This window comes from Macaca fascicularis, chromosome 17 (assembly GCF_037993035.2).
Source record: "Macaca fascicularis isolate 582-1 chromosome 17, T2T-MFA8v1.1".
Taxonomy (NCBI): domain Eukaryota; kingdom Metazoa; phylum Chordata; class Mammalia; order Primates; family Cercopithecidae; genus Macaca; species Macaca fascicularis.
This window is the reverse complement of record NC_088391.1, coordinates 70,369,429-70,513,607: the sequence shown is the minus strand read 5'-3', so window position 1 is coordinate 70,513,607 and position 144,179 is coordinate 70,369,429. Positions and strand designations below refer to the sequence as shown.

General features: G+C 36.0%; 1 protein-coding gene across 50 annotated transcripts; it reads left to right on the top strand.

Annotated features, from left to right (window-relative positions):
• The first annotated feature begins 45,915 nt into the window (after window positions 1–45,915).
• On the top strand, window positions 45,916–141,046 carry RBM26 (RNA binding motif protein 26). 50 transcript variants are annotated; one of them, XM_074021228.1, is made up of 25 exons: window positions 45,916–46,445; window positions 49,117–49,140; window positions 74,462–74,580; window positions 75,871–76,007; window positions 80,314–80,402; window positions 81,080–81,297; window positions 83,259–83,519; window positions 85,352–85,591; window positions 86,014–86,154; window positions 86,483–86,623; window positions 92,511–92,622; window positions 93,759–93,918; window positions 96,791–96,955; window positions 97,631–97,753; window positions 98,960–99,031; window positions 107,389–107,514; window positions 107,862–107,936; window positions 109,351–109,518; window positions 111,058–111,162; window positions 114,988–115,188; window positions 117,840–117,926; window positions 130,350–130,463; window positions 132,104–133,285; window positions 133,940–133,998; window positions 137,853–138,276. In XM_074021228.1, the coding sequence occupies exons 1-23, from the start codon at window positions 46,375–46,377 to the stop codon at window positions 132,191–132,193; spliced, it is 3,039 nt and encodes a 1,012-aa protein (XP_073877329.1). In that variant the 5' UTR covers window positions 45,916–46,374; the 3' UTR covers window positions 132,194–133,285; window positions 133,940–133,998; window positions 137,853–138,276. The 50 variants fall into 50 exon arrangements, with proteins under 50 accessions (XP_073877329.1, XP_065389433.1, XP_073877327.1 ...); XM_065533361.2 differs by having other exon boundaries at window positions 97,622–97,753; XM_074021226.1 differs by having other exon boundaries at window positions 86,468–86,623.
• Window positions 141,047–144,179: the final 3,133 nt, after the last annotated feature.

Below are 144,179 nucleotides of genomic sequence, written 5' to 3'. Positions count from 1 at the left end.
TCCACCACCACCTCCCACATGCTGAGTTCTGGGGAAAGGCCCCAGTTTTCAGCTTTGCTGAGGTGGTTTGTGACTCATCTTCTTTTCTCTTTAGTGACCTTTTAAAGGTCATTTCTCTTGTAGGACTTTTTTTTTTTTAATTTATTTGAACACAAGCAACAGTGGTCTAAAACCGATAAATTCATTTTTCATACCATTTATATAAAATTGGCTTTCTATTCTGCTTCAGATAAAATATTTAGTTTCCATTAGGGAAAAAACAGTGCAGGATGATCTTATTTCCTATGGGACAGTCAAGATTATATTTCCAAAAAATGCTATCAGTAAGTGTCCAAAACAAGGTAAAGAGCCACAATCCTAGGAGTCTTATTTAGAACCTGTTTATTCCTAGCTTTACATACAATACCTTCCCTAGAATGAATAGGATTGCCAGTGCAAGCAAAGTTGAAGCATCCAATCTTTGCAATATTTTGCAATAGTAAGTAATTTTTAAAAATCTTTTTAAAAATTTTGTATAAATTTAAGGGGTACAAGTGCAGTTTCATTACACGGATATATTACATAGTGGTCAAGTCTGGGCTTTAAGTGTAATGATCACCTGAATAATGTACATTGTGTCCACCAAGTAATTTCTCAACCATAAATTCTCTCCCACCCTCCCACCCTTCCAGGTCTCCAAGATCTGTTACTCCACGCTCTATGTCCATGTGTATAAATTATTTAGTTCCCACTTATGAGTAAGAACAAGCAACATTTGATTTGTTTTATTTAAAAATTTAATCCTAGTGTATATGTTTCTTTGTTTTATTGTTATAGTTTAAAGATGTTATCATAGTTAAATATCCTCCACCTTTTAGAATTGAAAACCTCCTTGCCAATATTTCATAAGTCAGAATTCTTGGCATGCCGATTAACAATTTAACTCCCCATACAGAGGAGAATATATATGGATGAGATATGGAAGATGTGCCTTTGCTATGCACTTAACTCTTATCCCTAGGAACCAACTGGGCTAGGGAAGTATAAGCAGCTCATTTGTGTTGGAATATAAAGTGTGAAGGTGAGAACGGTCGGTGATATAAGAGAGACAGCATTAAGGAGCTTACATTTTTGTCATTTCATTTTGAAATTTATATTCTCAAATTTACGAAATTGGTAAAGTTCAGAGAAAAAACATGTAAGACTTTTATATAATTCAAGAGAGTTAAAAACTACAGAAATATATTTCTCATTATATAATTCAAATGGCACAGTAATCACACTACTACTGAGTAGATGCTAAGTAAATGCTCTATACTAGAGTTTCATTGGTTTAGCATATGTGTGAGTCTGAGAGTGAATGGGGAAATATCAAAAGAAACAATATGATTCAGAGTGTACATTTTGGCAATCTCACATTTAAAACTTCATAGTTTTATTTTGTATACACACATGCACACACACATACACACACATAGACATGTATACATTATGAAAATAAAAACACATAACTAAGGCAACCCTAGGAGTCCTAGGATACCAAATGCCTAAATAATAAACTGAGATTAATTTTTAAATACCATACATAGCAAGTTGTTTCTTTCCTTCCTGCTTGCCTCCCTTGTTTGTGCCTTTCCTCTCTTCTTCCTTTTCTGTTACATTTCACAACAGGAAAGGAAGGAAGGAAGGAAGGAAGGAAGGAAGGAAGGAAGGAAGGAGACGGAGCGAGGGAGGGAGGGAGGAGGGAGGAAGGAAGGAAGGAAGGAAGGAAGGAAGGAAGGAAGGAAGGAAGGAAGGAAGGAGACGGAGCGAGGGAGGGAGGGAGGAGGAAGGAAGGAAGGAAGGAAGGAAGGAAGGAAGGAAGGAAGGAGAGGGAGCGAGGGAGGGAGGGAGGAAGGAAGGAACGAAGGAGGGAAGGAAGGGAGGAAGGAAGGAAGGAAGGAAGGAAGGAAGGAAGGAAGGAAGGAAGGAAGGAAGAAAAGGTAACTTCAAGAGGGGCGAAGATCAAATTTGCATTCCCAACGCTGGCATGTGCATGTGGTTGGTCCCAGCCAGCCACCCCTTGAGCATGTTTGCAGATTGGTCATTGTTGCATAGTGCCAATGAGAAATGATTGTAGTGCCAGTGTACACAGATAACGGCAATCATTTCTGTGGACCATGTAGCAAGATTGTGTCTATGACATTAAAAAACTGTACCCAGAACCAGGATGATGATCCACATAGCATAGTTTACTTAAGACAGGTTTAGATGCCATATAAGTCCTCATACGGTTTGTTGGGAGAGCCCTACTTAACAAGAAATAAAAACCGACAAATTCAATATTTCTGTGATCTCTCCCAAGGCCTTGGGAAAGGCTCATGCAAGTGAGAGATTCTAAAGCTTAAGCTTAGATATTCCTCTGCTCCAATAGGGCACATTCTTTGATGTGGCACAACCTTTCCATGGCCAATTACAAAACTATTGCCACCAACTGCCTTAGTCCATTTGGGCTGCTATAACAAGATACCTTAGACTGAGTGGCTCAAAAACAACAGCAATTTATTTCTCACAGTTTTGGAGGCTGGGAAGACCAAGACTTAGGTGCCAGCTCACTTTCTCGTTCACAGATGGTATCTTCTCCCTGTCTCCTTGCATGAGGGATGGGGCAAGGCAGCTCTCTGAGGTCTGTTTTATAAAGGCATTAATAACTTCCTAAAGGCCTTACCTGCTTATAACTATCACCCTAGTGATTAGTGTCCAACATATTAACTTTAGGGGACACAAACCTTCAGACCATAGCACCACCCAAACACATGTCCTCTGGGGAAATCAAGAAGCTACATTCTCTGCTTATCTGAGCCACACAGCATCAAAAAATGTTTTCGGTGACAATTTTCTCTATTAGCCCAAGATGGTCACCGGCCACTGCACTCCAGCCTGGGTGACAGAGCAAGACTCCGTCTCAAAAAAAAAAAAACAAAAAAAAAAAAACATAACTAATACCACTCCAGATGTATAGGATAGAAGTTAATTATTTGTATATCATGGATGCATTAGTGCAATAAGGCCTAATTCTCTCATGGAACTAGTTGAGAAAGACTCCTTTATTCTCATATCTTGTTATTCTTTGCTGAAAATGTATCACTGGAAGTTACACAATCAAATGTATAAAATACATGTGTTAGAGTACTAACTAGTAGTAATCTTCAAGCCAATTTCTGTGAGACTAATTTATCACTCTAGACTATAGTCCCAGGAATAGGGGTTACTCAGAGTGGTCACATATAGGCAGATATAATCCTCTGGTTAGTACTAGAAGAGCAATGTCAGTCACTAGGGCCAAGAGGCAAAGATAAGGTCATAAACAGGAAGTGAGGAAAAGCAGCAGGAACCATGGTGGTCAGGAAAGAAAGTATCAAGTCTAAACAAGGAAGAAATGTTGCAAACTTGTTCTTAACAGGCCTGAGTCCCATGGCACAAACACCAGCTTGACAGAATGAGTCCCAAATGAGACTCAGTGGTGTGCTGACACAGAGAAAGAATACTCTTTATTACTTATTCTCATGTTTTCCAAAAAAGGAGAACAATCTTTTAATGAACAACCATGAAATTAATATTAGTCAAGAGTAGAAAGTCACAATTAAAGAACAGGTTGCAAAGAGCATATCAATAATCTGAATGAAGTCTGGTAACTTGCATAAATTCCATGTCAGTTGTGAGATGCATATTAGCTATTCCAGTGGGGAGAAAGGCATCTGGGAGGGATTCTCAGAAAAGGCAATGCTTAAGATGAACCTTAGAGATGAATAGAACATTTCAGGATAGATTAAGCAGGGTAAGGATAACAAAGTGATGTGAATAAGAACTTGTATGTGTATCAGTGTACTTGAGGGACTGTGAAAGATGCAGGAATATAATAAAGATTATCTAACATTCAAAAGAGATAAGAAGATCATTCCACACATTTCCCAAGGAGGATTCTAAATTGGATTATTAAAGAATGCTTCAAGGTCTTCTAGTTCCCAGCATGGATTAATTTGAAAAGATCAACGCATCCTAGTCTCTCCAAATCCCACTTCTACCATTCATTACCCACATTAGAGAGTGTGTCTGTGTGCTTGCAGAGGGAGTGGTGGGGAGGAGAGAAGGAGAAGAGAAACATTTACCAAGGGGCTGCAATGAAAGTTAGTGCAACATGACACTGGAGATTGAAGCAGGCAACAGAAAGTCTATAGCAATGTGAGCTCTTTAGGCCAGATGATCAAGAAAAGAAAAAGAAAAATTTTGCCAAGTTTCAAAAATACTAGAAAAAAAGTTGCAGGAATTGAAGGCAGAATGCCCTACCGAAAATATAGATCCCAGGAAACTAATAGCACATGCAAACAGTTTGGGATGAAATAGGAGGAAAGGGTGAAAGTGGGAGAAGATAAACTCTTGCTCTAAAACATTGGTTCTTAGAGTTTGGTTCCTAGACAAGCATACATGAAAATTTGTTAGGAATGCAAATTCTACTGAATTAGAAACAGGGTGGAATCCAGAAGTCTGTGGCTTGATGAGCCCACCAAGCAATTCTAGTGCACACTGAAGTTGGACAACTGCTTCCCTAGAGTATCAGCTAGAGTTTGCAGCTTGTTTTAATGGGATTAGGGAGCTCAGTGTAATTCCAATGGCCAGTTTCTGCCTTGTTATATGTTAAAATTTTAAAAAGCCATCCAAAATCTTTACCCTGCATTTGGAGTCCAGGGATCAATCACAAATCCTTTTGCTAAAAAGATCTGCTACACAAAAGAATGCCAGTTTTTTCCTAGCCACCGAGAGTTACAGGGCTTTTTATAGTTCTGAAAATAAAAGACCTAAAAAGAGAAAACTTAGTGAACTTGCGGCTGATTCATTTGTATGAAAATTTAGTGAACTTGCTGCGTCGAATTTTATTGACCAACCAATACAATTTATGAACCACCATCAATTTTTCACTCCAGCTATTGTTTTATGACTTTTGGCAATTATCTGCAATACTATTTCATAAAATCTTAATGCTAATTCAAGTATCAAGGTTCCTATTGTGTATTTCATAATAGATAAAGTCAGGTTTCCATAGCACATCCTCTTCTTCTTCTTGGGGACAGGAGCTTAGAGAAAAAAATACTATACACTATAAAACAAAATGTAATCTGATTTAGGATCTGTATTTCTATCCTAATAAATCCAATGAGCAAAAGACAATTTACTTGGAAAAAAAGAAAGTACATGATTTTCTTTTCATAGGGTTTATGAGCCAGGGTCCAGGCAGGAGACAGAACCACAGCAGTTATTTAAAAGCAAAAGTTCAATATAAAAAATTGTTAGTTGAAGGGGTTATCTGCGAATATGGGCAAAAGGAATACAGAAGTATTGGGTGTAAAACAGCAGCTACTACCTACCTATTGTCTGTGAAAACACAGACAATAAAGGAACTAAGTAAGTACCAAGAGAAGGCTGCTTCTTGAGCCCAGGCTGAGATTTTGATCTCTTCCGAGATCAAGCCATTGCCATGGAGCGCAACAGCCTGCAGGTGGTGAATGAGGTTGCCAGAGTGGAGATTGGCTCTGGACTGTAGAAGAGGCTTACAGGCCGGGCGCGGTGCCTCAGACCTGTAATCCCAGCACTTTGGGAGGCTGAGGTAGGCAGATCACCTGAGCTCAGGAGTTTGAGACCAGCCATTCCAACATGGTGAAAACCCATCTCTACTAAAACTACAAAACAAAACAAAAATTAGCCAGGCCTGGTGGCCAGCGCCTGTAATCACAGATGCTCGGGAGGGTGAGGTGGGAAAATCTCTTGAACCCGGGAGGCAGAGGTTGCAGTGAACTGAGATCTTACCACTGCACTCCAGCCTGAGCCAAAGAGCAAGGCTCTGTCTTAAAAAAAAAAAAAAGGCTCACAGTTGTCAGGAAAGAAGGAGTGGGCAGAATAGTGTTGCTCAGAAGTGGGTTCTGATAAGGAGATCATGGGCTCAGGGTACGACGAGAGCTCATCTGCACGGCTGGCTACTCATCTCCTGTTCTGAATAATACTCTTTAAGGACTGGAATCGGGAAGGGGAAGGGTCTTCCTGCTGCTATTGCCTGACATGGTTACACCTGTGCCCCCTACTGGCGAAGTCTAACATTCCCCGGCAGGCAAGTGGGAACTGTTGAGTCCAGCTGCAGTATCATAAAACAGGGCAAAGAATAGTGCATTTGGAGCCGAGAGACAATAAATTAATAACTGTACAGCCCACCCTTTGGCCACTTAGCTTCCACTTACAGTTTTCTACACACAGTTAGACTTCTACTCAAAAACAAAACCACTCAAGTTTTCCATCCAACCAGATGTAGCTATCCTTCATACAAGTGAAGTTCTGATCTTCTTCCCAAAATGAGAGGACACACTATTCTAAGGGTTATTGTCACTCAAAGTCCCACCAAATATTCTGTTATCTAAAGGCTAAATTGTAAATGCAACCTTCAGAAACTTGTATGTAAAATAATAAATGAAAGAGAAGAAAATCACTAATACATACAAATAAATGCATACGCATACCAAGCAAATAGAAAATATACTAAGCCTCTACAGTCCTTGTTTCTGGAATAGGTCATGAGGCTGTAATTGCTATCTACATCCTTCTTCAACTATCCTTTCCACATTTCCCTTGCTTTCAGAAAAATATCAACTGACTGAGCCTCTTTACCTGGTGTAATAACCCAAAACCATGGATAAGATATTCATATTTTATAAAGTTGATATAAAATCCTTTTCTAGTGGATGACATGGATCACATATTTGCATACATAATACATAAAGTGGACAATATTTCCCTTCTTTCCTTTTTCCCAGCAAGTTATGATATGAACTTCTGATGATCCTAATGTTTTTTGTTTATACCAAACTTTCCACATAGTTTGTCCTTTTTATTTTTTCACTAGCTATAAGGCCAAAGTTTGTCAAAGTTTCTCATATAAATGAAATGGCTTTAATTATAATTACAACAATGAAAATTAGTCTTGTAAAAAACACTTCTAGAATTTTTCTTACTAATATCACACTCAATGTAATTTTATAATTTAATATTTATTTTATTTAATATTAATATTTAATGTTTGTGCTGAAAATATTTATTATATTTATAAATATATAATATTTATGCTGAAAATATAACTGTCTTGTTTATGAAACACATGATGTATTGCAATTCCAAATACCTGCTCCAAACATTGTTAAGGCCGGGCGCGGTAGATCATGCCTGTAATCCCAGCACTTTGAGAGGCCAAGGTGGGCAGATCACAAGGTCAGGAGATCAGGACCATCCTGGCTAACACGGTGAAACCCTGTCTCTAGTAAAAAATACAAAAAATTAGCCAGGCATGTTGGCAGGCGCCTGTGGTCCCAGCTACTCGGGAGGCTGAGGGAGGAGAATGGCGGGAACCTGGGAGGCGGAGCTTGCAGTGAGCCAAGATCCTGCCGCTGCACTCCAGCCTGGGTGACAGAGCAAGACTCTGTCTCCAAAAAAAAAAAAAAAAAAAAAAAAAAAAAATTGTTAAATATTTCCATTTTAAAAAAGAAAAAACCCAGATTTAATTTTAATCAGAGTTCTATATTCTATTTATATGAAGAATTTAGGAAATGAAAACTCAGTTTATCTCATCAGCCTCATTAATATTTACTTTTGCCCAGATAGAATGTTAATATAGCTTATAAAAACTACTGAATTGTAATTAGTATATACAGTTTTCCAAACAATAGCTAGAAAAGGGTGATTTTGTAATTCATATCTCTTATTTTAAAATAACTTGTACTTATTTTTTATTTATTTTAGCATAGAAACTTGATAAAAGTCAAAACTGTAAGACCAATATAAAGAAATATTATGGGCTGAATGTGCCTCCCCCTAAAATTCATATATTGGAGCCCTAATCCCCAGTATCTTAGAATGTGACTGTAGCAATAGGGCCTTTAAAGAGGTAACCGAAATAAGGTCATATTGGTGAACCCTAATCCGATAAGAATAATGTTCTTATAAAAAAAAAAAAGGAGGGTAGGAGATAGACATGTGCACATACACACAGAGAAGAAAGACCAGGTGAGGGCACAGTGAGAAAGTGACCATCTGTAAGCCAAGGAGAGACCACAGAAGAAACCAGCCAACCCTGTGGATGCCTTGATCTTGGACTTCTAGCCTCCGGAACTGTGAGAAATACATTTCTCTTGTTTAAGCCATAGTCAGTCTGTATTACTTTGTTATGACAGCCATAGCAAAATAGCACAAGGAGTTTTTGACATTTTTCTCAACCTGTGTTGAAAATGCCTACTATATGCTATACACTATGAGAAACACAAATGTTTTAAGAAACGATTGTTTCACTCACGTTTGGGATATTCATGCTTATTGGGGTTGAAGACCACATTTGTAGATCTTATATTCTCTAATAAGCAGATGAGAAATTTGAGGGCTTTTTTCCTTCATGATGGCTAAAATACATCTGTTAGCATTTGTTTGAACTCTAATACATAAAATCTTTCAATAACATGCACATATAGTTTATTCACAGAAAAAGCATTAATGAAAGACAAGAATTTTTTCAATTCAACTGCACTATCACAAGAAATACCAAAGCAAAAGCAGTGAAACTTATACTGCCTTTAACTGAGAATGTCCCAGTAATTTCCAAACAGGTGCTTATTATCAACTGAGTACCCACTGAAAAATAATAATTTGGGGCCAGAACACTGATAACTAGAACTGAGTAGAGAACAGAGTCCAAGCACCAATGGAACTATCTTCCCATCTGTGATACCCAGGATTTTTCTGTTTTTGTTTTTTTTTTTTTACATGGAGTCTCGCTCTGTCGCCAGGCCAGAGTGCAGTGGCACGATCTCAGCTCACTGCAACCTCCACCTTCCGGGTTTAAGCTATTCTCCTACTTCAGCCTCCTGAGTAGCTGGGACTACAGGCACATGCCACCGCGCCCAGCTAATTTTTGTATTTTTAGTAGAGACGGGGTTTCACAGTGTTGGCCAGGATGGTCTCTATCTCTTGACCTCGTGATCTGCCCACCTCGGCCTCCCAAACTGCTGGGATTACGGGCATGAGCCACCGCCCCCGGCCTTTCTGTTCTTATAAAACAGGAGTGGCTCTGGTATTTGTTATGGTTCTGAGGAGTAATTACAGAGAATTTCTCTCCAGTAAGAAGTTTTGAGGCCTACACAACTTCTTTTATCCACTTAAAAAAGAAAAGAAAGAAAAAGAAAAACCTGGGGTATTACTTAAAAGAAGATATGTTAGTAAATGAGAGTTTCGTCTGTTCTCTGTGGATTGGTACAAGCTGTATAATCCATTCCAACCCACTCATCTACATTACTCATCTCTATCACTGAATAATTGAAAGTTAGCCTCACTTTTGGGCACTTACTGCATTGTCTTCTCATACATTCTTAATTCTGCATTGCTAATAATGTATTAGCAATACATTGTTGATAACGTACCCCCTTATATTAGAAATAAATAATTAATCAAAGGTGCTAAACTCTGGGAATATGAGCAGTCAGCTTTGCTTTCCTCCCTAAATATTGAGTTCATGACTTTTATTACTTGAGCCAGTGGTTACAGTTAGCCCACTCCCTGCTGAATATTAAATAAGCATTTGGGGGAAACTCCTTCTGGAAATGAACTAATTAATTTTATCATAAAGGGACAGAGGCAGATTTACAGACATGTTTATTTATAGTACTTGCTAAGAAATGTCCCCAAAACATACTTATTGCTGAATGTGAAGCATTCTTAGGCTGTGTCTCTATGTTTTATGATTAAATTAAACAAGATTAATTCCATTCATTGAGTCAGTCAGTCCACAAACATTTGTTAAATGCCTGTGGTAAGATATTATCTACATTAAGTTCCCTAGAAGCAGAGTGTGAGATGGGGATTCTTGTTTATTTATTTATTTATTTAGAGACAGAGTCTCACTCCGTTGCCCAGACTGGAGTGCAGTGGCTTAATCTCAGCTCACTGTAACCTCTGCCTCCCAGGTTCAAGCAATTCTCCTGCCTCAGCCTCCCAAGTTTGTGGGTTCATAGGAATGTTTCCACCACACCTGGCTATTTTTTGTGTTTTTAGTAGAGACAGGGTTTCACCATGTTGGCCAGGCTGGTCTTGAACTCCTGGGCTCAAGTGATCCACCTGCCTTGGCCTCCCAAAGTGCCGGGTCTGTCCCGCAGACCCTGGCTGACGGATGAAATGAGTACTCAGAAACAGGTGTGCAGTGTAAAAGCAGCTAGGTGACTGCCTGACTCTAGTGGCCAGAGAGCAGCCCCAAGAAGCTGGAGCTGCTTGCTTTTTTTCAGTACAGGCATAATGCCGAAAGCCTGGAGCAAACACAACCTATAGGTAATTAACATTTATTGTTCCCCTTTCAGGGAACGTCTTGTGCGAGGTTGATCAAAGGTCAGTTCCTGGTCAACATAAGTAAACAAGCCTGTTTAAGATAAATTCCCCTACACTCCCTTGTACCTACACCTTGCCCTCTGCCTCTCAGTTATAGAACAGCTGCCTTCAGCTGTTCTCCCCAGGGGCTCTGCAGAACCTTCCGAGCTTTCAGAAGGTTTGCATCCTTTCCCTATAGTTTTCCCACCACTCTGACCAATTTACTCACCAAAGTGCTGGGATTACAGGTGTGAACCACTGTGCCCAGCCCAAAATGGGGATTCTTATTTAAATGATTAGTTGAGGAAATGCTCAGGAAAAGTGGGGGGTGGGAGGCAGGAGAGTGCAGGAGGAAAAAGCTTAGCAAGGATGTAGTCTCATTAGGACACAGTTTTCTGTCCAGTCTGATGGGAAACTCTGGTACCACCTTCAGGGAAGGGAGTCACCTTTTGTGCTTCATGTCAGTCAATTATTGGATGGGGTTATAACCCTTGAAGGTGTGGCTGCTCTAGTCTTCTGTTCCCCTGAGAAGAGACCAATTCTCCTGAAATGGTGACAGTTGTGAGTTGTTAACAGCAAATACTCATAAGAGCTAAGGAATAAACCAAGGCCAGGGGAGTGGGCACCAACAGCGTCCACTAGATCAGGGGCCTCCAACTCCCGGGCCATGAACCAGTACTGGGCTGCACAGCAGGAGGTGAGTGGCAGGCTTCATCTGTATTTACAGCCATTCCCCATTGCTCACATTACTGCCTGAGCTCTGCCTCCTATCAGATCAGCAGCAGCATTAGATTCTTATAGGAGTGCAAACCTTATTGGGAATTGCTTATGCAAGGGATCTAGATTGTACACTCCTTATGAGAATCTAGTGCCTGATAATTCCTCACTGTCCCCCATCACCCCCAGATGGGACCATAAAGGTGCAGGAAAACAAGCTCAGGGCTCCCACTGATTCTACATTATGGTAAATTGTATAATTATTTCATTATATTACAATGTAATAATAATAGAAATAAAGTGCACAATAAATGTAATATACTTGAATCATCCTGCAACCATCCCCACCACCTTGGTCCATGGAAAAATTGTCTTCCATGAAACTGGTTTTTGGTATCAAAAAGGTTGGGGACCGCTGCACTAGATGACTGTGTTAGATATGATAATGACTTATTAAATTTTACAAGTAGAAAGTACCATAGAGATTATATAAGAAATTACCACTCCTTTTCCATATAAGGACAACTGAGTTGAAACACAGTCCCAGAAGCACCCAATTTGGCATAATTTGGATTAAAGCACAAATCTCATTTCCAGCAAATGCAATTTTTATCATAGTGTAATTCTTGTTTACTTCCAGAAACTCTTCTGTTGATTAATATACAGGTAGCAGAAATCTTATCTCTAATATGTTTCAGAGAACTAAAGGACTAGAGAACATATTTTGGGGCTGAGTGTTGTAATAGGAAAGAATTAACTGCTCACGAACAGGTAACTGGATGACTTCTTCCTACAATGAGTTTAAGAATTCAGCATCAAAGTTTATACGAAAATGCAAAAAATAATAATAATAGAGCCCCAAACTGCACATAAGAATATGTGTGCAGGAACAACAGATCGGTTTCTTCCTATCCTAAGTGACAAGGCAGAAAAACCCCAGGGCTGGAATAATGCCTAGAAATGGAAGAGCTGAAAGAGATGTCTCATCACCAATATTTTTTAAAAACACCATTAAGTATTTTGACCATATTTTATGAGGTGGAATCTCGAAAGACTGAGGATTCTATATTCAAAGCTTTAGAATTGACATAGACAAAACCAGGAATTTTCCTTTTCTCTTAAAATGTCCTGATTTTATAGGTATTTTTTTTTTTGCTGTCTTTAAGGATTCTGTAACTGTACCAAATAGCCAAAATGTGAGAGTCATAAATTCTATTTATCTGTTTATATCAGGAGTTCTTAACCTGGAGTCCCTGGATGAACAAAGGGTCTGCATGGATAGAATTCAGAGGGTCCTTGAATTTGAATGAGGAAAAAAAATCACATCTGTATTTTCAGTAACATTTAACTGAAATATAGAAAATCCTTCAAGTATAAATGCTTGCAAGAATCTTAGTCCCTGTGACCTTGCCACCAATAGAAATTACAGATACTTTCCTGTCACAGTGAATGCATGAGTGCATTAGATCTCAGCTTTCCTGTCTACAGACACTCATGCACCAGAGCTGGCCAACCAGAGTGCAATGCTGGGCCTGCAAATGGTGAAGCTGTGTAACCTCATAATAGAAGTTTAACTCAATGGATTTGGATAATTTTCATATTTGCAATGGAGTTAATGTTTGTGCCCCCCGCCCCACAAAAAATTTACATGTTGAAATACTAACCCCCAGTGTGATGGTATTAGGAGGTGGGGCTTTGGAGAGGTAACTAGGTCATGAGGGTGGAGCCTTCACTAATGGGCATAGTGGCCTGATAAAAATACATGAGAGATTTCTCTGTTCTCCACCATGTGAGAATACATGAAGAAATTAGCGGTCTGCAATCCATACAATGGCCCTCACCAGAACCTGACCATGCTGGCACCCTGATCTTGGACTTCCAGCCTCCAGAACTGGGAGAAATATGTTTCTGTTGTTAATGTCACTTAGTCTATGGTAGTTTGCTATAGCAGTCCAAACTGGCTAACATAGTATTTCTTGAGAGTACCTATCCGTTTCTTATTAAGCAAACCATGGAAACTTTAATTATATTTATGGTAATATATTTTTTAACCATCAGGAGGCCAGATGTGGTGGCTCATGTCTGTAATCTCAGTGCTTTGGAAGGCCAAAGCAGGTGGATCACTTGAGGCCAGGAGTTCGAAACCAGCCTTACCAACATGACAAAACCCCATCTCTACCAAAAATACAAAAATTAGCCAAGTGTGGTGGCATACTCCTTAGTCCCAGATACTCAGGAGGCTGAGTAGGAGGATGGCTTGAGCCCAAGAGGTGGAGGTTGCAGTGAGCCATGATTGCGCCACCGTACTCCAGCCTTGGTGACAGAGCAAGACCCCATCTCAAAAAAAAAAAAAAAAAAAAAAAAGAATCTGGATTATCAATACTTGAACTAAAAATACCAAAAGCTAGAAGTCAACTGGGTTTTTACATGACATGCACATTGCCTTATCAAAGTTTATCGTTCTTATCATTTTTAGCAACAACAGCCTCACACTGATGAACATGGTAAAAATAAAATTTAACTTTGACTTGCCAATATTTTAAACCTATTGTTATTTAACATGTTTTAGAAGCTCATATTTTGCTATCTTATAAAAATATTTTCAGGCCGGCGTGGTGGCTCACGCCTGTAATCCCAGCACTTTGGGAGGTCAAGGTGGGTGGATCACCTGAGGTCAGGAGTTCGAGACCAGCCTGGCCAACATGGTGAAACCCCGTCTCTACAAGAAATACAAAAATTAGCTGGGCGTGGTGGCACATGTCTGTAATCCTAGCTACTGGGGAGGCTGAGGTAGGAGAAATGCTTGAACCCGGAGGCAGAGGTTGCAGTGAGCCGAGATCATGCCACTGCACTCCAGCCTGGGCAACAAGAGTGAAACTGCATCTAAATGTGTATATATGTGTGTGTGTGTGTGTGTGTGTGTGTATATATGTGTGTGTCTGTATATATATATATGCAATTGATTTTTCCTTGTAATCTTATATGTTTCTTATATATTTTATATATTCCAAACATTTTCTTAATAGGGGTACATTGACTTTACCAGACTGCCAAGGGCCCCATGATATAAAAAAAAGTTAGGAAACTCTGGTTAGGTATAAATTACTTTCTATCTATGTAAATAATGACATTCACTGGCCTTTGCTTTTATGTTTTCACTTAAATAATTCTATTATTTTCAACTAAATTTTTTCCTATTTTTAACACATTTAACAAAATATATCATATATTATAAAATTCACCTATTTATTGTGTAAAATTCAATAATGGTAATAACTTTATCTAGTGGTGCAACCATCAGCATAAGTCACCTTTAGAACATTATCATGTCTGCAATCAGATCCTGCATGCCCATTTACAGTCTTTAGCTCATTATTAGGCATATTGAAATTGCATTCCACCTAGAATGCAATTGATTATAAATATTTTTATGTTATAAAAGTGAGTCTATAATAAAAATTCTGCAACAGTGCTGACACTTACCATAGCATGACATTTTAGAAACAAAATTAATTTAAAAATACTCATTCCAGGTTAATGGTTACAAACATGCAGTTAGAAGAAACATGTTCTAGTATTTGATAGTACGGTAGTTTGGCTATAGTTAACAATATATTGTATATTTCAAAATATCTAGAAGAGAAGATTTGAAATGTTCCTAACACAAAGAAATGATAAATGTTCAAGGTGATGGATATCCTAAATACCTTGACTTGATCATTGTACATTCTATACATGTATCAAAATATTACACATACACACTATAAATATGTACAAATATGTATAAATAAGAAATTTTTAAAATATTCTAATTGATTCAGGCAGGAGTCATCAATGGATACAAAAACTAGTGTGAAAATGTTTGAGGAGTAACCGGATAGTTATGTAATCTCAAAATATCTTTGCGTAAGGCATTTATTAATTATAATGGGTATAACAATGTTAAAGTGGAGAAACACAACAGGCATCAACTTAGCCAAATGGTCAAGGTTAACATCACCAATAACAGGACAAATCAACAGCAAATGCCTTCTAAGATGGTGCACCGAGAGGAACACAGCATCATTTCTCTGGTATTCCTGCCAAGAGTATATAACTTGAATCTAATCAGGAGAAAACATAAGACAAACCCTAATGTGAAGGACAGCATGCAAAATAATTGTCCCATACCCTTAAAAACATAAGCTTCAGTGGGTACCGTGACTCATGCGTGTAATCACAGCAATTTGGGAGGCCGAGATGGGAGGACCGCTTGAACCCAGGAATTTGAGACCAGCGTGGGCAACACGGCAAGACATTGTCTCTACAAAAAAAATTTTTTTTAAATTAGCCAGGCATGGTGGCACCTGCCTGTGATTCCAGCTACTGGGCAACACAGTGAGATTCTGTCAAAAAAAAAAAAAAAGAGAGGCCAGGCGCGGTGGCTCATGCCTGTAATCCCAGCACTTTGGGAGGCCGAGGGGGGTGGATCACGAAGTCAAGAGATAGAGAACATCCTGGCCAACATGGTGAAACCCCTTCTCTACTAAAACTACAAACATTAGCTGGGTGTAGTTGCGCACACCTTAATCTCAGCTACTCGGGAGGCTGAAGCAGAAGAATCGCTTTAACCCGAGAGGCAGAGGCTGCAATGAGCCGAGATCATACCACTGCACTCCAGCCTGGCGACAGAGCGAGACTACATCTAAAAAAAAAAAAAAAAAAAAAAGGCAGCTTCATGAAATACACGAAAGACTTTCTACAAAGAAAGCCTCAGGAATTCCATAATATAGGCAAGTAAAGAGATAAGGGCTGTATATTAAGTAACAGTATTATATCAGAGTTAATTTCCTAATTTTTATAATTACGCTGTAATGTAAGAAAATGTCCTTGGTTTTAGGAAATACACCCTAAAGTGTGTAGCAGGAAAAAGACATTTTATCTACAACTTATCCTTTTAAAAATGAATTTTATGGTGTATATTTGAGAGTTGCAACATGTTATGGCATACATACAGATAGTAAAATGGTTACTATAGTGAAGCTGATTAACATATTTATTATCTCGCATAGTTTCTATTTTTGTGGTAAGAGCAGCTAAGATCTACTTAATTAAAAATTTCTAATGCAATATAATTTTATTGACTTTAGTCCTCATGTTGTACATTATATCTCTAGACTTGTTCATCCTACATACCTTCTATTTGGTATCTTCTGACCTTCATCTCCCCATTTCTCCCCCACTCCGCCTCCCCTGCCATGGTAACCACTGTTTCATTCTCTAGCTGTGTGTATTTGAAATCTTTTTTTTTTTTTTTAATTCCACATGTAAGTGAGGTCATGCAATATTTTTCTTTCTCTGTCTGGCTTATTAACGTAATGTTCTTCAGGTTGTTCCAAGTTGTGGCAAATGGCAGGCGTTCCTTTTTTGTAGGGCCAAATAATATTCCAGTGTGTGTGTGTGACATACACACACATTTTCTTTATCCATTCATCTGTCGATAGACACTTAGGTTGTTTTCATATCTTGACTATTGTGACTAATGCTGCGATAAACATTGAAGTCAGATATCTTTATGAGGTGGGGATTTTATCTTCTTTGGGTATGTACAGAGAGGAGAAATTGCTGGGTCATATGGTAGTTCTATTTTTAATTTCTTTAGGAACTTTGCACTGGTTTTTGTAATGTCTATGCCAATCTTCATTTCCACCAACTGTGTGCCAGGATTCCTTTTCTTTCACAGCTTTGCCAATACTTAATATCTCTTTATGGGTGCCATCTTTATGCGTGTGAGGTGATAACACACAGTCGTTTTAATTTGCATTTCCCTTGTTATTAGTGAGGTTGAGCATCTTTTTATATATACCTCTTGGCCATTTTTATGTCTTCTTTGGAAAAATGTTTGTCTTCAACTTACTTTTAAATGGTTCAGAAAATGTATTTGCATGGTGTGTGTTGGGGGGGAGGGGGATAGAGAGAGAGAAGAAGGAGGAGGAGGATAAGAAGAAATAAAAATTAACATTTGGGGAATCTGGGTAAAGATTATTCTGAAATTCTTTTTACAGTTCTTGAAACTTCTATGAGTATGAAATTATGTTAAATGAGAAAAAAAGGCACTTAGTCTTAAGTGTACTCACTGTCATACTGAACACTGAGAGTTCTGATACCTCAATTTATACTCTACTATCAGTTATCTTTAGCTACTGGGGTAAATTTTCTCCATAGACTTTTTTTGATGTGCCCCATTTGCTTCTTTATTTGAGTCTTTGTGCTCTCGTGTTTTGTTTATTACTTCCCTAGGGCAGATGATGCTCAGTTTCAAACATATGGCCATCTTTATTTTCTGCCAATCACATGCAAAAGAAAGACCAATCGTTGTGATAAACTAAAATAAGGTATGGAAAATGTGGAAAAGAATGAGTCATGTGTTTTGGGAGTCAGCAGCTTTGGTTGGCCACTGATTCAATTCATGACCTTGGAAAAAACCACGTCATTGCTTTGTGCCCTATTCTCCTCATAATCTTTTCCCAGAGCTTGTATTACCGAGTGTTGACAGGATTAACTTATGATTGTGCATCTCTTTGAATCTCCATGATTTAGGTATTAAAGAAGTTGCCACAAATAAATATCCCTAAAAATAGTGTGCTTATGCAAATCCTCCTCTTGATATTTTGGTGGTTGTTTTAGAACTGTAAATGCTTTTCAGAAAACTCACAGTATTACTGGCATTGGCTTGTGGTATACTTTCTCCCTGTGGATATTGTATTATTGAATATTATTAAAGACACTAGAAAATCATACAAGGAATTTATTGAATATCCAGTATGTTTCCTATTTTGCCTTTTCATTTCTAGACTGGAAGTGCCTAAATTACAATTTTTTTCTTCCAAGTTTTTACCCTCTGCATCAGGCATACTATTTTTGCCTTCCTGGCATCTAGTCACCCTTTTTCTGGCATCAGCATGCTGAGTTTCTTTTCAGAAAATATGCCTCCACCAACTTAGTTTATCTGATTTAATTGGGACTGACCCAGGGAGATGGGGTCCATGAAGCAGGTCTGACCAATCAAAGCAGCACGTGTCCTATCTACAGGAACGAAATGTGATACCAAGGACCATGAGTCCCACGCATAACTCATACTGAAATTATTAAGAAACGGGTGATCTCTTTCCACTGGGATTGCTAAACTGGGAAAATGGAAGCCTGGTCTTTCTCGCAGCTATCTCACTAACTTGAGGAAGGGATATGTCTAAGCCTGTTTCCAATCCAGTTGAAAGAAGAGCTGAGAAATAAAAGGAATAAGTTTCCTTTTATTTAATGATTATTTAAGCACCTAGATTGGATATGCCTATATAGAGATACCTGAGGTTTGCTAATGTGGGTCAATATATTTCCTTGCCTTTCTTCTGCTCTCCTTCCTCCTCCTCTGTCTCCTTCTCTTTCTGCTTTTTCTTCTCCCTCTTCTTCCTCTTTTTGCTTAAGTTTGTTGATAGAGCTCTGACCAAATCATATGGTGCATGTGGTAGAGATAGCTAGTTGTTTATTCAATATCCATTTCCCCCTTTATTCTCAGCAACGTAACTTCAGTTTTATTCAAGATGTCAATGACCCCCCCTTTAAAAATGCACTTCACAGCCTCTTTCCTAGATAGGTATGACCATGTAACTAGATACAGGCCAAAGGGATATAGACAGAAGTTATAGGATGGAATTTATTAGAAGGCTCTTATTAACAGAAGCTCAGATGAGTTCATTTGCTCCTTGCGCCTCTGCTTATTCCTGCCTGAAATGGACATATGATGGTTGTGTCATGGGATCCTTAGGGTGTCACTTCACCAGCCGGAAACCTCTGTGGCTGGCAGTGCCTTCTGCCTGAGTATTACTTGCTCCCACTGGGCTCGTTCCACCCACTCGGCCTGGCAGGCTGCACTCAGCTCGCGCTACCAGCCCGGATCCCACACCTGCCAAGTGTGAGCCAGGCACAGAGTAGCAAGGGGTGTGTGGGCGAGCAAGTGCGGGGTCCAGCCGCTGTGCACACCCAGGCATGCTGGCTGCTGCAGTGGGGCAGGCAGCTCCAGGCGCTGGCATAGGTGCCGGCTCCGTGCAAGGCTGAGGCTGGATGAGATGTACTGCACGTGGCTTCTGCTGCAGGCATCTACATCTGGCCAGGGGGAACACAGTGCTACCTGGAAGCTTGGAGATGCCAGGAACCACAGGACCCCAAAGAGCAGGTGTCACAGCCCTGGCTCAGGGAGCCCCCAGGTCTGGGATCCCCAAAGGGCCACAGCTCTTTTCTTCTTCCCTCTTCTCTCCTCATCGCCCGCAACATGGCGAGTGCAGGGGCATGTTTCAGCTCTGTTTGTGTTACAGCTCTTTTAATCCCGTCATTAGCGGGCCCCGAGGTCTTGTCCCACCTCCAGGAAGAATTAGGTATGCAGACACCTGGAGGGTGAGCAAGGCAAAAAGGTGCTTTATTGAGAGCCAGAAAAGCTCAGAGGAGACCCTCAGTGGGTAGCTCCTCTCCTCAGGCAGGTTGTCCCGTCATCTGCCAAGTCGGGTGGAGTCTGAGGTTTTTACGGGCTTCAGAGGGGAGAAAGTGCATGCTGATTGGTCCATAGGCAGCCGTGGGTGGGCCCAGAAAATGTACCGTAAATTCTCACTCCAGTCCACAGAACTGGCAGCCAAGCCCTCAGGCTTCAGGCCATCCCTGGCTTGAAGGTGGGGCTTCACCAGGAATCGCCCCTTTTCTCCCAGGAGCCTGTCTGCCTCTTGCTGCCATCAATCCGCCATCTCTGAACAGCAGAGGCTGTTCATGCCTAGGGGTGCCTACAGGCCCATGCAGAGCTGCCCTTAACCCTCCTTGGCCTCCCTCCCATGCTGATCGGAGCCCAAAGTCCAAAAGGGGCCCAAGTGGCAGGGGGATGGTTGCCAGCACTGCCCAGGGCATGCACACACCCAGCCAGGTCATGACAGTGCCTGGGATAGGCCATAACCTTGCTCCAAATTGGAGCAGGGGCCAGGAGTCGGGAGAGGCCAGGCAGTGGGAGTAGGCACTTCCGAGCCTGTGGGAGCACAGGAACTTCCCGGCCCCCGAGAGTGCAGAGATGCCCAGGTCCACAGCTGCACCAGGGAGCACAAGGCTCCCCCACCCTGCCAGCTCAGAAGGGGATGGGACTTCTGCCTGTTGCCAGCTCTTGCCGGCTCTGTGGAGCGTGCAGCCCTGGCTGTGCCTCCCCTGCTGCAGGCAGCATCATGACAGCGGCCACTCCAGATGGGCCACCACTGCCATCAGTTGCAATTCCAGTGGCCATCTTATAACCTTGGAGATGAAAGACATGTATTAAGAAAGGCCTAGATTCCTGCTGTCTTTGTGGAACTCCCATTTCTGAACCATTTTTTAATGTAAAATAATATAATCTTAGGCATTTGAGTCATTGTAGTTAGGTCTCTATTTCTAGTAGCTGACAACATTTCTTGCTAATATGATACTTCTCTGCAATCAGACATCAATGAAATACTTTGGTTATTTCGTGTGGATGTGATATAAGGAGAAATTATGTAACAATATCTTTGCTTAAAATGATAGGTATTTCTCTTTATTTTTCTTCATTTATGAATTTTAGGTGAGAAGCAATCAGTGCCGGCCACTACTATCTCAACTTTTTAATCTCATCTTTTCCATATTATTACAAAAAATTTGGATAGGTCAATGTGTGGCAGTTTAGAATCAAAAAGCTTCGCCAATATGAGCTCATAGATCTCCTCAACTTTTAACCTTCTGTTTATGTTTACTATTATTGTCCCATTTTAGGCCATTATCATTTAGTCAGTTACTTGGGGCTTCCTGTATCTAAATCTTTTTCACTAAGTCTAATTATCTGCACTGACATCAGAATAACCATTCAATATACATTCTGATTTTTAAAATTGCTTTAAAAACAACTACCTAAATGAACTGGAGAGTAACTAAAATCAGGTAGAAGCTGGATATAAGTCAACACTTAAAGGAAAAAAGTGGCAACAGATGAGATACAGCACTAGAAAGAAATGAGCTATCAAGTCATCAAAAGACATAGAGAAACCTTAAATGTGTATTACTAAGTGAGAAAAGCCAATCTGAAAAGGCTACATACTGTATGATTCCAAATATATGACATTCTGGGAAAGGCAAAATTAAAGACACCAAAAAAGATCAATGGTTGCCAAAACTTGTGGAGAGGGAGGGATGAATTGACAGAACACAGAGGATTTTTAGGGCAGTGAAACTATTCTGTGTGATACTACAATGGTGAATAAATGTCATTATATATTTGTCAAAATTCATAGAATGTACGACAGCAAGAGTGGGTTCTAGTGTAAACTATGTATTTTGGGTGATAACAATATGTCAGTATAAGTTCAATTTTAACAAATGTTCTAATATGGTGTGAAATGTCCATAGTTGGGGAGATTGTGCATGTATGGGGACAAGAGTGTATGGGAAGTCTCTGAACTTTCTGATCAATTCTGCTGTGAACCTAAAACTGCTCTAATAAATAAAGTTTGTTAATTTAAAAATTTATAATCTTCTAAGAAATATGATAGAATCCAAAGTCTCTACAATATGATTTTTTCAAGAACACATAGAAAATTACTACCTACAGGCCATACTTATAAGAAAAGGTAATCAATGAAGACCAACCTCGTGATGACTCAAATGTTGGGATTAGCAGAGGATTTTAAAGCAGCTGTTATGCTGTGCTCAAGGATATAAGAGAAAATATGCTCATAATGCTTGAACAAATAGGGAATATCAGAGAAAAAAACAAAAATAATATCTGAAATTTTAAAAATACTGTGTGGGCTTAACAGCAGTTTAGAGATGATGAAAGTCACTGAACTTCAGATACAGCAATCAAAATTATCTACTTTGAGAAACAGAGCAACAAAGACGTAAATTAAACTGAAAAAAAAAACCTCACGGTATTGTGAGACAATTGAAAAAAATCTAATATATGTAAATCAGATTTCTAGAAAGAGAAGCAAGTGGGACTGAACCTGAAAAAATATGTGACTTAATAATTTGTTAAAAAATATAAACGTACAAAATCAAGAACCTCAGACAATCTCAACTAGAAAAATACGAAGAAAATAATATCATAATCAAATTGCTGCAAATCAAAAAGAAAAAGAAAATCTTGAATGCAGCCAGAGTAAAAAGACACATCACATATAGGAGAATCATGGTATGAGTGACTGCCAACTTTTCTTCAAAAACAAGGGAGACCAAAAAGACAGTGGCACGACATTTTTAAAGGGCTGGAAGAAGATTACTATAAAACTTATATCCATGGAAAAGATCCTTCACAAATAAGAAATACATGTATTTTCAAATAAATATAAACTAAACCTTACACCAAAGAAATAAAAATGTATATGTATAAATAGATATGTACAAGAATGCTTGTAGGCTTGTAGCAGCTTTATTCTTAATTCTTAAAGCAAAACAGTATCTACAAGAGCATGGATAAAATGTTGGTATATTCATGCAATGGAGACTACTCAAAAATAAAAATGAATGCAATACAGATATATACAACAACATGAATGAATCTCTAAAACAATGCTAAGTGAAAGAAAGTTTATGCAAAGAGTACATACTGTATGATTCTGTTTTAGAACAGTGGTTGTCTATGGGTGGAGGGGTGGGCATTCACTGTAAAGGGAGTATGAGGCAACTTTTGTGGTGATAGTATTTTTCTGTATTTTCTTTCTCAGTCATTTGTTCAAACTCATGGAATAGTGCACTTAAGATATGTAAATTTTATCAAGACATAATATAAACAAATAATGAACTCATGTTAATGACAACAACAAAACTATAACACTTCTACATATCATAGTGGCTTATTCACTCTTTTGTCACACTTATTAAGTGTAATGTGCTCAGGTAAACATTCCATTGCCATGGAAGGATGGTATTTTAATGATGGTAAAGTGAATATTGGATAAATTGCATTTGTGTCACAGAGAGTAAGTTGGTGGATAGATTTCTAATTACAGATTCAATCTTTAGTCAGTTTTAGTTCTATTCAGAATTCTAATTTTTCCTCATTTTTTCTAGGAAATTGTCCTTTTCACCTAAATTTTCGAATATCTTGGCATGAGGTAAGATTCTTTTTATGCTGTTTTAAATCTTTATTGTATTTATAGAAACGTAATTTTTTAAAATAGGAGGTGATCCTGGTTGGATCACATTCTCTCTATTGGAATTTCATTGTGTCCTGATTTTGAAGTGTTGGAAGTATCCAGGCCAGATATATCACTAACCTAGTTTTAGTCCAGTTTTCTGGAATGAGTTTTCATAATATGTATACATACACAGATAATATAAATAAAGACTAAAAACCTACATCAGTAAAGGCTTGAGGTTTTGATTTATGAGATATTCCCTCCTCCCTACCATGGCTGCCAGAAGCCTCAGCTCATGCCCTTATGACTCTGATTTGAATTTTCTTTTTCATTTCTGTTACTAGTGGCATAGTACTTTCTTTGTTGCAAGCTTAACTAGGATTTTAAAACAATTTTCTCAAGAAATTCTGAGAAGAAAAATGTCTAGCATTAATGGTTATAGAAAAAAAATGAAAATAAATGAATCAAGCATTTTACTCAAAGGATTGACAAGGAATTACAAAATAAGCAAAGGAAAACAGAAGGAACTAACACAGATAAAAACAAACATTGGTGAGTTAGAAAGCCTAAAGAAAAAGTAGAGCTCAAGAATACAGTTACAGAGTAATTTGGAAAATCAGTTAACTAGCTAAGATAATCAAGAAAAAATAATACAAAATAAAGGGGAAAATAAGTAAGAAACAGAACTTAGAATCATGAGACAAGTTTGCTTAAAACTATGCCAAAATGTTAGAACACCTGAAAAAGAGTATAATTTTCTAGGAAAATTATTTGTGAAAGCTGAACTCTGAAGACAGAAAACTTTTAAAGAGATCAACTACCACAAGAGAAATAGAGGAAGTAAAGACCTAACTCTTCAAAAGGCCCAGATCCAGACAGCTCTAGGGGAATTTAACTAAACTTTTTAAGATCATATAATTCCAGTGCTGTTTTAAAATGTTCCAGAGCAAGGAGAAAAAAAACTATTGAGTTCATTTTTATAAAGTGAGTAAATACTGATTCACTATCTGAAAAAATGCACAGAAACCTGTATACTGATTTACATGAATACTGGTACAAAAATATTAAACAAATGGTATCAAAGAGAACCCAGGATGGCAATAAAAAAAAACTATCACCATTTGGGATTTATTCCAATAATGCAAGAAAGCTTCAATCTTAGAGTTGTCAACCTAAATAACATAGAGAGAGGCTCTCTTTTAAAAAATGCTATTTATTAGAGAATGGATATTGCAATGGGAATACATGTGCCACAGTAAACTATGTGCGTACTCAAGGAGTTAAAACAAGAAAAAGGTTTTTTTTTAAAGGAAAAATGAGGAGGATTAAATAATTGTTTTGAGATAATTATCCTTGGCTACAAGGATTGGTAACAAGAGTGATACCAGTCTGAGATTGGACAGGCAGTTGCTGGGCAGACGACCTCACGGAAGTATTTTTGTGTGTGTAAGATTGCAACGCCCTTCGTGCAAGGTTGTGTTTTTTGCAGTCTTTTGTGATAGTTCTTGTTGTCAGGCATTCATGCATGACAACTCTTCCTTCATGGCCTTCCCTGACTCCATTTGTCAGGGTTTTAACACAAATAACTCCCATTTTGATTCTGACAACTTTCACAGGTCTTTATTAGTACATATAATATTAATACATATACAATGAAAAACAACATAATCCTGAATCATATAATGACCTCCACAGATGGTGAACAGACATTTGACAAAATCCAACAACTACTTATTATTAAAAAAATTTTAATGAAATAGAAATTCATTGATATTTCCTTAAAATGAAAATTTTACCTATCCCTGACCAAAATTTAGCATCATAATTGTGATCAAACTTTACAAGTATTTCTCATTAAAGCCAGGGACAAGACATGTCTGCCAACTCTCATCGCTATAATTATTATTGTAGTCTAGCTACTGAAAAAATAAATAATACAAGAGAAATCTATGTGAGGTACAAAATTGGAAAGAATTTAAAACTATCACTAGTAGTATTACTATTAGTACACAGAAAATCCAAAATAAGAATAGAAAAATTCAGTAGGGTAGTGAGGTAGAAAATAAAGAGCTTTCTTATATACATATTACAATATAATATGTAATTTTAAAAATCCAATTTATAATAGCAACAAAAAAGATAAAACTAAAAAGAATGCAATATATGTATATAAACAACTGTAAACTGCCTCTGAAAGACATTAAAAAATAGAAAAGTAAGAATTAGTATTATATGTATACATTTTTACAAATTTTATTTAAAATATTAATAAAAAGCAAGTAACAAATATCAACTTTGTTTTCAGTACACAGTTTGATCCTAAAACTCATAGGAAAAATAAACAGTCAAATAGCCAGGAAAGCTCTGAAAAGGAAGAGCAATGAAGAAGGGCCAGAATTACAGAGCAATAAAATAAATTATATAAGCACCAGTGATTACAGTAAAAACTACAGAAATAGAATCAGAAGTGTAAGAAAATTTACTATTTGGCTTAAGTGGTACTGGAACATTTTGGTAACCATTTGGAAAAACAGATATGGATCCTTAACTCACACAGTACTTTATTTGTGAATAAAGTCCAAATCTAAATATTTCAATGAAAATTTAATAAAACATGAAAATATTAGAAGAAAACATGGAAGAATTCTTTATACTATGGGGTTAGGGGTGGCTTTTCTATGACCCCACATCTAAAAGGCATTAAACAAAATTGACAAATTTGGCTACATATATATGAAAACTGCATGCCAAATAAAAACCGTAAGACAAATGACTTAACAAAGTGGCAACACATATCACAAAAGGCTAATCTCCCTACTCAATAAAGGCCTTCTACAAATGAACAAGGAAAGGATCCTAAAAGTGAGCAAAAAATGAGCAGAAAGTTAACAGAAAGGAAATACAAATGGCTTTGACACATTCTAAAGATGTTCAACTCACTCATAATAAGAATAGTACATTATATACTTAGAGGATACATTTTTCATCTATCAGACTGGCAAACATCAAAAGTTAGATAAGACTCAGTTGGCAATATTATGAGGAAATAGACATATTGCTCCTGAGGGAGTATAAGTAGCTATAATTTTCATAGTGAAGTAATTTGGCAGTATCCATCATTATTACAAATGCTTATGTCCTTTTACCTAGCAATCCCACTTTTGGGACTTTATCCTTCACACACATAGTCTTCACATGTAGAAAATGGCAAATATATACAAGTTCATTATTGGAGAATCTTCTGTAATTGAAAATGGAAACAACTGAAAAAATTTATTAAATGGGAATAGATAAATTACTGTATATTCTTACAATTTGTCTGCTATACACTACACACACCTAAAAAAAAAAAGGAGTAAGGTCACTACTATAGACTTATGCCAATATTTCCAATATATATTAGTAAAAAGAGCAGGATACAGAATAGTGTGTATGATATGCTATTTTTGCATAAGAAAAATTCGATTAGAGTAAGATTTTATGTTCATATATGTCTGTATATTAATAAAGAAATTCTGAAAGGATACATAAGAAACTAATAATGGGTCAGATGTGGCGGCTCATGCCTGTAATCCCAGCACTTTAGGAGGTCAAGGCGGGTGGATCCCTTGAGGTCAGGAGTTTGAGACCAGCCTGGCTAACATGGTGAAACCCTATTTCTACTAAAAATACAAAAAATTAGCTGGGCGTGGTGTATTACAGAATCCCAGCTACTCGGGAGGCTGAGGCAGGAGAATCGCTTGAACCAGGACATGGAGGTTGCAGTGAGCCTAGATTGTGCCGTTGCACTCCAGCTTGAGCAACAAGAGCAAAACTCCGTCTCAAAAAAAAAAAAAGAAAAAGAAAAGAAAAAGAAACGAATAATGGCATTTATCTGTGTCTTTGGAGGGGCTGAGAATTGAGTGAATGGGAATGTATTTAAATTATGTGTTTAATTTCATGTGTGATAACTAAATTTGAAGTGTGTCATATTTGTCATTTTTTATCTGTTATGTTTTATGCTTGTAGCTGGAAGGTTTCCATTTTAGTTTACTCCAGAAATCTCTTTTATAAACATTTTTTTTTTTAAGTAAAGGCTATTGGAAAAATAAACTGAATAGCTGAGTGCAGATGAGTGCAGTGACTCACACATGTAACCCCGACAACTCAGGAGGCTGAGGTGGGAGGATTGTTTGAAGCCAGGAGTTTGAGACTAGTCTGGGCAACACAGCAAGACCCTGTCTCTACAAAAAATTTTTAAAATTAGCTAGGCATAGTGGAATGCATCTGTAGTCCTAGCTGCTTGGAAAGCTAAGGCAGGAGGATTGCTTTAGCCCAGGAGTTTGAGGTTGCAGTGAGCTATGATCACATCACTGCACTCCAGCCTGGGTGATAGAGTGACACCCTTGTTTCTAAAAAAATTATAATAAAAGAAAAACAACTTGAAAGTATGAAATTTTAATTGGCATTTTTACATAAAATAAATATCATTAATATCTTTTTATTTAGAATAGATTTATTATTTCAACCTAAAGTATGAAGTGTTTTGTTCACTAATATATTTTCATTATTTAAATAACAACTGCATTATTTTTCAGAATCCAGCAGCTTTTTTTTTGTCTTTTTTCTTGGTACTCATTGGTTATAACATAGTAGCTTTTAAAAGATTTTCTTTAGTAAGTTGAAAATAATAAAAAAGTATGAGCTCCCTCTGCTGGCCCTGAAGTGGCATATCAAGGTACATTTTGTTTATTTGGAAACAAACTGGCACATGGTACATGCCATTAATGCAATTTGCTAATATTAAGAAGAATAGTTTTAAAATGTGTTTTCCATAATTTTATAAAAGTTAAATTATGCTAATGTGCCACTAATATTGGCAAGTAAGATTAGCATTTCAATATAAATTTTAAAGTTGTATTCATTATGTACCTGAGCTATTTGGTATATTCCTATATAGTGCCACATAAGTGTGTTGAACAGGAAAAGTTTCTGCATGCACCACAACAGGTACAGGAGGATTTTAGTTTTAAAATTTATTATGACTTTTGAATTGCAGTAATCATAAAACCATGTTGTGTTAGTATATTAATATTTAGTTCATTAAAAATATCATAGTTTTTGTTGTTGTTGTTTTGAAACAGAGCCCAAGTAGAGTGCAGAATCACCCAGGTTCAGATGATTCTCGTGCCTCAGCCTCCGGAGTAGCTGGGATTACAGGTATGCTCACGACGCCCAGCTAATTATTCTGTATTTAGTTGAGATGGAGTTTCACCATGTTGGCCAGGCTGGTCTCAAACTCCTGACCTCAAATGATCTGCCCACCTCGACCTTCCAAAGCGTTGGGATTACAGCCATAAGCTACCACATCTGGCCCATATGCATATTTTAAAGCTAGGAAAAATAGAAAATATTTGCATAGTAAGCGGTGACATATAATTCTGAGTATCTATAAAATTTTTTGTCATGACACATAATCCCTGATGCATTGATTTATGATGTACTTTGCAAAATTTCAAGATACTTTTATTTTTATGATTTGTTTTTATCTTCCAGATCATTGATCTGTGTCTCAGTGGTGATCATCTCATCCTATTTATCTACTAAATTCTTTAACTTTTTGTATTGTACTTAAATCTGCTTAATGATGCCTTTTTAAAAAATTCAAATTTTCATCTCTCTTTTACAAGTTCTACTTTCCCCTTGTTTCTTCTGACTGATATTCCTCTCTCAAATTGCTGTCTCTTACATAAGATGCTATTTTTCTTGGTTTGCTCAGAAGCTCGATTCTGATTGTTGAAATACTGGGAATTCCACATGTGGTAGAAGGCAAAGGTGTTTCTAGTCAGCGGTGTGCTGAAGCCAGTTGTCACTAGCCTATGAGAGCTGATTATTAATTTTTCAAGAATTCTTCAAGCTAGTTGTTAAAGACAGATTTTATTAAAGCTGACACATAAACTTACTTATATTAAAAACCAACACAATTTTCAAAATCATTTCCTAATTATTTAACTTCATTTTATTATTATTTATGCTCCTCAGTTAATTTACATCAACTGCATTTGTATGGTGAAAATATAGTGTAATGGGGTGCTGCTGTGAATCTCTTTCCAATTCTGCATTCTGTGATCTCATAGTGGTAACTTGAAATCCACCATGGTGGGGACATTTACACAATAACTGGCAAATGCTACAAGGCTGGGCTTTTTCACTGTTTTGTTGATTGTCTGGACATAAAAAAAGTGATATAGAAAATGTTACCGATACAAGCATTTGAGAAAAATAAACTAAAACCTTTTGTGAAAAACAATAGGTTCTATGGAATTTACAATAAATAATACTGTATATCTTATTATTTGTAAATTCTGTGCTACACATTCTTCATATCAGTAAAACTTAGAACATATATATGTATCCATACATTTTGTTTTATAGAAAGCCACTGGTTGAACATTAACCAGCACACTACTGGAGTCTCTACCCACAAAGGTAATATAGGTGGGCAAGCAGTCAATTCTCTGTGAGACTCCTGGGGGAGTCACGGACTTAGTACATCAACAGTAGTGCTATGATTTTAAAATATGTCCACAAATTCTTTGACACATCTTCTACCTAAAGACAAGCCCTGATTTTCCTCCCCATGAATGTGAGCTGTACCTAATGACTAATGAATGTGGTGGAAGTAACCGTGTTAGACTTCCAAGGCTAATTCATAAAAGACATTGTGGGCTCTGTCTTACTCTCTTTTGGACTGCTTGCTTTGGGGAAAGCCAGTGGCCATGCCATGAGGACATTCGAACATCTATGAAGAGGCCCCACATGGTGTGCATGAGGACTCCTGCAAGAGCCATTTTGGACCTAGATTCTCCTGCCCCGGACAGGGCTTCAAATGACTGGGGTCCCAGCAGACATCTTGACTGCAACTTCACAGGAGACTTTGAGCCAGAACCTCTCAGCTAAGCAGCTCCTGAAATTATGACACACAGAAACTGTGATGTAATGAATGTTTGTTGCTTTAAGTAAGCCCCTAAGGTTTGGAGTAATTCATTAGATGGCAACAGATAACTAGTATGAGCAGGGAATACTCATTATCCCCATTAAACTTCTTGGACTTTTGGGAGTCAATGAAATCTAAGACTCTCTCATATGGTGCTATACCAACTTTGTTGAAGGAAGGGTGTCTTCCCAGAGATCTGTGAAAACCAAACTCTATTCAGGATTAAGGAGGTTCAGAAGCCACCAGTACCACTGTTCTTCATTTGTTTGCTTAATCCATGGGGGAGCAAGTCGTGGACCAACTTCTCATAGCAGAGTCCCCAACAGAGGTCAAGGTCCCACCTTCTCCTACCTTCCTATAGGCCTTGGCAAGGATTTGGCTCAAGGGAGGCAAATGTCCTAGAGCTGGAAGAGAGGGAAAGGGAATTATGGCTAAGTTGCTATTTTTTAAGAATCTCTTGTATTTTTATATATATATATAATATATATAATATAATGTATATATATACACACACACACATATATGAGATAGTAATCTTATTGCCAAAAAGTAAAACAAAGTCAATAAAATTAGGTAAAAAGGTTTTAAAGACATCCATTATTTGAGAAAATGAAAGAACAACAAATCTCGTGTAATAATTTCTTTCCTATTCAGTTTAAATATTTTTCATGAAAAAGCAGAAATGAAGGCCAGCATTTATTGTATTCATGCCTTTGGGCCATCTATAAACCTTTTAAAACTTTCTCCTAACTTTATATTAATGGAAAAATATACTAAAAAAGGGAAGCAGACCAACAGTCTTGTGTGTTTTGCCTCTCATACCTACCAAATCATAATTACCAAAATGTCCAAGGCCGTTTGTATCTATTATTTGTATCCTTTATTAGAGACATTCCATTTTACATTTTTTGTTGATATATTCATATATTTATAGTCCAAATATTGAGGAAATGAACTAATGCATAAATAACGTGATTTAATATCGCTATTTTGTGGTTAGCTTTTTAATTTTAGTATTTTATTTGTCTATTTTTAACTAAATAGCTATTGCATTCTGTCAGTTAACAAAGCCTGAATTAAATAGCTATCACATTCTGTCAATTAACAAAGCCTGAATTGAATCTGGCTCTGGGTCTTACAGCAGGTAACTTGTTTCTTCTATTAGCTTTCCAGCTGACTTTGGAAAAGTCCTTGCACATGCCCAGACCCCAATTTTGTCATCTGTAAATATGAAGATACTGATTTAGGTTATTCTTAAACTCCTATTCAGTTTCTATACTTTTAAACAGTTATTGAATAAAATACTAATCATATAAAAGGATACAAAAAAATAAAAACTGAATTCTTATCTGAAACAGATTAAAATTTACTTGGCAAAAATAAATTCATATAAAGAAGTAGCTGGTCAATAAAGTATTAGAAGAAGTCACAAGGAGGAGAAAGGAGTAGAGGCTGTAGGGGTTAGGGAAACTCAGAGGAAACAGAACACAGTGTGAATCTAAAGAATCTGAAGTTGATAGAAAAATCCAAGCAAGACCTCATAAGATCATTATTGCTTTTTTAGCTCCCAGAAAGTCTTATAATGATAATTTGCACTAGGTTTGTTTTGGTGTTTTGTGTACTTGTATGTCTGTGATTTGAATTTGTCTTTCAAACATACAGCTCTCCAACTCATATAAATTAGTATCTACCTTCTGGAAAATTACATGCAAAAAGTTAATAGTTTATTAAAGAAAAAGAATTAGAATCTGGTTCTTGTTAAAGTATTAGAGTCACAACTTTTAGCATGCCAAGTGATCTCCCAACTTCTATTTGTAATAAATCCCTCTTCCCTACTCAAAGTGATAGGCATATACTTAAGCAAAGTCAATTAGATTCTCTATCTTGATAATTTGTATCTCAACACCCAGGATGGGTGATTGTTATTGAGTCAGTTGAATGCAGGAGCATTCTATAGAAAAAGCCCATGACTGAACAAGTTTTGGCAGCTCTGATCCCTAGAGATTTGATGGTTGCTGTTGCCTTGGAAGCCTATTCAGCATTTCCTTTGATGCAATGAGTTACCTGAATTTCATTTTTTAAAAAAGAATTTATTCTTATATAAGTAAATTGACTATGGATATTGGTTGAATGAATGGAAGTACAAGCTGTGTTATAAGAAAAATATATGTCAACAGAGGTCGCGAGCCTCAGTGTGTGTTTGTTAGGCTTTGTATCAATGTTCACTACCCCAAGCTTAGTGGCTTAAAAACATTTATTACTTTTCACCATTCTGTGAGTTGCCGGGGAGTTCTTTTGGTTTGCACTACCTGTGCAAGTTGGTTGGTTTAGGCTGGTCTCACTCACATGCCTGGTGGTTGTCAGGCTGGATCTTACTGGGACCTCATCACATGGCAGCCTCAGCATTCAAGCACTTTTCTAGTTGTTGCTTGCATCACATTTATTTTTATCTCATAATATTTACCTTAATCTCACTAGCAAAGCAAATCACTTGGACAAATCCAGAATCAATGTGGGAGGACACTACTCAAAGCTCTGAATATGGGAAGTGTGAACAAATTGAGAGGATATTACTGTAGAAATTTGTCAGGTGCTTGGAAATATGAGTAGAGATGGCTTTTAGCCTCCTCTACCTTTCTAGCTCCTTAAAATGCAAAACAAACAAAAACCCTGTAATTCTTTTTTTTTTTTTTTTTTAACTAGTTCATTTTATTTTTTCCTCTTTCTCTGGGAGATTTACAAATATCAAAGAAAGTCCGTTTAAAAAAAAAAAAAAAGGCCGGGCGCGGTGGCTCAAGCCTGTAATCCCAGCACTTTGGGAGGCCGAGGCAGGCGGATCACAAGGTCAGGAGATCGAGACCACAGTGAAACCCCGTCTCTACTAAAAATACAAAAAATTAGCCGGGCGCGGTGGCGGGCGCCTGTAGTCCTAGCTACTCAGGAGGCTGAGGCAGGAGAATGGCGTGAACCCAGGAGGCGGAGCTTGCAGTGAGCCGAGATCGCGCCACTGCACTCCAGCCTGGGCAACAGCGTGAGACTCCGTCTCAAAAAAAAAAAAAAAAAAAAAACAAAAAAAAAACCCGCCTTTCTTGTGGACTAATGTTTCACTTCATGGCACCTTGAGAGTCAGACAAGTGTCAATCAACATTTCAAAAATGGTGATTATAATGTAGGAAAAAAGTGATAGACTTTAAAAAGGTATCATCTATCCTATGTTAGATTTTGGGAATAAAACAGTGGATGAACAAAAGCTTTTGCCTTCAAGGAACCTAATCTTTTAATAATACAACATGATGTAATTGTAACAGAGATAAACACTGTGAACACTCAGCCCCGTCAGGGAAGGTTTCCTGGAGAAAGTGACTTTTAAGGTAAGTCCTGGAGTTAGATGAAGGATAGGGTTGGGCATGGTAAATGTTCTAAACTGAAGGGGCTCTTTGTGCAAAGAACACAATGAGGGACACCATGGCTTGTTTGTAGAAATAGATTAAGGAATTTACAGTCTCTATGCACCAAAATATTATAGTGCTCTCTCACTTGAAATTCAAAATAAAAATAATGCTAATTATAAAATTACATGTAGGGAAGTCTTTCTGATTTTTCCCATGTTCTCATCATTTAAAAAATAATAAATACTCTAAAAACTGCCCCTGTGTTGATGATTTATTCAGCATATACCAGTTCGTCTATTGCATAATGCAGTACTATTCTGGGAATTGCAGATACATGGTATGACACCATTGTAGAATGTAAAAAGTGGAGAATGGAAGAAACTGAAAAGCTAGGCAGGTGTCAATTAATGAAAGATGTAAGAAAGCATGTGGTTAAGGATGTGGTGTTGATTACTGACCTGAGTTCAACCTCTGCCATTGATTCATTCTATACACTTGGGCAACTTGAAGCTTAATTTCCTCAGCTGTAAACTGGGAATGCTAAATTGTGAGAATAAATAAATGTAAAGCATTTAGAACAGTGCTTAATACCATAAAACACAGTTAATTTCAATTAAGTATTACCATTAATAAATTTGTACTTTAACCTGGGATATGGGAAGCCAATAAAGGTTTACATGTTTAGAGGGGGCTTTAATGGGTTTCTTTGGCTGAAGTGTATCATCTGGGTTGAATGACAATGAGCAGTATGCCTAGGAGGAAGACTCAATAGATATTAATTGGGATATTAATTGGATAGTGGTAAAAGAAGAAGGATGATACCTAGATTTTTGACTTGAGCAATTGGATCATGGTGGCTTTCTATGAGTGACATATCACAGGAAAGGGGCAAAATTGGTTAGTGAAGATAATGAGTTTAGTTTTGGAGACTGATTTGAAATGCCTAGAAGACATCCAAGTAATGACCTTTGGGAAACATCAGCATGGATATAGGAGTTTAACTAGTAAAAATAGGTAAGATGGGTTGGGGATCATGTTTAGATTGAAAAAAGGACCAGCAGGAATTCCAAGGCACATCCTTATGAAGTGTGGTGAAGTTCAAGAAGGATACTTTAGAGGGTTCAGAAAAATCAGGGGGAAAAAAAAACCAAGATTGTGATACAGTAAAAATAGTGGGGAAAAAAGCGTTTCAAGAAAAAAACGTGAACAATGTTGTCAAATGTTATATTTGGTCAAATAACACAGGACTAAATGTGGACATTACATTTAGTCAATGTCAGTGAAAAGCAAATCACTGATAACCTTGGCAAGAAGTGTTTTGGTAAAATGGTGGAGACAGAACTAGTTCATACTGGAGTGATGGGAGGAAAGGAAGCTGAGACAGTGAGTACAAACAACTCTTGCTTGCCTGTAAAGAGAAAAGAATGGTGGCTGAAAGCAGATCTTCAATTGATAGAGCTGAATAGTTGTTTTTTAAATGATAGACACATAATGTCTATCATTTTGAAAATATCAACACCATTAACACTCTAGTTCAAACTTCCAACATCTCACATGGACCATTACAATATTCTCGTTTCCTTCTTCTACCACCCCCATTGTATCTTTCTTGGCTACCCCTCCCTCAGCCCCATATACACTCCATACAAATCTAATTATAGCCTTCCCTTACTCATCTAAGCCAGTTGTAGAAGGCTTTTCCTTCTTGAACTAGAACGGGTATACCTCTTAATATTCTCTGGTGAGAGAGATCAGAGAAGCTATGGGGCCTCACACTGCTGGTGAGTGTTCATCTCTATCCAGTAATTCATCTGCTGTTAAGTGTTTATTATTACTTAATAGTTTACAAAAGGAAGGGTGGTGGCCCCCACTTTGCTCTCAGTATTGGCTGGTCCCCCTGCAGGTACTCTTCCCTCCCTGGGTCCTACCACACCTGAGCTTCCCAAACTGAACAAATGCCAATGGTGTTTTCAGTAGTAGTTTCATAGAAGCATTCTAAAACATACCAAAGCAGTACAGAGTAAGAGGACTAAGAGTTACTCTATTAATACACTGAGCTCTTTATTCCTCTCCTTTATTTCACATGAGAGGAAAAAGTTCTTACCTTTTAGGAAGGCACTGTCCGACAAAAATATGTGAGCTGCATATGTAATTTTAAGTTTTCTAGGGGCTATGCTTTTAAATAAAAAATCGTAATAAAAAGGTGAGGGCCAGGCGCGGTGGCTCACGTCTGTAATCCTAGCACTTTGGGAGGCCGAGGCAGGCAGATCACTTGAGGACAAGAGTTCAAAACCAACCTGGCCAACATGATGAAACCCCATGTCTACGAAAAATACAAAAAAATTAGATAGGCATGGTGGCAGCTGCCTGTAATCCCAGCTACTCAGGTGGCTGAGGCAGGAGAATCACTTGCACCTGGGAGGCAGACGTTACAGTGAGCAGAGATTGTGCCACTGCACTCCAGCCTGGGCAACAGAGTGAAACTCCATCTCAAAAAAAAAAAGTGAAATTAATTTTATTAATATACTTTATTTAACATATTTATAGGCCAATATATCCAAAATATTATTCTTTCAATGTGCAATTAATGTAAAAATGAAGATATTTTACTTTTTTGTTGTTGAAGAACACCACATGAAAAACATTGTTCACGTTTTTTCTAAGGCTTTGAAATTTGGTGCACATTTTATACTTACTGCACACCACAATGCCAAATAGCCACAAGAACTCAACAGCCACAAATTGGTAGTGGCTATGGTATGTGGCAGTGTAGTTTGTTCTACCCCCTATGTTTACTATTCATTTACTATGAAAACACATGATGAATGCTGTTTCCACAGCCAGGAATTGGTCCAGCTGATGCTGTTAAGGGAGTCAACTCTTTCTTCTGGGAAGGAAGGATCAAATCCTGTCTGAGCTCTGGCAGTTACGTGAAATGCAGGCTGTGAGCTCATTCCTAAATTCTGGTTCACCTTGTATGGTAGATTATATTATAAACTCACTTATGTTTGCTGCTCCTCCTTGCTCCAGCCTATTTTGAATCAGGCTTGGTCACATGACTTGCTCTGGTCAATGAAATGTGGAGAGAAGTGAGCAGAAATTGTAGGAGACAAAACATGGTTTGCCATAATCTCTTTTGTGTCCACCATTATGACTGACAATGTTCCAAACAGACAGAGGCTGCTCCATCAGTCTGGGACCTGGAGGGAGGACCACGTGGAGTAGAGGTGTAGCTAACCTGTAATGGACATGCAGGGTGTGAGAGGAATGAACCCTTGTTGTTGTTCATTACTGCAGCCAAACCTAGCCTCTTCCTAACTTATGTACTATTGTTTGTAGGTGTTGCAGACTGTTTTTTCTCTTTGTTGTCTGGAGGATGGGACAGTGCAGCTTCAAAACTTTCGACAGTGTCTCCTAAGGGCATTTCATTATGCCTGATGTTTGTTATTGCAATGTTATTGGTTGTTTTCCTGGCTTAGGTTCTGACCCCCAATAAAAATGGCCTCACAGGAGAATGGCGTAAACCCGGGAGGTGGAGCTTGCAGTGAGCTGAGATCCGGCCACTGCACTCCAGCCTGGGTGACAAAGCAAGACTCCGTCTCAACAACAACAACAACATCAACAACAACAAAAAAAGGCCTCAAATTTCAAAAGCCCTAATTAAGGTTCTACATCATTACCTTTTTCAGTTTTGTCCCAAGGCTACTAAGGAACTAAGAACAATATGCAAAGGTGAATTTTCTTCAAAAGATTATCTGTGCCTTTCCACACTTCAATTAGTAAGCAAATAAGATTTCTTTTTTGATTTTTTCCCCGATTTTTGGCTTGAAGGACAGAGATACCTCTACAATAAATATTTGTTGGGAAAAAAAGGAATGAAATGATACGATAGCAGCTTTCTAGGTGGGATCATATGCATATAAACATGTGCATATCTACTTATGAAATCCATGGTGAAAGTTTGTGAATCTGCTTTCTCTTGGAGTGGTTATTTATTCTTATAATAACTAACAAATGCCATTTGTAGTGTGACAGGTGAGTGAACCCCAGGATTCTTGACTTTGTCTGAGCTGACAGACTGTCACCTAGGTTATGGGTTTTATTCTCCAACGTTCATTCATTCAACAACAGAACCTGCCACGTGCTATCAACTTCTCTAAGCACAAGAGATACAGTTGTAGAAAAGACAGGCAAAATCTCTGCTTTCCTGAAACTTCCATTGTAGCCAGTCTGTTAGACATTCCCAGAGATCTTTTAGTTTTCTGGGTCTCTCTGCCTTAACAGATTTTTTTAAAAAACGTTTTTTTATTATGGAAAATTTCAATATGTAAGAGCTCAAAGAATTATAACCATCCCTATCATCCAATTTCAACCACAGTCAACTCATGTCCAATCTTATTTCATTGATACTCTACTCTCTCTCCTTATTCCATTTCAAATCATTTTGATAGCACAAGTATCACATCATTTCACTTACATCTTTAATAATATTACATACATGTTTTTCCTCTGGATGCTGAGATTTATACTTACCTGTCCTCATTTGACTGTTTGTATGGGAGACTTTGTGTCTGCATGTCTGTGTGTGTGAACATGCAATATATGTATATGTACCTTTTTAATGTTATGATTATTACTCACCATAACCATATCCATAAGCAGTTCCACAGCACCTATAGAGATGGAGTCATAATTCATCATGGGTATAAACAGAGTGCCCCCTGAAGAGTTGGTGATTGCCTCTCAAAGCTTTTTAGGTAGGTGTGGTGGCTCATGCCTGTAATCCCAGCACTTTGAGAGGCCAAGGCAAGCAGGCAGATCACTTGAGCTCAAGAGATCAGCCTGGGCAACATGGTGAAACCCCGTCTACCAAAAATACAAAAAGGAAATTAACCAGGCATGAGTGTCATGTGCCTGTGGTCCCAGTTACTCAGGAGGCTGAGGTAAGAGGATCACTTGAGCCCAGGAGGTAGAGGTTGTAGTGAGCTGAGATTATGCCACTGTATTCTAGTCTGGGTGACATAGAGACTCCATCACACACACACACAAAACAAAAGCAAAAAAAGCTTTTTGTATTTTGGTTTTGGTTTTTTGAGATGGGGTCTCAATCTGTTTCCCAGGCTGGAGTGCAGTGGTGTGATCTTGGTTTGCTGCAACCTTCGCCTCCTGGGTTCCAGTGATTCTCCTGCCTCAGCCTCCCGAGTAGCTGGGATTACAGGTGTGTGCTACCGTTCCCGGCTAATTTTTGTATTAAAATAGAGACAGGGTTTTGCCATGTTGGCCAGGCTGGTCTCAAACTCCTGACCTCAGGTGATCCACCCCATCAGCCTCCCAAAGTGCTGGATTACAGGTGTGAGTCACAGCACTCGGCCTTAAAAAAGCTTTTTATGCCAGAAGTGCTCTGGTCCAATTTAGGGGGATATGATAGTATGTCTTTTTTTTTTGAGATGGAGTGTCACTCTGTTGCCCTGTTGCCCAAGCTGGAGTGCAGTGGCGCAATCTCAGTTCACTGCAACATCTGCCTCCTGGGTTCAAGTGATTCTCCTGTCTCAGCCTCCCTCCCAAGTAGCTGGGATTACAGGAACCCACCACCATGTCCAGCTAATTTTTTTGTTTAGTAGAGATGGGTTTCACCATGTAAGCCAGGCTGGTCTCCAACTCCTGACCTCAAGTGATCTGCCTTCCTCAGCCTCCCAAAGTGCTGGGATTACAGGTGTGAGCCACTGTGCCTGCTCTGGGATATGATACTATGTATGTCTTCTGATCTCAGTTTACAACATCAGTAATTGCTCAAGTGTTTCCTCTTGAATTACCTAAGGATATCACAGAAAGTGTTATTTTTCTTTGCAAGTCATCAGTGGCTAGTCTTAGATAAGAAAACTATATTCCCTTTATTAACATGACCTTGATCTTCTAGGAAAATAAAAACCCTTGAATTATTATATTAGAGTACGATATGCTTCCTGTTTTTATTTTAAAATTCCCAAATTTAATCAGATTCTCTCTTAAAAGAAGTATGCGTTGGTGTGTTCCTATTTTAAATTCATCCTGCAACACCAAAAACCTTTCAATGGCTTCACATCATTATTTTAAATAAAATCCAGTTCCAAAATCTTAACATGAAATTTTTTTTACCTCTAACTTGACTGACAGCCATTTCCCATGTCCCTAATTTGATACCCTCCCACCACTCTGTCCTTAAGATCCTGACTCTTCTTTATATCAGGAACATCCCACAGGCTATTATGTGTGCTGGAATGTTCTTGTCTCTACTTTGATTCACATGACTTTTACTCATAATTCACTTTTCTTAACCATTTAAGTATCATATCCTTAGAGAAACCATGCTTGAGCCTTTACAGTCTAAATTGCTAAAATGGTTCATAGTTTCCTCTTTCATAATACTTAAAATTTTATTATTAACTATGATTTTTAAAATGTACAAAAACAGAATGAATCAGATGATTAAATTCGTGTTATAGTGTTCTCTGGGGGAGTGGATGCTGAGATGGGGTTAAAAGCGCAAAAAGTTTACTGGAGAGTAGCACCTGTGAAATGGAAAGCGGGGAAGCAGAATTGGGTGGGAGAGCCATTAGATTACCATGCAGGTCTGACAATACTTCTGCCATCCCAATATTGAGCAGGTCCTTATCCCTTGCTCAGTCTTGAGCTGGGGATGGGCATGCGGGAGAGGGTTTGCCCTGAGAATAGTGTAACTTCAACGTGAAAGCTGAGGTGAACCCAGAAAGAATTAACAACTGGAGGCTGTCATGTATCTATGCTCCTTGCAGTTGGGCAGTGAGTCCTTTCTTGAAGGGAGATCTGAGCTGCACACCCCTGTGACTGCTATACATTGTAAGATGTCAACTCAATCCAAATTAATCCATAACTTCAATGAAGATTTTTTTTTTTACAAGTTCAACCATCTTGTTCTATGTATTTGGAAAACTAAAGGTTCATATTTATTTATGTATTTATTTATTTAGATGTAGTTTCACTCCGTCGCCAAGGCTGGAGTACAGTGGCACAATCTCGGCTCACTGACAACTCCACTTCCCAGGTTCAAGCGATTCTCCCACCTCAGCCTCTGGGCTGGGTACTACAGGTATGTGCTAACGCACTTGGCTAATTTTTGTATTTTTAGTAGAGATGGGGTTTCACCATGTTGGCCAGGTTGGTCTGGAACTCCTAACCTCAAGTGATCTGCCTGCCTCGGCCTCCCAGAGTGCTGGGATTATAGGTGTAAGCCACTGTGCCAGACCAAGATTAATATTTAGCCAAGTTAAATTTGAAAAAGAGCAAAGAAGAGGGATTTGCCTTATTATATATTAAGATATTCTATAACATAATACAATAGTAAATAAAAACAACATGGTACTGGTGTAGTCACAGACAAAATGACCAATTGAAAAATAGGTCAGAAGCAGAACACAAATGAAATGAAAACAGAAAGATACCAGTGGCATCAAAAATCAAACAGGAAGGAGACTGGGCACAGTGGCTCACACCTGTAATCCCAACACTTTAGGAGGCCGAGGCGGGCCGATCACTTGAGGCCAGGAGTTCAAGAACAGCATAGCCAACATGGTGAAACCCCATCTCTAATTAGATGGGCATGGTGGTGCACGCTTGTAGTCCCAGCTACTTGGGAGGCTGAGGCAGAATTGCTTGAACCTGGGAGGCAGAGGTTGCAGTGAGCCAAGATTGTGCCACTGCACTCCAGCCTGGGAGATGGTGAGAGACTCCATCTCAGGAAAAAAAAAAAGAAAAAAAAAGAAAATCAACAGGAAGGAATAAACTGAGTAGACTTATAGAAAAAAAAATGGCCTAGATCCTCACTTTACACCACAAACAGGGATGTATTACAGAGAGAATAAAGACTTAAGTGTGATTCTAAGTAGAGTAATGGACTGTAAAAGAAATAGAAGAAAATACAGAATCTCTTTGTGATCTGGAAATCACTGGAAATGCAGACTGTTTTTAAACAAGACTTCAAAAGCACTATTGAAAGTAGTAAGACTGTACTCAACTGGAGAAGACAGCTGGAAAAACCTGAGGAGGAATTCAGCACACTATAGAGAATATTCCCGGGATCAGTGCAGCTGAAAGATGAAGGCAACTTATGGTAATAAACCATAAAGAAATATAGGTCTGTTAGAGGGTATATCACTCTCTTGCCTATCTAAAATATTTTCTCCTGCCTCTGCTTCCTTCCTATTTAAAACAAAGCATGTGTCTTCAATAAACATTTTTTGAGTTTCAGACAGAGTTAAGAGCAGATAGTAGAGAGGAATAAACTTGAGTCCAGTCCTTAAAAGAGCTCATAAGGCCAAGAAAGATGAGAAAACTAAGTAAAACGTTTTATTTTTATCTGTCCTCACTATCTCTTCCCAGTAAATGTTTTAACTCCTGTTCTACAGGTAGGGAGCTAGACCTTTGTCTAGGGTATCACTGAGGTACTGGCATTTGAGCAATAAGGAAAATCATTCTGGCAAAAGGGACAGCGCTAATAAAGTCACAAGGCCTTGAAAGAACGTGGTGTATTGGAAAATGTTAAGCAGGTAACCTAATACTGGACATCCCAAAATGTACGTTACTGAATAGAGAAAGTAGTCTATGGCAGCTGTTTAGTCTTCTCTTAGTAGAATTGATGATTACATCAGCTAATTGTTACCTTTGAAGGCAGGGCCAAAGAAGATGAAGCAGGGATAAATGAAGGATAAATGTTAATGGTTAAGGAAGAGAAGCATTCTAGGAAGCAAAAATGACTCGCCGTGGAGTGATAATAAACACTGTACTATAAATTTAGAGGAGGAAGATACTGCTATCAGCCACAGTGGCCAGGAAAGGCTTCATGGAAGTGGTAGGGCTTCCTTTGGTCATTCAAAAAATAGAGTTGATCCTTATTACTTGCAGATTCTGTATTTGTGAGTTTGCCTACTTGTTAAAATTTATTTGCAATGCCCAAATCAATACTTAGAATGCTTTTGCAGTCACTTGTCGACATGAACAGAGGCAAAAAATTTGAGTCACGTGATACACATGTTCCCAGCTTTGGTGAAACAAGGGGATGCTTTGCGTTCCTGTTTTAGCCCTCACACTGGAAACAAGTGTCCTTTTCATGGTCTATTTAGTGCTATATTTGTTGCATTTTTGAGCTTTTTGTGATTTCACTGTTTAAAATGCCCCCCAAGTGTAGTGATGAGGCTATCTAGTTCCCTAAGTGCCAGAAGGCTCTTCTTTTTAAAGAGAAAATACATACACCATGTAAGCATAAGTTACAGTGCCACTGGCTATGAGTTCGATGTTAATGAATCAACTATATTAAATAAGGTACCTTAAAAATTTTTTTCTGCCTACATAAGGTGCCTTTTAAAAGAAACACACATAAAGCAAGGTATTTATGGGCTGGTTGACAAACATTTGATAAGAGGCTTGAAGGAACCTAATCCTGTATTTCTCCTAGTAGCAATGGTTCCATATTCACTAATTCATTATTTGTGGCTTTTTACAGAACCACTGTGAATAAGAATTGGCTGTATATATTAGTGGCTGTTCTTGAAGCGGGGGATTCAAAGCTATAATCCACTAAAGAACAAATAATCACATACTTGCAAAAATAAAGCTATGAGTGCTATAAAAGAAGCAAACACAGGCTGATGTCAGAACATCTCAGAGGGACTCTTGCTTCAGATAAGGGAGGTGAAGGATGGATTTCCAAAGGTGGTGCTGCATTTTGCACTGCAAAAATGCACTGCATTTTGACGTGTAAGTACGAATCCATCAAATGAAAGGTAGGGAAATGCATTTTGCAATGGCTCAATTTAGTGAGAGGACACACTTCTGTGGAGACAAACGGTTACTCCATCTTGAATGCTAATTTGTCATGCTGACTTCTGATTAGGCCCAGTCCTGTGATTATTACTTTATTTACTGTCCTTAGTGTAAGAACAAAGCAACCCTGATGTTATCACACAAATTACAGGCTATGATGCATATAGCATTCTTGCCTGTCTGGAGGGCTGCCTTTAAATGTCTCTATAGAGTACGTACACCCTTTCCTTATGGCACGTAAGTACTGGTCTGGGGAGTAATAGGGCAGAGATCTACCTGTCTTGCTGCCACTCAAGACCATGCTTCTGTCTGTAAGTTACCCCCAACAAAACACTCTTTACTGACCAAACTGGATTGTCTGCTTTGTTCATTTGATTTCTCCTTTGATATCTGGGGGCACCTTGCATAAAGGGTCTTTTCATGGAACAACTTCTTTTAAGGAACTCAAAATAGTTTAGGATGGCTGGAGCAAAGACTGAAAGGCACTGAAAGGAGTTTCTAGGCAAAAAGGAAGGTGTCTGATTTATGAAAGAACCTTTATAGGATGTTAAATAATGTGTTTTATTCTAAAGATAATGTGGAAGTGAAGATTTTAAGCAAGAAAGTGACATGATTAGATCCAAATTTTTGAATTATTGCTATTAAAGGCAATGATTATGAGGGTAACTGAAGATGAACTGAGATGGAGGTCAGCATAAAAGGCAAAGATATTAAAAGGCTTTTGCTATTATTTAGGAAGAATAAACTTTAAAGAAGACAGTGACAGGTATGAGAGATGGATGGGCAAAGTTTGAGCAGTCAGGGAAAGAAGTAGAAGCGTTCTCTGTGAAAATAAAGTGAACAAATGTTTGGAGAAAGGGAGGGTGAGCAAATCAGTTTACCTGGGGTATACAGTATTTGATAGAAGCTTTGGAAGGCTGAAGTGGAGAACCAGAGTCATGGAATAGCTGGTGATAAGGCTGAAAATATTGGTGACATCAGCCTGTGGCAAGGCTACAACAGACTAAACAAATATAATTTTAACTTTTGGCAGTATTAAATTTATAAACAAATTTTGTTGTAAAATACATATAAAACCTACCCTTTTCATTAAGTATATGGTCCACTGCATTAAGTACATTCATATTGTGCAACCCACACACCACCACTCATCTCCAGAATCTAAATCATCCTAAACTGAAACTCTATTATTCACTGAAAAATAACTCCTCATTTCCCCTTCTCCTGGGCACCCTCTCCACCCCTGCTCTTGCTACCTTTCCAGCTTCTGTCTCTAGAAGTTTTGACTACTCTAGATACTTAATGTAAGTAGAATCATAATATTTGTCCTTTCATGTCTGGTTTATTTCACTTAGCTAAATCACTTTAATCAACACCCTGGTTATTCAGTAGCTGGATTCTAATTTGTATTCTACTCTATATGCTGTATTTTAAAACAAATGTCTTGCTTTGTAGTTCATAATCTTTCCACTTAATCCTTGAGGAGACTTCACTCTAGCAAATTATAAACTCAGAGTTTCTAAGAACAATTTAGCCTACCGGTGTCTCTCATAAAGAGCTTTCATTGATCTCCTTACTGAAAATGTCTTTAGACTGTGAATATTTTCATTCCACTACAGTTCATGGAACGTAGACGCTTCGTAAAATTCCACCTAGTATCTAAATAGAACTCAAGCAGGAATCAAACTTATTTGATCACCCAGGAAAAGAGTTTATTTGGGTTGCTGATATGAAGACTCTCTTTTTTGATACTATATAATCTCCCGATGTGAGATAGGGCTGAATTTGCTCTAAATAAAGAGCATTTTAAAAATAACAAAACTTATCTTTATCTGGGGGAAAGTGCAGGCTGGAAACTACCTGAGAGACGTGAAGGTTCTCTCACCTTTCCCTTGGAGCATCCCTGAGTCATTAGGGCTCTACCAACAAGTCGAGTACTGTTGGACAAGGCACTAATCATCTGGCGGTCTCGTTGGACTCCATTAGACCAGCCTGTATTTATAAACCTCGTTCACATCACAGCATACACAGAATATGGTACTGGTAGGGCACTTGGGTAAATTGACGAGGAAGCGCGCTCTGCACCTGGAACCTACGGGCCGCCTGGTGTCGCGCACGCGGGTGTGTACGCTCTCAACAAGCGATCCATCCGGCAGATCCGTTCCAGCTGACAGGCCACGGCCGTCTTACCGGGGACGAGCTAGGGCTCCCGCTGTTTCTGAAGTTCTAGCTCGGGGACGAGCTAGGACTCCCTCCTTGTAAGAAATAAGTTCTTTATATCATAAAGATAAGCAAAGAATAAAAAGGCACAAAGGCCGCAAGCAAAGCACACACTCAAAAACCGAACTACAGCACTCGACCCGCGCATTCTCCGCCGACCTTACGTCTCTTCCCAGCAGGCTCCAGGAACCACCGCGAGACTTCATCAATTATCGCGAGATTTATCGGCAGCCATCTTCTTGGGGGTGCTGGGAGGCAGGAAGACCCCCTGAATCGTTCCCATTGAGCTGCCCTTCGCCTTCGCTTTCTTTACTTTTGCCTTTTCGACGTAGCCAACAAGCACCTGGTCCCGAGGCCGAGAGAACGCCTGGGTCTAAGCGCGTGTCGCGCTTCCGGTCTGGGTAGATTTGCTGGGGAAGAGGGAAGGGGGAGGGCCCGGGCAAACCGTTGCTGCTTCAGCCCGGGCCAGGGTCCGGGGACGGGGAGCTCCTGGCATCCCGTGGATTTGCGGCCTGCGGCGGTCCTTGCAGAGCTGTTCACCGACCGGGGCCCGCGGGAACCTGCCACCGGCGCCTCCCACCGCGGCCCACGCGGGCGGCGCGCGGAGGAGGGGGCGGGGGCAGCGGCGGCTGTAGCGGCTGCGACCTGGGCGGGCGGAGGAGTGTGACGGGCCTTAGGGCCGCTGTGGATGGTTTCTAAAATGATCATTGAAAACTTCGAGGCACTCAAGTCCTGGCTCAGCAAGACTCTCGAGCCCATGTGAGTATCCGGGGGATATCTCTCTGCAGGGATGGCAGTGGGAGATAGGCGGATCCACAGATCTGTGCGGTTTCCCCGAGCGCCCACGGTGGAGGCCGAAGCGGTGAACGGAGGTCCCAGGGCTCTGTGGCTTTTCCTCCTCGTCCACCTCGCTTCTAGGTTCAAGATACCCCCAAGAGCCTGACTCGAGTTTTATTTTATTGCTGAGCTGGTCTCGTTTTCCCGTTATATGTAGACCGATTCCAACCCCCCACCCCCAATATTTTCCGAGGGCCTCAAAATCGGTTTTTAGTGAAACCGACTGTATTTTCCTTCCTACAGACTATTTTACCTTGTTTTTCTAAATGAAGTAGACGGCCTTTATTAGGGATTCGGGCAGTTCTAGCTTAAATCACTCACGTTTCACCTAAATACAATTCCTGAAAGCAAGGCCACGTCTCCCATGTGCTGTCTGGCTCATCTGCACCTCTCTTCACTGATTGAAGATGTAACAGGTGCTGAGGTGGCCAGTAAAATTCCCCTTTCCCGCCTACACGTTCGTTAGCTTGGAGAGGAGAAAGAAAATTGAATCTTCATACATATGGAATATTTAGCAGTTTTAAGTGGGATGCTATAGATAGACTTTGTGTTGGGGGGGCCTTAGAGTGCTGAAATAGTCTTAGATTGGAAAATTTAAGGAGTGTTTTCACGACTTGTTAATACTAAATATAACATGGACCAAGTGCTTTATCAGAATTGGTTGATTTATAATGCAATGAGGAAAATTCACGCATTTAATGAAGTTATTAGGTACCTACTATGTACTACGGGAGGCTTTGGGGATAGAGCTTTTAAATTCTAAAATTGACAAGAGATAAATCCAGATATTAATAGAGCTGTGACTATTTTAATAATCATGTAAAAGAGTGATTATGAGGGAGGCTACTTCACATTGGTCAAGGAAGGACTCTCAGAGAAGGTGACATTGGAGCAACATCTAAAGAAGAGAAGGGACCATCTGTGTCAAAGTCTTGGAAAAGAACGTTTCTTGCAAAAGGAAGAGCAAATGAAAGGCGCTGTAGCAGAAGTAATTGTGGTGTGTTTCAGGAAGAGAAAGGCCATTGTGGCTGCAAGGAGCCTTGTGATGAGGGAGAGAATGTAAGAGAAGTTGGACAAGTAGGTAGGGGCCACATCATGTATGGGAAGATGTGAGATGATTTAAAGCAGACAAGGACTGATTTAATTTTGTTTTTAGTCTGCCTATTTTGTAGCGACTGAGAGGACAAGAATGGAAGTAAGGAGACTATTCAGAAGGGTATTGTAGGCAGAGATGTGGCTAGTTTGCATTAGAATTTATTGTAGGCAGAGATGTGGCTAGTTTGCATTAGAGTGATGGTGGAGACAGGCAGATCCAAATACATTTCGTAAGTAAAATTAATGGATTAAATGTGGGAGATGAGGGAAAGGGAAATCAAGGGTGATGATCGCCTTAGATAAACCAAGCAACTGAATGGTTTATAGTAGAGAAGGCAGAGAACAGGTTAAGGAGAGAAGGAAAGGGGTTGGCTAGTTTTGATAATAAATACAGTAAGTATGAAGTCTGTGGGATACATCTAAGTGTGAGATCATTGAATGTATGAGTCTAGAACTCAGGACTGGAGAAATCTGGAGTCATGCAGATGGTATTTAAAACCATGACATTGTGGGAAATTTCCTACGAAAAATGTGTAGATAGGGAAGAGAAGAGGACCTAGTACTGAGGCAGGAGGAAAACTGGGCTTTATGTCATTAAAGAACAAGTGTGTGACAAAAGAGAGGAGTTTATGAAATGCTGCAGAATGCGTGAAAAAATGTAGGCAAATAGGTGGCCCTTAGATGTAGCAAAGTGGAAGTCGTTGGTAACCTTAGCAAAATAGTTTGACTGGAGTGGAGTTGTGCAGATGGAAGCCCTATTTCAGTGTATTGGAGGGTGGGCATCATAGTATAGGGGTGAGAAGAACTCTGGAGCAGAATGTCTGGTTTTGAATACTGCCGCTGCCGCTTACCAGCTGTATGATATTGGGTAAGTTACTTAACTCAGGGCTTCCATTTCCTCAACTGTAAAATTGGGAAAATAATGAATATATATTAAGGAAATCTTAGACTACTGCCTGGTGTGTAATTAGCATTCAGTAGTTATTAGGTGAACACAAAACTTATAAATGTTTTGGGTTGAAATAGCTTTCCTTTAGGCGTTCAGTTTCATATCAGATTTACTGCCGTATCCCCCCGTCTTACCTAAATGAGAAGACTGTAGCCACTTAGAGTGTATGCTTGTAATTTTTCTTTAGTCTTAATAAAACATATTCCATGTATCATAAAGCCTACTCTCGATGGCTGTAGCACTGCAGTCATTATGTTGTCGTAAATAAGGCACTGCTAGTAGAGCCTAGACACTGGGAATTGTAATTGGTCCTTTTCTAATGTATGTAGCTGTGGTAAAATTGAGCCCTTATCCAAGTTCTTGTCCTTTTAATTGCATTTCAGGTGGATTCTTTTGTATAATTTATAAAAGCTGATCCCAGTTATTTAAGATCAGTGATTTCTAACCTTGGTTTTGTGAAATGTTATGATCTGTTATCTAAAAGGATTTTTTATTTTTTTTATTTTTTTTTTGCTTTAACATTGTGATTACCAAACTACTCTGTTTGAGAGAGGAACATACAGAGGACCAAGGGTAAGCTGTAACTTGAAACTTACATAAAACTTTTTAGTTACCTGTGCTGGTTAAATACTTCATGGTTTTGGACTTACTCCACATTTTGAACGTGTTAATTCAGCAAACATTTATTTTAAGAGTACTTAACCTACTCTATGCTAAGCAGTGTGCAAGATATTGGGGAAATAGGTAACAAGACGTGAAATGACTCTCTTCATTTTATTTACCATTTAGCAGGAAAGATAGGTGTTGAAGTCTGGGAACACTTCCCTGGTGTAATGTTTATCTCAGCTTGGAAGGATGAAGAACACTTTGCGGGGGAAAAAAAGGATGGGATTGGAGACCTGTGAAAGCATTGTAGGTTTGGTGAACAGATTGTATGGAGGTCCTAAAAATGGACAAAAAAAGATATCTTGGAGGAAGTGAAAGAAATAGAAAAAAACAAGGGAGAATAATGGCAGTGGAAAGCTCCAGAGAAAGGAGTCAGATCACACAGGACTTTGTTGAGTCATGTTTAAGACTTTGGATGTTATTGATAGTGGGAAGCCAGTGAAGGGTTTTAGGGCAAAAGGGTTTTCAGATGGATGTTTAAAAAAAAAAAGCCTGGTTGTGTTTTCAGCATGGAATAGAAGTCTGCATATCTGTATTTTACTCTTTAATAACTTCTGTACATGTACCAGGGTTCTGAGTTTCATAAATTATTGAAAATAATTTTCAATGTCTTTTTCATCAAATTGAAAATTTTGAACTTTATTGTCATCTTGAAACACTTAAGACTGATGTTTTCTTATCTCAAAGATTTGCTTAGTCATACTTGCTAATAATATGAGACTAAATGTTAATCTTTTTTCTAATATTTCGTTTTGATGATAAGAAGTCCTGAAAAAAAATTAAGCTCTTTTGTTGTAGTAAACTTACAAAAACAAAAAAAAACCAAAAAACTTTCTACTGTATTTAAAACTTTTAAGTGGACTTACTCATCAAAGTCATGTTTTTTGTTTATTTTCTGAAGAGACACCGAAAGATCTAATGAAACTTTAATTTTTTAGAAAATAAAATTGAGGGGCAGATGGGTGTAATGATGTACTCAGGTTTTGTGAGTTGAGTAGTAAAGAAGAAAATGCCTAGTGTTGTGCTTCTGCCACTGTGTAGTGCTGTGGAGGAAGTGTGTGGTGGAAAGAAGGTCTCTGTGCCCAGATAGATCAGTATTCAAATCTCACTTCTGCCGTTTATTAGCTGTCTAGGCAAAGGAACCTCCTCTTTCCTTATTGGTATAATAGGAAAGGGTTGAATGGGACACTTGTTTGAGAGCCTTGCCCTTCCCCTCCTTTCTTAGATAATTGGTTGATTAAACACAGATAGGTTACATTACTACTATTGCTACTGTTAGAATTATCACCAACACTCCTGCTGTGGCTACCACCTGAACTGTATGCATTGTTGTTAAACATTTTGTATTATTGTACTTACAAGTTTTATAAGGTAAGCATTGTTATCTCTCCATTTTGCAGGTGATGAGACTGAGGCACTGAAGCATGAAGTTAAGATTTATTTGCCTACAGTGATTTAAACTGTGGGCAAACTCTAGAGCCACATGCATATTCTTAATTTACTGCTACACAGTGCAGCATCCTAGTGTTTTCTATTACTGTATATACTTTTTTACTATGACATTTTCGTAGTATTGGCTACTAAAAGAACAAAATTCTAAAGCATCATGGTTATCAGTGCTTTAGAGTTTAAGAAATAAACATCTTTGGAGTTTTTGTAGTATTTTTTCCTTCACCTGTACTTGTTACTACACCTTTCTCACCATATTAAAATTTATTTTTGTTCCTGTCTGATAGGAAGAATTATTCTTTTGGGTTTGCTAAATGATCTTTTTACTCCTGAACCTTTGAGTATTTTTGCTTCCTTTGACCTTTGCTTTTCAATTGGCTCCTTTTGGCATAGTAAGTCCATTTCCCATTCCTTAGGAAAAACTCAGCAATAGCAGCAAAAAACAAAACAAAAAATAAAATGCTTCTAGTCACTTTCTTGCTAGCTTTCTGTTCCTGTCGCTGGTAAATCTTGAAGTAGTAGTCAGACTTTTAATTTTTTGTTAGTTTGACCTCAACCATTTACTTCTTAATGTCTTGGAATAGAATTTCTTCGTTGTAATATAATTAGAACCAAAATTGCTTACCTCAGTGTTACCACTCAATTTATATTTATTAAAATAAAGGCCCAAACTTTTATGTTTTTTGCCCTATGCATGTATAACATCAGTGTTGATGCCGCCTTTTTAACTTACTTACCTTGAATCCCTAATATGTTGGTTCCTTTTCTTAAATCAGTCTTACCCTCTTTTGTTCCTTTTCTTCAGATTCTAATTGTGTTTTTCAGTGTTGTTTCATTGATATTTTTTTCTTCATCCATTTTTTACTTCTGACATTTCATTAATTACTGCTAAGATTTAAATGTTTGTCTTCTCCAGAATTATTGTTGAAATTTAATTGCATTAAGTATTAAGAGGTGATTAGGTCACGGGGGCTTGCCTTTGTTGATTGGATTAATGCCTTTATAAGAGGTTAGTTTTGCCTCTGCCCCTCTGACTTACTTCTGCCATGGGAGGAACTCCAGAGGATGCAGTGTTCAAGGTCTGTCTTGGAATCAGAATTTTCAAACCTGCCAGTACCTTGATATGGGACTTCCCAGCCTCCAGAAATGTGAGCCAATAAATTTCTTTATAAATTGCCTGTCTTGTCGTATTCTGTTATAGCAGCACAAACGGACTAAGACCTTTCCCATGAATGGTTTTCTTTGTAATCCATGCCAGTGGTTCTAACAACTTCTTTGGGAGTGTATATTGTAGATCCTTTAAAGTCTGATTAAAGACAGCCTCCCTAGGATTTGCAAATACATACACATTTGCATTGAATTTCAGAGCTTTTCACCCTGAGCTTGTTAATGGATTCCAAACTAGAACCTCTACTCTCTGCATTTATTTTCACATAAGTATATTTAGACTTAACCACTCTTCACAGTCTTAAGCTTTTATCTCTAATTACTGGCTGTATATCTGCTTGGATCTCTCATCTAAACTTCAAACTAATTTCTGAAAAGAAGTGTTCTCTGGATTCACTTATTTTAATTTCACTTCTCCAAATTATGCTGGCTTGAAATTTTTTGGCTTCTCCTCCCTCCCATTCACTTAGTCATGAGGTTCTCTCTTGATAATCCTTACTGACATTGCTTAGTAGGGGGCTCACACTCCGTATCTAAATGAATGCAATTTGCTTTCTAACAAATCTATTTTTATCTCTAGGCCTTTCTCCCTTCCAGTTCTTCTGACATGGATGCCCAGCCTTGTTTATATCCCATTGCTTGATCAAAACCTTCAGCATTCCCAGATCATAAATTGCATTCTTTTTAGCTTGCCTTTAAGAAAGCTAATGATTTGCTTTAAATTATCTTTCCATTGATATCTTTCTACTTTTTATATGTCTTAATTTCAGCAAAGCTGAACTTTCGTGATTCACTGTAATGTTATTTTTACTGTTTCTTTTTTCTGAACATTAGTAGTAGGCACCATTTATTGAGTGCTTACTCTTAATATATGTTAATCATTATACAGTCATTGTGTGCAAGATAGGTTCTTGTTTCTTGAAGATGAGGAAATTGAGTATTAGGAAGATGAAATAGCGTACTTTATTCATAGCTAGTAAATGATGGAGACAAGATCCAAAAGAAGACGTTTTGATTCCAGAGCCTTGTGTTATGGTGTACTGTCTTTATATCCTTTCGGTGTGTTGAAGTCAAAGATGAAGTGTGATTCCAATTCTTCCAGAAAGCTATCTATGATCTGTCCAGCTGGACGAAGTGACTCCTCCCACCATGACTTCTCTCTCAGCACTGGTTTCAGTTGTCATGACACTCATCACTTGTACATTAAATTATTTAGTTGTGTTATTTTAGCTTTATTATTAGAGTCTCAGGTCCTTGATGGCAGACTCCAACTCTTAAGATTTAACTATATTCCCGTTCATTATATACATTATCTAGCACAATGCTTTGTGTGTAGTATATATCTGATTAAGTGCATTAGTTGAAATTTCAAGGTTGTGTACCTAAAGCCAAGGGAAGAGGCAATAATTTGGGTAAAACTATAGAATCTACCCTACTTCAGAACAGCAGATATGTGAGCCATTTGAAGATTAAGTAGTCTTTGGGTCTACTTCTGTATTTTTCTCCTAGCACCTTTGGTTTAGGTAAAGCTTAAGTTTAGTTCAGATTTTTTTTTTTTTCTTCTTAGAGGGAAAGGTCACTGAAGTATATTAATATTTACTTGTTAAAGTATTATTGAATGTTGCTATGTGCAAGATTGCTGTCTCCATAGAGCTGCACATAAAAGAATTATAGTAATTCTAACCTGATGAATGTTATAGCTGGTAGAAGAGTTAGTAGTCTATAATTATTGGTTAAAACATTTTTCTTTATCTCTTTATCCCCTTAACTTTTGATGAATTGACTTTCATAATCACATTTTGCTGCTGCAATCTTATTTGGCCTTTCCGTCTGAATGCTGAGTTTAAATGCATTTAGTACTTTTTTTTCTGTATGCTTTAGCACTTCCTTATTGTTGGCTGACAGTGCTTCTCAAAATTATTTTACATGCTTAAACCAAGAGACAGGGACTGTATTATGAGCAAAATGTAAAATATTCCCATGTTAGGTATATACATAACCTAAGCTTGAGAATGACTAACCCAAGCTTGAGCTAAATAGCTTCTAAGATTTTTTTTCCCCTCTTCTTGCTTCCTTTGTGCCAGAGAAAAGAATGAATGAGAGAAATGAATGAATGGTAAGCTGTTCCTAATAGACTTACTCATTACTCTCCTACTACCTACCTTATTTCTGTGGAAAAAAATCTTTTCAATTTACATGCAGTAACTTTGAAATAGGTAAAAGTTTATTTTTAACTTAGGGTTTTATTTAGTATCTTTTATGTGTGTATTAAATAATGGAGTAAGTTCAAGGTCTGTGACTTAGTGATTCTTCTTGAGATATTTTTCCTATATAGAAGCATTTCTTTTGCTATATATTTTTTTCTGTGACATGTTTTACAAGTGCTTTTAAACTTTTGATTTTCTAATTTTTATTTTTAGTATAAAGAAATATATTTGTATATTGACCTTGAATTCTGAAATTTTACTAAGTGTACTTATTCTAGTAGCTATTTTATAGATTCAGTGGAATTTTCTTACACCAATCTCATCATCTATGAGTAATGACCATCTTTTCTGATTTTTATACCTTCATTTTATTTATTTATTTATTTATTTTTGAGACAGAGTCTGGCTTTGTCGCCCAGGCTGGTGTGCAGTGGCATGATCTCAGCTCACTGCAGCCTCCACCTCCCAGGTTTAGGTGATTCTCCTGCCTCAGCCTCCCAAGTAGCTGAGACTGTAGGCACGTGCCGCCATGCCTGGCTAATTTTTAGTAGAGACGACGTTTCATCATGTTAGCCAGGATGGTCTCGATTTCCTGACCTCGTGATCCACCGGAGGATTGATTTTCAAATATTAAGCCAATTTTGTATTCCTGAGATAAACCAGGGTTGGTCATGTTGTATTACGCTAGATTTGGTAATATTAAAACAAGTGGAAGTATTCGATCCTCTGTTTTTCTGAAAAAATTTATTTAGGATTTGTACTTTTTTTTCCTTAAAATTTTTGGGATCCTTCAGTGAAGCCATCTGGGACTGAAATTTTTGTTGTGAGGATTTTTTGATTATAAAATCAGTGTCTTTGATAGTTATAGGGCTGTGTAGGTATTTCTGTTCCTTCTTGTGTCACTCTTGACAATTTATGATATTCAAGGATTTTTCTGAAGTTGCCAAATTTATTGACATAAAGTTAGTTGCATGTAACCTTACTGTTCATTTAATAACTAGGATTTACTGTGATGCTTCCTTTCCCCTTTTTAATTATACCTTTGGTTGCTCTTTTATTTTCTTAATCAATTTTGCTATTGGCTTTTCAGTTTTACTCAGCTTGTTAAAGAACTGTGTTAACTTTTTTTTCTATTTTCTATTTCAGTATTTTATTTTTATGATTCCCTTTGAAAGCACTTTGGGTTTAATTTGCTGTCCTTTTCTTCTTAAAGTGGAACCTAGGTCATTGGTTTTACACCTTTCTTTCAGCTATTTTATGATGTTGTTCCATTGCCACTGTCATCTGTTGTTTCTGGTGAGAAATCTGCTGTCATTTGAGTGTTTGTTCTCCTGAATGTAATATGTCTGTTTCCCCCCTCTGACTACCTTTAGGATTCACTTCCTTTTATTTGGTCAGCAATTTGACTATGGTAGGCTTGTGTGTCTGTGTTTGTGTTTTACCCTTCTTAGATTTGCCAATTTGAGTCTGTGTTTTGGGTCTTTCATCAGTTTTGGAAAGTTCGTGTTCACTATATCTTCAAAATTTTTCTGCCCCATTTTTCTTTCCTCTTTTTCTGAGACTTTATATTTAGTTCCTTGTATGTTAGATTATTTGATAGTATCCTACAAATCTCATGTATGTTTTAAAAAATTACTTTTGTCCCTTTGCTTTTGATTTGGATATTTGTTATTTTCCTTTTTTTTTTTTTTTAAAGAGACAGCATCTCACTCTCTTGCCCAAGCTGGAGTGCAGTGGCGTGATTGTAACTAATTGCAGACTTGACCTCCTGGGCTCGAGGGATTCTTGTGCCTTGGTAGCTGGGATGTCAGTCACACACCACCACACTCAGCTGATTTTTTAATTTAAATTTTTTTTTTTTTTTTTTTTTGTAGAGATAGGGTCTCGCTATGTTAACTAGAGTTGTCTTGAACTTCTGGTGTCGAGTAATCCTCCCACTTCAGCTTCCCAAAGTGCTGAGATTATAGATATGAACCTCTTTCCCTGTTTTCAAGTTCACTATTGTTTTTTCTCTACTGTTTCCAGTCTGCAAAGGAGAGTTATTTCTGATTCAAATTTTTTATTTCTAAGTTTTCCCATTTGGCTCCAATAGTTTCTATGTATTCACTGAAGTTCCCCCAGCTCTCCATGCATGTTGTCCACATTTTGCAGTAAATTCTTTAGCATTTTTATCATTATTGTGAAGTCCCCATCTAATCTATTATTTGGGCAGTCTCTGAGTATGTTTCCATTGACTATTTCATCTCATGTAGATCACATTTGCTTACTATTTTGTGTTCCCCTCAGTTGCTTTTATGCTAGATCCTTTGTGTAAAAGGACTGTAGAGACTGAAGTAAATAAAATTTATTTTCAGTAAAGGGCATGCCTTTTTTTTTGTTAGGCCACTTGAGTGGAGGCTGAGTCATTTAGTTGCCCTGTAGTCTAATTGGTTCTGGGCTTTGTAACAACTTTCGTTTGAATCAGTTCACTATTGGCTTCAAATGCTTTGAGGGCAGAATCAGAATTTTCCCTTTGGGGCTGGGTGCCATGACTCACACCTGTAATCCCAGCACTTTGGGTGCCAAGGTGGATGGATCACCTGACATCAGGGGGTTCAAGACCGGCCTGACGAATGTGGTGAAACCCCGTCTGTACTAAAAATACAAAAATTAGCTGGCTGTGGTGATGGGCACCTGTAATCCCATCTACTCAGGAGGTTAAGGCAGAAGAATCACCTGAACCCAGGAAGCGGAGGCTGCAGTGAGCCGAGATGGTGCCACTGCACTCCAACCTGGGCAACAGAGCGAGACTGTCAAAAATAAAAATAAAATAAAATTTAGCTAATTGCCGCAAGGGGGCTGGACTTCCTTTCATTCAAATATGACCTTGAAAGTCTTGATGCATGTTGAGAAAGGCATGGAGTAGAGGAATGGATGCTACAGAAGGAAGTTGGGAGGAAGCGAGAGAAATACTTATGGAAAGCCTTTATATGCTTCCAAAAACAGCACTTTGATTCCAGAGGGCAACGTTTATTTGTCCTCTTGATAGAAAGTAGTAACCTCTAGAGGACTTAGGGCTTGAGGTAAGCACTCGCAAATGGCAAAAGAAGAATTTCTCTTCCTCCTAAAGGGGTGCTAATTCAAAAAGCAAGTAGGTGGAATCAAAGGGCCAGAGTGAGCCCTTATGCAGGTTGACAAACTGCTTCAAAAGCCACCAGAAAACTCAACCATGGGGCATAACAGGAATGGAAAGCATATGGTAAGTCATAAGGAGCTGACAGAGCCGCAATTCCAATTAGTGTTTGTCCCAGCAATGTGCCAGCAGACAGGGGAAGGGTTGTAGGTCATTTGAGCTGGTAGGATAAGAACAGGTATACATCTCGGGATATCTGTAGGGGATCCTGGGCCTTTGCTACTGTGTAAACTCAGTAAAAGCCGCAGGTGCACAAATAAGAAGTGTGTATTTAAGAAGTCATGTGGCATGCAGAGTGAAAACAGGCAGATTTTCTCCCAAGGTGAACAGTCCAGCAGACGCACACAGCCATTTGCAGAACACACACGCACAAAAAGAATAGGCAGTGCCGCTTCTTGGGGAAAACTGAGTTTAGTTGAAAAAAGAGGAAACCCAAAGCACTACACGGGTTTAGGCTTTAGCCCTATCATTCTCGTGAGCCTCGTGTCCAGGAGGGTCATTAGTGCCTCAGTTCTACTCGGTGCAGACCCCAAGGTCCTTCCCACCACCACGAGCCACTCAGTAGGGTGATCTCAGTGGTCAGATGGGGGAGCAGAGCCACTTGTGACCAAGAGGAATTGTTCTGATGGTTGGTTAGTAAGCTAGACAGTGAATGGGAGAATAAAACTGTCTATGTGGTTTGAATGCCTCCAGCCGAAGACGGCACTGCGTACAGGTCTCTTATGAGTAGGGAATGTACCCAGGTCATGCAGCACCGACATATGTTAACTGCTGCAAATTCGTATGGGTCTGCAGCAATCTCACTTCTTGTCTCCTCAGAAGAAAAAATTCGACCAAGGAGATATAAGGCAGAAGGAAAAACTGAGGCAAGTTTTAGAGCAGGAGTGAATGTTTATTAAAATGCTTTACAGCAAGTATGAAAGGAAGTACACTTGGAAGAGGGCCAAGTGGGCAACTTGAGAGAGCAGGTGCCTCTGGTTCCAGGTTTTTGAATTGCTGAGGAGATCTTTGTTCTTCAGTCTTACCTCCTGCCTTTATGACTTTTGGAACTATTTTTCAACAGTGTTGTTCCTTTCCTTGTCTTTTGAATGGTAACCCACCCAAGAATGCCTCAGAGGGGTTTCCCTCAGCCCTTGTGCTCTACCCTCAGACTTTGTTAGCTGGAAGCTTTTAGTTTCTTGGTGATCACTTCTAGTTCTTCCTTGCTCCCAGAATTACTCACGAGTCTTTGGTTAGTAAGTGTCGATGAGTGGCTATAGACTCACTTTGTGGCTTGTGGTACTTCTGATTCTAATCTCTCTCGACAGCACATATATATGACTGCTAAAAGATGATTTAAAGTTTGGCTGGTTTCTCTTTACCTCCATCTATGGAGTCATATTTTTCTTCCTGACTTTCCACCAGGAATGAGAGTAAACATGGGTTTCTTTGCTCTTCTGAAGGGCTTGGCACTTTCTGGAATTTAGTTCATTTATGAATTTTTTTTTTTTTTGGTCTCCTCAAGCTCTTTAGGTTTTAAAAAATACTATAGTTTTGTAGTTAAAGTGGCTTGTTTTTTGTTGTTGGGGTGAAAGCAATGGTCTCTTGTGATTTTCCACATCCAGCCCAAGATGGAATGGCTAATGTAGTTTTAATGTGCATTTATCTTATAAAAGTTAGGTTGAAAAATTTTTCCTATGTTTATTTTTATATATAAATTTATGTAAATTATTATATATAGATAATATGTATTTTATGCATTAGATATGTTTATATGTATAACATATATAATTATATAACTAATATATTAGAATATGTTTATGATTTATGATGTAACCATTGCTTATATATAATACATACTTATATAATTATTATATATAATATATAATGCTTCAGAGATTAATAATTTAAGAAAATAAGCTTTTTTCCCTAAAAAGTAACGGTTACATCATAAATAATATATAATGTAATTGTGTATGATTACTAATTGTATATTACTATTATATAATTATATATGTAATATAATTATATGTTGTATGTTACATATTATGTATTTTTTTCTGTTGATCGTTCTTACACTCCCTGGTTTTTCTGATACATTGTTGGTTTCTTAAAAAGTTGATTTGTAGGAGCTTTTCATGTATTAGGGAAATTATGATATGAGCTGCAACTTTCTCTTTTCCATACTGACATTTATGTTTTGATCCGGCTTGTGTTAATTTTTCTAATATAGAAATGCTTCAGCTGGGTGCGGTGGCTCACGCCTGTAATCCCAGCACTTTGAGAAGCTGAGGTGGGTGGATCATTTGAGGTCAAGAGTTTGAGACCAGCCTGGCCAACATGGTGAAACCCTGTCTCTACTAAAAATATAAAAATTAGCCTGGTGTTGTGGTGGGCACCTGTAATCCCAGCTACTTGGGAAGCTGAAGCAGGAGAACAGCTTGAACCCAGGAGGTGGAGGTTGCAGTGACGCAAGATGGGGCCACTACACTCCAGCCTGAGCGACAGAACAAGACTCTGTCTCAAAAACACACAAACACACACACAAAGAAATGCTTCATTTTATGTAGTTGAATTTATCCTTTACTCCATGGAGTCTAGATTTTCTATTGTAGTCATAGTCAGAAAAACTTTCCCTGTTTTGAGATGAAATTATTGCCAGTGATAATATAGCAAAAGTTATCACTAGTTGTGCTTACTGTATGCCAGTGTACTAATTGATTTACCAGTCAATTAATGAACTCTAATTGACAATATGTGTGCTATAAATCATACTGTGACCACGAGAAGTCAGGCAAAATGGAAACCAGTCACTGTATTTTCTCAAGTAGTATCACACATGTCCTTTATTATCTTATTTTGAAAGAAAATCCAAGTATGAAGTAGGGATAAAGCCTTATTTATGTATTTTTATCCACATGCACACAAAGGTATCTCTATAAAACTTGACTGCATAATCCATGTTTTCCCAAGGATTTGAGATGCAACCTTAAATAGATACTGAGTTCTTATATGTATTTGGGTTTATTCTAGACTTTTTATATGTTATATTTATCTATGTCTTTTACACTATTCTCTTATTTTTGGTGATAAAAGGCTAGTCCCCTGCCAATAATGTTCATTTTTAGAATTTTCCTGCCTGGTATGCTTGACTGCCCTTGCCCCTCAACTTTATTATGAAAATTTTGAATATACAGAAAAGTTGAAAGAATTTTACAGTGACATACCCATCATTGAGATTCTGCCATTAACATTTTAGTGTGCTTGTCACTATTATCCTTTGGTTCATTTCAGAATAAATCGCAGATGTCAGTGCACTTACCCCTAAAGCATGCATACCATGCTTTACTTCAGGATTTTAGTTTTTATTTTAATTTTAGAATTTTGATACAATCAAGTGCACAGATCTTAAGGGTACCATTTCGTCATTTTGACAAGTGTATACATTTTTGTAACCCAGTCACCTGTTAAGATAAAGAACATTACTATAGCCCTGGAAAATTTACTCATTTCTTTTCCTGTGCCCCCACCTACCTCTAGAAGGAAGCAGTGTTCTTTTTTTCCACGTATATTAGTATTACCTCTTGTAAAACTTTCTGCCAATGGAATCAGAGTATTATTTTGAGCAAGGCTTCTTTTTAACTCCTTGTAATATGCCTGAGATTTATTCATATTATTGCATATATCTGTAGTTTGCTTCTTAGTATTTCTGAGTAGTAGTCTGTTGTCAGATTCATGGTATATATAGTAGTTAATAATAATGCTCTCATTATTTTTAGGCTGGATTAGTTAACACAATTTCTTAAGTCTTATTAATTGAAAATAGTACGTGATGGTTCTAATAAAAATTTAAACAGCATAGAAATAGAAACCAAAAATGAGTCTTCTTATTGCTTTCTGATTCTCATATGTAAACATGTAAACATATTTGTAAAAATAAGCATACATGTGCCACCTATTTATGAAGATACGTAACTTTTTTTCATAGATAGAATCATTTATATGTTACTACTGCAATTAGTATTTCCAGTAACACTGCACATCATCCCATAAAAGTATAGTATTAGGTAGATTCCTGTTCTTTCCAGTGGTTCCATAGAATTCCATTATGTGAGTATATTGCACTTTGTTTAAATAGTACTTTATGATGTAATTATTACTTTTTAGGGGGAAAAAGTTTATTTTCTTGAATTATTTAAGTAATTCCTGTACATAGTCAAGGAAAACTTAAAGACTTTGAAATGAAAAGCAAAATCCTCTTCACGTTTCCCATCCTTGAACTTTTACTATTAATATGTAGTTTTTATGCTGTTACAATGGCTGAAATCCAGTGTTTTTGCATGACCAAATCATCTACGGCCATACCACTCTGAATACCCTTGATCTCATCTAACTTGGAAGCCAAGCAGGATTAGGCTTGGTTAGTATGTGGATGAGAGACTATAGTTTATGTAACCGTTCTGTTCTTATTTGTCATTTAGGTTGTTTTCTTTTTTCTTTGGCTTTCCAAATAACTTTTTTTTTTCCCTGTTTCTTTTTTTCTTTAACAACACAACTGGTACACTGTTTTTGACTTTCTAAATAACTCTGCAATGAACATCTTCCTCTGTGTGTATGGTTTGCTTTATTCTCATTAGTAGAAGTTATTTTCTAGAAGTCAGCTAATGCTGCTATTGGGGGCTTTCTTAGTATTAAGTATACTTTCTTGGTTTAAATCCAGTAGTTCAGATGAACTTGTTTTATGATGTTATGTATTGCATTATTAGTAATTCCTCATTTTGTTTTTTAAAGAGCCATTTTAAAAGAAGTGACAGGAGATAGTGTATCAATGTAAATTCTAGTCTGCTTTTGAGTTCTCTATATCTCTGCTCCATACATTCTGCATTTATTTATTTTCCATTTTACAGGCAATTTAAAAGTCGATAAAAAACATTTATAAAATCTTAAATGAAGTCACTTATAAATGAAAAGTGTTTGAATGATTACAGATTCCACATTGCATTAACATATACTTCAGCAGATCGTTTTTTGGTTGCTCTTTGTATTAGTTATAAATGCAATAACAGGTGCTGTAAGGTCTATAACTTGTGATCTTTTTGTGGGCATATTTTGTAAGAGGTTGTTGTGACGTTTCTTGTATGTTACTGTTATTTTCTTTAATGATCTCTCAAATACTTATCTTACCTTTTTAAAAAGTTTAATTTTTTATAGTAGCCGGCAGACTGTGAAATAGGTAGACCTTATTTTGAAAACTGCTTTATAAACTTGCAGTTACCAGTCTGCAAAGTTATTAATGTACTTTCCTAAATTGAATCATGTTGAGTTTGGATGCCTCTGATGAGGTTAAACAGCCAAATTGGAGGAACAGTTAAGTTCTGTGAGAATACATGAAGTTTGGAGGAATCATGAGTATACATTGTGATTAGGAAAAGGCTCTTGAATCCACCTAACCTCTGTGGGTTTCAGATGTAGAGAAAGTTTTATTGCCATACTGAAGTGATCGGACAGTTTTGGAGCTATATTAATGAGATGTGGTGAAGGTTAAAACAGGAGTTACTTGATCCGATCTCTTTTTAAGAATGTTGCTTGCTGGGCACGGTGGCTCACGCCTGTAATCCCAGCACTTTGGGAGGCCCAAGCGGGTGGATCACCTGAGGTCAGAAGTTCAAGATCAGCCTGGCCAACATGGTGAAACCCCATCTCTACTTAAAATACAAAAATTAGCCGGACGTGGTGGTACATGCCTGTAATCCCAGCTACTGGGGAGGCTGAGGCAGGGGAATTGCTTGAACGCGGGAGGCAGAGGTTGCAGTCAGCCGAGATTGCCACTGCACTCCAGTTTATGGCATGTAGAGGTTTGATTAGATAAAACATTTTGAAGACAAAGGAAGACTACTTAGCCATTTCTTAGTCTAGTTTAAGACTGAGTTGTGAATGCCTGAATTTAGATTGGTATAATGTTGGTAATTAGAAGCTCCTTCTCAATACATTGTGATTTGTTCTAGGGAAAAGGCAGACATAGTTATCTGTATACCAATGGGAGAAACAGACAAACATACCGGTAGTTGCTATATAACAGTGGTAGAAACAATGTATAGATACATAGGTCTGACAATTTAGGAGAAATATACAAAATGTTTCTATTAAGTAGAATTTATCTATTTATGCCTTCCAAGGGCTCAAAATTTGGTCATGAGTGCTGAGGAAATGGGATTCTGTGACTCTTCAGAGAGACATAAAGGAAAAAAAAAAAAATCTCTTGATGATTCTAATGCTCTGTGCTGAATTATTCTGAAATTCAGTTAACTAAAAGTTACTGGGAATGAGAAGGGAGAAAGAGTGCAAAGTGGTAAAAGCTTAATATTTTTTCACAAAAATGACCCACTTCTTCAGATTGTATGGTTCAGTGCCTTTATTTTTAAAATGAGTAAACTAAAGCCTAGAGAAATAAAATGCTAACACAGGATTATATAACTAGTGAATAAAGTAGAAATGACACCAGACTGGAAATCTGAAAACTCTGTGTTTTTTGGAGTACAGTTCAGTGCTTTTCTTCAATACCAGACCGCTTCATAGAAAGGCTGACAATTTGGCTTGGGACAAAGTAGGTTTGAAAGGGAATATAGGACTTAAAATATGACAACCAGAATTTAACTAAAGTATGTTTTTAGGGGCGATTATAGGCATTTTTAAATCATAGTTCATTATTTAGTAATTCCTTAACGATTGTTAGGGTGCTTGGCAGGTTAATAAAGTGCTTCTTATTTGTAATTATACTTATTGGTAATTATTTCTAGTTTGGCAGGTCAGCTGTTAGATGAAGAAACTGAAGCTTAGTTTGCTTAGTCTTAAGATTCATGAGCGGAAAAGTGTCTGTAATAATTTCTCCTTTTTAAAGAAAGATTTTGGCATGACTCTGGTAACCGTATCAGAAAATTTTGGTAGCAATGTTAGAGAAAGACTTAAAAATGAATCTCTGGCATACATAACCACACAGCATTAGCCAGACCTTTTAAAGAAATATCAGAAAAAGTTTAAAGGTTTAATCGACTCAGCCAAATTTATCCAACAGGATGATAGAACTAGGTTTTTTGTATTTCTAGTTTTAGTGCTATTTCTTTTGGATAATTTTGCCTTTTTGGTTTTAAAAGAAAATGTTCACTAGCCTCTACTCTCTAATTTTAGTAACCAGAGGGAGAGATTATCTGAGCTCTGTTGTTAACTAGATAGAATGTGAGTAACTGGAGTGGGGGTGGCCTCTAGAACCAGTCTTTTCTCAGAGAACTCAATTCTTCCTCAACTATAAATAGGAATTAAAAAAAAAAACTAAAACTAAATATGAAGATTAGTCATGGGCTACCATATTGCAGATCCACCTTTTTTTTTTTTTTTTTTTTAAAGAGAGAATTCTGTGGCTTGATGTTATAACCATACTTATAACCACAACGATCTGTGCTTAGTTTGTCATTTGGGCTGCTGCTCTTTGCACTGAATAGCACAAACTTTTACTTTGGTTTTGTGATCTGATTGTTGGGTCTTTGACACTTAATGGACACTTCTTTTTTTTTTTTTTTTTTTTTTTTTAATTTAATTTAGAAGTTATGTAACTTCTAAAGGTATGGTTCCCAAGTGTGGTATGAGGATTCCTGGAATTTCCTGAGAGCCTTTCATGGTGTCTGTGAGGTCCTTATTTTTCCAACTATGTATCTGCGTCAGGTCAGTTTTTCTTCATGTACTTCAAGCAATATAACATATCATAACAGACCGAATGTAAAAACAGATATAAGAATCGGCCTGTCCTCCATTAAGCCAGACAAAGGTATTTGCAAAAAGTGTAAAACGTGGTCACTCTTCTCAGAAAAGTTGTGTTTTATTTTGGAAAAATAGTTTTTGGGTTTTTTTAATTTAAAAAATATGGTATTTAATTTCAGGTGAGGCTGTTTATCATAGAGCTCTGCCCATCCCTGACCTGCAGTGGGCATATGACCTAAGCTGGGAAAGATGAGTCATTTTCAGAGGCCAGTATGGATGCTGGGGGAGAGAAGAGTAGCCTCCTTTTTCTGGTTTCACTAGCTGTGAGAATAATGTAAGCCGGGAACTGCTTGGGGGCCATCATTTTTGCCACACATAGAGAGCCTTTCTGAAAGTGAAAATGCAGAATAGAGAGTCCTGGTGATATGATTTGAACTCCTGGATTCAGAAAAAAAGCCAGCCCCACATATAGGCTTCCTGTTTGTTTGCACGAATAAATTCTTCTTCTCATTACTCAAACAAATATATAGGGTTTTTATGCTAAGTTACAATGGATTTATTATTTCAAACTAAACTAAATTTTTTCTCAATTTTAATTCTTAATAAATATTGACATAACTCTTTTAAATAAAAAGCTGTTTGGACTGGTTCCTTATTTGTAAAGCATAGAGGGCTCCTGATACCAAAAATGTGAGAATCGTTGTTCTAAAAGTAAGATGGAATCACTGCTATTTCTTGGAGTGATGTGGGGGAATAAAAGGACTGGCCAGTAGTTTTCAGTGTTGTAATTACATGTATTGTGATACATTTTGCAGTGATGAAGAAGTATTAATAGAATGTGTGATGCTCAAGGATGGATCATGTTTAGATGATTTTATTTTGTAGAATGAACTGGGTGTATAATAATTCTTAATGAGTAGTCTTTGCTGTAACTAATTGCTGTATATAAGTAATCTATTTTTGCTTTCTTGTTCGAATTGAATGAAGCATGTAATAAATTACAGCAATTGAAAATTTCAATGTATGTATTATGCTTGCTGCAATGAAATTTGGATTTTTAAAAGAGTAATTCGAAGTACAGAATATAAAATCATGACTTTGATGCAAATTAGATATTTTTCCTGAATATAAAATGAAAATTTGGAAGGAACAGACGTGGGTGCATATCCGTGTTCTAAAGTTACTCAGTTAACATATTTAAATTTAATTTTTAATTCCCACTGCCACCTCCAGCTCCTTTTCAAGATTACTGAAAATGGAAGCTTGGGTTAAATTCCGTGAGTTACATTCTACTAAATGTCTAAAGTCTCCAAGAAACTCGTGCAAAACAAATTTTTTGAAATATTGTATTGGAGTATTAAAGATTTCTTTACAGTCTCATTACTGTTTTGAAAATCTCAAAAACTAAAACACACTATGAGTGTGTTGGGGGATTAGTATGACCTTTATTTCTAAAGGTGATTTGTTTCTTATTAAGAATATTTAGTTTTTAAAGATATTTTATTATAACATTTGATTTTCTGTATTATTTTTGGCTTCTGTAACTTTAGTGTATTTCCCTCTCCATTCCAGATATAGTTGGCAGAGAATGACCTTCTTAGATGGTCACTTCTATGCTTTTAAAGGGTATGCATGAAGCTGGAAGTCTCCAACTGAACTATTTTTTAAAAAACAAAGATGCCAGCTGGGCACTATTGCTCACACCTGTAAATCCCAACACTTTGGGAGGCCGAGGCAGGGGGATCACTTGAGGCCAGGAGTTCAAAACCAGCCTGGTCAACAGAGCAAGACGCTATTTCTACATACACACAAAAATGAGCCAGATGTAGTTGTGTGCACCTGTAGTCCTAGCTACACGGGAGGCAGCGGTGGGAGGATCTCTTGGCAGGAGTTCAAGGCTTCAGTGAACCATGATTGCACCACTGCCCTCCAGCCTGGGTAACAGCAAGACTTTGTCTCTAAAAAAGTAAAATGGGAAAAAAGCTTTATTAGCTGTGTCGTTAACACAGTATATTCAGGAATTGACAAAGTTTTATTTTTATGCCTTTAAAATCATTGATGTGAATGACTTGGTAGTGATTTAGAGATTTAATTTGCCAGAGCTCACTGAAGCAGTTAATTTGAAATCCTTGGAGAATTAAAATTGGAAACTCCAGTGTTCATGAATGCTCACTTTGCTCCATTTCACTTGACTCCTATCCCTCATATGTGTCAAGTAGGTCAAGTAGGCCTTAGGCTGTTTCTGATAGGTTCCCTTGGCCTGGGCTTTAAAAAAATTTTTTTTTTTTTCCTAGATAGCCATAAAGCATGCTTGCATTCCATTTCCATTCCTATCTAAATTCAGATCCCTGTTTAAATGTCACTTCAACAGAGTCCTTCCTTGATGATCTTAAATAATACTTGTTTTATCTTTTCTGTTTTCTTTCTCCTTACCTTTCTTCCTTTCTCCTCCTTTACACTTTATCCTTTCAACCTGGATTTTTCCTCAGAGCACATGTTGACAATACATAGTATAAACGTATGTTTGTGTAATATGCATATTGTCTCCCCCCACCCACCAATGTAAATTCTGTGGCAACAGTGACGTTTCTAAAAGTTGTGTTTTCGGGATCTAGAACAGTGACAGAGTAGGTGCTTTTAAAATGTTCTTGAATAGTGAATGCGATATTTGGACGATAATCACCAAACTCAACATATTTTCTTATTTTATTCATCAAACTATATGAAGATGAAAGATAATCCCTGACAGAAATGAGCCATTGATCTAGTGAAACAGATATTTGTACGTATATTCTCTTGCTTAGTAACTATTAATATGTCTCAGATTTTTTGTAAGGTATATTTTATCTACAGTGTAATTTTTAAAAAATGCTTTTTTATTACTAATATATGTAGATCAGTAATTGAACAGACTATAATACTTACTATAAGTATTATCTTATATTTCATATATATGCACAATATCTCATGAACAAATTTAAACCTAATGATTATACGCATTGATATTTGTGAGGGATTTACTATCCAATCCAGTGCTTATCTGCCAAGAGCTGTTCAGCCTATGCTTGAAACCATTCTAATGATGGAGAACCCTCGGGCAGTTTGTTCTGCCTTTGGGAGGCCTCTGATTATTTAAAAAAAAAAAAAAAAAGTCTGTCTCTATTTTAAGCCAAAACCTGTTTGGCTGCTTCTGCTTACTGGCTTTAGTTACGTTCCTTGGATATATTGGACAAATGTAATCCTTTTTCCTTGTGATAACCTTTCAATTATTTGAAGACTTACCAAGTTCTCTCTGACATTTCAGTTCTCTAGGCTGAGAATCCCTAGAAAACCGTCTAATAATGACATCCATGTACCATCTTGTTCATTTTCTAAGAATCTGTTTGAGTTTGTTCATGGATTTATAAAGGTGGTACCTAGAACTGAAAGCACTAACACTCTACTGCATAGGAGAGCAGCACTCTTTCCTGTCCAGTTCTCAGTTTTCTGTTTATTGCATGTTTAGAGTTCGTGTTTCCTCCCAGCCATTTCACACTTTCATTTCCTTTAACTTAACCATTTATTAAAGTACTTAAGTTGTTCACCTTCTATTTGCCCTCTACAAATGCTATTGTTAAGTCACATCTCATGCCTTGTTTTGTAGTTTTTGCTTTTGTTTGTATTCTGTCCCCTCACCAGCCCCAACACACACACAAGAGTAATTGCAGTTGGAGCACTTGGTGGTCAGAATCCTACTTTATTGGCAGATTTTGTTGTTTGTGGGAGCTAAGAAGTACTTTTCAAAACTTGATTCTTTTTTTCCTTGATCTGTAAGGCAGTTTCAGCTCTACTTTTTCTTTCACGCATTTTCAGGATGCTAGCAGTATAGCAGGGGTAAAGAAAAGTCTAGCTCTGACAAGATACAGATCATTCAAATTACAAACCTTTTATCAGCAGTGGCAACTGGTATAGTAAAGTACCTCGAACAATCTTGCTAGCCATGGAGATAATTTTTAAAAATAGTTTGCTATATGAATATAGTTTTTTAAATTAGGTAATTTGAATATTTAATTGACTTTGCATAACATCATTACTAGATGTTCAGATAATATAACACAAAAGACGAATAGAAAAGAGAACATACGTTTTGCCTTTCTGTTCCTGATATATACCATTTCAGTATATTACTAAATTTCTGTGGTCTATATTTTTTACTCAGCTTTTTGTTTTCAAAAATATTGAAGTAAAAATGGAACTTCTTATAGGACTTAAGGAAAATTGCCTCCTAAATGCAAATTCAGTTGTTTTGCCATTAAATGCGAAATTTTAACCCCTGCTTCTATGTAATTTGAACTCTTAACACATGTTAAAAAGTCATCTGCCTTTCAGATTATTTCAAGGATTTAGAACTGTATGTGGTAGTTTATTTGTTGTGGCTAATGGTTTTTGTTTCAGTTCAGATTGCTTCTACAGAAGATGTTAAGCAGAGATTCTTCTGGAATTCTGTCTTGCTTTTTTATAAAACTGGTTTATAGACCATAATAATTTAAAAAATCATGAAAGGCTTCCTCTAGATTTTTAGCTGCTAACATTTTAATTCATTTTTAAAATGTCCTATTTAAAAAATAATGGTGTGAAAATGAAACAGATTTGGTATTTCGTTGAGAGAATTGAAAAATGGCAGGTAAGTTACTGGAAAAACCACTAATAAGTTGAAAATTCACCATGACACCCAAACCAATATTAAATTACAGCATTTAGACTCAGTGTAGACTGAGTTTATTTACAGCAGTTCAATAAAACGCAGTAATAGTATTATGTATCATAATGATTTCCAGTAAATTGAAATAGGTTTAGCTTGATGTCTAGTTTGGTTGATGTCTGGTTGGTTGTGCTTATTCAGGATATCTGTTTCATGGTCTCATACAGTATTACCAGATGGCCAGATGTAAGTATATCTCAAGATACATCAAAAGGTTATTATTCCAATTCTTCATCCTTATTTCATCATAGATCTGAGTATTCCCATGCTGATTATGATAAAACAAAAATTTAGTGTATCATAAATCATTGTATTTAAAAATGTTGAAATAAGTATATGGAAGTAAATTTTTGAAAGAAAAAGTGAAAGTCTTAAATCTCCTTATTTAAAAATGTTGAAATAAGTATATCGAAGTAAATTTTTGAAAGAAAAAGTGAAAGTATTTAAAAAACCTCTTGTACCATCGAAGTGGATTTTTTTTCTTGTTGCATAGATCATAACTCATTTCAAATCTTTGTAAATAAATGGAAATAGCTTTATGAGAAAAGTTGATCTGTGAATCCTGAGTGACAAATTACCCTGAAACTTGGTGACACGGCATACATTTATTATCTTACGGTTTCTGTGGGTCAGGAATTTGGGAGCAAGTTAACTGGATATTTCTGACTCAGTGTCCCTTATGAGATTGTAGTCAAGCTGCTGGGCACACGTGTAGTCTTAAGGTTGTGCTGGGACAGTAGAATCTACTTCCAAGCTCACTCACATGTGGCTGTTGGTTAAGAGGCCTCAGTTCTTTGCTAGCCATTGACTGAAGGCCACATTTATTAGCCACATGGTGTTCTCCCTAAGGCTGCTTTAGTGTCCTTCCTTGGGGCATAGCAGGTGATTTCTGTAGAACAAGAGAGAGAGAGAGAGACAGAAAGAAAGAAAGCCTGCACGAAGAAGATGTCACAGTAACTTTTAAGACCTAGTCTTAGAAGTCAAACACACCGTCACTTCTATTTGTTAAAAAACAAGTCACTAAATTGAGTCTATGTTCATGGGGTAGGAAATTAGGCTTTACCTTTCTGAAGGGAGGAATGAAGAATTTGAGGATACTGTAAAACAACTACAGTGATGTTGATCAAGTGAGTCTTATAGCATATACAATAAACTACTAGTTCATTAAGAAAGTAGCTCTTATCTCTGACACTTTATCAGTTGCCTTTGTGGTCTTTATAATAAGTAAAATCCGTCTGTTGATTGACTTACAGTCAAGTTTCTCTGTACAAATTCTGTGCAAGCAAAGCTATCCACTCTTTAAGATGTACTTTTTGATTCAGTGACATATGTTACTGTTTACTCTTATAGAACTATTATATGCCAGAAACATATAGGAATTGAGATGTTTTCTATATGTCTTGCAGTATTTGCTAGCTTTACTTGGATGTGTATCAGTTATTTTATTAACATTCTGCTTTTCAACTTTAGGTAGAACATGTAGAATCTCTATTTTGTATTTATTATTAGTTAAAATTGCTAACAGATAAAGAGATTGAAGGATGTCATGTCAAATATATCATTGTATGTATCTCTTTTTCTTCAAATGAACTATTAAGTTATCCTTTCCCTGTGCTCATTTGTAGTCATCTTCCTACTGTGATTTCCTAATATCTTTATTATATCCTTTTAAAGCTATTACTGTTAAACCTTTTTGTATCGTCAGTATCCTTGGAAGATATTATTTACTGACCCTCACTTATGTTATGGGTGTGAAATTAAGCCATTGTTTTTATGCTGCCAAGCTATGAAATTAAATCTAAGTTGAGGGGTTGATTCTCTGTTGGCATTTTACCCAGCTGGATAGATGAAAGGATGGTAAGAGGACCATGAGTCATACGTGGTTGAGGCATTGTTTAGAGACTGCTTGAAATAATGGTCTTTGAAAATTAAGCTAAGAAGGGGAGAGAGTACAGGAAGAGGTGAGCATGGACTGTGTCATGGCAGCAACTAAGGATACAGGGAGGTGGAAGCATTGTGGATGAATTTTTTTGAGATGGAGTTTTGCTATTGTCGCCTAGGCTGGAGTGCAGTGGCGCGATCTCCGCTCACTGCCACCTCCACCTCCCATGTGCAAGCAATTCTCCATCCTCAGCCTCCCGAGTAGCTGGGATTATAGGCGCCCGCCACCACGCCTGGCTAATTTTGTGTATTTTTAGTAGAGACAGGGTTTCGCCATGTTGGGCAGGCTGGTCTCAAACTCCTGACCTCGTGCTTTGTCCACCTCAGCCTCCCAGTGTGCTGGGATTATAGGTGTGAACCACTGCGCTTGGCTGTGGATGACTTTTAAAAGGAGTAATCAGGTGAATAGGGAGTGACTGTAACTCTTAAGTGTTTAAAAAGTAAATTGGAAGTCAGGTTTCTGGCACCTCGTAAGAGGCAGTCTAGTGTGGTGGTTAAGAATGTGGACTTTGGAGTACGAGATTTAGTTTTAAATCTTGATTCATTTCCTTGCTATATAGTCTTGGGCAGTCTACTTAGCTTTTCTCTGAACCTCAGTTTCTTTGTCAGTAAAGTGAGAGCCCAATATAGTATGTAAAATTAGAAATGCAGTTCATGGCACAAACTAGGTCTTGAGTGTTAGTAATTAACTACTGCTATTATTTTATTGTTAGTTACTCTAACTTGTAAAACCTACATAATAATTTTAGCTTAGTTATAAACAATTATATCATTTTTTTGAATTGGATGAAAATAGTTCAGACATCAACCATTTTCCATTCTGATGTTGTTAATTGAAATAAACCAGGCACAGAAAGATTAATGCTGTATGTTACCACTCATATATGGAAGCTAAATAAGTTGATCTCATATAAGTAGAAAGTAGAATAGTGGTTACCAAATGCTGGGAAGGGTGGTAGGGAGACAGGGAGAAGTTGGTTAACAGATACAAAATTACAGCTGGATTGGAGGAGTAAGTTCTAGTGTTGTTTAACGCTGTAGGGTAACTATAGTTAATTTATTATATATTTTCAGATAGCTAGAAGAGAAGATTTTGAATGTTCCCAACACAAAGAAGTAAATGTTTTAGGTTATAGATATGCTAATTACTCTGATTTATTCATTACACCTTGCATACAGGTATCAAAATATCACATTGTACTCTATGAATACATAGAATTATTATTATTATTTTTAAAAAACTTTCCCTTCTGACCCTGTCCTTCCTTTACTTATAGTTCGTACTATCATCCTGCCCAAATAACCATAGTTTATTTATCCTTCCACATATATATAAGCCAGATTTCTCCCTTCTCCCCCAACACAAGTGGTACATACTATACAAACCTTTTCTCTGTCTTGCATTTTGAATTTAATAAATTGATATGAAGATTTCCTTAAGGGTTGAAAACTTCATTACCTGTTTCTTGTATCCTTTTGCTACATGTCATTCTTTTGTGTGGATTTTAATACAGTTTATTTTTCCAGTCCTCTCTAAATGGACATCTGCACATTTTTGATTTTACAATCAGTATGACAATAAGTAACTTGTACGCATGTTATTTTGAACACGTGAGTATATCTGTAGAATTCATAGATGTAACTTGCATTTATGACTTTGATACTACCAGAATACTCTATCATCTACCAGTTCACTCACACCAGCTCATGTTTAAAATTGCTTTTTCATTAGTCTTGCCACCAGTATACATTTTCATATTTATTGGATTTTGCCAACCTGATAACTGAAAAATGTTTCAGTGTAACTTAAATTTGTATTTCTCTTACGGGTGAGGTTGAATTTTTACTCATTTAGGAATCATTTTTATTTATTTTATGGTTTAGCATCTATTCATATCCTTTGTCTTTTTTTCTCTTATAATGTTGGTCTTGGTAAAAACACTGTGGGTTGGGGAATTAGCCTGTTTGTGATGAGATAAACTGAGCTTGTTTTTCATTTGTTGACTCTTCATTCTGAGTTTTTTTTTTTTTCTTTTTAATAATCACATTACTTTTTTGATATATGGATGTTATGTCTTTCTTACTCCAGGGTTAAATAAACTGTGTTTTCCTCTAACATGTTTCCAACTTTATTTTGTAAAGATAACTGCCAAGTTGTCTCAATACATTTTCTTTTCTTTTTTTAAGACAGGGTCTTACTCTGTCACCCAGACTGGAATGCAGTGATGCGATCACAGATCACTGCAGCCTTGAACTTCTGGGCTCAGATGATTCTTCCCCCTCAGCTTCCCGAGTAGCTGGGACTATAGGCACACACTATCATACCTAATTTGTTTTTCTTTTTTTTTTTTTCTTTTGGTAGAGACTGGGTTTTGCCATTTTGCCCAGACTGGTCTTGAACTCCTGGGCTCAAGCGATCTGCCCGCCTCAGTCTCCCAAGGTGCTGTCATTACAGGATTGAGTCACTGGGCCTGGCCTCAATACGTTTATTGCATAATTTATCTCTTCTTTGTTGGTTTGGATGCCACTTTTATAAAATCTGAATTCCTAGTACGTTTGGATCCATTTCTAGACTTTCTTTTTTTGCTGTTTAAACTAATATACTGATGGGTATGTTTTTAAGAAGTAAAATGGCTACACGTAGCATTAAGAAGTGTTAGTATAAAGAGAACTTAAATTTCTTCAAGGTCCTCTGTGACCCAGGTGCTTTTTACATGTATTAACTCACTTAACTGTTATTCTCACTAATTCAGTTTGTAACTGGAATTTGTAGAATGTGCAGTTGGCTAAATTTTCTTCAACGTTGGTTTTTTTCTTTAGCTGTGATGCAGATCCATCTGCCCTAGCAAAATATGTTCTGGCTTTGGTAAAGAAAGACAAAAGTGAAAAAGAGTTAAAGGCATTATGTATTGATCAGCTGGATGTATTTCTTCAGAAAGGTAAGATCTTTGGTTTGAAAATACTACTATATTTTAAAAAGTTATTTAAGCCTTGGCACAGTGGCTCACGCCTGTAATCCCAGCACTTTGAGAGGCTGAGGTGGGTGGATCACCTGAGGTCAGGAGTTCAAGACCAGCCTGGCCAACATGGTGAAACCCTATCTCTACAAAAAATATAAAAATTAGCTGGGCATGATGGTGGATGCCTGTAGTCCCGGCTACTTGGGAGGCTGAGGCAGGAGAATTGCTTGAACCTGGGAGACGGAGGTTGCAGTGAGCCAAGATCGCGTCATTGCACTCCAACCTGGGTGACAGAGTGAGACTCATCTAAAAAAAAATAAAGTTATTTAAAATAAGTTTATCCACAGAATATTAAAGGAACTTAGTAAGAAGCCCTAATTTTAACAAAGTTAAATAAACAATATTAGTACTGAGTATATCCATAACTTATTTAAAATGGATGCCACCTCTCAGTAATGTCCACGTGCTTATTCTTAAAGCATGTTGATATTTTTTCTTATGTAGATTAAAAGATTAAGAAAATGACCGCTTATTTATTTAAAGCTAATACTGCTTAGGAAACTGCTTTGAATCTTACCTAGCACATTGCTTTTCAGCTTTTTGCACCTTGCCACATCTAGATAATGATAGTGTTTGTGTTTGCCACACTGAGTAGGCTACATGGAGAAGACTTAGTCATGGCTGGAAGTGACTGACCCAGAGGCTGTGGCCATTCCAGCCCCTGCCATCTTGAAAATAGCATGAATCAGTATTGCCTCAGGACTTGTGCCATTGCACACTGGTTGGGAAGCTGTTGATATTAGTATATTTTCTTCCTTTTTTTTTTTTTTTTTTTTTTTGAGATGGAGTCTTGCTCTGTCACCCAGGCTGGAGTGCAGTGGCGTGATCTTGAGTGCAATGGCGCAATCTCGGCTCACTGTAGTGTCCGCCTTCTGGGTTCAAGTGATTGTCCTGCCCCAGCCTCCCTAGTATCTGGAGTTACAGGCACCTACCGTCATGCCTGGCTAATTTTTATGTTTTTGTAGAGACGGGGTTTCACCATGTTGTCCAGGCTGGTCTTGAACTCCTGACCTCAGGCAATCCGCCCGCCTTGGCCTCCCAAAGTGCTGGGATTACAGACGTGAGCCACCATGCCCGGCCAGTACTAGTATATTTTCTAATTTATAAAAGTCAAGGTATATTTCATCATATTAGAGATAAGAGATGTGGAAGCGGAGAATTAATCTTAACAAATGTCTTTTAATCTATGGTGTTTGGTTTTACTTTTAGAGACACAGATATTTGTGGAAAAACTTTTTGATGCTGTGAATACAAAGAGTTACCTACCTCCTCCAGAGCAGCCATCATCAGGAAGCCTGAAGGTAGAATTTTTCCCGCACCAAGAAAAAGATATAAAGAAAGAAGAGGTAACGATTTGTGTTATACCTTACAGGTTATTTAAACACATAAGAGGAATAACTAAACTGAGTTTTTGTCTTCTATATCTTTTTGTTGGGAGTCCTCAGGACCACTCCCAGTTTAAATGATTTCTCTAGGAGGACTCATAGGACTTTGCATGTAATTATGCCCATGGCCCTGGCTTATTTCAGCAAAAGGATTCAAAGCAAAGTCGGCAAATGGAAAAGGTGTATGAGGCCAAGTCCAGTGGAAAACAAACGCAAGCTTCTAAAGTCCTCAGAGTTCCACGGGATGTGCTTAATTCCCCTAGCAGTGAACTGTAACAACACATGGGGATTAGGCAAGCTCCTTAGATACTCTGCCCAGCATTCTTACTTGGAACTGGTCACATAGGCACCACCTACTTAGTATGTACCAAAATTCCAGACTCCTGGGAGGAAAGCAGATGTTCAGTGTAGACCATGTTGTTTCATAAACAGTTCAGGCATAGTGAACCGTTCCTTATCAGGGAGTAATGGGAATGCTCAAGAAATCATAGTGCCCGGGAGCCAGCCGAAGGCCAGCCTTACAAGCATGCTGGCTTTCTAAGGATAGTATTGTCAGGCCCGCTTTTACTCTGCACAATATCTTACAGAAATAGAGTCTTATCATCTGTTCTATGAAAATAATTAGGTTGACAGTTGGTCTGTTTGCTTTTGTCCTACGTGCATTTTAGTAGGGGACTGTTTTTAAGGTAGTAAAACACAAGGACCTTCACAGGACAGTGGAACTGACTTCATACTTCAAGAGGTCCTGAAATTTTTGTGTGTATTTTATAACCTCCTTTCTTCACTCTAATAGTCATATAATAATTCATATCTTTTCAATTTGATGTTAAAAGATTATAATTTGGCCAGGGTGAGCGTGGTGGCTCGTGCCTGTAATCCCAGCACTCTGGGAGGCTGAGGCGGAAGGATCGCTCGAGCCCAGGAGTTTGAGACCAGTCTGGGTAATATAGTGAGACCTCATCTCTCTGAAAAAAAATTTAAAATTAGCCAGGTGTGATGGGGTGGTGCATGCCTGTAGTCTCAACTACTTGAGGGGCTGAGGTGGGAGAACTGCTTGAGCCCCACAGCCTGAGGGTGCAGATTGAAGCACTACACTGCAGCCTGGGCAACTGAGCAAGACCCTGTCTTAAAAACAAAAAGAACCTATAATTTTAGTGAAAATAATTATTTGCAGTTAAGCCATTATGTTTCTGCATTTAGCCCTAGCTTTAGGTCACACAAATCTTGGTTAAAATTTTGGTTCTACAAATCACTGGTTTGTGACCTTGAAAACTTTACTTTTCTGAGCCTCATTTTACTCAGCTGCAAAATGGAAATACTAAAGATTCTTGTGAGGATTAAGTAAAATAATGTATGTAAAGCACCAATCAAGTGCTTTACATACATTATTTTACTTACTTCTCACACATGGCACATGGTAGGTTCCCAGTCAATGGTAGCTGCTGTCATTTTTGAGATTGTAGGAGATGTTGCTGTTGTGACCTTTGTTTCTTTTTCTCCTTTTATGCTTTTTCCAGATTATATATAAATAATACATTTTATTATGCAATAAAATATATATAATATGTAATAATTTTCAAATATATTTTTATCTCTATCTGAATATATTTACACACATGTATATTTGTATATTTTCGTATACACATACCCACATGTAACATCCCAATCAGTTTTATCTGCCTGGGAAGACCAGAAATGTAATTTATAAGTGAACATATTTCATACCTAACAGTATAGGGGTTCTGTTAGGAAGAAAGGGACGGTGGATATTGTATTGGCAATTGCTTATGCCACATAGAGATATGCAATGGTTTATTCAAGTTTTGTCTATTGGTGGAACTTTGGGTTGGTTTCAGATTTTTGCTGTTAAAAATTATACTTTGGCCAGGCGTGGTGGCTCACGCCTGTAATCCCAGCACTTTGGGAGGCTGAGGCGGGTGGATCACCTTAGGTCAGGAGTTCAAGACCAGCTTGGCCAACATGGTGAAACCCCGTCGCTACCAAAGATACAAAAATTAGCCGGGCGTGGTGGCAGTTGCCTGTAATCCCAGTTACTCAGGAAGCTGAGACAGGAGAATAGCTTGAACCTGGGAGGCAGAGGTAGTAGTGTTGTAGTGAACTGAGACCACGCCATTATACCCCAGCTTGTGTGACAAGAGCGAAACTCCATCTAAAATATATATATATATATATATGTTTTAATTCTCAAAAAATCTTGAGTAGATCACAGTCCCTTGGTTTGAGAAGTAGTCTTCCCCCAAATCGAGTAGTAGCAAAGCTTTAGTCTTACTATCTATTGATGTAATACTTCCTGTTTTTTCAATCAATTGTGGGAGATACTTATCCCTGATCTTTCAGAATTGTCAAAGTGCCAGACGGCAATCTACGTTTAAAATGCTGTGGCTATTCTAAGATGGGCATGTACTGTGGAATATGGTGATCTGTTAGATTACTTGCAAAAGTGCATTGAGTAAATAGAAGGGAAAGAGTGTATCAGAAGGGTTGTATTAGTACCCAGTTTTTTGTCTGGTCTGGGAGGAGAGCTGGAATAGGTGGAGAGAGTACAAAAGTACTTGAGTTTAAAAAGGCAAACTGTTGAAAGAATGCTTTCAAGATTATTTCTCCTAGTTTGGTCTGTTAATAGGATTTCCATCTGATTTCTCATCTAAAGTGGCACACTTTTTTTTTTTTTTTTTTTTTTTTTTGAGACGGAGTCTTACTCTGTTGCCCAGGCTGGAGTGTCGTGGCCCCATAGCAGCTCACTGCAACCTCTTGCTTCCTGGGTTCAAGCAGTTCTCCTCCCTCAGCCTCCCGAGTATCCCTCCTGTAATCCCTTCCTGGGATTACAGGTACGTGCCACCATGCCCAGCTAATTTTTGTATTTTTAGTAGAGGTGGGATTTCAGCGTGTTGGCCAGGCTGGTCTTAAACTGCTGACCTCAAGTGATCCACCCACCTCGGCCTTTAAAAGTGCTGGGATTACAGGTGTGAGTCACTTAGCCCGGCCTAAAGTGGCACATTTTGACAGAAGGTCTTACCAAAGGGATGCTGGAACAGCTGGCATAATCTGGGACATGTGTACCCTGTGCGTAGACTACCTGCATAAGAATATCTTATGGTTCTCAGTAACGCAAAATCTTGAGCCCTGTCTTATTTATGGAAGCCACTTGCACAACATTTCCTGAATTTGTTTAACCTCTAAGTCCTTTTTTTCTAATTGTCTAGAAAAATAGTGATTCCTATCGCTCCTATTGTTGAGGACCATTGTTCTCAACAATATAGTCTGGAGAAGGCAGCACTGAGAATATTTTCCAGGGTTGCTTTCTAGTAGCTATATGATGTGAATGGAAGCACCTTGTAGGAAACAGGAATATATAGCTGTCATGCTGCTATGAGAAACTGGAAAACTCCTTCATCTTATACATTGTTTTCCCATATATATAAATGTATATATAAATATGTAAGTATATGTAAATATATATTTATATTTTTATATTTATATATAAGTATATATATAAATGTGTATATATATGTGTATATGTGTGTGTATCTGTATTTATGACTTGGTGAGTTCTAATGTATTCTCCTATTTTCTTTGATGTGTTTGGTATCAGACCAAATCCATGAAACCAAAACACGAATATGTGTTAGACTTTTGAAAGAGGAATAAAATTGGATTTCCATTAATTATGTTAAAATGAGCCTACTTGCTTAAAATGTTTTCTCACCAGTGTAATCATTTCATTACAGTTAAATGATGATACTTAGTAGAGGAATTTACTTTGTTTGGATACTTTTAGGAGATGATGATTTTGCTTCTACATTATATAAACTAATTTTAATATTAATTAAATGTTAATGTTAATAAAGTCTTAAAGTAGTAATGTGTCTACCTAAGGCTTTTTTTTTTTTTTTTTTCCTGAGACAGAGTCTCACTCCTTCGCCCAGGCTGGAGCGTGCAGTGGCACGATCTCAGCTCTCTGCAGCCTCTGCCTGCTGGGTTTAAGTGATTCTCCTACCTCAACCTCCAGAGTAACTGGGATTACAGGCACCCGCCACTGCGCCCAGCTAATCTTTGTATTTTCAGTAGAGACGAGATTTCACCATGTTGGCCAGGCTGGCCTCGAACTCCTGACCTCGCGATCCACCCGCCTCAGCCTCCCAAAGTGCTGGGATTACAGGCGTGAGCCACCACGCCTGGCCGTATCTAAGGCTGTTTAACAGTGGAATAACTACTAAACTTGTACACCTTTTTTTTTGTCTATCAGATCACAAAGGAGGAAGAGCGAGAGAAGAAGTTTTCTAGAAGGCTAAATCACAGTCCTCCACAGTCAAGCTCCCGATACAGGGAAAATAGGTGAGCGGTTCATTGAACCATATTCAGTGTTTTGACATAAGTTACCTTTTATATGAATGTTTAGACTTGGATTATCTTTTATGCAGAGACAAGTAATATCTACTCTTATTGGTCTAGGAAAATATAACTAGGTCCGTTTCTATCTTGAAAATCTAGGTCAGATTTGTAGATCTTGGGAGTGAGTTTAGAACAGTGCTTGACATATATTAGCTGCTAATCTTTTTATTCCTAACTTCAGATTCCAGTAGAATCTTAATGTGTGGCTCTTTTTTTTTTGCCTGCTGTTTCCCTTTAGTGTGATTAAATTGTTTTTCTCATTCAGGCTTCAAAAACCCTTAGAATAGAATGCATGCGATACTGTCTGGAAGTGTGTGACTATATGTACGGGATAGTATGTTCTATATGTACTGTAAGTCATGTGTATAGATGCCTTTATCTACAGATGCCCAATTTTATAGTTGCCAATGTGTATAAGATTAAGGGTTAAGGCTTTAAAAAGATTGTTTTTCATTTAAAAGGGATTTAGAGTACTAAATATTAAGCTCAGTTTTTTCAAGTGTCTGATGGTAGGATAAAAAGTTATGTTACAAGAATTAAATATAACTTTTGCATTTAATTAGCTTTTTCCTGTGTCACTTAAAAATTATTTGTATAAAAGTGACCATATATTTCTTTAGAAGCCGTGATGAGAGGAAAAAAGATGATCGTTCTCGCAAAAGAGATTATGATCGAAACCCTCCTCGAAGAGATTCATACAGAGACCGGTACAATAGAAGACGAGGGCGAAGTCGCAGTTACAGCAGAAGTCGAAGTCGAAGTTGGAGTAAAGAGAGGCTTCGTGAAAGGGACAGAGATAGAAGCAGGACTAGAAGCAGAAGCAGAACACGAAGCAGGGGTAAATAGTACATATATATGTATATTTTGGTTATCTTTTTATTGTGAAAAACTCCATGTTTAAGTGTTTTTAAAAATTGCTTAACATTTTGTCAGCGTTTTCTTCGTTTTTTTCTATTATGATGTATTCTGTGGTCCAAGAGAATGCTTTTTAAAAATTCCTTTAAAAGTTTTATTCTGTGCAATTAAAATCACAGTTACCACTACACATTCAACAGGATAGCCACAATGATAAAGACTGATTCTGTTTGGTGTTGGTGAGAATGTAGATCAGCTGGAACTCTTTGGAAAACATTTTGGCAGTATGTAAAAATTAACATATGGGTCCGCTATTCTACATCTTACTGTTTACCTGGAAGAAATGAAAGTTTATGTCCGCACAGATACTTGTTCACAAAGTTCATAGCAGACTCATTTGTAAGAGCCAGATGTAGAAACAGCCTAAATGCCCGTCAACAGGTGAATGTATAAACATGTTGTAGTATATCCATACCATAACATGGATGAAAAGAAAAGAACTTTTGATACATTCAACAAAATGGATGAATCTCAATATAATTATGCTGAGTGAAAGAAGCAGGAAAACAATATGTATGTATATCCAAATATTTTTTTCTCAGTCTTTGTTTTTGAGACAGAGTATCGCTGTGTCGCCCAGGCTGGAGTGCAGTGGCGCTGTTTCAGCTCACTGCAACCTCTGCCTCCTGAGTTCAAGCGATGATCATGCCTCAGCCTCCTGAGTAGCTGGGATTACAAGCGAGTGCCACCATGCTCGGCTAATTTTTGTATTTTTAGTAAGAGTCATGTTGGGGGTTTCACCATGTTAGCCAGACTGGTCTTGAATTCCTGATCTCAGGTGTTCACTTTTCTCAGCCTCCCAAAGTGCTGGGATTATAGGCCTGAGCCAGTGTGCCCAGCGTAAAGTTTTAAAAAATGCTAACTAATTTGTGATGACAGAGAGCAAAGCCAGTCGTTGCCTGAGATGGGAGTAAAGGAGGGATAGATTACAGATTACAAAGGGGCATGAGGATTCTTTTGTAAGTGATGAGTATGTACATCATTTCAGTTGTGGTATTGGTTTCAGAGGTGTATACTTTGATTAAAACTTACACAATTTAATATGTTCAGTTTATTATGTATCACTTACACTTCAAAACTGTTTTTAAAAGTTTAAAAAGTGTTATTTCAGATACATATTTCTGCAAGAGCATGTCATTCCCAGCATGTATAATTTTTCTTCTAGTACATGTTATTGAAAGTAAGATATTTTAGTAAAACACCTAAAACACTTTTCAGTGAAACACCTTTTCTCAAACTTTTTTTTACTACTCTTAATACTATTTATGGCCTTTGTATAAGCCCTGTATTCTGTTACTCTTTTCTTAGAAATTTTCCGCTGCTGTGATGATCTAGGTATACTGGGCTTCTTGGAATGTTGCTTCACTTAACTAATCTCTTTAATTTCTTTTCTTTTTCTTGAGGACCATATATATAGTCTAGTTAGTTTCTTTGTGCATGTTTAATATGAACTCCTTTTGGCTCATCCGTTCTTATCTTAATAAACAGCCATTGTAGTAACTTCAGATGGATGACTACAAAATGTTCACCACAGGAAAAATAACTCTACTTTATTGCATGTTTTGTTTTGTGGTCTGCAGTTATGCATACTAAGATTGTGATGAAGAAAATAAAAAATTTCTTTTTTCTATAAACAAAACTCTAAGGAAAAACATTAAATCATTAAATACGGCAGCATTACCTGGTTTTGTAGCTTGGGTTATATTGAAAAGAAATAACCTTTTAGCATTGTGTATTAATTAAATATTTTTTAAAAGAAAAGGATTATTATGCAAAATTTAAAACTTTTTTTTCTATGTTTATAAAAATATCACTATTTCTTAGATCTGGGACTTGTTTTTTTAATACAGTGTAGTTTTATATGTCATTTATCTTTTGTTGCAGAAAGGGATCTGGTAAAACCTAAATATGACCTGGATAGAACAGATCCATTAGAAAATAATTATACTCCAGTCTCTTCGGTACCTAGTATTTCATCTGGCCACTACCCTGTACCTACTTTGAGCAGCACTATTACAGTAATTGCTCCTACTCATCATGGTAACAACACTACCGAAAGTTGGTCTGAATTTCATGAAGACCAGGTGGACCATAACTCTTACGTAAGACCACCCATGCCAAAGAAACGGTGTAGAGACTATGATGGTAAGTCTTTCGGCTGTTTCATGAAGTATTTAATTAACATTTCCAGCTGCCTAAATTCTGTGTGTTTATGTTGTACACAGTTATTCAAAGACTTACCTCTGAAAAGGGGGAAATTAGCCTTAATCACTTTTTGAATTCCTCAATATGATTGAAACATTTATGAAGTTGCCACTAATTATTTGAGTATCAATTTAAAGATAATATTTATTTGCAAGTAAGTCTTAATAAATTTTGGGAGTTTACCAAATGAGTAAATATCTACTGAGTTATTATGAGGGAATCTGCTACTGAAACATTGTTGACAAAACTCATTTCTTTTGAATGAGTGATTATTGGACTACAAGTAGAAATGTACCTAGAAATATAAACGTCACCTTTGTAAGAATTTTATTAAAGAATTGAAGACTTTTGGCTGGGTGCAGTGGCTCACGCCTGTAATCCCAGCACTTTAGGAGGCTGAGGCAGGCGGATCATGAAGTCAGGAGATCGAGACCATCCTGGCTAACATGGTGGGCAACCCTGTCTCTACTAAAAATACAACAAATTAGCCAGGCGTGGTGGCGGGAGCCTGTTTTTCCAGCTCTTCAGGAGGCTGAGGCAGGAGAATGGCATGAACCTGGGAGGTGGAGCTTGCAGTGAGCCAAGATCGCACCACTGCACTCCAGCCTGGGTGACAGAGTGAGACTCCATCTCAAAAAAAACAAAGAATTGAAGACTTTTAAGGATTTACTGTAAAAGATTTGTAAGTAGTATTAAACCGTAATTGCAGTCTTTTTAGTTTTAAGCTAGAGATTTAAATGAAGGACATTTCTAAAGACAAAAATATGACAAAAATTATATTTAAGTCTGATATCTCTTGTTAGGTTATTTTCGTGTGTGTGTGTGTGTGTTTAGTATGTATACGTGTTAGTTTGTTTAACATTGCTCTGAAGTAATGCCTGAGCCTGGGAAATTTATAAAGAAAAGAGGTTTCTTTGGCTCATGGTTCTGCAGACTGTACAAAAAGTGTAGTGCCAGCATCTGCATCTGGTGAAGGCCTCAGGAAGTTTGCAATCATGGTAGAAGGCAAAGGGAGAGCAACAAAGAGGGAGCAAGGGAGCAAGAGTGGGGTTGGTGGTGGGGGAAGTGCCATGCTCTTTTAAACAACCAGTTCCTCTGAACTAATTGAGGGCGAACTCACTTGTTACCTTGTGAAGATCACCAAGCTATTCATGAAGGATCTACCCTTATGACTCTAACACCTCCCACCAGGCCAACCACCAACATCGTTTGTCACATTTCTCTCTCTTTTTTGCGGGAGATGGAGTCTCACCCTGTCCTCCAGGCTGGAGTACAGTGGCGCAGTCTCGGCTTACTGCAACCTACACCTCCCGGGTCCTAGCGATTTTCCTGCCTCAGCCTCCCTAGTAGCTGGGCTTGCAGGCGCCTGCCACCACGTCCAGCTAATTTTTGTATTTGTAGTAGAGACGGGGTTTCACCATGTTGGTCAGGCTGGTCTCGAACTCCTGACCTCAGGTAATCCACCTGCCTCAACCTCCCAAAGTGCTGGGATTAATAGGCGTTAGCCACCATGCCTGGCCAGATTGTCACATTTCAGCATGAGATGTGGAGACGATAAACGTAGTAACTATGTCAGTATGTTAAATATACTCTTACTTGACAAATATTTATATTACTGGAGAAGAGCAAGTAGCTCTTGGGAAATGGTTAATTATCCTTTTGTCCTATATTAATAATATTCATATTTTTAAATACTTTACTTTTGCTAACTTAGAGAAAATATATATCTCCAGTGCTTTTGACATTTGTTTCTAACTATTCTTTCCCCATAGAAAAGGGTTTTTGTATGAGAGGAGACATGTGTCCTTTCGATCATGGAAGTGATCCAGTGGTTGTAGAAGATGTGAATCTTCCTGGTATGCTGCCTTTCCCAGCACAGCCTCCTGTTGTGGAAGGACCACCTCCTCCTGGACTCCCCCCACCTCCACCAATTCTTACACCCCCACCTGTGAATCTCAGGCCCCCAGTGCCACCTCCAGGTCCATTGCCACCCAGTCTCCCACCTGTTACAGGTAAGTAAATCTGTTTGTTTGCCTGTATTTATCTAGCCATTCTCAGTCTATTTTTAAAACTTAATAGATTCTTAAATTAAAAGTATCTAAAGGAATCCCAAAACTGCCTAATAGAAATTAATAGCAATATACTTCCATTTGGAATACACTTCCATTTTGTAGCCTGTGCCAAGCCAGTTACTATGGTTTGGAGTGACCTTGTAAATTAAGTACATCACTGGTAAAACCCAGCTGCCTGCAGGCCTTCATGGCTTAAGGCAAACCTGCTTTGGAATGTGTTAAAAGGATATCTGATTAGTTGTAAGAGCTTGGTGTTTATAGATATTATAGTTTGATAAATGAGAAGATTATGTTCAGATGTGCAATAACTTGTTTTATTTGTTTGCTTTCAGATGATATTTCTTATTCTTTGGTTTTGACAGGACCACCACCTCCACTTCCTCCTTTGCAGCCATCTGGCATGGATGCTCCTCCAAACTCTGCAACCAGTTCTGTTCCTACTGTAGTAACAACTGGCATTCATCACCAGCCTCCTCCTGCTCCACCCTCTCTTTTTACTGCAGGTACAGTTTTGGCCCTTTTTATATTCGTAATGTAATATAGTTTTAGATGAAGAATTTTAAAATGTCTAGAGAGAATTGCTCTGTGAGGACTACTTTTCTCACTAAAATTATGTAGGCATGGTGAATGAACGTTAAGCCCTCAGTTATGAATGTTTTCAAAATGTTTCTTTTTAATAACTTTTAAAAATAAAGTTATTTTCTTTTTGATACATATAAAGCATGTTATATGTTAATATGTTATATTGTTTACTTTTTCTCTTATCAATATTAAAAAATTACCAAGTGGAGTTTTATAATTGTTTTTTAATTACAGTTTTTGTATTACCAGATACATATGACACAGATGGCTACAATCCTGAAGCCCCAAGCATAACAAACACTTCCAGACCTATGTATAGACACAGAGTGCATGCACAAAGGCCCAACTTGATAGGACTAACATCAGGGGATATGGATTTGCCACCCAGAGGTACTATAATTAATCTTTCCTTCCTGTCATTTTCGTAATATAAACAGTGGGAAAACATTTATAAAGAACAGTTGGTCTTGCCTTTATTGGGGTTGGATAAGGAATGGTGATTTATTTTATTTTACTTTATTTTATTTTATTTTTGGAGACAGTCTCACTCTGTAGCCTAGACTGGAGTGCAGTAGCATGATCTCAGCTCACTCTAACCTCTGCCTCAGCCTCCTGAGTAACTGGGATCACAAACGCATGCCACCATGCCTGGCTAGTTTTTGTATTTTTAGTAGAGATGGGATTTCACCATATTGGGCAGGCTGGTCTTGAACTCCTGACCTCAAGTGATCCGCCTGCCTTGGCCTCCCAAAGTGCTGGGATTATAGGCTTGAGCCACTGTGACTGGCTGGGATGGTGATTTTATTTGTTCCCTGTATCCTTCATTCCCCCATTAGAGAAAATATATTGTGTAATTCTGTATTTGTGGTAGAGGTGACACTTTATTATACAGTTATTACACTGTCCAAGAGGGAAAGGAAGTTCCTTAAAGAAGCACATTTTCTTGGGTAGGCTTTTTTTTTTTTTTTGTAATTTGTATCATTTGTAATCTTAATTGATTCATTTAAACTCTTGAGAATAACATTTTAATTCCTAAGAAGTTTATTCCTAGTTTGGAAAATCATCTGTAAAAATTGTGCTTGTTATTTATTTTTACTGACTTTTCACATGTTAAAATTTAATATTAGTTTGCGTGTATTTTTAAGCAAAGGATATTGTGTGTTAGGAAATGACTCAAAATTTTCTTAGAGGAGGCAGACTTTTGGATAAAATTTCTAAAAGGTACAGTTTGGGTTGACATAGTCACAACCTAGGGCAGCAAAAGTGCTACACTAGAGATGTAAATGTAAACTAATAACATTCAGAGGGAGAAAGTTCACATTAATTTGGAAAATACAGTATTTGCTACAGATCACGTTTGATATGGGGAAATGATGGATTGTCAGACATAATGGAAAATATTTCCTGGGCTAATGAAAAATATGTCTTTTTCCCTAACCACCTCAATTAAGTTTTAAATCCCATTTTCTTTCCAGTCTTTTCTTGTCTTACCTAGTCAGAATTAAAAATCATGCTACGTCGGTTGTGAATAAAAATCTTAGTTAAGTAAGTAACAGTACCTAATGGAGTTTGGTAAATGTGTGATTACTTACATACACTTTGTGTTTTTTCTTTTGTTCATTGGAAGCGATCAGATTCTGAGCATCTTCCTTGAATGTTTAAAGGACTTTTTGTAATGAAGGTGTAAGGAACGTTTTAATTCAGATTTATATCCTCTTTGAGATCATAGGACAGCATTTAATGTGGATGCCCATTCCTCTTAAATTCTCTTGGAGGAATTTCAATAGCTATTAACAACAACAGAAAAAAAGATTTTTTTAACAGTTTCTGTTCTGTGTGAGGAATATAGGGATTGCTTGTAATTGAAAAGTGGCCACTTAAGAATTTAACTGTTGTGTGATGCTTACCCATGTCCTGAACCTGTCTCCCACCTGGCTAGTTCATAGAAACCCTCTTTTCTTCTTTGGATAACTATTTAGCATGTAGTTTTGTTTCCCTCATACCAGTACTCCTTGCTTTTACTGGGAACCTTTTAGTGGGAATTTCCACCTCAGTTAACCTTTTATTGGGAATTCCCTCTAAAGTCATTTCTTTCTACCTTGCTGCTTTGGAGTGCTATAAATATATGCTACTACAGGTCAATATTTATTAGATCCATTCACATGCCAGGGCAGTTTCTGGTTGTGATCAAGAGAAACAAGGGGATCAAACCCCTTGCATATAAATCTTACCGTGTACAAGTTGAATCTATGGTAATTGCAGCTCTTAACGCTTATAGTTATAGGAAGTGGTCCTGTTCAGAGATAAATGTCTGGCATACCTACTTAGAAATTTGAATGCCTTTTCTCATAGAATCATTATATGTAGTGATTATTTTAGTACTCTTCTTTAGATACATCATGTACCATTTTTGTGAGCTAGTTTAGGATTGAGTTCTCCATTAATAACTGATTTTATGTACCAAACAACTGATTTAGCAACCAATCTAAATTGAGGATTGCCTATAGTACTTCTATTTTCTTACCTCTTTTTAGTCCTCTCCATCCTCCCACCATATGTTCTCATCTATTCCCAGTTTGGATTTTAAATTTACTGTCCTGGATTGTGACAGATACCTAAAAAGCTTATTTATTGTTAATTATATAATTATTACACATTCCTAATAGCCTATAGATGGCCTTAATTTGAATTTGTCATAGACTTATTGTTATGTGATAGCTAAACTTTTATGCTTACTGCTTTAAATCTTGAGGGGAATTATTCAGCAAAAGGAAGGAAATTTGGGCCCTTTGATGCATTGAAATTACTAATGTAAAAGTTACCTGGAGGCCCTGACAGTTATGTTTTGCAGAGTTCCAAAGAGGTGGAAAACTTGATAGATGATCTCATGATTGAATATAGGCAGGAGGAAGGGTTAAGTAGTTTTCCATTTCTAGTCAACAAAACCAGTGCTGACAGTTATAGGCAGAAAAACAATTCATTAAAAGGATTATTGGGGAAAAATACATTACATAAAACTATTTAATATTAGACCATTTGCTGACTATATACCAAGAGGAATTTCTGTGTTTTTAATACCCTTCTTTTAAATATATATCGATGAAAGGGATTCTGAATTAGAGAATACAGATGAGATGGAACAAACCCATCTCAATTACTGGAGGCACAACACGTTATTCCTTCTCTTAGTGAACCTTCAGGTACAGAACATATTAAAGTTAAAAACAAAAGATGTTGGATAGGTCACAGATTCTCTAAAAGGGCCGGTGAACCAGGCTTGGGAGGCAGGAATAAGACCAAAAATCCTTTTGCAGAACCGGTCCTGTGAAAGTACTACTGGACAGAGAAACATCACAGGAGCTAGATACAGGATGTTTCCACCCTATCTGCTTTAGAGATGTAGGATAAGTCAGAGTTAGACAGAGGAAGAGAGTAGATACAGCCTATGTACCCTGTGATACTTTTAAGAAACTGAAGGAATTTTGTGACTGGAAGAGAAGTAAAGAATGTAGAGGGAGGTAAGAGGCTAATTAAAGCATTTACAGAATTTTAGAATAGAGGTGATGATAGTAGCTGGACTAGGGTAATAATAGAAGTGAAAAAAAATTAAGTTTAGTGGAAAGAATTGACAGAACTTGTAACTTACTGAATTTGGAGGCTTAGAATAGGGGTAATAAGAGGATGAAATTAGACACCCGTTTCCTGCCCTGGATAATTGGGCAGGAATTCTCATTCATTGAGAAGAACAGCTTTGACAGAGAGATAAATTTAGTTTTGAAAGTGTTTAACTTCTTGTGCCCCTGGGGCATGTGAGTAGAAAAGTCCAGTGGGAAATAGGATATGGAAGTCTGAGGCCCATGAGAGACAACTGGCTAGAATATACAGATTTTGGAATCATGCATATGTAGAACTTCAGTCCTTTATCTTTTCTTCTGTCCCATTAGTACCAGTGGGAGGTAAAGGGAAATAGAAGGAGCCATACCAAAATCTGTAGGTCTGAACATAATTTTAAAAACCTTTCTCGTGTGTTTCTAAAATCTTCCTCTCCCCATCCCAACTGAGAATCACTGAAAAAGATAAATGAAGCCATGGCAGTAGATAAGAAAGTTATTTTAGGAAGGCTACATAAAGTGAGATGAGAAAACCCAAGTATAACTGCTTGACAAATATCAGCATCAAAGTAAATGGACAGAGAAAGGGGAACTTTATAGAAAACTTAGAAATGAAGCCCAAAAGCTGCAGACAAAAGCAAGGAGTGGGGATTCCTAAAAACCCAGGGAATATAATATCTAAGATGGAAAAGGAGATGATCAACAGCCACAAATTCTCCTGTGAGGTCCAGTAAGAGGACTGGGATGTATTCATAGACTTAAGCAACAAGTGAGGACATGAGTGATTTTAGCACGAGCAAGTAAAGTGCAGTAATGGGAGCAACTGCCAGTTTTCAGAGGATTAGCGAGTGGGTGTTAAGAGAGCAAAGTTAGTAAGTGTGGACATTGATTAGGAAAGGGCTGTGGGGGTATGGAGAGAGATGTTGTTGCTAAAGGGAAAACTGGTTTTAGGAGCGTTTCTTTTTGTTTAAAATGGAGTAATTTGAGCTGTAATGTTTGAATGTTGATGGGAGGTTTCAGTGTCCTGGGAAAGGTTCAAAATGGAGGAAAGTAGCAAGGGTCCCAAGCATTGATTTGAGTCTCTGTATGTATGGCATCTGTGGGTAGTTATATATCAAATATGACTTGACTGGAATGATTGGGAAAATGGTAGTTTCTTTAATAGAAATGTTTAAGAAAAAAGAAAGGTAGACTTAATATGAAGATAATTTGAATGTTCTGCATACTGAGTTTTGAGATACCTGTAGGATTTCCAGAGAGAACCAAGAAGTTGAAATTTAGAATTGACTATATGCTGTCCTCCTGAAGGAGACCATAGCTGTAGCCATGACAGAGATTGTGCTGAAACAGATCTTCAGTTCTTTTGGTTAGTTATGTGTTTAGAAATATGTAAGAATAGGATTTTAGACAATCAATTTTACCATCTATAAAAAAGGAGTTTTTAAGTTCCATTTTTCTCTGTGGATTAAGGTTTGCATGTTTTAAACTTTGGAGTCATTTGGGAATAACAGATTAAATGTGCTATGCTCATTACATGCCATGAAGTAAATATAAAATGTTGAAAGTAACAGACTTTTACATCTCTTTTACACTGTATTTTAGACTTGAATCTTTTCCTTTTTAAAGCAAGTATGCTTTCATTATGTTCATATTTTATGAATCTATTCCATATTTAAAAGCAGCTCACTTCAAATCGTAACTCTAAGCTATCAATTCTCAAAGGTTATTGGTTTAGTGTTAAGTTTCGAACCTTTTAGGTTGTGCATTTGATTTCAAAACTGTGAACTTAAAGCCTCAAAGTGATTCTTTCTCATTTGTGTGCATATATATATATATATATATATATATATGTATATTTGTAGTGATGGTAGATGGGAATGGTGACTTGGGTTTTATCTACAAAGAAGTGACCTACAGAATCACATCTTAATTTGGCATATGAGAATTGATTCTTTTTCATAGTTAGGTGTGAAATGAATATATTGAAATAAATTTTAGAAAACCCTTAGATTATTGTATTTGAATATACAGTAATTCCCCTTCGTCTGTGGGTCATATGTTCCAAGACTCCTCGTGTGTAAAACCACACAGAGTACCAAACCCTACATACACAATGCTTTTTCCTATACAGGCACACCTGTGATAAAGTTTCACTTGTAAATCAGACACAGAGCTAAACAACAATGTCTAATAATAAAATGAAACAATTATAACAATATACTATAATAAGTTATATGAATGGTCCCTGTCTTTCTCTGTCAAATATCTTATTGTATTTACCCTTCTTGGGATGATAGGAGATGATAAAATGCCTACATGGTGAGATCGAGTGTTGGAGCAGGATGGTGTGAGATTTTATCACACTACTCAGAACTGCAAGCAGTTTAAAACTTAGGAATTGTTTACTATTTCTGTAGTTTTCCGTAATTTTGGACTGTGGTTGACAAGAGGTAACTGAAATCGTAAAAGTGAAACTGGATGAGGGGGAGCTAGTATACATTTATTTCTATTTCTACTAGTATACATTTATATATATTTCTTCTAAAAAAATATATATATATGTTTAGACAAAACCCAGAAATTTTTCTGTATGAAGAAGGTATCTATGATAAATAGAAAAGATTAACCTATGCTTATTTTTTTCATTTTCTTTTGTTTTAAAACAGAAAAGCCTCCTAATAAAAGCAGTATGAGGATAGTAGTGGACTCAGAATCAAGGAAAAGAACCATTGGTTCTGGAGAGCCTGGAGTTCCTACAAAGAAGACTTGGTTTGATAAGTAAGGTGGCCGGGAAGATTGAGGAGTGTAGTTGTGCATTGATTTTTAGGATCGTTTCTGTATTTTATGATAATACGGTTTGTTTTCTTCCAAAAATGTTACTCTATTCTGTAAACAATTCCTAAGTGTGAGTTTTCTAAAAATTCGTAAGTTAGTTGTCTGATGTTAGAAAAGCATTTTCTTACAGAAATGGTGTGATAGTTGAGGGCCTAATTTTTTCCTCTTATCATTTACCCTCCTCCAAAAAACTCACTCTTTAACTTAGACCTGTTGAGTACTAGCTATGTACAGGATAATCATGAGCCTCTCATCATTAGAGAAAGGAGGTGTAGATCAGACCTGTCAAGACACTTTCATATGTGGAAGGTTGCTGTTTGGAGCTAGAAAGGGCTTTTGTGGGGGTTAGGGAATCTGGATAGGCATTGAATGGTCAAGGAAGAGCTTCAGAGAAAGGGATAAGGAATCAGAATGTTAAGATATGTGTGAAATGATTCATTTATAAATAAATGTGTGAAGAGAAACTAGGATCACTTTTAGAGCTTTAACATCTACTTAATAATGGATAGTTTCTGGTTCTTTGTGATTAATTCTGTGATTTAATGCAGTGTAACCTCTCCAGGCCACAGTTTTGTCCTTTTTTCAAGTGTCAAAATGTATTCTCTATAGTTCCAACAATTCTTTTTTTCTTTTTTTAAAAAAGTAGGAAAGAGGTTGAGACTGTCATCAAAGAAAATAAAATTTAAAATCAAATTTAAAACTTAAAGTTTTAAGGTAGGATATTTTTTAGTAAGCTGGCGTTTACAGAATCAGAATAAAGGTTATATATGCAAATTGACTAAAAGAGGGTACTGAGACTTTTCCTGATAGGAATATTAAGTAGAGGTGGATCAGAAGTGGAAAGTAACAAGTGATATGGCAGAACCCTTCTCAGCTGGCTTCCATGAAAGGTGCTAACAGTGCTCATTTGGAAACTTCATTGTTGGAAGAAAATTTTAAATTTCCTTTATCAACCAGTAATTTCAATTTGGGGGAAAATTGAACTTAATCGGATATCTATTTTGTTAAACTTTATTCCCTTATATTTGGTCGGGGTCAGGATTTATAAATGTATTGGCTAACTTGAATTTTGTTTACAGACCAAATTTTAATAGAACAAACAGCCCAGGCTTTCAGAAGAAGGTTCAATTTGGAAATGAAAATACCAAACTTGAACTTAGAAAAGTTCCTCCAGAATTAAATAATATCAGCAAACTTAATGAACATTTTAGTCGATTTGGAACCTTGGTTAACTTACAGGTAAGAGCCATGAAATGGTTTTGTTATCTCTTCTTATTGTTTAGGGAACTTAATGTAATAAGAAAACTACCTTTAGAAATAAATACTATAAGGCTGGGCGTGGTGGCTCACGCCTGTAATCCTAGCACTTTAGGAGGCCAAGGCGGGCAGATCACCTGAGCCTGGCCAACATGGTGAAACCCCGTCTCTACTAAAGATACAAAAATTAGCCAGGTGTGGTGGCAGGCACCTGCAATCCCAGCTACTCGGGAGGTTGAGGCAGGAGAATTCGCTTATATCTGGGAGGCTAAGGTTTCAGTGAGCCAAGATCATGCCACTGCACTCCAGCCTGGGCGACAAGAGCAAAACTCCGTCTCCAAAAAAAAAAAAAAAAAAATAGAAAATTTGTTACTCTCAATTGGGAAAATTGGACATGAAATGGAACTCTGTCTTTTAGAAAAAATACAATTTTCAGTGTTTCAATTAATCATATTATAAACTTTTTGTCTAATAAAGGTTGTCATAAAACTACAGCAAAGTTAATCACAGTGGTAAAATCCAATCTTACAATAGTTTTCATTTCCTCAGTTTCTCAAAATCATTTCAGCAGAAATTTTAGATTTATTTTTGTCACCCGTATGGCGGGACACACTTAATAGAGACTTTTGGGGCCCAGATACCTTGTAATCCGTAATTAGTTTAAACGTTTACTTTTTCTTTACCACTTTTGAATATCCTTCAACGTAAGTAACAGTAACAGTAATTTGTATTTGACTGCACCTATAATTAGACCTTGGCTTGGGTATATATAACTTGGGTGTTTTTTTAGTATTGAGTTTATATTATGTGATGTGTTGAAAGTGTTGAAATAGTATGTTGAATTTTACCCCCATTTTGTATGGTGTTCTTTTTGCAATTAAAATAATTATGTTTTATAATTTAATAAAAACAAATATTAGAGGATACGATTCATCCTAACAACTTAGGATATTTTGGAAAATTTTGTGTTTTTTGCCATTAAAAAGTACTATAAAAGTAATAGAGGGGAAAAAATTCATGTTTGATTCAGGTAGGGCGACAGAAATATATACATAGAATTTAAAGGAAGTGGTTCCCTTTCAAAAACTCTTTGTGTCTGTTCCATTCCCCTGCCCATCTATAATTACATTATTGTTGACAGTTTATCATATGTTATTTTAGATTTTTTGTTACACAATTCTGTGTCTGTTTATCTGCACACAAACTTAAAAGTATTTATGAGCCCATAGTATACACATTACCCTGTGGTTAGTTAGATCTTGAATGTCTCTGAGTTATCTTTTTATGGCAATTTTATTTGATCTACCACTATATCTAGTCATAAAAAGGTTTTCAAAATATTCTTCACACAATTAACTACTAATATTTAAAATTTTTTTTAAAGCTGAGGGGCAAAACATATCTCACTGTTGTTTCTATTTGCTTTTACTCAATTACTAGTGAGGTTGAAATCTTCTGTTGATTGGTTCTTTTGCCATGTCTATGTACTACCTGCATTATTCTTAAAACATGTTTTTCAAAATCAGTTTTCAAAACTCTTTAGCTTCATGCTAATTAAACATAGTGATAAAATTGATGTTTATAAAGTCTTAAAAAATGTATAATTTTTAAAATGTTACCAAAATTATCTTCATAGTTAATGGTGATTGAATACTTCTGACTGTGTATACTCTCTGTTCTATGTGAATTATTTAATTCTTAAAATAACCCTAAAGAGTGAGTATGGTTATTCTCATTTGTAGAAAAAGAAAACAAGGCCCAGAAAGGTTAAGTAACCTGATCATGTTCATGTGAAAGTAGTAGCCAAAGTTTGAGCCAGGCAGTTTGATTCCAACTACTCTTTTGTTTTGTTTTTTGTTTTTTGTTTTTTTGAGATAGAGTCTCACTCTTGTCACTGAGGCTGGAGTGAGATGGCATGGTTACGGCTCATTGTAGCCTCGACCTCTTGGGCTTATGTGATTCTCCTGCCTCAGCCTCCCGAGTAGCTGGGACCACAGTTGTGTGCCATCACACCCAGCTAGTATTTTTTCAATTATTATTTGTACCAATGGGGTCTCAATATGTTGTCCAGGCTGGTCTTGACCTCCTGGGCTCAAGCAGTCCTCCTGCCTTGGTTTCCCAGAGTGCTGGGATTACTGACATGAGTCACCATGCCTGGCCCAGGCCACTCTTAATCTCTGTTCTGTATTGCTGCACACTACAGTGGTTTATATACCACACTTTGGAAAACTCTATTATTGAAAGAATAGGAAGTTTGAAGTGAAAAGTCTTGGATTTATTACTTATTAGCTGTAAGTGTCTATAGAATCACATTCCTTGAAATCTCAGTTTTCTCATGTATCAAATGTGATTGATGCTGTTATTATATGGTCTCTTTTTTTGTTCTTAAATTTTCTTGTGCTTTTGGAAATGTGAGAATTACGAATTTGGGTAGTTGTTCAGATGGATTTTTCTGTAATTTTTTATTAGAGCTAACCCCTTGCAAAGTAGTTTACTGCCGCCTTCAGATTCTGTGGATCTTTGCCATGTCGTTTATTGACAATCGGGATTGTTTCTCATAGTCGCTATTAAAATTGGGAATAAAAAGAGAAACACTTTGAATGCCTATGTATAACATTTATGCAGTTGGCTTTCTCTGCTATTATATAGAGGGACTCTTTTTATACTGTGAACAATCCTTGGTTACTATTTCTTCTGGAGCAAAAGTAGACTGTGGTCTACTAATCTAGATACTAGGAAGTATAAATACAGAATCTTACTTGGAGGGACCAGTATTTCACTTCTTGAGGAATTTTACTCTATGAAGCAACAGATTCCTTTGGAAATTCACTGTTCTTAATATTTTAAATCTTAGGTTGCTTATAATGGTGATCCTGAAGGTGCCCTTATCCAATTTGCAACATACGAAGAAGCAAAGAAAGCAATATCAAGTACGGAGGCGGTATTAAACAATCGCTTTATTAAGGTTTATTGGCACAGAGAAGGAAGCACCCAGCAGTTACAAACTACTTCTCCAAAGGTAAGATAGAAATTTGTGTAAAAGTATGTGCATTTCTTAGAAAGCTCTTAGCATAGTGTTTACAAGTAGAGGCATTGGAATCAAGTAGGCCTGAGTTCACTCCTGAGTTCTGCATTTAGCTTCTGTTACCTGTAAAGACTTGAAAAAGTTACTCAACCTTTCTAACCTGTTCTCTCATATAATTGTGATGTTAATTGCTAGTTGAGAGAATAGCATGATGTGTGTGAGGCATATAGAATAGTCCCTGGCAGATAGGAGGTACTCAGTAAATGATAGCTGTGTATATTCCAGAAATTTAGACTGTAGGTTCATCTTAGAAATTCTCTCTTCTTTCCCCTCTCCCTTTTCTCTCTCCTTTCTGTCCCAACCCCATCAGTGAATTAGTCAGTGTTTATATAGAGGTTTATTAACAGCAGTGTGGGTTTTGATTGTTAAAACAGAAGACAGTGAAAGATGGACTTTAATCTTTTCCAGTAAATAAGTTATTTTATGCAAAGATAACATCTTTATATATGTGTGGATGAAATTAGAAGGCAGTTAGGTTTTGACTCTAAGCTGTATTTTAAAAACTTTCTCTGCATGGGCAATTTAGTAACAAAATAACACAGGTCGCTTTCCATCCTCTTGAATGAATCAACTTGTTTAACATTTTTTTCTTGTTCTGAGGTAATGCAGCCTTTAGTCCAGCAGCCCATTTTGCCTGTTGTGAAGCAGTCAGTCAAAGAGCGACTGGGTCCAGTACCTTCAAATACTATTGAACCTGCAGAAGCCCAGAGTGCCACTTCAGACCTTCCTCAGGTAAAGCGAAGATCTTACGATTGTGCCTGTAATAGGTTCTCAGTAATTTAGTTTCCCTTGGTGATTTGAATTATAGTTAATTATATATATTTTACATAGAAATATGATAGTCTTTACATATTTGAACCCCACCTATAAGGTTTTTTTTTTTTTTTTAATTTTTACCATTACCATAACATTTTCTCAGTCTCTACTTTTCCTATAGTATTTGAATCTTAAATTCTTCTCTCCAGTTAATATTTATGAGAAAGATTTCTCTCTCACTTTGTGGAGGAGATATATTTCAGCAAAACTGCCTGAAGAGTGAAGTTGAGTACATTAAATCTTATTTTTTCTATCATCTTTTTACTTAATTAGAATTCTGTTCCAGAGATAATTGTGTAGTAGACTGACTAAAAGCTTATGGGAAGGGAAGGCTTAAACCATCAAGTTAAGCATGCTTGATATTATACTGTTTTAAGTACTTAGACCGCTCTCATAACTTTGCATCACTTATTCCTGACTCTGGGATTCTTTTCTCCATGTATCATTTCCTTCCCACTTCCTTCGACACTTGAGTGGCAGTTTCTTGTTTCTACACTCTCAGTCTCTGAAACTTAGCTTTCCTTTGTCTCCCGATGTTTCAGCATTTGCTGTGTAAAATAGAGTTAGGATGTAGTATCCTACTTAGCTAATGGATGCCACCTTACTAAAGTATTCTTCCTAGATAATTCCTGAAGAGTAAGATGTTGAATTTCTGCAAGGACATGCAGAATATCAGTTGGTAAATTATTAGTTAATTTTAAAAATGCCCAGTCCTAACATCCCAAGTTATCTCCAAATACAGTATATTTGGATATAAAATAAACATACTTTAGAAGAAGTTGGCACTATTTTTAAGCTCAGTAAATGGGCATATATTTTAATTTTTAAAATTTGAGATTTTCTCCTAATTTATTCTGTGTCAGTGGCAGGGACTTTAGCAACCACATGGCTCAGACCTCTTAGTTTACATCATTTTTCATGATTGAATAATATTGCATACTGTTTATTTTTGTTTTCCCACATATTTTCTTTCTCTTTCTTTTAAGAAGAACCAAGTTTTTGTGGTTAGTGTTGGTATACTCATAGGCTCTGTATATATTAGTAGAATCAGAATGTTCAAGATCCCAACAGACTTTTATATGTTTGGGGAAACACTGAATATGTCCATTTTAATTTTTTTAGAATGTAACTAAGTTATCTGTGAAGGACAGGTTGGGTTTTGTATCAAAGCCATCTGTTTCAGCAACTGAAAAGGTAAGAAGAATAGCATGATGTGTTTGTCTTGGCTTCATAAATGTTTTCAGGTGGCATCTTAATTTTTAATTTTTTTCATAGTTCTAAACTCTTGCTTCTTAATAGTATCTGTATCTTTTCCTACCTTTTGCTTTCCATTTGCTGAAAAAGAAAAATATTTTCCTTTTTTTACTTTTGCATCAGCATTTTAATACTTGCCTCCCACTATATTTCCGTGTACTCCATTCCTTTTCTTTGTTTTATTCTTTTTATTTACTTTGTTTTCCTTAGAGATACTGTGCATTTTGATTTGACAACTCTGGCAGCCTAATAGAAAGGGCCATGATTAGGAATTTCACTCACCTGAGTTTGAGCCCTGGCTCTTCACTTACTAACTGCATGACATTGGGCAGTGTTCTTAATTTTTCTGAATCTTTTTACTCATCGGTAAAATGGTGATGGTAATATTTGTCTTGCTTATGGGGTTTTCTGAGGATCAAATAAAATCATTTGTTTACATATATTTTCGGAAAATGGAAAGGATGATGTAAATGTAAGTTTTTTACTTATTACTCAACAGTAATTGATGTAGCATAACAATGCGTTTAGTCATTTTTTTTAATGAAGGGGGTAAATATTAAATCAGGACCATTTATGGATATATCTTACAGTTTTGTGTAGATGTTATTTTTTTTCTGTTTAGGTATGAGTAAATGCTTTGTCTTTAATTTTATTTGAGGCATATGAAATCACAGAATGTGAGAATTAAATAATCTTTCTTAGTTCTAGATGCTTATCTTAAAATCAAGGCCCAAACAGTGTTATGATTTCATCTGTATACTGTGAGTCACTGAGCCAGAACTAGAATTTGGGGCTCCTATTTCTGGTCCATGGCTCTTTTCAGTTTGAAGATTGGAAATCGATTTCAGAAATAAACAGTACATCAGTGAGATAGCTGCCCTGTTGTCTTCACTATATTCTTCAGTATATTATTTTCTTTATTTACAGTGTTAAACTTCGGCAGTTTTAGATATTTGAATCTGAGTTTGTGTATCAGACTTTCCTCTTGGGCATCTCAGCATTACTTCGGGCATAATGTGCCTAAAATGAATTCGTTGTTTCCGGTATAAATTAACTTATCCTAGCCCTTAGATCAGAAAGTGATACCACCATTTTCTAAGCTGTGTGATCTAACAGCCTTACAATCATTTACTTGTGTTTGCAGACCACTTCTTTTTCTGCCACCTTCAGTTCCCTAGCCTCTGGGTGCAGTGTCTTAACTGGAATCCTGGAATTCCCCTCCTCTAGTTTGTACTGTCACCATCCTACACTCAGACTTATTTTGGTGTTAATTCATTATAGAAACTTTGAGTTTCTCAGCTAAATTACTTTCCTTGATTCACAGCTCATCGATAACTCAATAATTCTAGTTCTGTTACTTCTGCTCTAGTCTTTCCTTTCTACCCAAGGGAGTACTTTTCTGCTCATTGTCCTTTGGCCTTTCCTGACTTTTATTATTATTGTTTTTTGGGGGGGTGATTTTTCTGGAGTGCATTTCCCCCACCTAACTAAATTCTAGTCATTCTTTAAAGAGTGAAAGTCTCTCTAACATCTCCCATGAAACCTCCAGATTTTTCTGTTATCCCCCCTCCTCCTTGGAATTTCTGTGCTGCTTAGTCTGTGCCACTAAATTTAGCAGTATCAAATACTTACTTTGATTAGGTTTATCCTCCTTGAAAATAAGTATTGCAGAAGAAAGAAACACTGGAAGTGTTTGAGGTGATAGATTTTGATTATTACATAATGTATGTTTGTATCAAAACATCACACTGTACCCCATAAATATGTACAATTCTGTCAATTAAAAGTAAAATAAAACTTAACACTAAGTTCAGCTATACTTAGTGTACTACTGAGCAATTCTAGAGACATACTCAGTTATATTTGGAGTCTGTGTAATGTAAGATTTGGACTTTTAAAATTGAAGTATGTACTGATAGCTTTTATAAAATTTTTGCAGTGTATTGTGAGTACAGATTTCTAGTTGATAATATAACTTTACTAATGGATAGACTAATATATATATATTATGCTAATGCAATAAACCACTAACTGAATTTTTATGGAGAAAAATTCATTTGTGGTAGCAAGCTATTTATGGGGAAAAATATTTTTGATAAATACTGTAAACAGCCTATTAAGGAAAACAGTAAGTATGTAACTTTTATTTGTCTTCAGTGAGTGTCTTTACAGAGAAACATTTTATTTTTGCTTATTTCTGTTGTTTCTGTTCCCCTAATCATTAGGGGGTTTGGGTCCAAAACACTTACAGGGCAGTGATTCAAAGAAGTCTTAGAAAGAATAGAAGAATGTCCCCCATCATCAAATATTAGTTGAAAGATTCTTTATTTAAAAAAAATGAAGGCAGGGGAAAACCCAAAGCTTGTATCTACACAGTATCCTATGTCATTATTAAAGTAAATGAATGCGCAAATGTAACATTTTATACCTTCCCTATCAACCACATGCAGTAAAACCTTTAGTGATTATTCTTTATTCTGAGACCCCATTTTCATGAGGGGGCTAGAAGAGATTAAAGTTAAAACGTAATTGCTGATGGTAAATACGAAGATTTGCAATAGGTATTTAGTTATTATGTGAATAGATTTAATAAATTGTGTTTGAGTGCCTCTGCTTACTAAAGAAATTCATGAAGAATAAAGGGCTACATCTGTATGTACTGTCCTGGTTAGTTTTTTTAACTGTTCAAATTATCTTGCTAAATGCCTTCTAAATTCTAAGAAGGTAAACTGAATAACCAATGGAATATTTGATCTTTTTTATCATATCAGCTTTAGATATCGAATTTATGATACAGGATGTTATTATTCTTTACTCATGTCTTTTGCAGTTTAAAAATATATCTTGGTCTCTTTGCTTGATGGTATATTAACATCTATACCATGGAACTTTTAAAAGGAAAATTGTCTGGTATAATTAAAAGAATATTGCATGTCATAGAGAAACTTCAGCTGTTGGTTTAGCAGCTGCCATTGTGTAGATGCTAAGCAAATCTTACTATGTTTCCTTGGATTTTTGAAATTTGGATTTGTTGTGTAACTTTGCTACTTTAAAGATTTAGAGGAATTTGGCCGGGCGCATGGCTCACACTTGTAAACCCAGCATTTTGGGAGGCCGAGGTAGGCGGATCACGAGGTCAGGAGTTCGAGACCAGCCTGGCCAATACAGTGAAACCCCGTCTCTTCTAAAAATAAAAAAATCAGGTGGGCCTGGTGGCGGGTGCCTATAATCCCAGCTACATGGGAGTCTGAGGCAGGAGAATCGCTCGAACCCAGGAGGCAGAGGTTGCAGTGAGCCGAGATGGCGCCACTGCACTCCAGCCTGGGCGACAGAGCTAGACTCTGTCTCAAAAAAAAAAAAGGAGGGATTTGTGATAGTTTTTTTTTTTTTTTTTTTCTTAACTGTTACTGACTTTTAAATTTTTTTAAATTAATGCATTGGCCTCTGTTGGGATTATCTCGATTATTTTTTTACAGGAAAATATGAAATTAATTTATTTGAATATATTAGCTTTGCTGAACTTTGTAGTAACTAGGCTATTTGTGTAGCAAAAATTCATTACTAGCTGTACATATTTTTTACTTTGATGTTTGTTAAAATATATCTCTGCAAGATTTTTAGTCTTTGTTTCTTTTAATCCCTTTGTCTATTCCACTTATATGTGGAATCTTAAAAAGTTGAACTCATAGAAGCAGAGAGTAGAATGGTGGTTACCAGGGGCTGAGGGCAGGGGATTGGGAAATGTTGATCAAAAGATATAAAACTTCAGTTAGAAGAAATAAAGAAATCTATAGTACAACATGGTGACTATAGTTAATAACAATGTGTTGCGTTCTTGAAAATTGCCAAGAAAGTAAATTTTAAGTGTTCTCACCACAGAAAAAAAGGTGAGGTAATACAAATGTTAATTAGCTTGACTTAGCCATTTTACAGTGTGTATATTTCAAACAGCATGTTGTACATGATAAATATACAGTCATCAACTTACAGTGATTTGACTAACGACTTTTCAATTTGATGATGCATTTATTACTTACAAGTTAAAAATGTATCTTCAACTTAAATGGGATTTCAACTTACAATGGATGTAGCCCCATCATAAGTTAAGGAACATCTCTATGCAGTTTTTGTCAATTAAAAGAATAAAATTTTGAAAGATACAAAAAAGGTAAGATAGATCAGTGCATTCAAACATACTTTGTATTCTTGGAATTTAAAAACTATTAATATCTAAAAGTATGTATAAATTTAACTTTAAATCAAAATCCCATTCTTCTCATCAGAATTCTCAGGCTTGGTACAGAACGCACATCTATGTGCTGCTTTAAGTGAATATCATAAACGAACATTCAGATTTACTGAACAGGTGACTATTTACTTACTATGAAGACTGACCATACAGTAACTGTATTAATACACTTCTTACACATAGTTCCTCAGATACCGTCTTTTGATTGCATTAAACCAAGGTATTTCTGCTTTAAAAACCTGTTGGAGCTATTTATTGTGAGTGTGGCTGTTAAACATCATAACTATATTTGTATGTAATGTCTACTTGGGCATTGGTTATTTAAAAATGATACTTGGATAACTTAATTTTACAAAACACTTTTTCCCCTTCCATTCTTATCTATGAAAAACAGCTGTTTTTCTCTTTCTTTACAATTCCCTGTAGTTATGACTGGTAATACTTTACATAGGAAATAAAATAAGGAGGTGTTAATGGATTGTAACCTCCCTCTCTTTAGGGAAAACTAAAGGTGTTAGTGCTATACATTTTAACAACACAGCATGTGATACTTTTCAACTTACTTTCTGAGTTCAGCATACCAAACCTGACAATATACTATAAAAAAGGAAAATTACAGACCAACATCTGTCATGAACATAGACACAAATATCCTAAACAAAATATTAGCAAATGCCCAGTGATACGTGAAATATATAATCAGTCATGGCCAAGTAGTATTTATTCCAGCAATTCAAGGTTGATTTACCATTGGAAAAATCAGTTTAATTGACATTAGTAGAATGAGGGAGGAAAAACCCTAGATGATTTACCTCAGTAGAAAAAGCGTTTGATAAAATCCGTTACTTAGTTACATTAAACACTCTGCAAAGGAGGAATAGAGAAAAACTGTTTAATTTGATGAAGGAAATCTGCAAAAAAAAGAAAAAAAAACTGCTACAGCTAACATAATATTCAATTGTCAAATATTGATTGTTTTTCCTTGAGGTTGGGAAAGACAAGGATGTCCATTCGCATCACTTTTATTTTTTTTTCAGTTTTGTACTGGAGAGACTCATGGGTACACTAAGAAAGGAAAATAGAATAAACCATATAAAGATTGGAAATAAACAAAACTGTTTGCTTGCAGATGACATGGTTGTAGATACAGAAAATCCAAAATAATTCACACACAGTTGAGATTAAGTGTAGTAAGATGTATAGAAGTAAATATGTAAAAATTACAGCACATATAGAAATGCATTTGGAAAATAGAGATGTGGTTGTTTGGAGAAGTCAGTGTGTGTGTTCTTAGGAATTGAAGTATCTTCTTTTCTGTTGGGCTTGTTACTTCCCTCCACTTATTTCATTTTTAATAGATTTTCTTCTTTTGAAAACACGTGTTTCTTACTATCCAAACTATCTGATCTCCAGAATCAAATAGATTCAAATAGTGAACAACACAGTTCATTGTTTATAAGTCACATTTTTACATTTTAACACCTCTGACATTGGGCTGTGTCTTATAATTGTTAGACACAGGTTATGACTGGCAACCTTTTTTTCTTTAGAAGGGGTACATAATGATAGTGTGTCTTGCAGTCACTGAATTGTAGGCTCAGTGAGTCACATTCGCGCATGTTCTAGGTTTACAGAGGGATGTTCCTAGATCATAAAAAGGAAATGGGAATGCTTCTAGGAATAAAGGAGTCTTATCATTGTCAGATACTTTTATTCACTTTGAACCAGCACTCCTTAGCCTGATACTACATGTTAAGAATGATTTGAAAAGAAGTATTCTCACTGAAACTGGAGATACTTGGTTAAATCAATTATATGGGTCTGTTTTGGGCTTCTCACTGCTTTTATTATGAAGATAATATAAAATAAAAACTGGAAAATAGAGTTACGATATTCATTGTTTCCCACTTAAATAATTAGGAATTTTTTTTTTTTTTTTTTTTTTTTTTGGCCACAACTTTTCAACTAATAGAATCCTCATGAAGAAAACAGTTTGTGAAACTTAATTAGACTCTGTTTTCAGCAGCTTATCCTGTGTTTCCCTACTAATACAGTTACTGTCTTATCTTTGTATAGTCATATGGTTTGGCGTTTTGTGCTGTGGTAAGGTAGCATGGAAGAAATTTTTCTCTAGAACTGCAAAGAAGGGTCACTGAAGTCTGACCACAAACAAAATCTTTGTTTAATTGGTCAGTTGTGGTGGCTCACACCTATAATCCCAACACTTTGGGAGACCAAGGCAGGAAGATTGCTTGAGCTCAGGAGTTTGAGACCAGCCTGGGCAACATGGCGAAACCCTGTCTCTACAAAAAATACAAAACATTAGCTGGGTGTGGTGGTGCGCGGCTGAGGTCCTAGCTACTTGGGAGGCTGAGGATCACTTGAGCCCATAAGGTGGAAGATTCATTGAGCCAAGGTCCGTGCCACTATGCTCCAGCCTGGGTGACAGAGTGAGACCCTGTCTCACAAGTATAATAATTGATCAAATTTTAATACACATCAAGTGTTGTTAAGAACCTTTATTTTTAAATGTCAGCTGTACTGTATGAAACTAGTAGTTATAGTATTTTAGGTTTTTATTTCATTTAGAGGCTGACACCTTCTTGAATACTTAGAATAGTGATTCGTGATGTTCCCTAATCAAATTTCATGATGAAAGCTTAGAAAGTAGTCTTCAGATTGCTACTTACCTGTTATAACCAGATGTTAATGTTTCAGTGGCTAAAAAATAGGGCCACTTTTCTCATTTATACTCTTAAACTTGATAGTTCTTTTAATCTTATTTAGGTCATGAACTCCTTTAAGACTTTAGAAACAGTTTTTCCTCAGAAAACTTGCAGTGTTCACACACATGCTTTGATGTTTAGTTTTATAGCGTTCGTAGATGGCCCTGCAGGGATCCCTAGGCTTCTTTTTAAGAACCAGTAACCAACCACCCCATGGAACTTAAACTGTTTTGCTTTTGAAGGGTAAAAAAGGTACCCAATCCTTTTTTTTTTTTGAGCTGACCATTGTGTAGGAAAGGTTGTCCACTCTGACCTGTAGTCATTTCAGTCTAGTTTAGTGCAGAAATGGTTTTTTGAGTACTTATCCTGTGCCCTGGGCACTGTTTGTAGCACTGAACCAAGTTAAAAAACAAGCAAAATCTCTGCCATCTTGGAATGAAGTTTTGGGTTGGTAAGGACTTTAGACACCATCATGTTCATCTTCCTTATTTTATAGATGAGCAAACTGAGGCCCAAAATGGTACTTGATCTTACCCGTGGTCTCATAATTAGTTGGTGACAAGACTTAGGTACTGGAAGATGCACAGAAGAGAAAGGCATAGTCTTTATGTTAATGCCCTTACAATGTAGATGGGGAAAAGACACATTAATTAATATATTATCAGGTCGTTTTTTTACTAAATCGCTAACACTAACTAAAAATAGCTAATAGCATTTTTACCTAATAGCCAAAGGAATAAAATTTCATGTGAAGACCTGGGTAGAAGAGAGAAATGATTCAGGCTTTGTAGAGGTCTTGATTTTGTTAGGCTGATTCTAAGCTGGGTTTTGGGGAATAAGGTCAGTTCAAGCTGAAGGAACATTGCTACCAAAGGAATGGAGAATGAATGCAATAGGGTATGTTTCAGAACTGGAGATTGCAAATGATCATGTTAAATTGAGGGACAGCAACCAGTTTCCTCCTGTGCCATGCTCTTGAGTGTGGTTTTTGCTTTCGTCACTAAAAATATTAGTAAATATATTCAACAACTAATACTTTCTCAGTGATACAGTAATAGCAGTGTTTTTGACATTTTTATGTTTTTCTTTATTTTTTTTTCTATAGGTATTTGGTGTTAATATTTTTTAAATGTTAGAGCTTATTTATACTCTGCCTTTCAAATCACCAAATATGATTTCATTTTTATAAGTATAAAATACGTTTAGTTCAGTGTGTTTTGAAGCTGAAGTTTGACAGTAGTGCTTTAAAGTTGAGTTTTATAGAAAATAGGATATCATGAATGGCTGATACATATTTTTAAAAGTTAAATTTGTATTGGTAGGTGTTGTCTACATCTACTGGCCTAACAAAAACAGTTTATAATCCAGCTGCTTTGAAGGCTGCACAAAAAACCTTACTTGTTTCCACCTCTGCAGTTGATAATAATGAAGCACAGAAAAAAAAACAGGTAAGTACAACTGGTATAGTATAAAAAATTTTTGCATATAAGAAAAGTTTTGTTTGTGTATGTGTTTTTTCAGTGCTTATTGCAAAATAAGACTAAAAGGGTGTTTGTTGGCTGCCACTGAACCTTTATTTTCCATAGTATAGCAGTAAATAAACATTTTTTCTTTGAAAGAAAGGTTCCCGTGATTAATCTTTGAAACTTGCATACATATTTTAAGTTTTACATAGAAAAGGCTTGCATATAATTTTTGTTGACAGGCTTCTGCGATTACAACCATTTCTCTTCTCTTGAATAGTATTGTTTATCCTTAGTAATATTCTAATGATATTTTTGATCCCTGATTCTAGGAGGCATTGAAACTTCAGCAGGATGTAAGGAAAAGGAAACAAGAAATTTTAGAAAAGCACATTGAAACACAGAAGGTAAAATATTAGAGTTAGATTTGGCAAAATTGCAAATGTTATAATTTGGAGTGAACTTAATGTTATACTGCATAGTCATAAAAAGATTTGCTGTAATTGGTAATGGTAAAACAAATATTTGTCAATGATAATATTGGAGATGAAGAGCATACATCAAATGGTGGGTATACTTATACTTTAACTGGTACTATAGTTATCAACATAAAATGAAATTAAGGTGTTTATTCAGCTGTGTTGCTGCACAGTAGTTTGTTCAACAGATAATTAAATGGAACTTTTTTTCTCAGTATTGATATGTACCTTTCTTTACTCGCTTAGGATCCTCTAGTCCTGTGTTGTTTAGTATAGCAGTTAGTAACCACATCTGACTGTTGATAGCTACATCTGACTGTTGAGCATTTGGAATGTCTCTAGTCCAAACTGAGATGTGCTATAAATGTAAAATATACACTAGATCTCAAAAGGTAGTACAAAGAAAAAAGTAAAACATCACAATTGTTGAAATGTCACATTTTGGATATATTAGGTTAAGCAAAATATTTTATTTAATTAATTGTATTTGTTTCTTTTTATGTTTTTAATGTGACTGCTAGAAAATTAACAATGACTTATGTGATTTGCATTCTTTTGGACCATGTTACTCTAATTTATAACATTTAATTAGTCTCAGTTCTTGATTATGTCTAGTAATGAAGGTTAGTAGTATGACATTTCAAAATGTTGAAAATACAGAAACTGCATTTTGATTTGAAATGTATATCTTTTCTAATTTAAAGTTGGATGTACTTAAGAGAAATCACAGTACTTTACAAAACCAAAAACTGAAGCCATCCTAATTCAGGAAACCTACAATAATCATGTGGCTTCTTTTACCCCATATTATCTTGCTTATCTTATTGTTTCCTGTTCATGTTGGGAATATCATTCTCAGGTGAAAAAGTAATTAAACATTCATTTTTTCTAATATCTCATTGTATGAAAGAAACCATAAAGCTTTTTCTCTCGTTCTTTCTGGGCTGGAGATGACATTGATAGTGGGAATACTTAGAGGTGGTAACATCAACAAATGAATTAGAAAGTAAAATTGTTAATATATTTTTCAAAAATGATAATTTTTCAGTGATAGAATTGAGTTTCTTCTGGTTGTGTGCTTTGAACTTATGTTCTGAGAGACCCGAATAGTAACAGTTCTTCACAAATTTAACCAAGAGTAAAACTTTAATTGAGATACAGTTAGCATCACTGAATCTGCTATTCTGCTATCTTTAGATAATTAGTCATGGTTAGCCTTCTCACAAATGCATAAACTAAAAAAAGTAGTAATATTTATTTTTAAACTTACTTTGCAGTGTTTGTTTTGTTAATGATAGTAGGAGTAATTAGCTTTATTTTTCTCTTTTTAAAAATTTGGCAGATGTTAATTTCAAAACTGGAGAAAAACAAAACAATGAAGTCTGAAGATAAAGCAGAAATAATGAAAACTTTAGAGGTTTTGACAAAAAATATTACCAAGTTGAAAGATGAGGTCAAAGCTGCTTCTCCTGGGCGCTGTCTTCCAAAAAGTATAAAAACCAAGACTCAGGTATTTTAATTTGTATTGTTGTTCATATTACTACTTACTAAAGAGTATTAGACACTACATTTTTAAGATTCAGTTTTTCTTGTAGGTAATATCTTATGTTCAAAATCTGACCATTGTATGTACCATTCTCCCCCTGCCATAAATTAAAAAGTATGAACAAGTAAAATCTACTAATTTTTTAAATTCTGTGGAGTTATAGTTGGAAAGTCAGTAATTAGAAAAATAGTCATGGGTAATCTTGAAAAGGCAGCTTGAGGACAAAGTGATATAGGTACTTGACTGCTTGACTGAGAGTTTGAGTTTTATATAGTAGTAGTTGGTGATATAGAGGGTTAATAATAGAAAAGTATTAATAACATTCTGACAACACTGTCCACAGTGGGTTGAAAGGGGAAAATTCAGGTAGATCAACCTATTAGATACAAATAAGTGAGCAAGATAGTTTTAGATGGTAATAAGTGATTAAGAAAACACAGAGTTATACAGTGTTTATACTTGGTGTGTCTGTATGTATGTATATATGTATAAAGTCATGACTCCAGTTGATATTTTAAATTCAAACCCAACACCACGTGGTTCTTCCTTATTTCATATTTTATTTATATTCCCATAATGACAACTTGGTTTCACTAATATCAATATATTATTATTAAACACAGTACTATAATACATTCAAAGTAGTACCAAAATTGCTACAACAATACCGCTCCCAACAGCCAACTAAATATAAAATTCAAAATTTATTTACGTTCTTTAAAGCCTAGGTGTATTCCACTAAAGGTGTGAAGTCAGAACAATGGTCTAAAATTACTTTTGTCCCCCTTTTGTGTAGTTGCTAATTTGATAAAGTTAAATCTATTTGCATTTGTATTCAGTTTTGGATCCTCTCTTTCTGGCCCCAGTTCTTGCAGATTATATTTTATTTTTTGAACAAATGAAACAATTCTCATGGTTCAAAAGAAAAACTATGTAAAAAGGAATACATAAAAGACCCCTTTCCCTTTGATTCCTGGCACTCTGTCCTCACCCCTTATAGGTCACCAGTATCATTAGTTCTGTTTTATCCTAGATTTTCTTTTTGCAAATGTATATATGTAGATAGGTATGTTTTCTACACCAGTATCATTAGTTCTGTTTTATCCTAGATTTTCTTTTTGCAAATGTATATATGTAGATAGGTATGTTTTCTACATAAAAACATACTCCGTTATGCTCATTAGCGCCTTGGTTTTTTAGGGTTTGTTACTTACTTTTCCTTTCAGTTATTTCCTTTAAATTACCCCATATCAGTCTACATAAATCTCCTTCTGGCTGCTATATGGAAAATGAATTATAGGAAAATCAGTGAAAGTAGCAACAAGTTAGGAAGCTGTTGCAGTATTGTGGAGGTGTGGAGTATTTTGGCTTGTACTAGAGTGATTATACTGGAGATAGAAATATATGGATTAAATAGGACTGTGTAAAAGTTATTATAAAAAGGTTTGTATCAGTACAGGATAATAATTACTGTCACCTAAAATATTAATTACTATTTTTTAGATGCAGAAGGAATTACTTGACACAGAACTGGATTTATATAAGAAGATGCAGGCTGGAGAAGAAGTCACTGAACTTAGGAGAAAGTATACAGAATTACAGCTGGAAGTATGTTTAATCACAACTACACAGTAGGCTTGAAAGAAGCAAATGCAGTTGTAGTGGTCAATTTAAAAATATATTCCCTTCCCTTCATTCTCATTAGTAATTGTTGGTAATCCCTGGCATATATATTGAGATGTTAATATAGGAAAGAGGGAAGAGGTCAACAGATTTTTCAGAGCTGCTAGGTAAAATCTTACTTAATGAGGAGTGGCAGTAATTCAGCCTATATCCCCAAGTTCCTCCATTTCTAATGAATTTTATTTCTTTTCTATTTTTGTTCTGTCCTCCCTGGAATAGAAACCTTATAATAAAGGCTTTTCAGGTATTCTTATGGAGATATTCTTTGCATATAAATTGAGTTGCTGTATGACAGTTTTAGTTGGAGAACTATATTGAGAACTATTTTGAAGAATATGTTTACTTGAGTTTTGCCTATAGATGGTGCTGTGGATGTTTAGAAAAGAGAAATAAACTGCTTTCTTGTAATTTAGTTAGATGGTTATTTATATAAGAAACAACTCCTGGTGAAATTAATTCCTGTTATATGACATGAGAATTTTTGAATAGCAAGACGATGTTCAAAATTTGGAACTGTATTTTGAAATAGACATTGACGTCATTAATACAGTTGGCACATGTCTATATTGTGGTTTGATACAGGAATTTAAGATTTTTATACTTTAGATTATTTAGCTTTGTCTGAGATTAATGCTTTTTTCTGAATTTGTTGGCAACTTGATCATTTTTTGGACATGGTAGAAATCTATTTTGAATACTATCATCCAGGTATTAAAGACTTAACTTTTAGTAGCTACCAGACTTGCCTTAAAGCTCTGTCTTCTCTGAAAGTCATAGGAAGCCATAGGATGTTGTCCTAAATGTGTATACCTTTGTATTCTCTGGAAACTTGAAGTGGTTGCATGTGTGTCCTGCCCAATATTTTTTGGGGGAAAAAAAAGGTTTGAAAAATATTTTTTTTTATGTTAACAGAGAAATTGTGTTTTTCCCATTGTAGCAATTTTATGCCAGTGTTGGTGGAATCTTTGAAACAAAATATCATTTTCAAAATTCTGGCCCATAATTTAAACAAATAATAGCATTAACAAAATTCCTTATTATTCTGTGTTTTGCTTTTTTATTATAACATAGCTAAACACTGAATGACATTCTCTGTTTTTCCTTTATCATGGCTTATGTTTAGTTTTCAGTAATTATTAGTTTTATGCAGTAATGCAGTACTTCCCAGAGTGTGTTCGTTCACCACAGTAATTCCATTAGTTGTTAATAGAAAACTAGTGAAAAAGGTTCTTAGGCTAAATAATATAACCTTAGAACAGGTTGTATTGGATGTGCGTTTTTACTGTGGGGTTTCTTAGAGGCTTTTAATTTCTGAATCTCTAAAAATACATATTAAGTATTCAGTGTTACTCAAATTTATTTGTCCAGGGACCCCCCTTTTCAAGGAGCATTTTGAGGCATTAATATTCCTCAGAGCATACTTTTGTATATACTGTTCTATTACTAATATTAATCCTTGACCTTTAAAATTTATTATTATGTATTATTTTGTTATACTGACAAATGAAGAATTATATATATGATAATCCAAAATGTTTTGATATATGTATAAGTTGTGAAGTGATTATATCAAGCCAACATGTCCATCACCCCACATACTTGTGATTTTTTGATGAAAATTGAACATTTAAAATCTGCTGTCTCAGCAATTTTCAATTATACAATAATTATTATTAACTGTAGTCACCAACCAGTGCTGTACAATAGATCTCTAGAACTTACTCTTCCTATCTGACTGAAATGTTGTATACTTTGACCAACATCTCTCCATTCTTCGTGCCCCCACAGCCGCTAGTACCCACCATTCTGCTGTCTGCTTCTATGAGTTTCATCATTTTAGATTCCATGTATAAGTGAGATCATACAGTATTTGTCTTTCTTTGCCTGGCTTATTTCACTTAGCATTATTATTTGGATATTAGATGATTATTTTAGCTAATGTTAAGATTAACTGTCTTGAGATGAAGAAACTGAAATACTTATACTAGCAGAGATTTGGCAGCTGTGCCAGCTTCACACTTCCATTGGGTATCTCACATCTAAGACTCAACATCTTCAGAGTTTTGCTTATCTTGCTCCTACACCCCATCTGTACAGTTAAGCAAACCAGAAATCTGGCAGTCTTAATTCATTTCCCCTTTCCTTCAGCGTCTATATCTAATTAATTATCAAATTTTACATATGTTACTCCTAAATGTATCTTAAATGCGTTTACTTCTATCTCCATTGCCACTACTGTAGTCCAGACTTCCTTCTTGCGGTCTTTCGTAGTGGCATACTGAATGGTTTCCCAGCTTCTTTTCTTCCTTCTACTCTGTTCTTAAAACTCTAGCCAGAATATCCTCTTCAACACTGATTTGGTTACATCACTCTTTTACTGCTTAAAATCTTTTAATTTATTTTCATGGCTCTTGGGATAAAACTCAAAATCCTTGACATGATCCGTAAAGTTACGTGTAATCTGACTCTGCCTGTCTCCAGGCTTATCTCCCCATCCAACTACACTGAATTATATTCATTCTTTGGGAAATTACATTTCTTTCAGTGTTGGTGCTTTTTTTTCATGCCGTAACCCCTACCTCATTCTTACCTTTTTCTTTGCTCCTCCTTTGATTCATTGAACAAGTATTAAATACAATCCACCAGCTACTGCTGGGAATAAAGCAGAGAATAAAATGGAAAAAAAAATAGTTTCAGGGGACATACATTCTAGTGGGTTATTCACTGCAAATCTTTGAAGTTCTTTTTAAATCTTAAAGCATTTCTTCACTTTTTGAGTCACTTCTCATTAATACAATTAAATAACTTAGTTGTTCATGTTGTTTTTTGAGATGGAGTCTTGCTCTGTCGCCCAGGCTGGAGTGCAGTGGCGCGATCTCGGCTCACCGCAACCTCCGCCTCCCGCGTTCAAGTGATTCTCCTGCTTCAGCCTCCCGAGTAGCTGGGACTACAGGCACTGAGCCTGGCTAATTTTCAGTATTTTTTGTAGAGATGGGGTTTTCCCATGTTGGTCAGGCTGGTCTTGAACTTGTGGCCTCAGTGGATCTGCGTGCCTCGGCCTCCTAAAGTTTTGGGATTACAGGCATGAGCCACCGCACCCGGCCATAACTTAGTTGTTTAATGCTTCTTTACACTTAGGATTTGAGTTTTTTGAGAGTAAAGACTTGTACACAGAAAGTGCACATTAAGTATTTGTGGAATGAAGGAATGGTGTGCTGTCATCATACAGAATAATGTGGTAGAATATCAATATGTTACAATGGTTCTATAATGATAGAGATAAGTAATTAAAATTATTTGAGATAACTGTACCTATTGAAGTCAACTGGCAAACAAATAGAAACATTGTATTTGAAAATCATAACTGGAAAAAATATTTATTGTGAATGTAGGTATTATTTATCTGTTGATTAGCCTGACTTCTGTAGTAACATTTAACACTGTATACTTGGAAATCAGGAGTTGCTGATCTTTTGGTGATATATCCTGATATCTTAGAGAGCAAGAACTTAGAAAAAGGCACAGTTAGTAATTCCAAGGCCTCAGTGTTATTTTTTTGTTTCAATTTACTAGCCACCTACGTTTACTTTCACCAAACTAAAATCCCGATTTAAATTATGTGATCCTTCTATAGAGCATTTGAATACATTGTCAAATTGCATCAAAGTTTTATTTATCTGCCAGAGTGTAATGCTTGGCTTGTGTTAGTAATCGCAGCATTGTTTAACCTGTGTGTCTGATCTCTTCTAGGCTGCCAAGCGAGGGATTCTTTCATCTGGTCGGGGCAGAGGAATTCATTCAAGAGGTCGAGGTGCAGTTCATGGCCGAGGCAGGGGGCGAGGGCGAGGACGAGGTGTGCCTGGTCATGCTGTGGTGGATCACCGTCCCAGGGCATTGGAGATTTCTGCATTTACAGAGAGCGATAGAGAAGATCTTCTTCCTCATTTTGCGGTACTTTCTTACTGCTCAACAAAACAAATACTGATAATCATCACTGGGGATAGTAGACATATTTAAAGAGGATGTTATGAAAAGGACATAAGTAATTCCAACTCGTTAATCTGAACAAAGCGTTTGAATAATCTTTAATTTTTTTGTTAATTTAAAAACAAACTGTAGGATTTGTGTAATTATCTAGAAGAGACATTACTATTCTTACACTTAGTAGGCCATGAAGTATTGTGAAGTGAACAATATAAACTTTATTATTTCAGAGAGGGAAGACTTGTAGTTTAGTTTTATTTGATATTTACTTTTAAAGAAAAAGTTAACATATTGCATGGGCCATCCAGATTTTTAAAAATTAAAATAGGGTTTGTATTTGTTAAAAATGTATTCTTGATCTAGCTGACCCAGTATTGAAACAAGATAAAATTTTGACCTATGATCTAGAAGTTGCCTTAGTCTGTGTCAGGGTGTAATGCAAAAGACTTTATCTAATGGTAATAGATTGACCTACAAGAAGGGAGAATGGGATTCTAGTCTCTGTTAATCCATTATTTAACTGGACTTCCTGGGATTTATTAGGCTCGTGTTCAAAATGAAGATTATACCTGCTGAATGACCCTTTCATCCCAAATGCTGTGATTCTTAGTGGTATCCCAGAGGTTGGTTACTAAGCATCAGTTTTACCCTCAGCATTATATTTAATAGTAGTTGCTCTGGAGATATGAAGGAAATAATCAGTTATTTATCCTCAAGGCTTTTAAATATATCAGTTTAACACAGAGTAAACTACAGACATAATTTATAATGAAATTATAATTTATTAAGCACTATGAGTACTTTAGTAACTTAGAGAAGTATCACACTGGCATATGATGGAAAAAACAATAAAGGAAAGTTTCATGAAGTAGTAAAACTGTAGTTTAGATCTTAAAGAATAGGTAAGCTAGTAGGTAGGTACATAAATGATTTAACCTTTTGAAAATTCAGACTTAGGTGTTATTGGAGGCTTGCAGCAGTTACAGATATTTTGTCGGGACATAAGCAGATATTGACAGAAATGGTTTATGTTTAAGAAATAACCAAAATGATTAGTATTTAAGAATGAGAAATCTAAAGTCCTGTTCTTGATGGATTTGAAGGGATAAAGAAAGGAATTAGAGAACTAGAAAGGAGCTTGGAGATAAATCTTGCCCAACTCTTCCCTGCTGTGTACCCCACTTCCACACCTTCCACAAGAGAAAGGAGATCCAGATAATTTGTATGTTGTGTATAGTTTTACAACTAATCAGGAAACTAACGACGAATGTGCTAAAATAATCCAAACAGACAAAGTGAGTTTGTTGTGAGTATGTTTTGGTGAGACTAAAGTTCTTTTGGCTGGAGAAGTATTCAGAGCCTCTGAATAAAAATTCTGACATGCATTTGGACATTCAAATTTCACTCCAAAGTTCACATTTAAATTATTAGTCTTAAGTTTAGTTGAAGTTTAGCTTCTTTCTCTCAACCTATAATTTGAACACATGGTGGATGTCAAAGAAAAAAATTGACATTATTTAATATCTGTAATATTAAAGGGCCATTAACTATTACAAATTGTGATTAACAAAAATGCTGTATATTCCAGTACCAGTAGTAATAGTAATAAATATTATAACTGAAAACCTGTAGAATACTTACTTTGTGTCAGGTATGCCCTCTGAGTGCCTTATGATAATTCATTATGAGTTATTTGGATAACCCTGAGAGGTAGATACCTTTATTATGCCCATTTTAGAGATGAAGAAAATGATGCATGATGAGGTTAAGTAACTTGTTTACACAGCTAATAACTGGCAGAGCTAGAATCTTAGTGGCTCTAGGACATTCTCTTTACTGTGCTCTCCAGAACATTTTTATGATATGTGTGGATCTAAGGAGATTAGTTATAAACTTTGGGGGTGTAAGAAGGAAGATATTGGTAATGATATATAAAGGACTAGAATTTTGTGGGATAAAGGTTGCTGTTTGTAGAAAAATCCTCCCACACATGAGGGAAAAAATCCAACAAACCACAAACAGGAATAATATAATGTTTTTAGTGTTTAAATGTTCTAAACAAGTATAAAGTACAGTGGAGTGTGTAGTAAGCAAAACCATGGTCAGTTAGAATGTTAAACTTTTGAATCAAGAGAACCGTAATCTCGTCCCAGTAATTAACAATTAACTTTGAGGAAGTTAACTTAAATTTTCTTTTTCTTTCTTTCACCATTTGTTGGGAATGATACCAAAAACTCATAGAAATTCTGAGGATTCAGTATGTTGCTTAAGAAAGAGTTTATCTTGGGATTGGTTTAATGAGTATAAGAGGAAAGTTAGCAAGAAAGCTCAGGCTTTGACCATTATTTCCTTCATTTAAAGCATACTTCAGTCGAGTATAAGTCTTATTAATTCTGGGAAATGTGAATTGTGAGTAAGATTGGAATATAGGACCACCTTTTATCTTATAATATCAAACACTAAAATAAGTTGCTCACTATACTTTTCTGTTAACCATTATGAATTGGTATATATTATGGGTTATATTTATTAGTATTTTAATGTTTTTTAATACCATTAGGATTTTTGGATATTTCAAAATATTTATTTGGAGGAAATACTTTTTTTTTAATTTAAAGCAATATGGTGAAATTGAAGATTGTCAGATTGATGATTCTTCACTTCATGCAGTAATTACATTCAAGACAAGAGCAGAAGCTGAAGCAGTAAGTTTTCAAAATAATTTATCAATTCAGATTTAAATGATTTATAAGTATTACTTTTAAGTTTTAATATAAATGAATTGTTTTTAACTTACTAGATAATATGCTTTGATAATAGGTAGAACACCTGAAGTGGAATTCATGCCCTCAAAGAATGTCCTAATGCAGTTAAGCAATTCTGTGTATAACGTAATACAATTAAAATACGTATTTAGTCACCAAGTGGAATGTCAAATTGTGTTGTCATGAGATACCAGGGATTCTCCTTTCTTTCTTTTTCATAGTAGATAGGGCCACCCCACTACCCATTATTCTTTTTTTTCAGCTGACCCAAAACAGGATCTGCTTTGGCCGAATGAGTGGTGAGGGATAAGGTACAAGCAGTTCTAATGTCTACCCATCTTAACCATTCCTCATCTGCTGCTTTCTGGTCTCATCAGGGTGAACTCTAAAAGAAGTGTCCCTAGTTCAGCTTAGCCCCAACTAGACTTCTGTGACTTTTTGCCTAAGACATGGTATATACCTCTAACTTTGAGGGTACTTTTAGTAAGGTTACCTTAAACCATCAATCTTGAATTGTCTTTCCAAGGACTGACTGGAATATATGCAACCTTGTCTTTCATTTGGGTTCCAAAGATTTAAAAAAAGGAAAATGGGAGTGAGGTGTGGGGGATTCATAGGAGCCTTTTTTGCCCTGTGTGTTCTTTCTTCAGGAATTATAGAGAAGACAATGTCACTGTTTTGTCCTTGCCATTGTTTCAGGGATGAAATAGTTTTCCAAATGAAAGAGTGGGATGCTTTTCACAAGTTTTAAATTGATTGCAACTTAAATAAGTTTTGAAAAAACCTCTAAATTTATTTATCCTCTTTGTAGTGAATGTTCTCTGCCAGCACAGTGGTACATTGCTTACCTGATAGAAGTTGCCTTTGGAGCATTGTAACCAGTATAAGACTATGGGTCTGATAAGTCATTCAACTGGAGCCTTAATCTAGTTTTGGGGGTGAAGGTAGGGGGTAGTACACTATTTTATAAAACAGGAATTCCTGATCTTAGGGTGTTCTCTTTTTAAAGCTAGTTTTGAATAATCATTTCTTTAATGATCTTTTGTGAAAGTAAAAACTAATTTAAAATTGATGAGATTTTAAAACTCTTGTATGTGTGTATGTTATATTGAAAAGGGTATATCTTTGATTAAATGTTCTCTCCAGGGTATTGTTAAGTGCAAGTGTAGAATAAACTAACTTTCAGTGGTGGCTTCAGTTGACAATTTTTAGTCTATTGCTAGATAGGTAGTTATGTTCTGTGTATTTTCTAGGGAACAGTGGTATTGTAAAACAATGATAGTTATTACTGTACAAATGGTTAAAATATTGCCAAATTTGTGGATTTAGTAAGAACTTTAAATATGTACTACTTCCCTTGCTTGCTTACATGGCTGAGAAATATAGGCTGAGACCTGTTGACACATACCTTCTTTCTTGGGTCTTGCTTTTTGTACCTTAGATGTTTATACAATGTATTTTTCAAAATGAATAGCAATCAAAAATACCAGGGATTAATGTATAAGGAAGACTTTAACACTGAATTACAGGAAGGTTGAATAAGTGACAGAATAACTAAGGTCAAATTAGGTCTAATGAGAGTTACCTATTTAGAGGAAATAGCTTTAGTTGGATTTACTTAATAGACTAAAAAGAGTAATGACCACTGCTATGATAAATGTTTAGATTTTTAGTTATAAAAATTGTTAAACCATAAACATAACCTTAAACCAGAAAGTTTCTTAAAATTTTGTAGTGTTGGAAAGAATAGAAAATTAAGTTGAAGCTTATCTTATACAAGCAGGATACATACAGAGCAGTGGTCTTCAAACTTTTGGATTTCAGGGAACAGTAAAGTTTAGGAATTTAAAAATTTGTGTGTTTGTCATAGAGGTGGCAATTTTTTATTTTGCCAGGGAAGAATACTTTAAAAATACAAAAAGATTGTCATGTACTGTCACCATTGTTATATAAAATAAAGGAAATTTTAACACTGAAAATGTAGGAGAACATAAACTCGCAATAAAGGATAGACTTCCCAAGGAAAAATTGTCAACTCTTGCCAATGTTTACTTTCAAATATTACATTGTTCTTATTTTCTGGACCATTGTCCTAGATGAGTGAATGAATTTATTTTCTATAACCAATAGATGCATAGTATTTCAAGGTGAAAGTACAGGAATAAATAAGGTAATCGAGACATTCATATATAACTGAAAAGTGAGAAATTTTCCTCAGGAAAAATATTGAAGCATTTTAAAGACTATAAGCAGAACCCTTCTAGCTTTAGGTTAAGATGGTTTATGGTTTGACTCTGTCTTGTTACCTAGAAGATGGTTCCTATTACCTTATTTTCTATTTTTTTGTATATCAGCATGCCAGAGTACTAAAGTCGGATAAGTACTCAGACAAGAATAAAGAAACAGTCTCTTCCATGACCTGATTAGAATATTATCTTTTCTGCCCTGAATTGTTACTGTACCTTTGTAGGAGCCCTAGATCCTGTTGAGAATAGGAATAATTAAGTTGCTGTTTTAGAATAATCAGACCAAAGATGAAACCTATAGTCCCAAACTCAGAGAAGTACAATTTTTTTTTTTTTTTTTTTCGAGACGGAGTCTCGCTCTGTCGCCCAGGCTGGAGTGCAGTGGTGAGATCTCACTGCAAGCTCTTGCTCACTGCAAGCTCTGCCTCCCGGGTTCATGCTATCCTCCTGCCTCAGCCTCCCTTGTAGGTGGGACTGCAGGCACCTACCACCATGCCTGGCTGATTTGTGTGTGTGTGTTTTTAGTAGACACGGGGTTTCACCATGTTAGCCAGGATGGTCTTGATCTCCTGACCTCATGATCCACCCACCTCGGCCTCCCAAAGTGCTGGGGTTACAGGCGTGAGCCACTGTGCCCAGCCGAGAGGTGCAATTTTTTATATCAAAAGGAAAGAGGGGCCAGGCGCAGTGGCTCACACCTGTAATACCACCACTTTGGGAGGCCAGGTGGGGTTGGTCTCGAGTCCAGGAGTTCGAGACCAGCCTTGGCAACATGGAGAAACCCCATCTCTACCAAAAAATTAGCCAGGTGTGGTGGTGCGCACCTGCAGTCCCAGCTGTTTGCGAGGCTGAGGTGGGAGGATCACCTGAGCCCAGGAGGCAGAGGTTGTGGTGAGCTGAGATCATGCCACTGTGCTCCAGCCTGGGCGACAGAGCCAGACCCTATCTTAGCAAAAAATAGGGGGAAAGAGAATCATGTTTTACTAAATGGATTCAACCAAAAGAAGTCAAATTATGTGCATAGCAGAGTTTTTGTGTGTGTGTTTTGACTGATACTTAATAGTTATTAAGTGCTGCTATGTGATGGGCACTGTGCTACCAGAATTAGTAACTTGAGGTCTGAAGCTTGTGGGAAAGTAGCCATGTGCATTGAACACAGGAGTTAAAGAACTGGACGTCTTTTCTTTGTAGCTTCTAAAAATTACATTTTGCATGTTTTAAAAAATTCGTGGTCATATATATTATATAATTATAAGTATTTGTGTTCATAACTCATGATTTAACATTCTATAACATTACAAATATTAATAAACTTGCTTTTAGACTTCTTTTATATATTAGTTATATTATCGTTACTAAAAATGTAAGGAACCGTAGGATTGCAATTTACTCTTTGGTGATTATCTATATCTCAAGTCACTTTTCTCCATAGTTTTTGCAAAACACTGTTTCTGCAAGAGATCCCCTAACAAAGGATTCTCTTGTCACATAAGTTTGTGAAAGGCTGCATTTTTATATTCCATTTAGAAGTGTAGTCTAAATGAACTAAGTCCAGAGGTAAACAAACCTGTTTAATTTTGTTTCACCCAACATTTTTCCAAATTTAATTATTTCCAGAACATTTTCCATGTAAGATGTGGAATCCACAATTACTTTTCATAGTTTTTTCCTCCTTTGTTAGATCTTTAACCTTTTTGCTTTCTGTTGTGTATATGCCTGTTTTCCTTAATTTGCTGTAAGCTTTGAATGAATGTGTGTAAGAGTAGTCAAAAGACTAGAGAGAAGCCTCTAAATAAAATATTTCAGCTTTAAAAGTCAATTTTTTTGTACATTTTATAGTATAGAAATCAGAATCGTAAAATGTATTCCCACATGCCCATCATTGAGCTTCAGCAATTATCCACTTAGGGCCAATCTTATTTCGTCTATATTTCACTCACTACAACTTGCCCACTCCTTATTTTGGAGCTATTCACAGTCATTGTATCATTTCATCTGTAAACATTTTAGATGATAGAACCTTAAATGATGGAACCAGTTTCTGGAGGTTCAATTCCTTCTTTTTTCATTTAGTTTTTCACGTAGGTTGGCTCTTCGAATGATAGAGCCTTAAAAAAATACAGTACTACTATCACACCTAAAAATTATATTTCTAAATATCAAATATCCAGTCAGGGTTGACATTTGTCTAATTTCTTGTAAGTTTACTTTTTAAAAATTAGGATCTAAATGAGGTTCATATTTTGATATAGCTTGATTGGTGTTATGCAGTCATAAATTCATAAATATTTTATGGGTACAAATCCATTGCTGTCAGTTATTAATGTTAAAGTTATTCCATCTTTGGCCAGGAGACTACAGGTTGGCTCCTGAGTTCTTTTGACAGGACCCGAGTGGTCTGTGATAGTTTTGTTCCTTCTGGTATGAATAGGTGTTCTAGGTTCATTTTAAACACTGTCTCTTCCAGACCTGGAATTGACCCTTTCTCTAAAGAGCTTTGGTTTATTTATTAGGCAAAGGTATTTAGACACTAGTCTGGGTACTAGGGGTATGCATTACTATTAAGTATGTTACTGTCACTAATCCTTCTCAGTTGTCAGAGCTGGGAGTGAAAAAAAAAACATATATATATATATATATATATATATATATATGCACATATATACACATGTATAAAGATGAAATAAATTTAGAGCTCATACTGATACTTTGGATTTAATTTGGGCTATAAAGTTTTTAATACATACACATATATACACACATGCAAGTAGATAAAGATAAATTCAAAATTTACTCTGATGGTTGTTAATTCTAGACTATATGGTTCTTACTTAATCTCATGGGTCTTAATGTGTCTTACTTTTTTCCACCTTTCTCACTGACACCAACATGCTGGGTGAAAGGATATGTACGTTTAAATTTTAATGAAGATTGCCCACCATACAGGTTATACTTACTTGCCCACCAAAGATGTGGGCAACACTCTTGCCATAGTGTGCATGCTACATACTGGTTTTACTACTTTTCTTATGAAAAAAATCCATAGATGTGTAGTTTGTCCTCATTTTTATCGGAGTGGGATATCAGTTTTGTCTTCAGTTTATCAAACTGAAATAGCAACTCATTTAGGTTTTAATTCACTTTTCTGATTGTAGTTGAGCCATTTTCACGTTTAATTAAATGCTGTTTGTTTTTATGTCTATCAACTATTAATGTCATTTGCCCATTCTATTATATTGCTGAGTAGTCTATTCTTTTTTTTTTTTTTTTTCTTGATGCAGGAGCTCTTTGTATGTTTGGAAATTAGCTCATAGGTTATATTTTTATGAATTTTCATTTATGCTGTATTTTCCACAATAAGAGTTAATTGTCGGTTAATCTTTTTTTATAATTTGAAAGGCTTTCACCAATCTGAGATGATAAACATTTTCCCTTGTTTTTTCTAGTACTCTTAATAGGTTTTTTTTTTCTTTGAAGACTTTACATTCACTTTTTAAAAAATTTACATGGAACTTATTTGGTCTAAGGAGTGCAATAGGAGGCCTATTGGGTTCATTAGTTAAGTCTAGTTTTTCCAAGCTTATGTGAAATATATAAATTTCCGGTATGTTTATTTGGGTGTTCCAGACTCTTCCACTGATAAGTTTTCTCTTCATGTGCCTGTTTCTCACTGTTTTAATTAAACTAGCTTTCTCATATATCTCAGTAGTTTGTCAGGGCAGTTGTTTGGATTCCCTCTCACACCCAATTATTACTCACTTTCAGACTCTTGCTGGTATGTTTTAAGTGTTTATTTTCTGTGTAAACTTTTGAATAAACTTTCAAAGGATAGACTAAGTTATGGGAGAATGAACATAGTAATACTAAATTTTCCTCAAATACCAAACCTTCCTCTGAAAGCTCATTGTCTTTCAAGTTCTCAGTACTTTTTACATTGTAAGAGCATTTTAATTTTTTTAATATAGCCAGTGTATATTACTTACTAATGTTAAGGTTTTCTTTTTTATTTATTTATTTATAATTTTTATTTTTATTTTTTGAGATGGAGTCTCGCTCTGTCGCCCAGGCTGGAGTGCAGTGGCCGGATCTCAGCTCACTGCAAGCTCCGCCTCCCGGGTTTATGCCGTTCTCCTGCCTCAGCCTCCCGAGTAGCTGGGACTACAGGCGCCTGCCACCACACCCGGCTAGTTTTTTGTATTTTTTAGTAGAGACAGGGTTTCACCATGTTAGCCAGGATGGTCTCGATCTCCTGACCTCGTGATCTGCCCATCTCGGCCTCCCGAAGTGCTGGGATTACAGGCTTGAGCCACCGTACCCAGCCAGGTTTTCTTAAAAATTAATTTAAGTTTTAGATTCAGGGAGTACATGTGCACATTTGTTAATGAGTATATTGCATACTGGTAGGGTTTGGGGTTCTAGTATACCCATTACCCAAATAGTGAGCATTGTACCCATTAGGTAATTTTTCAACCCTCATCTGTCTCCCACCCTCCCTGCTTATAGTTTCTGTATATAGACAACATATATTGCTTATAAATTTCCCCATAATAATTCATCTTTTTATTGCTATTTTAAATGATATGTTTTGTTCCATAATATTTTCTACTGGTTCTTCAAATGTAGGAAGACTGTTCATCTTTTTTTATTAAATATGTAACTGCCATCTTATCAAACTATTTGATGATTTTAATTTTGCTCTCGGGTTTTTTGGGTTTCATCCAATTTATCATTGGTTAAAAATGATAGTTTTACCTTTCACATTTCTACACTTACTACTTTCTGTTATTTCATTGTTTACCTTTAGAAAAATGTTAAAAACAGTAATAATAGTGACTGACTTTTTTGCGGAATGAAAATGCTTCTAGTATTTTCAGTATTATGTGTGATGCTGGCTTTTTGTCTTAAGGTAGAATACAAATGACTCTGTTTCATTAAGAGCTGTTAAGATTTTTGATCAGAAATGGATTTTTTTTTTTTTTTTTTTTTTTTTTTTGAGACAGGTTCTCATTCTGTCACCCAGGCTAGAGTCCAGTGGTATGATCACAGCTCACTGCAGCCTTGATGTCCTGAGCTCAGGTGATCCTCCCACCTCAGTCTCCCAAGTAGCTGGGACTATAGGCACACGCCACCACGGTTGGCTAATTTTTGTATTTTTTGTAGAGATTGGGGTCTCACCATGTTGCCCAGGCTGGTCTTGAACTCCTGAGCTCAACCACTCTGCCTGGCCGAGCTTCACAAAGTGCTAGAATTACAGGTTTCTGTCACTATGCCCAGGCTAGAAATGGATTTTTATAATGCCTTTTGATGTTTATATAACAATGAATTTTTTTTTGCCTTATTTCATTGTACTGCTTCTAATCATTCTCTCCTACTTTAAATCCCATAGTATTGTATTTTTAAAAATCACTAAACTCTTCTTTTTCTTTTTTTCTTTTTACTTTTTAAAATTATTTTCAAAAGTAAGATTGGTTTGTAAATTTTGGGAGGGATATTTTTGTCAGGTATCTCTGTTAGTTGTCATTGGAAAGTTTCCATTTTTCTTTGCTTTCTGAGATAAGTTGCATTGGAAATACATTTTTTAAAATTTTAATAGAATTCATTTGTGAAACTATCAGCATCTAATGGTTAAACGTGTCTTTACAGGCTGTTCTGTAGAAATGATTGGTTTAGGTTTATCTCTTCTGACTTTAGTTTAGTACTTTGGTAGTTTTTTCAAAAGTTATCTTTTTAATCTAGATTATCAGCTACATTTGCATTGGGAGGCAAATTTTATCTTCATCCGATACTATTTCCCCCCTTTCATATTTTGTGGATTTGTACCTGTAGCTCCACTTTCATCTTTTTTGACCACTACCTCCTTGCTCAAGTAGGCATCCTGTAGAGCACGTTTAAACATGGTGTTCCTTAACATTTTATAAATGGCTATACAGTTGACTTTTTAAAATATATTTTAATGAAATTTTAAAGTACATGCGTAACTCTTGAAGCACTGCCATAGCATACTTTAGAAAATTATTTATATTATTTGTACTGTTTTATTTATTTATTTATTTTTGAGACGGAGTCTTGCTCTGTCGCCCAGGCTGGAGTGCAGTGGCCGGATCTCAGCTCACTGCAAGCTCCGCCTCCCGGGTTTAGGCCCTTCTCCTGCCTCAGCCTCCGGAGTAGCTGGGACTACAGGCACTTGCCACCATGCCCAGCTAGTTTTTTTTTGTAATTTTTAGTAGAGACGGGGTTTCACCGTCTTAGCCAGGATGGTCTCGATCTCCTGACCTCGTGATCCGCCTGTCTGGCCTCCCAAAGTGGTGGGATTACAGGCTTGAGCCACCGCGCCTGTCCTGTTTGTACTGTTAAAAAGCAGTACAAAGCAGATTAATACAATACAATACAGTTCAGAAATAGACCTAAGTTTATACAGTCATGTGCCACTTAAGAGGGATATGACCTGAAAAATGTGTTGTTAGACAATTTCATTGTGCACACATCACAGAGTGTATTTGCACAATCTAAAATGATATAACCTACTACACACCTACACTATATGGTATAGCCTGTTGGTCTTAGGCTACGAAACTGTGGCATTGTGTTAACTATAGTGAATACTGAGGCAGTTGTAACACAATGGTAAGTATTTGTGTAGGTAAACATATCTAAACATAGAAAAGATACAGTAAAAATAGCGTATAAAAGATAAAACATAGTATACCTGTATGGGGTACTTACCATGAATGGCGTTTGCAGGACTAGAAATTGCTGTGGGTGAGCTAGTGAGTGAATGTAAAGGCCTAGGACATTACTATCCTATTTTATAAACTTGTACTTTAGACCTTATAAACACTGCACAGTTAGGCTATACTAAGTTTATAGAAACATTTTATCTTTCTTTAATAATAAATTAACCTTAGTTTGCTATAACCTTTACTTTTAAACTTTACGATTTTTAGACTTTTTGACTCTTGTAACACTACTTAGCATAAAACACAGACACGCTGCACGGCTGTACAAAAATATTTTCTTTCTTTATATTCTTATTCAATAAGCTTTTGTCTATTTTTAACTTTTTTAAAATGTTTTACTTTTTAAAGTTTTTAATTAAAAACTAAGACACAAGCACGTACATTAGCCTGTGCCTAAACAGGGTCAGAATCATCAGTATCACTGTTTTCTACCTTTACGTCTTGTTCCACTGGAAAGTTTTGAGGGACAGTAACACACACACAGTTGTCATAGGCAATGTGTGTATCATAGGCAATGGCCTACGATAACAATTCCTTCTTCTGAAATACCTCCTGAGGAACCCACCTGAGACTGTTTTATAATTAATTAAAAAAAAAAATGAGTACACTGTAAAATAATGATAAAGAGTATAGTAAATACATAAACCAGTAACAGTCATTTGCCATCCATAATCAAGTATTATGCTGTACATAATTGTGCGTGCCATTCTTTTATATGACTGGACTGGCAGCACAATCAGTTTGTTTACACCAGTATCACCGTGTGAACAAGGTATTACGATAGTTACAAGGTCACTAAGCAATAGGAATTTTTCAGGTTTATTAAAATCTTAGGGGACCACTGTGGTATATAGTCATTGTTGACCAAAACATTGTTCTGCGGTGCCTGACTTTATGAGGATTTTAATGGATCACAAAGGAGATGTTTTAAGTCAAGGAATAAAACAAGTTATTCAGTAAATGATGTTGGGACAATTGACTAGCTGTTTGGAAAAAAGACAGCATTATGTCTTTTTTAAATATCCAAATACATATAAATTGGATGAATTTTTTTTTCTTTTTTTAATACATAAAACATTTAATACATGCTACAAAATTCTTTTTTAAAAAATAGTGAAAACCTAGGGATTTTTATTTGAAAATAATATTGAGAGGGCTTTTTAGGGTATGGCACGATATTCATAAAGGAAAACATTGGTAAATTTCAGTACCTGAAAAATTTTAAACTTGTTTATGACAAAAACAAACAACAATAACGCCTTTCTGTCCAATAAAAAGTGCATCATAAAATCAAAGTCCAATTGGGGAAAATATTTTGCCCAAAATATCACCAAATTTCATTCAATTAGAAAAATGCAAGCAGCACAGATTGTGAAAAAAGTCAAGAAACATTTAGCTTCTAATAGAAAGTCACACAAGATGCACAAATACACAAGATTGTTCATATCTGTAGAAATTGCTTTAGTTATGCTAAATATATACTATATATGGCCATTCAAGAAAAGTGACAGATTTATTGGTATGGACATTGAGAGATATTTATAAAAAGAATTGAGTTAATAATTTAACCATGAAGTTATAAACTAGTATGTTCCCATATACATATCATACATATTTGTATACAGAAGTTTTTAGTATGTGTATAGAAAAATATATGTAGGATTTGACTCCGAATTCCTCACAGAATAGTGATTATCTTTTAGGGCTAGGGATAATCATGAACTGTGCTTTTTTACATTATGTGGCCTGAAATTTTGAATCTTTGTAAAAAATAAAATGGGTGGTTTGCAGAAGGAATTGTTTAAACTTTAAAAATTTTATGTTGTACTTACCTGAAATATTGGTTTCTTGAACTTTTCTAATATAAAAACATAGTTTTATCAAAATGAAAGTATAATTATGGAGTATGTTTCTTATAACATCAGAAGTTCTTAGTTTTCCTGAGTAAATTTACATCTTCAGAAAGCAAAAACTCAGTTCTTTCAAAAATTTACACAGCCTGATTCTCAAGTTTGTAATGGAGCAATGTTAATAAAAACTTTGAAAATCCTCTTGTAATTAAAGTTGAAACTTTAGAAAGTTTTAGGCTCATCTTATAGATTTGAGGAGCTTTGTGCTGAATATAGAGATGTGTAAAGTTAGATCATCGGAAATTTTTGTCAATAACTTATTTTTTTAAATGTCAGTAACTCTTTGCTTTTTAGGTGAATTTTTTTAGCTGAATGTAAGGATGAGTTTTATGAGTAGGTATTTTGCATTAAACAGTTGGAATTCCTTATAGTAATATGAAACATTTTTATGTAATAGTGATAGCTTCAAAAAATTGCAACTTATCCTGGAATTGAAATATATGTAAGTACTTTTTAAAAAAATTCTAGTTGTATGACATTGTGACAAAAATACTCCTGAGCAGCGTTTTAATAGGCATGAAATCTTTTAAATTTATCATAAATCTATATGTGTAGATTTAAAATTTATACCTGGGGATTTTAATACCACACAACTTATGTCAAATATCATTGAATATGTCATTGCTTCTACATTTCACATTATGCTGTACTTTGAGATTGTATTATAAATCTCATGTGAGTATAAGTTATTTGCAGTATGTTGCTAACAGTGGATTTACCTTAGTTCATATTACTCTAATTTGAATGCAGTTTCCAAACCAGCCACTTGGTATAGCAAGTACTTAGACATGACTGTTTTGTAAGTTCATGTTTTATATTCAGTTATGAAAGCTTAGTAGGAAAAACTTTTTCAATGGAAAAGTTCAGAGGGTTTTTTTTTTCCTTTCATGGAGACACTTACATTTCATATTAGTTTTACAATAAACATTTCATGGTAGTTGGTCATTTGATATAATTTGAAAATAATGTACACATGCAAAATATTATTTATTAAAGATTAATAATTACTATATACCATTTGTAAATGAACAGTAATTAAAATGAAATAATATATATTTAACATATTGATCCTAATTTAGACATTGATTCAGACACTAAAACTAGGATCTTGAAGTACCTTGGGATTGTCATCTTAAATAGCAATCGTCATTGTGTTATAAACATGTAGACATATTTGTTTTAGTCAAATATTGGCCAGTAGTGAAATAGCTCTATTTTATTATGAGGAATTATCGTTATTTTCTTTTTAAAGGGATTTGCAATTACTAGTCTGATTGTTGGAGTAAATAACCATAAAAAGTAAAGTGTAAATTGTAATAGTAAATTGAATAGTAAATAAAAAGCAAACAGGTAGATAGCCATCTTCAGTTGTCTTTAACTATTTTAATTTTAATGTTAGGCATTATGAAATTTATTTTTTTCTTCAGAAATTTTTAATGTCTTGTATTCCAATATTTTTAATCGTTTTAGGCTGCAGTTCATGGAGCTCGTTTCAAAGGGCAAGATCTAAAACTGGCATGGAATAAACCAGTAACTAATATTTCAGCTGTTGAAACAGAAGAAGTTGAGCCTGATGAAGAAGAAGTATGTTATTTTTTTTTTCCACTTATTTTTACCCTTAATCGTTCGTAGCTTTTATATAAAATGTGATTTTTGTGGCTGTGATTTTAACATAAAACTTTTATTCCTGACCCATAGTCCAGGCAGGGGATATCAGATAAATGCAAACAACTTTAAATTTTCTGGATAATGAGAAGAACTGTGGATTGCTAATTCAAAAAGAATATATGAAAATCATATATATACTCCATTTTTATTTACCCTTAGAGACAATAATTATTCATTAGCTTTTTATCCACAGGAAATCTTGTAATATCTTAAGTTTTAGGGTAATCTATTCTCAGTTGCTTTATTAACATTTCAACTTTCCTTTATTTTAATTCATATATCATTTTAGTCATTAGAATGAATGCCTGTTATATGGTAGATAACTGTCATAGGCACAAAAATGAATAAGACACGGTCCCTATCTATCATCAAGGAGCTTATAATCTGAAAAGGGGGGTGGTGGCAGACACATAAGAAACTAGTTACAATAAAAGTCAGACTGATAACGCTGAATAAAGATTTGAACAACATGCTCTGGAAACTCAGAGGAAGGAGTGATTGTTTCCATCCCGGAAAATTTTAAAGGAGGTATTGACAGTGGAACTGGGCCCTGAGCAATAAAATAGCTTTCATAATCTAGAACTGGAGCTGGGAATATAATTGAGAGGTATTTTAGATGGAGGGATAAGCATCAGGAAAAATGGAAGTGTGCATTTTTCTTTGAGTAACAACAATTAGTCTGATGGCTAAGAGGTACGGGCCAGTGAAGTGGTAGAACCCTTTGAAAGCAAAAACTTAAAAGTAAACAACTCTTATTTAATCACCAAATAAACTTTAGGAGAAAGTTTAACTTAAGAAATAAAGGTAAGGTGGGGAAACTAAATGATTCCATGTTTTACCTTCATAGTGGCACTTCATTTTGTTTGAAGAGCATTTCAAGGCTGTTATACATATCCATAGTCAAATGCAAGAATAAAAATGTATATTTTGAAACTCATATACATGATTTGTCATTTTATATTTTAGATTATACCTTTGTCCTTCCATGAGTTTGAATTGAATGGGGAGAAAAGCAGGAGAGCTCCTGGTATTAGGTATTTTGAAAAGTTTGAAATAGCAGTCTGAGAAGTGTTTATGAAGGGAATGGGGAAAAGAAAGGAATGCAATATTAGAAAATGTTTGTTGCATACAGCAGAAAATAAATATAAATATAAATCCTGGTAGAATTTTATACAAGTCATTGGTTGATTTTAGTATTCAAGGTTAGGAGGGTAAATTAGAGAAAACTTACTGTTTTCTTTTTTAAAAAAGTTTGACCAATATTTTAAAGTTACAGAAGATGGCATAATTTGCTAAAGAGAGGCAGGAAAAAATGGCATGTACAAAGGCTTAATTTGATAATTTGTTTAGTGTGTTTCATGCAAGCAATAGAATAGATCATATAGAGAAACCATCGAGTGGTTAAATGTCGCTTTTCCTTGTTTTGTGAATGTTCTAGCTATAAAAATGCCTTTTGTATTCAACTCTGTTGAGAGAGATCAGTATTTAAAAGTGTCACCTTTTTTTTCTTTTCTTTTTTTTTTTGGGTAAATTCCTAAATACATTTTAACCTAAAGTTTCAGGAAGAGTCTTTGGTGGATGACTCATTACTTCAAGATGATGATGAAGAAGAAGAGGACAATGAATCTCGTTCTTGGAGAAGATGATTTGACTGATCATTGATCTACATATGCTAGAACTCTACCTGTGTTTCATTAGTATTATCTAATGTACTTTTACATATTTGTAAAAACAATTTTTGGTAAAATGTGATGAAGATGGATTTCACAAATAGACAAAAAAGAAGAAAACTACCTTCTGATCTTGTATTTTGAAAGATTGATGTTTGCATTTTATTTCAGTAAACAATTGCTAAAGACATCACACTAGAAACATATGCAATGTTTTTATTACATACTTCTACTGGACATTACAGAATTCTTTGGGTTCTTTGTAATTTAATGAATAGGTCTGAAAACTTATGACCAATACTTGTTATAACTTAGAGGATTTTGTTTTATTCCAAATAAGGAATGAATTTGCATTTAAAATCTTAATGAATGTTTTCAAAACTGAATAGATAACATAGTACTCTAACTAAAGTCTCCAAGTTATGTATTATAATATTACATAGTAGTATGCTTAGGCTTTACTATGTATTAGCCTTTTGTTGGACTGTGTATGTATTTTACCATATGGGTTTTAATGATAATGGTGTATGACTGCTTTACATGAGTCCTTATGCATCCGGATGTTATAATAAAGTGGAATGGTCTCTTAAAAAAAAAAAAAAGAAAAGAAAAGAAAAAAGCAATGACAAAAAAAAAAAAAAAAAAAAGCCAGGACAATGTTCCTTGATTTAAAAAAAGAAAAGAAAAGAAAAGAAAAAACAAAAGAAAAAACTTAAAATAGACCATTCCAGATGGTGATCTACCCTTCCCCCCAATTATCACAAAAGGAGCTATAATCACTAATTTATTCTTAATAATAATGGTTACTGGTACCCTTACAATAATGTACAATCCAATGTTTAAAAATTATACCACTTGAGTTTGGTTTGATCCTATAAATTTTCAACAAATGTCTTAAAATTTAAAAGCAGGCTGATTAGTTTGGAACCAGACTACAAGTAGAGCTAACATTTGGTGAATAAGAAAACATCACATTACATTTTGGATGTATGAAAGAAAACTTGACCATTTGAAGATAAATGAATAAAGAAATGTACTATAGATACTACTTTAGGAAAACACTGTTTGGTAAGTGTTCCAGTCTGATATTTTAAGTGTGTACTTCCTATACTTGTATAAAAATCTTTGACGTTTGCAACAATACTGTGATTTTTTTAAGTGGATTTCTTTTGCAAGTGAACATCATCATTGCAAGTTGATACAGCAGTTTCCAGGAAATGAATGCATTCTTTGTAGAATGGGGGTGGGAGATTACATATTTATATTTTAAAATTCATTTCGATTGCAAGTGTTTCTGCCTCTCTTAAGATGATAGTGATAATATTAAAAAAATCACATTTAAAAAATTACTTTCTTCCATATTGGGGTCCTCACAATCAAAAGCTGTTGTTCCACCACCACCATAGTCTTCTGCCAGTGGAGTAACTTAAGGATGCTGTTCTTTTTCTTCTTCCCCATACCTCACTAATTGGGGTTGAAGTTGTGTGTATTTTCTTGATGGTAACACTATTTCATAGAAATGCTTTGCCTTGCAATTCGTGTATACGTTTATATTTAAAATTTCAAAATCAGATTATCAGTTGTCAAAATAGTGACTTTGCTGAAAAAGGCACTATTTTTACTTATATATTTAAGTCAAAGATCTATTTTTATGTAGTCTCTTGTATGTTGACTATGTGCTATTCTGATTCATTAGGTAAGTTTGTTTTCTTTTCTTTTTAGTAGTCGTGAAAGGTGCCAAATTGGCAGAGGCTCACGTTCCTTCTCTTTACACCAAACAGGTATTATAAAGAAAGTAAATCTTTCAAAGGCCAGTTAAATCTCCATGCTGATTTTTGGCTTTATAATTTGATTAGTATGTTTTAGCCTGATATTTCAAAAATTTAAAAATTCCCTTATAATGTAACTGAAAATACATATTCTGTTTATTTCAGTCCATGAATAGCTAATCTGTTTTCCTAGCCTAAAATTTCCAAGTAACCTAGAACTTAAAATATTTTAAGCCATGTTGCTTTTAATGAATCAGAAGACAAATATGTTTCAGTGTGGTCCCAAAGAATGGAGATTAAATCTTACGAACATTAATTAGGTTTACAGTTATATTATCATAGTATTAATATGATTTTAATTATAAATATTACTTAGTATTAAGTTGCTACTGAATATTTTACTTGTTTATAAATACTAGTACTCTACATGTACTTTCATATGTTCTTATTTAAAACTTAGGAAGGAATTGTTAATTTCCATTTTATAGATAAGGAAACTTAGGCTAATAGAGATGGAATGATTTGCCCAGTCATAGCTAGTGGATGAAAATAGATTTGAATTCAAGTATTCTGATTTCAGTGCCAACTTTTTTTTTTTTTTTTTTTTTAAACTCTGTGTTGTTGCTGCTTTCCTAATTATTGATGGAGTGGAACATGAGATTGTGTTTATAGTAAATATGGTAGTTCTTGCCTCAAAGGTACGCACAAAAGTAGTAGACATTCTACTTGGTCATTCGCCAGTTCATACTTATACCCTCCCTTTTAATACAGCACTTTGTTCATATCTCTGTTACAGTACTTACATTGTAATATAATTTATCTGGTTTATGTCTGTCTTCCCCACTAGATTACAAGCTCCTCTAGGAAGGTGGACCATGTCTTATTCATCATTTTATCTCTAGTGCTTATCACAAAGCCAGGCTTATAGTGGGCACTCAAATGTTTGTTGGATGAATTAATGAATGAATGAATGCATATTTAAATATCCAATCATAGAGTGACAGATACCTCCCTTGTTAATTCTTATCAATTTTCCAAAAATCTCTTGAAGATATCCTGAGTCACTGGGAGCATTTTGCTAAGCAGTTGATACAGTTCAAGTTTGTCACTGGTGGGGTAACAAGTACTGATGGAGGTATACACATATGTAGACTTAGTGGAGTTTCCAGAACATTTAGTAAGGCATTAATATTTTGGGGTAATAAATGTTGTAGTCTGTTTCAGAGGTAAAATACACTTTTCGTTTCTGTCAGTGTGTATGATTAGAAATGCTAAGAGTCACCAGTCTAGTCCATCCCACTAATTTTTATATCCAAAGGTGACCTAGTTTAGAATACTAGACAAGGTTTATAAGAGATTTAGCTTTTGGTCCCAGTTCTGCAACTTAACTCTGTGGCCTTAGGCAAGTCTCTTGCCTTATCCAGGGTGGTTTCCTTGTCTGTAAAGTAAAAAGAGTTGGACTAGATGATCTCTAAGGTCCCTTTTACATCTGTAGTTTCCCTGGTACTATATTAGTGTTTGATACAAAACAATTTAATATAAGCCATTTCTCCCTGTTGTCGTTGTTGTTTTCTATCATTTTATCATTGGAAACAACTTGGATTTGGTTATGATAATTTATATGATGCCTCTTGGTACAATTTTGTGTATAGTGTTCCTACATGCTTGCATTTGCCAGCACAAATCACTTTCAGCCTATAAAATAGAGATGAACTTCTGTATTCACTAGCACTTCCTTTTCCCAATTGTAACTTTTCATTTTCTGTCTAAATTCAGAGTTTTAAAGTAGAAGTACTTGCTAGTAATGCAGATACAGTCAGTTCTCTCACCAGTATGGATTTAAATTCTCCTTTCCATCTCAGTTTATTCTTTAAAAAAAAAAAAAAATATATATATATATATATATATATATATGCTACCTAAAACTAGAAACACATTTTTAATTCTGCAGCTCTCCTAACGGATTATTTTGCTTTAGTACAGACCTGGGCTGCAGGCTGAGTTGAGAGCTGGAAAAGGATTGAGGACAGCAATGTAGGTCGCCTCTTCCTACAGGAAAAAATTGAGGAACATTGTGTATTACTGGTTAAAAGATTGATTAGGATTATTTCAAGGGATGGTTGAGTTGTCGTTTTACATATTTCACGCAATATTTTGTGTCTCTACTTAAGCATTGTTGTTTTAAATGTTACTGGATAATTGTAACATATCAAATTAAATTTTATATTTAACTTGATACCCAAGCATTCGATGAAAACATGTTGCAGGAATGGGAGAGTATTCCATAGCTTTTGTTTTATTGTGATTTGATTAAGTATGACAACTAATAGTTTAAAGACAGGACTTCACTGTTTTAGCTGATTTCCTGTAGAAAGTGTGGCTAAGTTTAATGGAAAGAAATGTCTTCTTACTAGAACTGATTTTGGGGGACTCTATCCACTCTTACTTGGAACACTAACCATTGCCTATAAGGGTTCAAAAAGGAAGCAACAGTTGCTTATTTGGTATGTTGAAATATCACTGGCTATTTTAGAGTATGAAGCAAACTTTATCAATGTTTTTTCTCTTTTCCCCCTTACAATGTAGACTAATGATAGAAAACTAGTTTTAGTTCTTCTAGAATTTATATAAATTTTGTAAGCTACACCCAACACACACACACACAGACACACACACCCCGCCCCACTTACAAAAGTCTGTATTAGCCTTTTAAAACAAAAATTTCCTGCGTGAAATTCTGGCTTAGTTAACTTTTTGGTCTTTCTCTCGGGGCTTTTCTAGTTCTTATAAAATACTATAAATTACAAATGAAAATTTAATGCATAATTAAATTACTAGTGTACAATATTTGTAAGACAAGAAGAAAATTTCCTTTTCCCAGATTTCAGGAACTACCTTGTTCCTGTTAACTTCTTGAACTGCCTAGTTGCTCAAAGGTATGTATACAGGACTTTAGAGAAGAGCAGTTTTTAAATTTTTCCTTTCTGATCATTATATACCTATCAGATGACAACAGATAATCTTCCAAAGTTGCTACCTAAAAATCCTAGGAAAGAAACTGGTAAACATGACTGCCATTCCCAATAATTGCTAATGAAAAACATCAAACTTGCGTAGTAGAAAAACACCTAACTTTCTTGCCGTTTATCCATATTATGTGCTTGTTACTTAATGTAATTAAAAGCATTTTAAAATTCTACTTTTTTTTGTATCTACTTTTTATACTTGCTACTTCCTAAATTCCTCCCTCACTGTTTATTTCATCCATCTACTCATTTTCCCATCATCCAAAGTAAGCCTCTCCTTATATACCAGGCACTGTCTGATTTCCATGTATTCCTTTTATTTTTACTGTGGGCCTTTGTGCTTAGTATACTTTTACTTCATATAATGTGATTAACAAATGAAGTGATTATCATATGGAGTTTAAGGAAATTAGATGTATCTTGCAATTACTTTGACATCTTTGAGAAACCTTAAGAAAATTGTTTCTGTTTTCATTTTTATTTACAAAGTCTTGGAATTTGTTCATGATTTCTTAAAATTTCTTTGCCTACCCACATCTCTGTGAAAATTTTCCATGTCAGTTACTAGTTTTTCTAATGAAAATTTTAGACCATAGATATGTTGTATGCTGTGATCTTTTGCAGCCTAATGTTTGAAGGAAGCATGATGCAGAGAGGTTTTGTTAAAATCATTTTAGCCCAAAGCTTTGTGTAATTTTCCTGCAACTTTGATTTTGATTTCTTTCTCAAATAGATTTTTTTAATGTTTAGAAAAGTTGGAGGTCAATTTATGATGTGATTCAAGTTTTAGATGTATTTGCTATTTTCAAAGTTTTTTTTAATAGTCTTCTCTTTTTCCAGCAGAGAGAGATCATCATTGCCTGAATTCCCTTAGCTTTGTGACTGCAAGAGCAAGACCAGTTCCTGTCTGGAGACGACTGTTACAATAATATCATCCTATTATTTTATGTTCACTCTTTATCAATTTGAACAGATGTTTACATGTACTATAATTAGTATTTTATCTCTACAGTTCTCTAAGAGTACATCTGAGTTCAAAGTGTATCTGAATGTGTGCTCTGACCTTATTCTTAAATGTTTTCTCCCCGTACTTTATAGCCATTTATTTTTTAAACACCTTAAGAAGGAATGAAAAAGTTCTCTTGGATGACGTATATTCAGTCTGAGCCAAATTGAGGATTGTGTCTAGGAAATCTGTAAAGCCATATACTACTGTGTTCATTAGCATGAACAATTTAAAATGAAAATGAATTAAAAAGTTAAACATGAGTTTGGTTTTAATTTTGGGGGGATCTTAAGATGTATTTCTGGGAGTAGGATAGCCACTTAAAATAATTTTGAATAGATGATAAAGTACTTTTTTATTGTAATAGCTTGTGCATTTCTTCTGACTATACTTTCTGATGATGTTGCCAAGGTCATTTACCCAAATATTTTTAAAAAAATTCTTAACTCTTCAAAGCCAACAAAGAAAATAATTTTCTTCCAAGTGACAAATGATAATCTGTAGATTACAAGTCTTTTAAAACTTATTGTATGTCTTAACATAATTTTTTCACATTTTTTGGACTTTTCAATCAAGACATCAAAGACGACCTTTAAAGCAAGAGGAAATAGTGTCGTGTGCCTAAAATTGGTAAAGACTAGTTTTTACCCATTTTAAGAAGTGTATGTCCAAATTATTTATAAGCAGTATGGCTTAATATGGCTTGGAATTACTTATAAAGAATATGATTAAATCTCATCCTAAATATGTACCCACAATATCCTTTCTATAATGGGCACCATAAGAAATGTTTTCACTTAGTTTCTGAGTATTCCTTCATAGATTCTCAGGAGGCATTTAAAAAGTTGGAAGCTATACTTGGTAGTAGCTATATTAGAAAAGTGCAATTTACACTGATTTTTATTCACCCTCATTTTTATTTTTATCCAGTCATACTACCTTTATCACCTTTTTTTTTTTTTTTTTGGTGCAAAGCTGAATATTCTGCAAATTTTTTTTCCCCTTGAGTATGCATTGCATTTGTCATGAAAAATAAAAAGAATGTAATAAACACATCAGTCATAATGTAAATTATCTGTTTTGATCCACATTGGTTGGACACAGCATGGTTAATTCTAGGCTTGGTTAAAGAAAATACATCATTTAGAAAGTCTTCTAATATTTTAAGGACCTGGTAGCTTACAAGGCACTTTTTTTTTTTTTAATTGTTAAGACTTTTGGTTCACATTTGCAAACTAGCCACAGGGTGTTCATTAATATTTTCCCAAAATAGTTGAGTATTTTTAATTTTGAACAAAGAATTTTCTGCCCTACTACAGTGGCTTACTGCTAGGGTAAAGACTATTGTCTGAAGACACTATACTTGGTGTTAACAGTGTTGATTGCTTAATGGATATGGACCACATGCCACTACCTGTAGCTTTGTCATCCTGGTGGTTTTGTTTGGTTGGGTTTGGTTTTTCATTTTTGCTTTTAAAATTAAAAACAAAGCAAAACAAAATTGAAGATACCGTTGAGAATCAGAAGTCAAGATGACTTAACTCTCACGAAGATCACTGCGCTTTTTGAAAATTGCTGTGAGATCTAGTCAGTTACATATTTTAAATCCCCATATGTTGATTGATTAAAGATAAGGTTTTCATTATTTTATTTTCCTAAGTAGGATTCTCATGGAGCTATTGTAGATAACTGTACAGAATCACTTTTGTGTAATTGAATGAAGCAGTTTCCTCTGCATGATTGCATAATGAAAGCCTTTTATATATCTTTATATTTTTCAATATACTTAGATTTTACACTGTTAAGCTGCTCTAGTCATGCTATATTTGTTTTTTTAAAAATAGAGTTTATAAATATTTATGCTCAAAATACAGATCAACTGAATATTTTTGGTCTTGTTTACAAGATAAATCATACTTTAAAATGATACAGGCCCCTCAAGTGTCTTAGGAAAAAGTCATTGGTGCTATAAAACCTTTCAATATCATTTTTGAACCCATTGTTCAGACTCTGCTATGTTTTAATCTGATTGCTTGTGATTTTTGATAATGTAGCAGCAGCATAATTATAAAAGTGGTCTCTGATGTGTGGATAAAGAGCTCAGCCCATTAGAAACACTTTGTAATTTAAGAATATGATGCAGAATGACCTTACATTTACTTGTGCCCAGCTTCCCAAAAAGAAAATTGTTTTGTTAAGAGGAAGGCAGTTAATTTGGCTAGAATCCAAAAACTCATTCAGCATGGCTGTTTTTCCCTTATTTCAAATGAAAAACTTTTCTAATACTAAAATACATAATCCTGCTTTGCTTTAAATTCCCATATCCATCACTCAAGAGAAGGCATAGTGATTCTTAAATATTCATAGAACATTTGGTGAGTTGTAAAGAGATGTATTATTGCATTGTAGGTTTTTGCATTGATGTGTCGATTTTTTTGTTTTGTCCCCAAGATTTCCTTCCAGCACCTTAATGAATGTTCACATGATAGAATGTTTTAAGTATCATCAAAGCATTCATGGATGCCTGCTTTTCGTTCTCAGAAGGTTAAACCTGTTTTGGGTGTGATGCTACTTCAGAACATATTGTCTGGCACAAGATTTCTTCTAATAAGTGGTTTATTTTAACTCAATTTCTGTGGACTGTTGAATTGAAAAACACCAAAGGAGTCTTGTTTGGAGACTGGATTGTTCCAGTTTTAAATACCTGTGCCCATAAGTATCCCATTTCATGAATGTGTGTTGGCATGGGGAAAAAATTTCCCTGCTCTTTGAGTGGAGCGAAAGCAATTGGTTAAGCTGTAGCAGCTTTTTTGTTTATTTTTTTAAAGTGATAATACAACTTGAACTGAAAAAAGATAAAACTTGAACTAGAAAACTACTCTTGTATGCTTAGAATGTTTATAGTATTAAATGTTTATGTGGGGTTGTCAACATTTTTATTATTTATAGTTGAATTATGTTTTGTTAAATCCATATTTATTATTTTTATATTTTGAAAATTTTTAAAATAAAAGTCTTACTAAAAACAGTTAATGTTTTAAAATTGTCCTACATCTTGCATCAGTTATATTAATTTATACTGGAAAAAAATTGCATTCATTAGGCATTACATTATTGAGAATTCTGAGAATGTTTATACAAAGAAATGACTTCACATTTCCTCTTCCCCTCTTTACCCTCCATTTTAAGTTGTATTAAGTCAATTTTGGCACCAATATGTCACTGGCTTAATGTCTCCTCCTTTCACACATACACAAATCCTCATGACCCTTCCCCCAGTTCCTGACTCCTTTACTGCTTGGAAGTTTTTCTTATTCCGCTTGGCAGCCAAAAAATTCTCCTTATTGTAAGTGATAAGTGTAAAAATACTATTCTGATGTTAAAGAAGGAATACCATAGTTCCTGAAGTGCAATTAGACACAAAGTGCTTATAATGTCAATTTGCAAAACTGTTGAAAGTTTTCAGAACTTCTGTAATTTCCACAGTTCATCTGGACCATTTTTCCCCCGATCTGATTTGGCCTGCTTTTCCATCATTCAGCATGTTCATTTCATATTATATAGTTTATTGAATGATGAATTATTTCGATTTTCATCACATATGTATTTTCTGTCATCTGTGACATGGTAACGTGACACTGCTGCTGCAAGAAAATACATTCTCATCTACAGATCACAAATTTGATAAAAGTCTAGTTAAAAGAGATGTAGTGAAGTACAGGACTTTGGTTAATAATGGTACAATTATTTTTAAAAGTTACATGTTTGTGTATATACACACAAACATGTATGGCCAGCCCCCGTGGAGTAGTTGCAGATTAAGCATGTTGTCAGCCTTCACTTATCTGAAAAGTATTTCTGCACAATGAATGAATTTGTCCTTTAATCTTCTTTTTAATCATGTAATATTGTGGAGAAGCTAAACATTTTTAAAAGTGTGGAGGTAATATGATAGCCTGTCATTTATAAATGATCTCCAGACATTTTAAAACTGGAATTAAATAATTTCTACTGCCTTGTAACCTTTTTTCCCTTATGATATTGATACTATTTTTAATGGTTCCTCCATTATTTGAAGATGAATCAATGTAATGAATCAGTTCTCATTTTGGGAACTTAACCTCTCCACTTTTTAGTATGAACAATGCTGTGAACATCATGCCTTTGATTATTCATGATATATTCTCAGAACTTCATGGTCAATATATATAGTTTTTAAAACTCGTGATACATTTTGCATTTTCTTTTACAAAGCAGATATGTATAAATACCTAAGCAATAATTTTGCTTTGTTAACAGCATAAGTTATTTTTTCTGAAATGTGTTAGAACTTACTGAATTTATTCCATATTCATAACAGAAACCAAATTATGCCTAATACAGTGGTTAAGCTCTGCTGTAGTAGTGACACTATTACGGATATTTTACACAATATATAATTGCCAGGATTTTGTATACCATAGCAGATTTTTTTTTCTTGAAACTACAGATGTTTTATAAATTGTCAAGAAACCTTTGATAGTCTCATCATGAGTATCTATTGAAAGATATGGGAGATAATCTTTATAACTTTTAACTTTTAATGTTAAAATGTTTTTTGTTTATCCCAGAGATATATAAACCAAATCTGTCTGGAAATACAGGTAAATATTCATAATGTCAAGGACATTTCAAACCAGTTTCTGAAGGTTATTATCTATGACTTCAGACTTGAAAAATTTCCTGTATTTTCAAATTGGAAATGTTAAGAAATACTTAAAAATTATATGTTTATAATGTTGGAGTTAGAAATTGTCAAAGTAGTTGAATAATGTTCCAATTTTACATTTTTTATCAACTTAACAGAAATTAAGGAATGTTAGGAAGGAGACTGGCACTTAACAGTGGTTATGTCTGAGGTAATTTCAAAAAAATCAAAAAGGCAACTCTTGGCAAAAAATATTCTTGATTACTGATCTGATTATTAATCATGAGCCCTCATTTGTCATACTAAAATGAAGACTACATATATTAAAAATCGTATAGAATCCTAAACAACCATTTTGGTTAATGGAAAGAAGAAGGGGCTTTTTTGCTTTGTCAAGATCTCCAGTGAAGCAGAGAGAATCCTTAATTTGGGATGCTTACAAAATAGAGCCATCTAAGGTATCATAGACGGGAAGAGGAAAATGGGTGACAAATTTAATCCTGCATTTGTGAAAGTTCTGTTTTAGGTTATAAGCTGCCTGGAAGCAAGTAGTCCAGTTTGGCTGCTTCTCCAACTGATAAGGTTTATTGATCATCAAGTGACATTAAAACTTCATAGAAAAGGGTGCATCCAAGAGCGCATCTGTTCAAGGTCTCTCTCTCGTGTTCCTCCTGGGGGAGCCCTCAAAATAGAGGTAATGATCAGCAATCTGAGTGGGTACTAAGGTACTCCTTTTTTTCTTTCCTGCCGGAAAAGCAGCACAATTTATGTTATCACATAAGGGCATAACCATACCCTGCGACCTAATGTCAAGGTTCAACATTCCAAGATTTTTTCTATGCTATGTTTACATAACTTACCTGTGACCACTCTTGCCCAATTGTACCTGGCAATTTTCCCAGTGTGTGTACAAAGGGCCTTCCTGTGTGGAGATGTAACTGGTCGACCACAGCATGCCTCCAGATTTTATGGCCCTAAGAAGGGTTGGGGGAGGGAAGGAAAGGTTCCTACCTAAGATTTTACCAGAGTCTCTGGTCTTGTATTGGGATTCTATGTCAGGTTTCATTTGATGTAAAGGATCCATCGTTTTTAAAATACTGAAAACCAATGTTCTCTACCACATTTGAATCCCCAAATTTTGGTATGTTGTACTCTGTCTCCAATATAGCCCTCATCAAACTCTCATCCCACCTTTGTGTGTGTTTGTTTGTTTGAGACGGAGCCTCACTCTGTCGCCCAGGCTGGAGTGCAGTGGCGTCATCTCAGCTCACTGCAAGCTCCGCCTCCCGGGTTCACGCCATTCTCCTGCCTCAGCCTCCCCAGTAGCTGGAACTACAGGCGCCCGCCACCGTGCCCGGCTAATTTTTCTGTATTTTTAGTAGAGACGGGGTTTCACGGTGTTAGCCAGGATGATCTCGATCTCCTGACCTCGTGATCCGCCCGCCTCGGCCTCCCAAAGTGCTGGGATTACAGA

Bases quoted from the DNA above. Each gene is read 5' to 3' on its own strand.
- RBM26 (XM_065533351.2), top strand. From the start codon at position 46,375: ATGGTTTCTAAAATGATCATTGAAAACTTCGAGGCACTCAAGTCCTGG. The intron at 92,623-93,758 runs GTAAGGTGGCCG...TTTTGTTTACAG, and splicing joins AAGAAGACTTGGTTTGATAA to ACCAAATTTTAATAGAACAA. The intron at 99,032-107,388 runs GTAAGAAGAATA...TTGTATTGGTAG, and splicing joins CTGTTTCAGCAACTGAAAAG to GTGTTGTCTACATCTACTGG.